Below are 144179 nucleotides of genomic sequence, written 5' to 3'. Positions count from 1 at the left end.
AGATTTTAATTTCTTGGTGTTTTTCTCATCAATTTTCTTGGCATTCTTTTAGAATTCCTAGAATTTTACAGTTTCTTCAGGATGGTTTGGATAAGGTTTGTCTGCAAGTTCCTTGAAAGGTCAAATCTCTGCTCTTTCTGTTCTTTTTCACAGAAAGATTGCTAGTCTTCCTGATATTCATTGTTTTGTACAAGCTTTGGCTCGTATAAAACCTGTTATTAAGTCAATCTCTCCTCCTTGGAGTTTGAATTTGGTTCAGGGGTCTCTTCAAGCTCCTCCGTTTGAACCTATGCATTCGCTAGACATTAAATTACTTTCTTGGAAAGTTTTTGTTTCCTTTGGCCATCTCTTCTGCTAGAAGAGTTTCTGAATTATCTGCTCTTTCTTGTGAGTTTCCTTTTCTGATTTTTCATCAGGATAAGGCGGTGTTGCGAACTTCTTTTAAATTTTTACCTAAGGTTGTGAATTCTAACAACATTAGTAGAGAATTTGTGGTTCCTTCATTGTGTCCTAATCCTAAGAATTCTAAGAAAAACTCGTTGCATTCTTTGGATGTAGTTAGAGCTTTGAAATATTATGTTGAAGCTACTAAGGATTTCCGAAAGACTTCTAGTCTATTTGTTATCTTTTCCGGTTCTAGGAAAGGTCAGAAGGCTTCTGCCATTTCTTTGGCATCTTGGTTAAAATCTTTGTTTCATCATGCCTATGTCGAGTCGGGTAAAATTCCGCCTCAAAGGATTACAGCTCATTCTACTAGGTCAGTTTCTACTTCCTGGGCGTATAGGAATGAAGCTTCAGTTGATCAGATTTGCAAAGCAGCCACTTGGTCTTCTTTGCATACTTTTACTAAATTCTACCATTTTGATGTGTTTTCTTCTTCTGAAGCAGTTTTTGGTAGAAAAGTACTTCAGGCAGCTGTTTCAGTTTGATTCTTCTGCTTATAATTTCAGTTTTTTTCATTATAAGATTTAAACTTTATTTTGGGTGTGGATTATTTTCAGCGGAATTGGCTGTCTTTATTTTATCCCTCCCTCTCTAGTGACTCTTGCGTGGAAGATCCACATCTTGGGTAGTCATTATCCCATACGTCACTAGCTCATGGACTCTTGCTAATTACATGAAAGAAAACATAATTTATGTAAGAACTTACCTGATAAATTAATTTCTTTCATATTAGCAAGAGTCCATGAGGCCCACCCTTTTTTTGTGGTGGTTATGATTTTTTTGTATAAAGCACAATTATTCCAATTCCTTATTTTTTATGCTTTCGCTCTTTTTTCTTATCACCCCACTTCTTGGCTATACGTTAAACTGATTTGTGGGTGTGGTGAGGGGTGTATTTATAGGCATTTTGAGGTTTGGGAAACTTTGCCCCTCCTGGTAAGAATGTATATCCCATACGTCACTAGCTCATGGACTCTTGCTAATATGAAAGAAATGAATTTATCAGGTAAGTTTTTACATAAAATACATTTTATAAGCATAGTATTAAAGGGATAGTAAAGTCCAAATTAAACTTTCATGATTCAGATAGGGAATGTAATTTTAAACAAATTTCTAATTTTTACTTTTATCATCACATTTGCTTTGTTCTCTTGTTATTCTTAGATGAAAGCTAAACCTAGGTAGGCTCATATGCTAATTTCTAAGTCCTTGAAGGCCGCCTTTCACCTGAATGCATTTGACAGTTTTTCAAAGCTAGAGGGCATAAGTTCATGTGTTTCATATAGGTAACACTGTGCTCACGCACATGAAGTTATTTAAGAGTCAGCACTAATTGTCTGAAATGCAAGTCTGTCAAAATACCTGAGGTAAAAAGTATATTTCTAGAACAGTGTTGGTTATGGAAAACTGGGGAATGGTAAATAAAGGGATTATCTATCTTTTTAAACAATAACATTTCTGGTGTTTACTATGCCTTTAAGACTATTCCGCGCCTCCCTCTTGATTGGCATTCTCCATATTGAACTCTCTGGTTTACTGCATTCCAGGGCTGATATATTTGCACATGAGCAGCAACTCTCCTTCAGATACCTGCAGTGTAACCTGGCTTCTAAAATGGCAGGGACCATAATTAGAAGGAGGTGCGTGACATACATTTAGATTACAAGTGTAGTGCTAACTAGAGTTTTCGCTACAACGCTAACTGCGCTAGTGTTAAACCTTTGCGTGAGTCGGGTTGCCCTGGCATCATGAGTTAAAAGTAGGTCTCAAAAAAGAACACATAGGCGCCCAATGGCCTAATACCACAATAACAAGGTGAATACAAGATATTTTCGCCTTGTTATTGTGGTATTAGGCCATTGGACGCCTCTGTGTTCATCTTTTTTCAGACCATTCGTTATCATCAAGATACTGACCCTCCTACGACAAAGAGCTGACCATTGCATTTTTTGGAGTTACGACTACTCATTGGACAATATTGGTTTTATGGACATTTATTTTCTATCAGTTAAAGGGACAGTAAACCTTAAAAATAATGTTATATAATTCTGCACATAGTGCAGAATTATATAACATTATTTAGGTGCTATAGCTATAAATGCCTTTTTTACCTTTTAATTTGTTAAAAATATGGCGCTTTTACAGACCCGCTCTCTGCTCTCTGCTGAGCGGGTCTGTTATATTTAGTCAGCGCATCGGGCCAGCTGTATAGTCACAGCCCGGCCCGACCGCGCCATAAGACTAAGTGCAGCTCGTTCCTGTCACAGGACGGGTGGAAAGTGAATCTGGAAAAGAGTTCCCTAGCACCAGATACAAGGGTGTGTTTCCTAGGAATAATTATAGAGTCTCTGTCCATGAGGATTTTTCTGACGGATGTCAGAAAATCCAAACTTCTTGCTTCATGCCTTTCCCTCCAGTCTGCTATTCGTCCATCAGTGGCTCAATGCATGGAGGTGATTAGTCTGATGGTTGCTTCAATGGACATTGTTCCTTTTGCTCTGTTCCATCTGAGACCTCTGCAGTTATGCAAGCTCAGTCAATGGAACAGAGACCACTCGGATCTCTCGCAGAGGATAGATCTGGATCCCCTGACAAGAGACTCTATCTTGTGGTGGATTTCTCAGGACCATCTTTCTTGGGGCACATGACTCTTTAAAAGCTCAGGGCTTGTGGACCCAGGAGGAGTCTTCTCTTCCTATAAACATCTTAGAGTTGAGAGCAATTTTCAATGTCTTGACAGCTTGGCCTCAGCTAGCTTCAGTCTGGTTTATCAGATTCCAATTTGACAACAGGAGGAACTTGAAGCTCTTTAACAATGATGGAGGTGAAATCCCTGGTTTACTTCATTCCAGGGCTGATATATTTGCACATGAGCAGCAACTCTCCTTCAGATACCTGCAGTGTAACCTGGGTTCTAAAATGGCAGAGACCATAATTAGAAGGAGGTGCATGACATACATTTAGGGCTAGATTAGAAAGACATGCCAGGGGAATCTAGCACAAATTAAAGGGGCATTTAAAAGCAGTCAGGGAGGCAAAAGCAGGAAGACATACCAGGGGAATCTAGCACAAATTAAAGGGGCGTTTAAAAGCAGTCAGGGAGGCAGAAGCAGGAAGACATTCCAGGGAAATCTAGCACAAATTAAAGGGGCGTTTAAGAGCAGTCAGGAAGGCAGAAGCAGGAAGACATACCAGGGGAATCTAGCACAAATTAAAGGGGCATTTAAAAGCAGTCAGGGAGGCAGAAGCAGGAAGACATACCAGGGGAATCTAGCACAAAATAAAGGGGCGTTTAAAAGCAGTTAGGGAGGCAGAAGCAGGAAGACATACCAGGGGAATCTAGCACAAATTAAAGGTGCATTTAAAAGCAGTCAGGGAGGCAGAAGCAGGAAGACATACCAGGAGAATCTAGCACAAATTAAAGGGGCATTTTAAAGCAGTCAGGGAGGCAGAAGCAGGAAGACATACCTGTAGAGAGATGAGATGAAATAGGATTAGAAGCATTGTGGATATTGGTCCAGTGAGTAACTCTGCTACTTGTAACATAGAGCTACTTAGAATCATAGAGCAACGGCTCAAGATTGAGCCTTATGCATGCTCTATATGTAGCAGTGAAAAGTAATGAAATGAAAAGATTACAAGTGGAGTGCTAACTGCGCTAGTGTTAAACCTTTGCGTGAGTCGGGTTGCCCTGGCAGTGAAAGTAATGAAATTAAAAGATTACAAGTGGAGTGCTAACTACGCTAGTGTTAAACCTTTGCATGAGTCGGGTTGCCCTGGCATCATGTGTTGAAAGTAAAAGGTTATCGCTTCAGCGCTAACCCAAGTTGCGCAAAAAGCTGAGATTACCTACTACCCAAATGAAGTCAATAAAGCACCTTACTTGTGTGCTAACCTGAATCTCCATGAGACCCCTACTGTAATAATCCCTAAACCGCCACATAGCCCACCGCAAAGTCCCCAGTACAATGTAAATCAAGACTACACTATTGACCCCTAAATCGTCAGCCACCCTCCACAAAGTAAAATACAACACTATTAACCCCTAAAGAAAAGCTTTCATTCTATTCACTGATTTGAATTTGAACATTCAAATCAGCGAGTAGGTAGGCAAGTTTACCCCTATATAAAAGGGGTACCTCACATTCACAATACAGTGTGCAGTTGGGGACCACATGAAGAGGAGCTCCGTGTTAAAGCTCTGAAGATGAACACAACCACCGCCACCGCCACCTGGATGAAGATAAGAAGATCGACCTCTGCCAGATAAGAATATGGATGAAGATGGAGCTTCGCCATCATCTTCAGTGAGTACCATCTTGGGGTTTTGTTGTAGGTTTATTTTTATTTTTTGGGTGGGGTTTTATTTTTAAGATTAGGGTGTTTTTCTTTCCTATGGCATGGAGAGTCCACAAACATTCCAATTACTAGTGGGATATTCTCTCCTGGCCAGCAGGAGGAGGCAAAGAGCACCCAGCAGAGCTGTTAAGTATCACTTCCCTTACCCATAACCCCCAGTCATTCTCTTTACCTCTGTCAATGGAGGATGTGCAAAGATGGTGTCTGAAGATATTTAAATCCTCTAAATGGGTACTTTTCCCTGCAAGCATGGATTTGTGGTTATGCTGTGTCCATGTCAATCTCTTTAGTAAGAGTAATGGTGGCTATTAACAGTTAGAAAGCAGCAAGGTGGTCTTTGCTTTATTTCTAACATTATTGCTACCCCTTTTTGGAAAGCCAGGGTTGGTTACTCGGTTCTTTGTTTTTCTACAGGTCTATGGCACAAGTGTGAGTATCTGCTACACCTTAGAGGTCATTCCCTGCCTGAACAGCAGGATCCACAGGTAAGTGTTTCCCTTCTAGGTTAGGATTAATTCTCTGGTGGATTTCATTATTGGGACTCCTATTTTTCTTTATTAAGGAATGTGGATGTTTAATGGGCACTGCATTTTTATAGAGGGGTTTTTGAGGCTAACAATTTTAACAAGCTGTGATAGATATTGTAGCATTTTAGTTCAGAAGGGGTTAATCGTTTTTCGTGCCGTTTTTTGGCGCAGTTTAGTTCTGTTGTGGTCATGTGACCGTTCCTCCGCACTTCTGCTTTTCAGATGTCTGTTAGTAGCGGAGTTGTTAGTGGGGTGTGTGGACATTTCAGCTCCTGGCTCAAAATCTCTATCTACGGTGCTGTTGTTGTAACGGAGGTGCACATTTTCAAGCTCCTGATTTAATCACTGTTTATAGCCCTTTTATTTTTGTGGGAGATCTGGAATAGCTAGTGGGAATGATTGACTGGTACAGGACGTGGTAAGCTGAGCTGAGGTTTTACGGTGCTGGTTTTTTGTATATGATATATCAACTTTTGGGGCATTTATATAGTTTGCTAATTCTTGTGGGGATCAATTTATTCATAGTTATGAGCACTAATGATGAAAGCGGGTCCGTTGAAAATGTTTTATTTTGCTTGGAGGCTGATGTTATACCTCCTGTGCAGTTTTGCTCCTCTTGCCTAAATAAAACTTTATTGCATGAAGATAAGATTTTCTCAGAGCCTTCTGTCTCTCAGGATAGTGTTGTGCTAGCCACACCTCAGCTTTACCCTCAAACGTCCCATGCTTCATATGCAGTGCCCTGCGGTTCCTCTCAACAACTTCCTTACAGTGTTTTTTTACCTGGGTATTTTGCTGCACAGATTACATATGCTGTTTCAGCTGCCTTATCTGCCTTTCCGGTTACTGGTAAACACATGAGGAAATGTAAAAATATTAATGTTAATAAGGGTTCTTACTCTACTAAAGCTGAGTTAGTCAGTTTGTCTCAATTATCTGATGAGGAGGGTGCCTCAGTGGCTTCTGAGGGCGAATTGTCAGATTCTGATTCTGTAATGATCAATTCTGCAGATTCTTAACAGGGTTTATGATGAACACTCTTCTGTGGAAATTTTTCCAGTTCCGGACGGTATGGCAGATATCATAACTCACGAACGGATAATCCAGGGATTCCTTTTTCCCCGTCCCCTGTTTTTAAAAAGATGTTTCCTGTGGCTGACTCTAATCGTGACTCATGGCGCACTGTGTCCAAGGTAGAGGGAGCTTTCTCTACTCTTGCCAAAAGATCTACTATTCCTATTGAGGATAGTTGTTCTTTCAAGGAAACCACTATAGAGGAGATTCAAGACAGGATCAAGGCACTCAAGCTAGCCAATACCTTTATTTGTGATGCTAATATGCAAGTTCTTAGACTGGGAGCTAAGATTTCTGGTTCCATTGTTTTAGCTTGCAGAGCTCTTTGGTTGAAATCTTGGTCTGCAGATGTCTAATACAAGTCCAAGCTTTTGTCTTTGCCTTATAAGGGCAAAACTTTGTTTGGCCCAGGTTTGACAGAAATAATTTCAGAGATTACAGGTGGAAAGGGCCCTTTCTTACCTCAGGATAAAAAGAATAGACATAGGGGTCAACAGAATTCTAATTTTCATTCCTTTCGTAACTTCAAAGGACAAAAGTCTTCCTCCTCTTCTTCCAAGCCGGAACAGTCTAAGTCTTCTTGGAGGTCCGGTCAGCCTTGGAATAAAGGAAAGCAAGCCTAGAAGCCTTCCACTGATTCTAAATCAGCATGAAGAGACCACCCCCAATCCTGTATTGGATCAAGTGGTGGGTAGGCTCTCTTTTTTTCAGCAGGCTTTGATACGCAATGTTCCGGATCCTTGGGTTGTAGACTTAGTGTCCCACAGATACAGAATAGGATTCAAATCCTGTCCTCCCAGGGGCAGATTCCTCTTGTCAATGTTATCTGCAGACCAGATAAAAAGAGAGGCCTTCTTAAACTGCGTAAAGGATTTATCTTCCCTGGGAGTGATTGTTCCAGTTCCACTAGAGGAACAGGGTCTAGGATTTTATTAAAATCTATTTGAATTTCCCAAAATGGAGGGCACTGTCCATCCTATTCTGGACCTAAAGTGTCTCAACCAATTCTTCTGGGTTCCGTCCTTCAAAATGGAGACCATCCGCTCCATTCTTCCCTTGAAACAGGAGGGTCAGTACATGACAACTATAGATCTGAAGGATGTGTATCTTCATGTTCCCATTCACAGGGATCATTAACAGTATCTGAGCTTTGCCTTTCAGGACAAACCTTTCCAGTTTGTTGCCCTTCCTTTTGGCCTTGCTACAGCTCCCAGAATTTTCACAAAGGTTCTGGGGGCTCTTTTTTTTTGTAAATATGTTTATTGATTATAAGCATGGGTTATACACCCTGTTACAATTTTACAGGTATCGTTAAACAATAAAATGAACAATAAACAAACAAATGAAATAACAAAAGTTGACAATAGTTTTTGTCTTAGATACATCAGATGATACAGATACAAGAATGCTGTGAGTATGAGCACTGTTACATCTTAATAGGACGTGAGGGTACAAACAAAATCACGTCATACAATTATTGGGGCTGTGATCTGTGGGGAGTATGTAGGATTAGGGGGCCTCCTAAATTTGTCTGTTATGTAGGATTCCTATAAGATTTTGATTTCTATATACACATCTTTACGTTTAGTTTTCATGTAGTGATACTCCTCTAAACTCAAAACAGTTTGACATTGGTCCAACCACTGTGATAGGGAGGGAGTCGTAGGTGATTTCCAGTTTCTTACTATCAGTGTTTTTGCACTGTTAATTAGAATATGTAATAATTTAGTTTGACAGGTGGTACGTTTTTTAGGAGTGAGGTTAAATAGCCACAATAGGTTAAATATCCACAATAGCATCATTTTTGGGCCTAAAATAGTAGCTGTTTCTTTTATTACTTTTGTCCAGAAAGGGGCGATGGCAGGTCATTGCCACCATATGTGTTACATTGTTCCCACCTGGGAATGGCACCTCCAACATTGGTCACTGACTTTGCTAAATAGTTTATGGCATCTATGCATTAATTTAATATTTGTCTCAAGCATTCTACAGGAGATGGAAGTCTTAGTAATGTTGGCAAATATCCATTTAATTTCTGAGGAAGTGATGTCTAACCCATGTTCATGTTTCCATCTATCCATGTAATAAGGGGTATGGCCAAGTGACTGAGTCTGCAAGAGGGTGTACATGTGTGATAAAGCATGAGTTATTGGGGTGTGTTTACTGCATAGAGTCTTAGAGATTCAAACTGGGTGAGTGGTCTCATCATGTTTTCTTTCATGTAATTAGCAAGAGTCCATGAGCTAGTGACGTATGGGATATACATTCCTACCAGGAGGGGCAAAGTTTCCCAAACCTTAAAATGCCTATAAATACACCCCTCACCACACCCACAATTCAGTTTTACAAACTTTGCCTCCGATGGAGGTGGCGAAGTAAGTTTGTGCTAGATTCTACGTTGATATGCGCTCCGCAGCAAGTTGGAGCCCGGTTTTCCTCTCAGCGTGCAGTGAATGTCAGAGGGATGTGAGGAGAGTATTGCCTATTTGAATACAGTGATCTCCTTCTACGGGGTCTATTTCATAGGTTCTCTGTTATCGGTCGTAGAGATTCATCTCTTACCTCCCTTTTCAGATCGACGATATACTCTTATATATACCATTACCTCTGCTGATTCTCGTTTCAGTACTGGTTTGGCTTTCTACAAACATGTAGATGAGTGTCCTGGGGTAAGTAAATCTTATTTTCTGTGACACTCTAAGCTATGGTTGGGAACTTTGTTTATAAAGTTCTAAATATATGTATTCAAACATTTATTTGCCTTGACTCAGAATGTTCAACTTTCCTTATTTTTCAGACAGTCAGTTTCATATTTGGGATAATGCATTTGAATTAATCATTTTTTTTTACCTTCAAAAATTTGACTCTTTTTTCCCTGTGGGCTGTTAGGCTCGCGGGGGCTGAAAATGCTTCATTTTATTGCATCATTTTTGGCGCTGACTTTTTTGGCGCAAAAATCCTTTTCCGTTTCCGGCGTCATACGTGTTGCCGGAAGTTGCGTCATTTTTTTGACGTTATTTTGCGCCAAAAATATCGGCGTTCCGGATGTGGCGTCATTTTTGGCGCCAAAAGCATTTAGGCGCCAAATAATGTGGGCGTCTTGTTTGGCGCTAAAAAAATATGGGCGTCGCTTTTGTCTCCACATTATTTAAGTCTCATTATTTATTGCTTCTGGTTGCTAGAAGCTTGTTCACTGGCATTTTTTTCCCATTCCTGAAACTGTCATTTAAGGATTTTGTTCAATTTGCTTTATATGTTGTTTTTTTTATTACATATTGCAAGATGTTCCACGTTGCAACTGAGTCAGAAGATACTTCAGGAAAATCACTGCCCGGGGCTGGAGCTACCAAGCTAAGTGTATCTGATATAAATTTTTGGTATCTGTTTCTCCAGCTGTTGTTTGTATTGCATGTCATGACAAACTTATTAATGCAGATAAAATTTCCTTTAGTACTGTTATATTACCTGTTGCTGTTCCGTCAACATCTAATTTTCAGAGTGTTCCTGATAAACATAAGAGATTTTATTTTTTAAATCCATTTAGAAGGCTATGTCTGTTATTTCTCCTTCTAGTTTACATAAAAGTCTTTTAAAACTTTTCTTTTTTTCAGATGAATTTTTAAATGAACGTCATCATTCTGATACTGATAATGGTTCTTCTGGTTCAGAGGTTTCTGTCTCAGAGGTTGATGCTGATAAATCTTTGTATTTGTTCAAGATGGAATTTATTCGTTCTTTATTTAAAGAAGTATTAATTGCTTTAGATATAGAGGATTCTGGTCCTCTTGATACTAAATCTAAACGTTTAAATAGGGTTTTTAAATCTCCTGTAGTTATTCCAGAAGTGTTTAATCTCCCTGATGCTTTTTCTGAAGTAATTTCCAGGGAATGGAATAATTTGGGTAATTATTTTACTCCTTCTAAACGTTTAAGCAATTATATCCTGTGCCATCTGACAGATTAGAGTTTTTGGGACAAAATCCCTAAGGTTTGGGGCTATCTCTATTCCTACTAAAATGTACTACTATTCCTACGGCAGATAGTACTAAATTTAAGGATCCTTTAGATAAGAAAATTGAATCCTTTCTAAGAAAAGTTTACTTATGTTCAGGTAATCTTCTTAGACCTGCTATATTTTTACCGGATGTTGCTGCAGCTTCAACTTTTTGGTTAGAAGTTTTAGCGCAACAAGTAACAGATCATAATTTTATAGCATTATTATTATTCTATAACATGCTAATAATTTTATTGGTGATACCATCTTTTGATATCATTAGAGTTGATGTCAGGTATATGTCTCTAGCTATTTTAGCTAGAAAAGCTTTATGGATTAAACTTGGAATGCTGATATGTCTTCTAAGTTAACTTTGTTTTTCCCTTTCTTTCCAGGGTAATAATCATTTTTTCGTTCTTTTTCTCATAATAAGGAACAAAAGCCTGATCCTTCATCCTCAGGAGCGGTATCAGTTTGGAAACCATTTCCAGTTGGAATATATCCAAGCCTTATAGAAACCTATAGTCAGCTCCTAAGTACCCATGAAGGTGCGGCCCTTTTTCCAGTTCAGCTGGTATGGGGCAGATTACGTTTTCTTCAAAGGAATTTGGATCAATTCCGTTCTCAATCTCTGGTTTCAGAACATTGTTTCAGAAAGGTACAGAATTGGCTTCAGTTAATGCCTCCTGCTAAGAGATTTTTTTCTTTCCCGTGTCCCAGTTAACACAGCAAGGCTCAGCATTTCTGAAATGTGTTTCAGATCTAGAGTTGGCTGGAGTAATTATGCCAGTTCCAGTTCTGGAACAGGGGCTAGGGTTTTATTTTATCTCTTCATTGTACCAAAGAAGGTCAATTCCTTCAGACCAGTTCCGGATCTATCAATATTGAATCGTTATGTAAGGATACCAACATTCAAGATGGTTACTGTAGGACTATTCTGCCTTTTGTTTAACAAGGGCATTATATGTCTACAATAGATTTACAGGATATGTATCTGCATATTCCGATTCATCCAGATCACTTTTAGTGTTTGAGATTCTCTTTTTAGACAAGCATTACCAGTTTTGTGGCTCTACCGTTTGGCCTAGCCTCAGTTCCAAGAATTTTTTTCAAAGATTCTCGGTGCCCTTCTTTCTGTATTCAGAGAACAGGGTTTTGGTATTTCCTTATTTGGACGATTATCTTGGTATTTGCTCAGTCTTCTCATTCGAAGAATCTCATGCGATTCGACTTGTGTTGTTTCTTCAAGATCATGGTTGGAGGATCAATTTACCAAAAAGTTCATTGATTCCTCAGTCAAGGGTAACCTTTCTGGGTTTCCAGATAGATTCAGTGTCCATGACTCTGTCTTTAACAGACAAGAGACGTCTAAATTGTTTTCAGCTTGTTGAAACCTTCAGTCACAATCATTCCCTTCGGTAACCTTATGCATGGAAATTCTAGGTCTTATGACTGCTGCATCGGACGCAATCCCCTTTGCTCGTTTTCACATGCGACCTCTTCAGCTCTGTATGCTGAATCAATGGTGCAAGGATTTCACAAAGATATCTCAATTTATATCTTTAAAACCGATTGTTCGACACTCTCTAACGTGGTGGACAGATCACCATTGTTTAATTCAGGGGGCTTCTTTTGTGCTTCCGACCTGGACTGTAATTTCAACAGATACAAGTCTCACAGGTTGGGGAGCTGTGTGGGGATCTCTGACGGCACAAGGAGTTTGGGAATCTCAGGAGGTGAGATTACCGATCAATATTTTGGAACTCCGTGCAATTTTCAGAGCTCTTCAGTTTTGGCCTCTTCTGTAGAGAGAATTGTTCATTTGTTTTCAGACAGACAATGTCACAACTGTAGCATACATCAATCATCAAGGAGGGACTCACAGTCCTCTGGCTATGAAAGAAGTATCTCAAATTTTTTTGGTTTGGGCGGAATCCAGCTCCTGTCTAATCTCTGCGGTTCATATCCCAGGTGTAGACAATTGGGAAGCGGATTATCTCAGTCGCCAAACGTTGCATCCGGGCGAATGGTCTCTTCACCCAGAGGTATTTCTTCAGGTTGTTCAAATGTGGGAACTTCCAGAAATAGATCTGATGGCGTCTCATCTAAACAAGAAACTTCCCAGATATCTGTCCAGATCCCGGGATCCTCAGGTGGAGGCAGTGGATGCATTATCACTTCCTTGGAAGTATCATCCTGCCTATATCTTTCCGCCTCTAGTTCTTCTTCCAAGAGTAATCTCCAAGATTCTGAAGGAATGCTCGTTTGTTCTGCTGGTAGCTCCGGCATGGCCTCACAGGTTTGGTATGCGGATCTTGTCCGGATGGCCTCTTGCCAACCGTGGACTCTTCCGTTAGACCAGACCTTCTGTCACAAGGTCCTTTTTTCCATCAGGATCTGAAATCCTTTAATTTAAAGGTATGGAGATTGAACGCTTGATTCTTGGTCAAAGAGGTTTCTCTGACTCTGTGATTAATACTATGTTACAGGCTCGTAAATCTGTATCTAGAGAGATATATTATAGAGTCTGGAAGACTTATATTTTTTGGTGTCTTTCTCATCATTTTTCTTGGCATTCTTTTAGAATACCGAGAATTTTACAGTTTCTTCAGGATGGTTTAGATAAGGGTTTGTCTGCAAGTTCCTTGAAAGGACAAATCTCTGCTCTTTCTGTTCTTTTTCACAGAAAGATTGCTATTCTTCCTGATATTCATTGTTTTGTACAAGCTTTGGTTTGTATAAAACCTGTCATTAAGTCAATTTCTCCTCCTTGGAGTTTGAATTTGGTTCTGGGAGCTCTTCAAGCTCCTCTCTTTGAACCTATGCATTCATTGGTCATTAAATTACTTTCTTGGAAAGTTTTGTTCCTTTTGGCCATCTCTTCTGCCAGAAGAGTTTCTGAATTATCTGCTCTTTCTTGCGAGTCTCCTTTTCTGATTTTTCATCAGGATAAGGCGGTGTTGCGAACTTCTTTTGAATTTTTACCTAAAGTTGTGAATTCCAACAACATTAGTAGAGAAATTGTGGTTCCTTCATTATGTCCTAATCCTAAGAATTCTAAGGAGAAAGCATTGCATTCTTTGGATATTGTTAGAGCTTTGAAATATTATGTTGAAGCTTCTAAGTCTTTCCGAAAGACTTCTAGTCTATTTTTTATCTTTTCCGGTTCTAGAAAAGGCCAGAAAGCTTCTGCCATTTCTTTGGCATCTTGGTTGAAATCTTTAATTCATCTTGCCTATGTTGAGTCGGGTAAAACTCCGCCTCAGAGGATTACAGCTCATTCTACCAGGTCAGTTTCTACTTCCTGGGCGTTTAGGAATGAAGCTTCGGTTGATCAGATTTGCAAAGCTGCAACTTGGTCCTCTTTGCATACTTTTACTAAATTCTACCATTTTGTTGTATTTTCTTCTTCTGAAGCAGTTTTTGGTAGAAAAGTACTTCAGGCAGCGGTTTCAGTCTGAATCTTCTGCTTATGTTTTTTATTAAACTTTATTTTGGGTGTGGATTATTTTCAGCAGGAATTGGCTGTCTTTATTTTATCCCTCCCTCTCTAGTGACTCTTGTGTGGAAATATCCACATCTTGGGTAATCATTATCCCATACGTCACTAGCTCATGGACTCTTGCTAATTACATGAAAGAAAACATAATTTATGTAAGAACTTACCTGATAAATTCATTTCTTTCATATTAGCAAGAGTCCATGAGGCCCACCCTTTTTGTGGTGGTTATGATTTTTTGTATAAAGCACAATTATTCCAATTCCTTATTTTATATGCTTTCGCACTTTTTTATCACCCCACTTCTTGGCTATTCGTTAAACTGAATTGTGGGTGTGGTGAGGGGTGTATTTATAGGCATTTTAAGGTTTGGGAAACTTTGCCCCTCCTGGTAGGAATGTATATCCCATACGTCACTAGCTCATGGACTCTTGCTAATATGAAAGAAATGAATTTATCAGGTAAGTTCTTACATAAATTATGTTTTTCCTATATGGATGGCTAATTATATATGAGTGACATTGGTACAGCCTGAACCAGTCTTGGAGGAAGGTATCTTTTAGCTCATCAACAATGAACCATCTTTGTTCAGTTCCTAGTTGGTACGCTATTAGGGATCTGTGTTTTTTTTTTAGTTAAATATCCTATATTACCCAACTCAGGGATGAAATTGTGGTTTTCTGTAAGGGGAGTTAATGGGGAAGGTCTGCTGGAGAGGAGGGGATAGGCCTTTAGCAGTTTTTCCCTAATACTATGTTTCAAATATGATTGAATTGCAATTTGGGGAGATTAGCTTGTTGGTCTTTGGCCCACAGCACAGGGCACCAAGGTGTGTAGAACCGATTATGTCATGTTCTAGGCGGACCCAAGCTTTTTGATCATAATTTGAAAACCAATCCAGAACTCTTCAGAAAGATTGACTGTCTATATTTGGTCAAGTTAGGGACTCCCAGTCCCCCCCTGTTTAAATGATAGACACATAATGTGATTGTTAATTCTTGCAGGTTTTTTATTCCATATATAGTCGAAAATTTGCTTCTGCAGAGTATTAAGGAAGGGTAGAGGAAGGGGGATTGGTAGGGTCTGTAGTAGATATAAAATTTTTGGTAGCATGTTCATTTTGAAAGCATTTATTCTCCCAAGCCATGATATGTTGCTGCTCCATAACCCTGTCCGCCTGCTCTGAGCAGGCGGACACACATCGCCGAAAATCAACCCGATCGTGTACGATCGGGTTGATTGACACCTCCCTGCTGGAAAATCTGCAGGGGGCGGCGTTGCACCAGCAGTTCACAAGAGCTGACTAAGGAGAGCGTATTGATCTCCGCATTCAGCGAGGTCTGATGGACCTGATCCGTACTGTTGGATCATGTCCGCCAGACCTTTGATAAATATCTCCCTTAATCTTGTTCTTAAAGTTTTGCAGCAGGCTCCGTTTGAGCCGATGCATTCTGTTGATATTATATTACTATCTCTGCAATGTGATTCCCCTTACTTCATTTTTCATGCTGATAAGAGGGTCCTCAGTACCAAGCTGGGGTTTCTCCCTAAGGTAGTGTCGGATCGCAACATTAATCAGGAAATTGTTGTTCCTTCTTTTTGTCCCAATCCTTTTTCCCAGTAGGAATGTCTTTTGCATAACTTGGATGTTGTGCGTGCTCTAAAATTTTACCTTCAAGCAACTAAGGATTTTCGGCAGACTTCTGCCCTGTTCATTGCTTTCTCTGGTAAGCGTAGGGGTCAGAAGGTCACTTCCACTACTCTTTCTCTCTGGTTGAGAAGTGTTATCTGTTTGGCTTATGAGTCAGCTGGATAACAGCCTCTTGAGAGAATTATGGCTTATTCTACTAGAGCCGTTTCTTCTTCCTGGGCTTTTAAAAATGAAGCTTTGGTGGAGCAAATTTGCAAGGTGGCCACTTGGTCTATTCATACTTTTTCCAAATTTGATACTTTTGCCTCGGCTGAGGCTTCTTTTGGGAGAAAGGTTCTTCAGGCAGTGGTGCCTTCGGTTTAGGTCTGCCTGTTTTGTTCTCCCTCTCTTTCATTCTGTGTCCTCTATCTTCATGCTTACCTGATAAATTTATTTATTTCCGGGCATGGAGAGTCCACAACCCACTCTTATTTTCATTCAGGCGGTAGTTTTTTGTATAGAGCTCAGGCACCTCTATACCTTTGTGTTATTTTTTTTCCATTTTCCTTTGTTCCTTTGGCCGAATGACTTGGGGGTTATGGGTAAGGGAAGTGATACTTAACAGCTCTGTCGGGTTGCTATTTGCCTCCTCCTCCTGGCCAGGAGAGAATATCCCACTAGTAATTGGAATGATTTGTGGACTCTCTATGCCCAGAAATAAATAAATTTATCAGGTAAGCATAATTTTTTTTTTTAATCTGGGTAGTAAAAGAGCAATAAATAAAAAGAGAGAAGCGCTCAACCTGGGAATGAACAATAGCATAATAGCTTGTTCTATAGCTAGTTACCACCCAAGAAGCAGCCTCTTTTTGCCCAACATGTGCCTTTCACAGAGAAGAACTTTCCTGAAGCATATCAGTCTGATCCTGACTTAACAGTACAGTCCAGCCCCAAAATACCAGGCAATTCCTCCCTGGACAAGAGAAATGGCAAAACTCCAGATGTACATTTTGGCCTAGTGTGGGCCTCGTCAGTGAGGTGCAGCCATATCCCTCTAGGCACACTGAGCAACGGGTCCACGTTTGGATTCCTGCATCACGCTTAGGGAGACTTCCCTAATAGTCATAATTTGCATAACTAAAAAGAGAGAAGCGCTCAACCTGGGAACGAACAATAGCAAAATAGCTTGTTCTCTGGCTAGATACCACCCAAGAAGCAAAAGAGCAATGCCCAGCCAAACGCCCTTTCCAGGGCACTTTGTAGATTATATTTTTTTAGATAGTTTTTTTTTGGGGGGGGGTTTAATGTTAGGAATTGTAGGTTTTTGGGGGAAAAAGAGCTTGACCAGTTTAGGACAATGCCCTAAAAAAAGCCCTTTTAAGGGCTATTTGTAGTTTAGTTGTACAATAGTTTATTTTTTATTTTGGGATATTAGAAAAGGCATACATCTTTTATTTTTGGTAATTGCTTTGTTATTGTTTGCAATCTCTCAGCTAGATTACGAGTTGTGCGCTATGAGTGAAAAAGCAGCGTTATGGCTCTTTTTCACTACCGCTGGTATTACAGGTATAGCTGTATCGCACACCTTTTTTGCCGTCACGCATCGTAATTACCGCACCTTTCAAAAAGTACTTTCTTTTACAAAGATATGACGAGTCCACGGATTTCATCCTTACTTGTGGGATATTAACCTCCTGCTAACAGGAAGTGGCAAAGAGCACCACCGCAGAGCTGTATATATAGCCCCTCCCTTCCCCTCCACCCCCGGTCATTCTCTTTGCCTGTGTTATACTAGGTAGAGGTAAAGTGAGGTGTTAGTTTTAGTTTCTTCAATCAAGAAGTTTTTTTATTTTTAAATGGTACCGGTGTGTACTATTTTGCTCAGGGGGATATGGAAGAAGTTTTCTGCCCTGAGGTTGATGATCTTAGCAGATGTAACTAAGATCCACGTTGGTTCTCACAGAATCCTGAAGGTAGTGTAAGAGAAATCTTCAGTGTGGAGAACAGCTGCATGCTACAAGCATTGAGGTTTGTTCAGTCTTTTTATTTCTGAGGAGACCTGTTATATCAGAATGGCTGACATTTTATTCCTTGATAAAGGAGGGGGTAAAAGTAGACCTTTTTTAAAAAGGATGTTACTTTAAATCCTGTGTTTAACGTTTGTCATTGACATAATTTGGGTGTTTGAAAAAGGGACACTGGGAGAGGCAGCTAATTATCTTTATTTTGTTTTATGACAAATATGAGTAGGGCTGCAGCATTGCAATGCTGTTTCTAGGGGGACCACATGGCGTTATTTCCTAACCGCTTCCTATGCGGTGTTACGGATTAGTTTGTTGATCATCCTTGATGGGCGGGGCCTATTTTTGCGCGCTCCGACGTGCAGTATGTTCTGATGACCGGATCGTGGTAGAGTCGTTTATCAGTAACCTGAGGGCAGGTAGGAGGTGCAGGGGTAATTTTTTCAAACAAATTGTATTTTTTGCTATAAATGTCCTGTAAAGGTTAATTTAGCCTATTGCTCTTATGGTGCAATCATTTTTGGACACATTAAACATGTGTTTCTAATCGGATTGCGTTATTTAGCTTTTTAAAGCAGTTTTGGAAAAATTGTACACTTTTTTTATTTTTTAAAGGCACAGTACATTTTTTTACAAAATTGTTGAAAGTGTTTAACAACTTTTGAGATTATTGCTAGTCTGTTCAACATGTCTGACATTGAGGATACTAATTGCTCTATGTGTTAAGAAGCCATTGTGGACCCCCCCCCCCCCTTACGTTGTGTACCTCTTGTACTGAAAGGGCCTTACAATGTAAAAAGCATATTTTAAGTAAAGAAAGTGTGACTAAGGATGATTCTCAGTCTGAAGAGAATCAGCATATGCCATCCAATTCTCCCCAAGTGTCACAACCTTTAACGCCCACACAAGCGACGCCAAGTACTTCTAGTGCGTCTAATACTTTTACTCTGCAGGAGATGGCTGAGTGCATCTAATACTTTTACTCTGCAGGAGATGGCTGCAGTTATGTCAACTACCCTTACAGAGGTATTATCCAAATTACCAGTGTTACAGGGTAAACGCAGTAGGTCAGGTATTAATGTAAATACTGAATCCTCTGACTGATGGGGGTTAGGGAATTGCTGTCTGAGGGTGAACTTTCAGACACAGGAAATATGTTACCTCAGACAGATTCAGACGTTATGTCTTTTAAATTTAAGCTTGAACACCTACGTCTGTTACTTAGGGAGGTTTTATTGACTCTGGATGATTGTGACCCTATTGTGGTACCACCAGAGAAATTGTGTAAGATGGACAAATATCTAGAGGTGCCTACTTACACTGATGTTTTTCTGGTTCCTAAAAGAATTTCGGAAATTGTAAAAAAGGAATGGGATAGACCAGGTATACCGTTCTCTCCTCCTCCTACTTTTAAGAAGATGTTTCCCATATCAGACACCATTCGGGACTTGTGGCAAACGGTCCCTAAGGTGGAGGGAGCCATATCTACCCTGGCTAAGCATACAACAACACCTATTGAGGAGAGTTGTGCTTTCAAAGACCCTATGGATAAAAAATTAGAGGGTCTTCTAAAGAAATTATTTATTCATCAAGGTTTCCTTTTACAACCTACGGCTTGCATTGTTCTGGTAACTACTGCAGCAGCTTTTTGGTTTGAGGCCCTAGAAGAGTCTCTGAAGGTTGAGACTCCATTAAATGACATCCTGGATAGAATTAAGGCTCTCAAGCTAGCTAATTCTTTTATTACTGATGCCGCTTTTCAAATTGCTAAATTAGCAGCGAAAAATGCAGGATTTGCCATTCTAGCGCGTAGAGCGTTATGGCTCAAATCTTGGTCTGCTGATGTGTCATCAAAATCTAAGCTTTTGGCTATTCCTTTTAAAGGTAAGACCCTATTCGGGCCTGAATTGAAGGAGATCATTTCTGACATTACTGGAGGTAAAGGCCATGCCCTACTTAAGGATAAGTCTGTTAAAATGAGGGGTAAACAGAATAATTTTCGTTCCTTTCGAAACTAGAAAGGAGGACCCTCTGCTTCTTCTTCCTCCACAAAGCAGGAAGGGAATTTTGCTAAATCTAAGTCAGTCTGGAGACCCAACCAGACTTAGAATAAAGGGAAACAATCCAAGAAGCCCGCTGCTGCTTCCAAGACAGCATGAAGGGGTGGCCCCTGATCCGGGACCGGATCTGGTAGGGGCAGACTTTCTCTCTTTACTCAGGCTTGGGCAAGAGATGTTCAGGACTCCTGGGCACTGGAAATAGTGACCCACGGGTATCAACTGGAATTCAAGGATTTTCTCCCAAGGGGGAGATTTCATCTTTCACGATTATCTGTAGACCAGATAAAAAGAGAGGCGTTCTTACGCTGTGTAAAAGACCTCTATACCATGGGAGTAATTTGTCCTGTTCCAAAGCCGGAACAGGGACAGGGGTTTTACTCAAATCTTTTTGTGGTTCCCAAAAAATGAACTTTCAGACCCATTTTAGATCTCAAGTGTCTAAACAAATTTCTCAGAGTCCCATCGTTCGAAATGGAGACTATACGAACAATCTTACCAATGATCCAGGAGGGTCAATATATGACTACCGTGGACTTGAAGGATGCATACCTTCATATCCCTATCCACAAGGATCATCATCAGTTCCTAAGGTTGTTTCAAATAAGAACAATAATCAGGAAATTGTTGTTCCTTCATTGTGTCCTAATCCTTCTTCCAACAAGGAGCGTCTATTACATAATCTGGACGTGGTCCGTGCCTTGAAGTTTTACTTACAGGCAACCAAGGATTTCCGTCAATCATCTTCATTATTCATTGTTTATTCTGGAAAGCGTGGGGGTCAGAAAGCTACGGCTACCTCTCTTTCTTTTTGGCTGAGAAGTATCATCCGCCTGGCATATGAGACTGCTGGACAGCAGCCTCCTGAAAGAATTACAGCTCATTCTACTAGGGCTGTGGCTTCCACATGGGCTTTTAAAAACGGTGCTTTTGTTGAACAGATTTGTAAGGCTGCGACTTGGTCGTCCCTTCATACTTTTTCCAAATTTTACAAATTTGATAATTTTGCTTCTTCTGAGTCTGTTTTTGGGAGAAAGGTTCTTCAAGCAGTGGTGCCTACCGTTTAGGTTCCTGTCTTGTCCCCTTTCATCCGTGTCTATTGCTTTGGTATTGGTATTCCACAAGTAAGGATGAAATCCGTGGACTCGTCATATCTTTGTAAAAGAAAAGTAAATTTATGCTTACCTGATCAATTAATTTATTTTACGATATGACGAGTCCACGGCCCACCATGTTCTTTTTAAGACAGGTTTATTTTATTTTTTGTAAACTTCAGTCACCTCTGCACCTTTTAGCCTTTCCTTTTCTCTTCCTAAACCTTCGGTCGAATGACTGGAGGTGGAGGGGAAGGGAGGGGCTATACATACAGCTCTGCTGTGGTGCTCTTTGCCACTTCCTGTTAGCAGGAGGTTAATATCCCACAAGTAAGGATGAAATCCGTGGACTCGTCATATTGTAAAAGAAATTAATTTATCAGGTAAGCATAAATTTACTTTTTTCAAGGGGACTTCCATAGCGCCGGTTTTACGAGTTTGCCTGCACGGCCAAAAAGTGAGCGGTACAGCCTATAATTACAAGATCTGTACCGCCATCTAAAGTCAGTAGTTATGAGTTTTATGTTACAGAGTTGTACCATAAAACTTATAACTAAAGTGTCACAAAGTACACTAACACCCATAAACTACCTATTAACCTCTAAACCGAGGCCCTCCCGCATCGCAAACACTAAAAAAAATTATTAACCCCTAATCTGCCGCTCCGGACATCGCCACCACTATAATAAACATATTAACCCCTAAACTCCCGCACTCCCGCATCACAAACACTTGTTAAATATTATTAACCCCTAATCTGCTGCCCCCAATGTCGTCCCCACCTACATACACTTATTAACCCATAATCTGCTGTCCCTAACATCGACGCAACCTACATTACTGTTATTAACCCCTAATCTGCTGTCCCCAATGTCACCGCCACTATACCAAAGTTATTAACCCCTAACCCTAACCCTAACGTAACCTTAACACCTACTAACTTTAACATAATTAAAATAATTCAAAATAAAAATTACAATTAATACCTAAATTATTCCTATTTAAAAATAAATAAATACTTACCTGTAAAATAAAACCTATACTAGCTACAATATAACTAATAGTTATATTGTATCTAGCTTATGTTTTATTTTTATTTCACAGGTAAGTTTGTATTTATTTTAACTAGGTTGATTAGTTAGTAAATAGTTATTAACTATTTCCTAACTACCTAGTAAAAATAAATACAAATTTACCTGTGAAATAAAACCTAACCTGTCTTACAGTTAAACCTAACATTACACTAAAATTAAATAAATTACATTAATGAAATACAATTAAAGGGACACTGAACCCAAATTTTTTCTTTTGTGATTCAGGTAGAGCATACAATTTTAAGCAACTTTCTAATTTACTTCTATTATCAAATTTTCTTCATTCTCTTGGTATCTTTATTTGAAATGCAAGAATATAACTTTAGATGCCGGCCCATTTTTGGTGAACAACCTGGGTTGTTCTTGCTGATTGATGGATACATTTATCCACCAATTAAAAAGTGCTGTCCAGAGTACTGAAACAAAAAAAGCTTAGATGCCTTCTTTTTCAAATAAAGATAGCAAGAGAACGAAGAAAAATTGATAATAGGAGTAAATTACAAAGTTGCTTAAAATTGCATGCTCTATCTGAATCACAAAAGAAAAAATGTGGGTCAGTGTCCCTTTAACTAAATTACAAAAAAAAACACTAAGTTACACAAAATAAAAAACAAATTATCAAATATTTACACCTAATCTAGTAGCCCTATCAAAATAAAAAAGCCCCCCCAAAATAATAAAACCCCTAGCCTAAACTAAACTGTCAATAGCAAAAGGCCTTAAAAGGGCCTTTTGCGGGGCATTGCCCCAAAGATATCAGCTCTTTTACCTGGCAAATAAAAATACAAACAACCCCCCAACAGTAAAACCCACCACCCACACAACCAACCCCCCCCCAAATAAAAACCTATCTAAAAAACCTAAGCTACCCATTGCCCTGAAAAGGGCATTTGGATGGGCATTGCCCTTAAAAGGGCATTCAGCTCTTTTACATTGCCCAAACCCTAAGCTAAAAATAAAACACACCCAATAAACCCTTAATAAAACCTAACACTAACCCCCAAAGATCCACTTACGGTTTTGGAAGAACGGACATCCATCCTCATCCAGCCAGGAGAAGTCATCATCCAAGCGGCAAGAAGTCCTCAATGAAGCCGGGAGAAGTCTTCATCCAAGCGGCAAGAAGTCGTCCTCCAGGCAGGCAGAAGTCTTCATCCTTCCGACGCGGAGCAGCTCCATCTTCAAGACATCCAGCGCGGAGCATCCTCTTCATACGGTCCCAGCCGTACACTGAAAGATCCCTTTAAGGGAAGTCATCCAAGATGCGTCCCTTGAATTCCGATTGGCTGAAAGAATAGATGCAATCAGCCAATAGGGTTGAGCTTCAATCCTATTGGTTGATCCAATCAGCCAATAGGATTGAGCTCACATTCTATTGGTTGATTGGAACATCCAATAGAATGCAAGCTCAATCCCATTGGCTGATTGGGTCAGCCAATAGGATTGAAGCTCAATCCTATTGGTTGATTGCATCAGCCAATAGGTTTTTTACCCTTTAATTCCGATTGGCTGATAGAATTCTATCAGCCAATCGGATTTCAAGGGACGCCATCTTGGATGACGTCCCTTAAAGGGAACCTTCATTGTACGGCTGGGACCATATAAAGAGGATGCTCTGTGCCAGATGTCTTGAAGATTGAGCCGCTCCGCGTCGGTAGGATGAAGATAGAAGTTGCCGTCTGGATGAAGACTTCTCCCCACTTCGTTGAGGACTTCTTGCTGCTTGGATGAAGACTTCACCGACTGGATGAGGATGGATGTCCGGTCTTCAAAAACTGGAAGTGGATCTTCGGGGGTTAGTGTTAGGTTTCTTTAATGGTTTATTGGGTGGGTTTTATTTTTTATTTTTTTTATATATTTGGTTTTTATTTGAGTTTCACATAACAAAAAAAATGATAACACATTTGAACAAAGAAAATAATCAGTATGACTCAAACACAAACATTAGATGACAGATCTTATACGTAGAGGAAGTCATAGGCTTCCTTAGTCTACAGGTGACTAGTCCAAGTGATATTTAGTCTTTTCATAAGAGCAAAAAAAGATGATTCTGGCGAGCATCAACATATGTAAAGGTTAAAAGTTTGAGGGTAATGAACAATTCCAGGTCTATTTTCGATCGGACCTTTTTACAGAATTATGATAGTCTCTTTATTTTTAGCTTAGGGTTTGGGCAACATGAAAGAGCTAAATGCCCTTTTAAGGGCAATGCCCATCCAAATGCCATTTTCAGGGCAATGGGGAGCTTAGGTTTATTTAGATAGGATTTTATTTGGGGGGTTGGTTGTGTGGGTGGGGGGTTTTACTGTTGGGGGGTTGTTTGTATTTTTTTTACAGGTAAAAGAGCTGATTTCTTTGGGGCACTGCCCTGCAAAAGGCCCTTTAAAGGGCTATTGGCAGTTTAATGTAGGCTAGGGTTTTTTTATTTGGGGGGGCATTTTTATTTGGGGGGGCATTTTTATTTTATTAGGGCTATTAGATTAGGAGTAATTCGTTTTTATTTTTGATAATTTCTTTTTTTATTTTGTGTAATTTAGTGTTTATTATTTTTTGTAATTTAGATAAATGTATTTTTTTTAATTTAATTTATTTAATTTTATTGTAATGTTAGGTGTTAGTGTAACTCAGGTTAGGTTTTATTTTACAGGTAAATGTGTATTTGTTTTAACTAGGTAGCTAGTAAATAGTTAATAATTATTTACTAACTAGTCTACCTAGTTAAAATAAATACAAACTTTTTCCTCTTTGAACTATTCCATTATATCAAGTTTGTCTTTATCTTTAAAATATGTATATAGATTGCAATGCACTAATAATCAGCTAGCTAACCCCTATAATATCAGCTTGGACTTCCTTATTTTGCGAGATCCAAAAGAGGTCTCTCCAACTGGGGCACGGAAAGAGCACTCAGCAAGTACAGCCCATAAGTCCAGCTTTAGGATATGAACTGTTGGATATGTGAAATTACAGAAAAAAGGACTTGGTTCATTTATCTGATAAAGCAACTCACAGTATATGTTTATGCATTTACATTTTGTTTGACTTGCTGACTTTATATTTGCTGTAAAATATCAAATTTTTTCCAATAAAGCCTTTTGAAAATTAAAAAAATAAATAAATAAATAAATAAATACAAACTTAGCTGTGAAATAAAAATAAAACATAAGATACCTACAATGTAACTATTATATTGTAGCTAGCTTAGGGTTTATTTTACAGGTAAGTATTTAGTTTTAAATAGGAATTATTTAGTTATTAATAGTAGGTTTTATTTAGATTTATTTTAATTATGTTAAAGTTATGGGTGTTAAGGTTAGGGTTACATTAGGGTTAGACTTAGGGTTAGGTTTAGGGGTTATTATATTTATTTAGTGTTAGTGATGTGGGAGGCCAGAGGTTTAGGGGTTAATAACTTTAGTATAGTGGCGGCGACAACGTTGGGGGCGCCAGATTAGGGGTTAATAAGTGTAATGTAGGTGTCGGAGATGTCAGAGGCAGCAGATTAGGGGTGTTTAGACATGGTTTTTATGTTAGGGTGTTAGGTTTAAACATACATTTTCTTTCCCCATAGACATCAATGTGGCTGCATTACAGAGCTTTACGCTCCGCGATTGCAGGTGTTAGGCTTTTTTTTTTGCCGGCTCTCCCCATTGATGTCTATGGGGAAATCGTGCACGAGCACGTCAAAGCAGCTCCAATCAGCGCTGGTATTTGTGTGCGGTTTGGAGCTCAACGCAGCCATATCACCCGCAAACGCCGGGTTTTTGCAAAACTGTAAGTTATTAGCGAGCCACTCATAAAGCAAAACTTGTAATCTGGCTGTTAGTTTTTTTTTATTTTAGTAATAGTTTAATTTTTTATAGTAATGTTTTTTTGGTAATGTTGAGATTTTTTATTTTAATAGTTATGTTATTTTTTTTATTTTAATTCTAATATTATTATTTTTTTTATTTAATAGTCATTTTAGTTTTTTTTTATTTTAAAAGGTAAGATTAGTTTTTTTTATTTCACAGGTAAGTTTTTATTTTTTAAAGGTAGTTTTTGTTTGGTAAAGGTAGGGTTAGTTTATTTTGGGTTAGGTTAGGGGGTGTTAGGTTAGGAGGTTTAGCTGTTTTACTTTGAGGTGGGGGTCTGGCAGTTTAGGGGTTAATAGTGTAGAGGTTTAGTTTATGGTGGGAGGCTTGCGGTTTAGGGAATATGAGTGTAAATCTTTAGTTTGTGATGTGGGGGACTTGCGGTTTGGGGGTTAATAGTGTAGAGGTTTAGTTTTCGATGTGGGGGTGTGGTGGTTTAGGGGTTAACAGTGTAGAAGCTTACTTTGTGGTGGGGTGTGTGGTGGTTTAGGGGTTAATAGTGTAAAGAGGTAGTTTGAGATGTGGATGGTGGCTGTTTAGGGGTTAATAGTGTAGAAGCTTATTTTGCGGTTGGGTGTGTGGCAGTTTAGGGGTTAATAGTGTAAAGAGGTAGTTTGTGATGTGGATGGTGGCTGTTTAGGGGTTAATAGTGTAGAAGCTTATTTTGCGGTTGGGTGTGTGGCAGTTTAGGGGTTAATAGTGTAAAGAGGTAGTTTGTGATGTGGGGGTGGCGGTTTAGGGGTTTGTAGTGTATTTAAGTGCAACTGTTTCATCTGGACCTGAAAGGTTGCGTAAAAAGTTTGAGCAGTAAATGCGATTGCGTTTGCACAATCGTATTTACTTTCAACTTGTAATAAGAGCACATATAAGTGCTTTACGCTACCTGTATCAAATATAGGGAGCTAGATTACCTAAATTTCACACAAAAATAATTTGCGGTAATTGAAACAGCGTGCCACTTGTAATATGGATTTGAGCGTAAAGAACAATCTTGCGATAATCTAGTAATCTAGTCCTTAGTGTCTAATACCCCTTTAACATGAGTAGCCTATCTGAACCTCTTTTTATACTGGGGCCTGAAAAGCCAAGGAATTTAAAACATGGGTCTTTATCTGTAGTTATAAGTGAATTATTGGTAAGAAAGGGATGGGACTCTCAGCTTTAAGTTTAGTGAAAATCTTTTTTCAACAGGGTCTCTTAATATAATTATCAATACAATCATTAACCTCTTGCAAGGATTACCACTTAGAGGACCTCAGGTTTAAACAATGGGTTTCCAAAATTGTGAGTAATTCAATACACTGCACTAACACCAGAGTTTTGGAGCTTCAGGGCTACAAAGGGGACTGTTTGAGATCTTTGAAAGGACCACAAGTGATAATCTTTTAAAGGGACAGTCTAGTCAAAACTAAACTTTCATGACTCAGATAGGGCATGCAATTTTAAACAACTTTCCAATTTACTTTTGTCATCAAATTTGCTTTGTTCCCTTGGTGGTATTTTTGAAAAGCTAAACCTAGCTAGGCTCAAACTGATTTCTAAACAGTTGAAAACCGCCTCCTAGCTCAGAGCATTTTGAAAGTTTTTGACAGTTAGACTGTGCTAGTTCACATGTATCATATAGATAACATTGTGCTCACTCCCGTGAAGTTATTTAGGAGTCTTCACTGATTGACTACACTGCATGTCTGTCAAAGGCACTTAGATAAGGAGGCTGTCTGCAGAGGCTTAGATACAAGATAATCACAGAGGTAAAAAGTGTATTAATATAACTGTGTTGGTTATGCAAAACTGGGGAATGGGTAATAAAGCGATTATCTATCTTTTTAAATAAGAAAAAATTTGGTGTAGACTGTCCCTTTAAGGCTTGATTCATACTTGTGCAATTATTTGTTTGCTCTCGTCATTTGCTAGTAATTGTTTACACAAGTCAGAAGTGCACTGTCTCTTTTTTTCTCTTTACATGATAGGTTCTGCTCCTTTGATTATAATAGAGAGTGACTGGAAAATTGGTCCAATCCCTCCAACCATTTGCCTTTCCGTGGTTCTCCTTCCACCTGTCTAACTGTACCTTTAATATCTTTGTCTGGCGCATCCTCTGCCCCTTTTACCACTTTTGTTGGGGTACCATATGACTCTGTTCTTGGTCCCCTTTTCTTCTTCTCAATCATACTTCATCTTTAGGTTTATTAACAAGGACCCACAGGTTTCAGTATCATTTTTATGCCAATGACACCCAAATCTACCTTTCTGTACCAAACGTATCCGCCCCCCCCCCCCTTACTCGTGTCACTAACTGTCTTTCTAACATTTCATACTGGAAGTTCTCTCACTACCTTAAGCTAAATCTCTCTAAAACTGAGCTCCTTATTTTCCCCCCATTCTTCCATCTCAAAACCCCCCTCCCCCCAACTTTCTATAACTGTCAATAACAAAATCATTATCCCAATCCCTCATGCCTGGTGTTTTGGGGGTCACACTTGACTCAGAACTTTCATTCATGCCTTACATCCAGGCTTTAGCCAATTCCTGCTGTTTCAACCTTAAAACATCTCCAAAATTCACCACTTCCTCACACAATATTTTAATGCACTCTTTTATCATTTCAACACTTGACTATTGCATCTCAATCCCCTCTGGTCTCCCTAGATGCCGTCTAACTCCTTAATGAATGCCACTGCCAGGCTGATTTTCTTTACACGTCACTTCTCTCTCAGCTGCTGAACCTCTCTGGCTTCCTCTACCAGAATATAACACAAAACCCTAATCCTTACATTGAAGGTCCTCAATAACACTGCTCCCCTCATATTTATGACCTTGTCTTTAGATACTCTTCCTTCCGTCCCCTTCTTTCTACTCATGACCTCCTCTCTTGCTACCTCCTCACATTCCTGTCTACAGGACTTCTCCAGACTGGCCTCTATCTTATTGAACTTTCTGCCTCACTCCACAAGACTATCCCTGCAAAGTTGAGATGCAAACAATATACAAATCAAATAGGCAATCACTTAACAATATAAGAACCACAATAAGCAATATATATATTATAAATATGTTGTTGCTTTTTTTTTTTTTTTTTTTTTTTAAAGGAACATGAAACCCAAAATTTTTCTTGCATGATTCAGATAGAAAATAAAATTTTAAACAACATTCCCATGTACTTCTATTGTCTAACTTGCTTCGTTCTTTAGATATCTTTTGTTAATAGAAATAGCAATGCACATGGCCGAGCCAATCACACGAGGCATCTATGTGCAGCCACCAATCAGCAGCTACTGAGCCTATTTAGATATGCTTTTCAACAAAGGATATCAGGAGAATTAAACAAATAAGATAATAGAAGTAAATTGGAAAGTTGTTTAAAAATGCATGCTCTTTCTAATTCATGAAAGAAAAAAACTTGGGTTTCATGTCCCTTTAATTATACCCTTAATAATTATTTTAGACAAAGAACACTAGTCTCTAGTTTGTCAAACTTGATTTGTAACTGCAGAAACTTTAAAGCAAATAAAAAGTGAAGCCGTGCATTCTTATAGGACCACTAAATGCAATAGAATAACTGACAAACCCTATAATATAAAAGCCCATGTGTTTTTGTCCGAAGCTGTTATGCGCAGTAGAGACAGCGTAAGGACAAACGCACCTGGCCTTTACTCGCAGCATGAGACAGCTTCAGGAAGCTCCAGCACTCGCGATCGGTGCTCCGCCTCCATATGAGGGCAGATCTTCTGATGATGTGGGCAGGAGGTGGGTGAACGGCTCAGGAGCGGAGGGGGAAGGAGTGGGAGGGCTCTACGCTACATAAATGAAAGCAACAGGGAGGGATAGGGCAGCTACACTACAGAAAACGGGTTTGGGGGTGAGGGCTAAATGGCAATCGCGGGAGGGGGGGAGTTGGTGGTGAGACCACTACACTACAGAAATTTAAAAAAAAGAAGAAGAAGAAGAAAAAAAAAGACAGCTGCCAGTACCTAAGATGAGGCAATAGTTAGAGGGGGGAGGGCTAGAGAGCTGTTTGAGAGGGGAACAGGGACAGAGGGATAGGGAAAGAGTGAGAGAAGGATAGGGTGAGGGACAGGAACAGAGGGACAGGGACAGAGGGATAGGGAAAGAGTGAGAGAAGGATAGGGTGAGGGACAGGAACAGAGGGACAGGGACAGATTGATAGGGAAAGAGTGAGAGAAGGATAGGTTGAGGGTCAGTGACAGAGGGACAGTGACAGAGGGAAAGGGACAGGGAAAGAAGGATGGGGACAGAGGGATAGGGACAGATGGATAGGGACAGATGGATAGGGACAGAGGGATAGGGACAGATGGATAGGGACAGATGGATTGGGATGAGGGACAGAGGGGTAGGGAAAGAGTGAGAGAAGGATAGGGTGAGGGAGAGGGATAGGGACAGAGGGAAAGGGACAGGGAAAGAAGGATGGGGACAGAGGGATAGGGACAGAGGGATAGGGAAAGAGTGAGAGAAGGATAGGGTGAGGGAGAGGGAGAGGGACAGAGGGAAAGGGACAGAGAAAGAAGGATGGGGACAGATGGATAGGGACAGAGGGATAGGGATGAGGGACAGAGGGATAGGGACAGAGGGATAGCGATAGAGGGAAAGTGACATAGGGACAGAGACAGAGGGATAGGGACAGGGACAAGATGATAGCGATAGAGGGGCAGAGAGGCAGAGACATAGGGAAAGGGACAGAGGGATAGTGACAGAGGGACGGAGACAAAGGGATAGGGACAGAGGGATTATGGACATAGGGATAGGGGCAGAGGGAAAGGGACATATGGATAGGGACAGGGACAGAGGAATAGGGACAGAGGGATAGGGACATAGGGATAGGGACAGGGCAGAGGGATAGAGACAATGGGATAAGGGCAGAGGGATAGGGACAGAGTGATAGAGATAGAGGGATAGATGAATAGAGAGATATAGGGATAGAAGGATAGGTATATTTCTTTCATTAAACATGTTGGCCCGTGTACACAGGCAATAGCGCTTACTTTGAATTTGAGATGAGCAGTAGAATATTTCTGGCAAATTAATCTGATTTTCCCTCCCCCTGTACCATGTGACTGCTATCAGCCAATCACAAAATGCATATACGTATAGACTGTGTATTAGACGTGTACTTTGGATCCTTCTTGAGGATACAAATTTGGAAAAAGGCAGCTGCTTGTGGGATTCAGCTCTTTCCGGAGGAGCATTTTTTCTTGTAAAAGTTCAAAACACATTAGGATCCAGATTTGCACAGATCTTAGTGTGTTGAATTTTCAGAAGAATAGAATAGAGTTCTTCCGAATTCAGATTCTCAACAAGCAACCAAATGTACACCCAAGTCCTTAATAACCCGCAAAATACATCATAGCATAACTCAACTGATAATAAGAAACAATAATACAGACAGTGGCAAAATAATCTTTGGAAAAAAATAATGGAATAATTGAAGAAATGTGCAGGTGACCATAGAATAGATTAACAACCTAACATATTTCATTATTTTATTTTTAAGTTGAATAAATTAAGTACAGTATAAAAATATTTTAAATACATTTAAATTGCAATTATAATACTTATACATTCTGTAGAAATATTTTGTATTATTTTAAAGGAAAAGTAAAGTTAAATTAAATGTTTGTTATTCAGATAGAGCATACAGTTTGACGAGGGATAGGTATGTTTTTTAACCAAGGATAACAAGAGAACAAAGAGAACAAACAAATTAGATAATAACAATAAAGTGAAAAGTTGATGAAAATTGCATACACTATTATTTTTTTTTTTCTTGCCTCAGTTGTTTAAAGAAACATGAAACCCAGAATGTGTTTTTCATTATTTAGGTAGAATGTACAGGTTAAAAATAAACATTTCCAATTTACTTCCATTATCAAATTAGCTTTGTTCTTTTCATATTCTTTGTTGCAGAATAAACTTAGGTAGGCTTATAGAAGCTCAGGAGTGTGCACGTGTGTTTTGCATTCTATGGCAAAATTGTTTGCTACAATGTTTGTAGCAGTGCTATATATTGTTGTAAACACTGCTGCTATATAGTGTTAAAGACATGCCCACGCTCCTAAGCTTCTATGAATCTACCTAGGCTTACTCTTCAACAAAGGATACCAAGAGTACAAAGCAAATTAAAAAAAAATATATTTTCTCTGTCTAAACGATAAAAGTATAATTTTGCCTTTACTGTCAGTTTAAGCTCACTAACCAATATCAGTTAGTCTGGAAAAACTCTTTTAGACCCACTGCCCTTTGTTTATCTAGGACACAATCGGCTACATGATTATTTGAATCAAAAAGCTTTATATTATTAATTGCAGATTTATAAATGTTTCTGCGGTTCAGCCAATAAACTGTTTTTACATATTCAGTAGGTGTGAGCATTCGTTAGCTGCTGAATGCGGAAGTCCACGGCCACTCATGGACTTTGGCTATAGTGTCGGAATAATTCTTGTGAAAGATCACCCCACTAAGATCTGTGCAACGCAGATCTTAGTATTTCACAAGCATAAATCCGGCACTGAAAATAGCTAAAGTCCACGAGCGGTCACCTACTTCCGCAATTGACTGCTGCAGCTGAATGCATATGCCTAATTTTCTGTATGTTTAGACCTGGCAAGACTAATAGCTTGAGAATGAAAGGAAAACTGTTTGCTTTTGTGTAAAAACTAAAGATAAATTGCCTTATGGTAACTAAAGTCGTTTAAGATACATTTTTAAGTGGATATAAAACTCTGTTTTGAAGTCTTCATAAAAGGTTTAATTATTATACATAATAAAACCCTTTGTAATATATTTTTAAAATGTATTTTGTCCTCTTTTCCTGTAATTTAACTCTGAAATTTGTGGGGTGTGTTTTCAGATTCCGTTGGCCGAATTATCAAGCTCCGAACGGAGCTTGATCTCTGTTTCCGCGGGAGCCTGCAGACTCGCCAGAAACAGCAGTTATGAAGCAGCGGTCTAAAGACCGCTGCTCCATAACTTGTCCGCCTGCTCTGAGGCCACGGACATCAATCCGCCCGATCAGTGACGTGCAGTAATAGGAGGCAGGGTAGGCAGTGCCTACCCTGTCCAATCAGTGAAAAAAGATTTAAAATAATATTTATTAAATAAAAAAAAAGAAGTATTTTTTGGCTTTTATTTCTTTAGCCATGCCCACCCCCGCCACAAGGGTACCCCCCCCACGGCGATTACCCACGTCATCATTATTTTATTTGTACTACTGCGCTTGCGCTGCCAAATTCAGCATCCATTATTGCGCAATTAGGAGGCAGTGTGCCGGTCCGCTGTCCTCCATTAATTGCGCAACATGGATCTGAATAACTTCCACTGCTTACTTAGCGCTAGCGCCACCCAGTGGTGTCTCTCCGACCCCTCTTACAAGCTCCAATGGAGGCGGTTCTCAAAACCGCCTCCATAATGGAGCTAGATCCCTCAGCCAATCAGCTTCAGCACTGCCGGGAAGGCGTGCCTGCTGGGCTGCTGAGTGACAGAGTGACACACTGTGGGTCACATGACGTCAGACTTCAGGCGGGAAGAGACTCTCAGTACAGGAGCGGGAGCTGCTGCTGACTGTGTGCAAGTGCGTGCCCTCCCTGTGCTGAAATGAAAGCGCTCAGCTGCGGTTGTGACTAGTGGACTAGACTTACTGGACGGACTCGGTCCTGGAGGACTGTGGCTTGCAACAAGTTGTAAGTATTTACTGCATGCGCCATGCAGGCTTTTTTCAGAGAGGAGGGCTGTGGTTGTTGGAGCAGGGGCCAGGGCAGCCATGCAGCAGCAGGTAGGAGCTGCGTTTCCCTGTAGACTAGACACTGCTGCTGTCTTGAATCAGAGACAGCATGTCAGATAGGAGTTCCGTGTAGGCTCTAGCCTCTGTGTATCAGGTTGAGGTTCCATATAGGCTCTAGCCTCTCTGCATACTAGCTCTGATGGCAGCATTGCGATCACGTTTCAGGATTGGACTGAGAGTAAACAAAGATGAGTGTAGAACGTAAAAATCAATTAATCTAAATAAAATAGATTATTTTAATGAATAACAGGGGATAATGTGAATGTGAATCATTTGCTAAAATGCTTGCAGCTATAAAGAGGTTTAATGATTTGGTCTTTGAACATTAATATTTTATTTCTGATTTCGTTTTTGTTTGTTTTTTTGTCCAGCAAATAAACTTATTCTTTCTGTAGTTTATAATCTAATCCTGAAACTCTGAGATTGTAACTGTCAGCATGGCATCTACCATCTACCCCTGATGGAATGGAGCACTGTTCTTGCCTTAGTTTGTGGTAGTTAAACATGTGATTAAAATGGGTTCATATTTGTGAACATAGTTTATTGCATTGAGTCTGAGAAAACCTGTTTGGAGAGCTAATCTGATTGAAATAGAGGCCACAGAATATTTGTATAAAAATATTAAATTTAGTTTAGTAAATTATTTTCTGCTAATATAGAATAAACTTAATTAACTGTAATCATTGCACTAAATTATGTCAATGTAAGATTTTGTCCCAAACCTCTAAGGTGAATTGCCCCCTGCATCTACAATTCCCATAATGCTGCGAGATTTGAGGTTAAGGCAGAGAACCAAACCACTTATGCAGCAAAAAAATAAAACATTTACACGGCAGTGATAACAGTAAAGCATAAAATAATATAATTCTATTCTAGAGGTGTCAGTGTATGTGTGTATCCTCAGTCCTAGAGGTGTCAGTGTATGTGTGTATCCTCAGTCCTAGAGGTGTCAGTGTATGTGTGTATCCTCAGTCCTAGAGGTGTCAGTGTATGTGTGTATCCTCAGTCCTAGAGGTGTCAGTGTATGTGTGTATCCTCAGTCCTAGAGGTGTCAGTGTATGTGTGTATCCTCAGTCCAAGAGGTGTCAGTGTATGTGTGTATCCTCAGTCCAAGGGCTCCATGTACGAAGCAGCGAAAGCTGCTCCGGAGCCTTTGCGGGGCAGGTTCGCATATGCGAGCCTGCTTCCCGCAATGTAAGAAGCAGCGGTCATTAGACCGCTGCTTCCTACACCCTACGCCACCTCTTAGGTGGCGAAGCAGAATCACCGAGAGCTCGCTCGCTCTCGGTGATTGACAGCCCCTTCAGTCGCGTGATTGGTCGCGCGACTGAAGGGGCGGGCATTACACACTCCGCTGAGTGTGTAATGATACATACGGGCAAGCGGATCAATAGATCCGCTGCCCGTGTGTAGCGGAGGCGGGCGGACAGCTTTGCGAGTTAAGAAGCTGTCCGCCCGCCTCTTAGTACATGGAGCCCCTAGAGGTGTCAGTGTATGTGTGTATCCTCAGTCCAAGAGGTGTCAGTGTATGTGTGTATCCTCAGTCCTAGAGGTGTCAGTGTATGTGTGTATCCTCAGTCCTAGAGGTGTCAGTGTATGTGTGTATCCTCAGTCCTAGAGGTGTCAGTGTATGTGTGTATCCTCAGTCCAAGAGGTGTCAGTGTATGTGTGTATCCTCAGTCCTAGAGGTGTCAGTGTATGTGTGTATTCTCAGTCCTAGAGGTGTCAGTGTATGTGTGTATTCTCAGTCCTAGAGGTGTCAGTGTATGTGTGTATCCTCAGTCCAAGAGGTGTCAGTGTATGTGTGTATCCTCAGTCCTAGAGGTGTCAGTGTATGTGTGTATTCTCAGTCCTAGAGGTGTCAGTGTATGTGTGTATCCTCAGTCCTAGAGGTGTCAGTGTATGTGTGTATCCTCAGTCCTAGAGGTGTCAGTGTATGTGTGTATCCTCAGTCCTAGAGGTGTCAGTGTATGTGTGTATCCTCAGTCCTAGAGGTGTCAGTGTATGTGTGTATCCTCAGTCCTAGAGGTGTCAGTGTATGTGTGTATCCTCAGTCCTAGAGGTGTCAGTGTATGTGTGTATCCTCAGTCCTAGAGGTGTCAGTGTATGTGTGTATCCTCAGTCCTAGAGGTGTCAGTGTATGTGTGTATCCTCAGTCCTAGATGTGTCAGTGTATGTGTGTATCCTCAGTCCTAGAGGTGTCAGTGTATGTGTGTATCCTCAGTCCTAGAGGTGTCAGTGTATGTGTGTATCCTCAGTCCTAGAGGTGTCAGTGTATGTGTGTATCCTCAGTCCTAGAGGTGTCAGTGTATGTGTGTATCCTCAGTCCTAGATGTGTCAGTTTGTGTATCCTTAGTCCTAGAGGTGTCAGTGTATGTGTGTATCCTCAGTCCTAGAGGTGTTAGTGTATGTGTGTATCCTCAGTCCTAGAGGTGTCAGTGTATGTGTGTATCCTCAGTCCTAGAGGTGTCAGTTTGTGTATCCTTAGTTCTAGAGGTGTCAGTGTATGTGTGTATCCTCAGTCCTAGAGGTGTCAGTTTGTGTATCCTTAGTTCTAGAGGTGTTAGTGTATGTGTGTATCCTCAGTCCTAGAGGTGTCAGTTTGTGTATCCTTAGTTCTAGAGGTGTCAGTGTATGTGTGTATCCTCAGTCCTAGAGGTGTCAGTGTATGTGTGTATCCTCAGTCCTAGAGGTGTCAGTGTATGTGTGTATCCTCAGTCCTAGAGGTGTCAGTGTATGTGTGTATCCTCAGTCCTAGATGTGTCAGTTTGTGTATCCTTAGTTCTAGAGGTGTCAGTGTATGTGTGTATCCTCAGTCCTAGATGTGTCAGTTTGTGTATCCTTAGTTCTAGAGGTGTCAGTGTATGTGTGTATCCTCAGTCCTAGATGTGTCAGTTTGTGTATCCTTAGTTCTAGAGGTGTCAGTGTATGTGTGTATTTTCTTTTCATGATTCAGATCAGGCATACAATTAATTAGAAAATTTACAAATGACATATTATTTAATTTGCTTCCTTCTCTTGTTATCCTTTGCTGAAAGGTTTATCTAGGAAAGTTCAGGAGCAGCAAAGAACCTAGGTTCTAGCTTCTAATTGGTGGGTGACTGCATCTATATACCGTTTGTCATTGGCTCACCCATGTGTTCAGTTAGAAACCTGTAGTGCATTGCTGCTCCTCAACAAAGGATACAAAGGGAATGAAGGAGATTACATAAAGGAAGTTAACTGGAAGGTAGTTTCAAATAATTGTATGTTCTACCTAAATCATGAAAGAAAAATTTAGGGTTTCATGTCCCTTTAAGAAATACAATTGCAGTTGCTTTGTAAGGAAGGATAAAAACTAATAGAGAATACAAATTGGAATGTGTTACTTAAAGGGATAGGAAAGTCAAAATTAAACTTGAATGTTTGAGATAGAGCATGTCATTTTAAGACACTTTTACTTTCACTTCAATTTTCAAATGTGCTTCATTCTCTTAGTATCCCTTGTTGAAAACTAATACACATATTTTAAACTAGTGGGAGCTAGCTGCTGATTGGTGCCTGCACATACTTGTCTCTTGTGATTGGCTAACTAGATGTGTTCAGCTAGCTGAATACTATTCTTTCAGCAAAGGATAACTAGAGAATGAAGCAAATTTGATAATAGAAGTAAACTGGAAAGTTGTTTGAAATTGTATGTTTTATCCAAACCATGAAATAACATTTTGGGGTTTCCTGTCCCTTTAAGTTGTTTTTTAGTAGATGAATGTTAATTTGCTTTACAATGTTAAAGGAGCATTAAACACATTTTTTTCTTTCATGTTACAGATAAAAAAAAATATATTGAACAACTTTACATTTTACTTCTGTTATCTATTTTGCTTTTTTCTTATGGTATCATTTGAAAAGCACACCAGGTAGGCTAAGGAGCAGTAATGCACTACTGGGAGCATCTGGTGATTGGTGGTTGCACATATATGCCTCTTGTCATTGGCTCATTGAATGTGTTCAGTTAGCACCCAGTAGTGCATTGCTGCATATCCTTCAACAAAGGATACCAAGAGAATGAAGCAAATTTAATAATAACAGTAAATTGGACCTGCAACCTGCCAATTTAATTGTAAATTTAAGCTGCCTCTGTCAGGTTCATATATGTGTTTCTTGGGCGTATCACAGCCAGTGCCTCACCAGCCTCTGACCTCACCGCACGTCACTGCGCCCGATCCTATACGATCGGGTTTATTGACACCCCCTGCTAGCAAAATCTGCAAGGGGCGGCATTGCACAAGCAGTTGGCATTTATCGATGTGCGGTGGACATGATATGCTACATTGTATCATGTCCGCTCGCACTTTGGTAAATTGGCCCCTCCATGTGACTGGTGGTAACATATTCACGTCATAAGCCTAGCTTTGCTACATTCTACACATTGACTATTTGATCTATGAAGTATTTAATCTAAATCTGTCCTTAAATTGCTACAGTTGAGAGGATTATATAAATGATACTCAAGAGGCTTTTCAATGGGTATTTCCTTGGACTGCAAAAGAATGCACATTTTGCTGATAAAACTTTCTCATTGGTTCTTATCTGCTGTCAAATTCACAATTTCACTTATAGTAGAAAAATAAAATAAGCGGTAGATATTTCTATTGCAGCAGCTTAAAGGGACAGTCTACAATTGAATTTTTCTTGTTTTAAAATATAGATAATTCCTTTATTACCCATTCCCCAGTTTTGCATAACCAACACAGTTACATTAATATACTTTTAACCTCTGTGATTACCTTGTATCTAAACATCTTATTTCAGCCCCTTGATCACATGACTGACTATTTATTATCTATTGACTTGCATTTAGTACTGTGTTGTGCTAAATCTTAAATAACTCCTCAGACATGAACACATTGTTATCTATATGGCCCACATGAACTATCAGTCTCCTGTTGTGAAAAGTAAATAAAAAAGCATGTGATAAGAGGCTGTCTGTAGTGGCTTAGAAACAAGCAAACATTTAGGGGCCTATTTATCAAAGCGTCAACTGAAAATACGCTGGAATTCCACATTGAATTTGTCGTGAGATTGACCTGCCGTAGTTATCAAAGCATCAAGATCGGCAAATGTTGAAATTTGTGATATAAAATACAATCCTGAGATCTTAATCTGACGCAGATCCATGCAAGTTGAAAACAGTGGTATTTGAGCGAAATTGTGTTCATTCGCCATCCTAATCGACACTATTCGAAGCTCTCACTGTTATCAAAAATTCTACATTTACGCTTGCGTCTTTTCTGACTCAGTGTACCTAGTTTTCAATCCGCCACCCTTGAGGTTGCGGATGCCATAGAACTCAATGGGAGTCTGAAAACACAGAAAGCTTTTGTTCGATGCTGCAAGAGAGTGAAGTATATTACATAATAAAAGTAAATTAGAAACTTTATTAAAATTGTATACCCTTTCTAAATCAAACAATATTATTGCTCCACATTTGGTGCACTAATAGATATAGGGATAAAAATGAAAAATACATTACTACTTATGGATTATGTTACAGCTTTGTCTCTCATTACAAAGCAAGGGGACAATATTATTTCTACATATTTGGTGCAAAGTTTTGCCCCAAACTTGTTGCACTAATAGATATAGAGATAAAAATGAAATAAATACACCACATTATATAGCTAACTTCCATTTTATTTTTTAAAAAAAATCTATGTGCACCATGTTTAAGCCAAGTAATACAAGTCCCACTCTCCACTTCGCGCCATATTTGACAACACTTTTCGCACCAATTATGACGCAAACTTCTAAACAACCCACACACTAGTGAATTTTTCGTCACTTTTGATTGGAATATCATCAGAACTTGTAAGTTACATTTGTTACATTGTGTATTATACTTTAATAGTATGTATATGTGAAATTAGTATTAAAGATAAACATTGATGCTGACATTAGGACACACAGTGTAATATTTTAGACAAGGATTTTAAAATTCGAATTGATGTTTGATTCAATATAATCTTAAACTGATAGCTCAAAGGGATAACCCATTTAACATTAAACTGTCATGATTTAGATACAGCAGAAATTAAAATCACCTCTTTACTGGCATGCTATTTTCATTGTATTTCTTCCTTCTCTTTTATTTATTTTTCAGTAAGAAATGTCATTTTATATGCCAGCCCATTTTATAACACCTGTGTAGGGGTGGTTTTTAAAAATAGATTGCAATCAGGAGGGGTTACACAGGTGCAGAGAGAAAACTGTTCCAGCTCGTAAAGGTACAGGAAACCCCAAAATATTATTTCATGATTTGGATAGAACATACAATTTTAAACAACTTTCAAATTTACTTCTATTATCAAACTTGCTTCCTTCTCTTGTTATCCTTTGCTGAAGTAACAGCATTGCACTACTGGCAGCTAGCTGAACACATCTATTTAGCCAATCACAGGAGACAAATGTGTGTAGGCACCAATTAGCAGCTAGCTCCCACTAGTGTAGGATATGTGCGTATTCTTTTCCAACAAGGGATACCAAGAGAACAAAGCACATTTGAAAATAGAAGTGAATTTTAAAGTGTTTTAAAATGACATGCTCTATCTGAATCATGCAACTTACATTTTTACTTTCCTATCCCTTTAAAATATCCATTGATTGCAAATAAATACATATGTTACTCTGATTACATGTTATATTTGCAATTATTCCTGCTCAGAATAATAATACATTTACACTATATACATATAGTGGTATAAATAAACACAGAGATAGGACAGACAACATTGTTTAGAACAAAAAAAGGAACTTAGGGACATGTAAATATGTTTGCAAAAGATTTCTGTCATAACACACACACATAAATATATATATATGTGTGTGCTTGTTCATGGAAAGTAATGAAATGGTATAAATAAAGTTGGGAAAAACGAGAATAACCGCGACATTGATGACTATTAGTTAACACCAGTCTGATGCTCTTCGCACCGTACTTGACACACGTGTTTTTTTATGGCTTTTTGGATAAATAAGGAGATCGTATTCAGATCCGCAGTAGCGATGTCTCGCGAGCATATTGACGCCGGCGGCGAATGCCACATAGTTGATGCTTTGATAAATAGGCCCCTTAGAGGTTTAAATGTTATAAAGTATATTAATATAACAATGTTGGTTGCGCAAAGCTGGAGAATGGGTAGTAAAGGTGTTATCTATCTTTTTAAACATTAACAATTTTATTGTTGACTGTCCCTTTAAAAGAACCACATCTTCTTTATTTAAATGTGGAAACCAATGTATCTAAGCATGAGTAATAAATCACTATGGGTTCTGATAGGATCACCCCTCTCACTTGTTCTCAGTATTTTTCGATAATTTATGTTTTGATAAAGATTTTGTGCTTTTGTTAGGTGATGGGGTTTTAAACAGTGCTTTCCGGATCCTGCGTGTCCCCAAAGGATTTCCGTACCGATGGTATTGCTTGAGTTGGTCACTAAAGTCCTTATCTATCATGCTCACATAGCCTTGTGGTTCACATAGACTCTGCAAAAAAACAAAGCAGTTTTCAATTAAAGCTAGAATTATTGATGCTGGATTAGTGAAATTATTTACTTATTATTTTTGCTTGTTAAAGGGGCATTCTAATGCATCATTACACACTAGAGTATGTCATGTTTGCATTACTGATTCTGGCTTGCAACTTATTTAAAGGGACGGGAAACCCAAACATTTTCTTTCATGATTTGGATAGAACATACAATTTTTTTTTTTTTTAAATCTCTTTTTTATTAATTTTTTCACAAAATTTACAATCATAAAATAAAAGAAAAAAAGAAAAAAAGGTATGATTAGATAAATATGTTATCATAAACATTTTACAAGAAATTGCAATCATTCCTTAGATTTGTCAACCAAAATCAATTATATTATATTGGGAGGATTCTCCACCCATTACCCTTTTCTTCCCTCTCCTTCCCTTTAAACACTAATTATCATTTCAGGCCCTCAAAAAATTCTTATTTTGCTATCCCTTTCCTCTTAGGCCTATTGCGATATTAGATATCTATTTCTTAATAAAAGTAAGGCCTATCATAGTGAGAGGGCCACCGGTCAGCCATTATAAAAAAAAAAAGGGGAATTTATATATAGACAGACAAGCCTTTTTCCTCAAACCTCCCCCTCGCCTCCCCCGCGCCTCTCAAGCCCCCTCACTCTCTACCAGATATTGAGCAGAGCTATTTCCGTATTTCTGAATGGAAAGATTAAATAATCAATTTCTCTGGTTGAAAAAATTCTAATAAATTTAGACCATTTTTAAAAAAAATTACAAATTTCCTTCTCTGAGTTTAGGTCCGTGGTCATTTGCTCCATTATTAGTTGTTTTTTTAAATAATTCTTAACTTCTGTTATTGATGGGGAGATTTTATTCTTCCAGTTCTTAAATATTTGATATCTGGCGGCTAAGATGATTAGATTTATTATCTTAATTTCGTTTGAAGGGATTTTTTGGCCTATCAGGAATATTATATCTTTTGGAGTAAATCTATGTGCAGATATTTTAAGAACATTGAGTATCCAAAATTCTATTCTATTCCAGAATTGTTTTATCTTGGGGCATGACCATAGCATATGTATCAAATTTGCAGCTGGAAGACTGCATTTTGGACATTTATTGAAATTTTTATTCTTCCACTTAGCTCCTTTCTCGGGTGTATAGTAAGTTTGATAAATTCATTTTATATGGGACTCTCTCCAGGTCTCTGAGATTGTGGCTTGAAAAAGCAATTGTATTGATCTTGATACATGCTGCTTTGAATCAATGTCATCTGATATAAGATCTGACCATTTAAGGGCTATAGTTTCTAAGTTAGAACTTTCAAACTGTGATGTCAAGTATAGATAACAAGTGGAGATAGAATGATGCCCTGCTTTGGCCAAAATCGGCCAATTTTCAATTTTACCCCATGACCATTTCCCTGGGAATGTATTTAGTAGCTGTTGCACATAGTGTCTAGCTTGTAAGAATGCAAAAAAAAGTCCCTATTGGTAAGATCAAATTCATGTTTCAAATCCTCAAAGGATCGAATGACTCCCGTTGTTGGATTAATAAATTGAGCTACATAATAGAGACCCTTCCTTTGCCAGTTTTTTAATATCGTTGATTGTGATCCCTCTTGATATTCTGGATTCCCTATAAACGTCTGGAACTTTGGGATATTTATATTTACGCCTGCTTGTGCCCCGATCTTTTTCCAGGCCTGTATTATTATGTATATTGACTTGAGAGCTTTTAGTTGAGTCGGAATTGCTTTGAGATCTATATGTATTAAGCTTGTAAGAGAGAAGGGATATATTATATTAGCCTCTAGTGTGTTATCCATAAAATAGTCTGATTCCGTTATCCAATCGATTACAATACGTCCAATAAAAGCTAGGTTATATGAACGCAGATCAGGAAGAGCTAATCCAAGAGCTTGTTTAGAGAAGGATAATTTACGCAGTGCTATTCTTGGTTTCTTTGTTTGCCAGATAAATTGGCGAATTGTTGTGTTTAATTTCCTTAGATCATAAGATCTCAGTAGAATAGGAAGATTTTGCAAGATATATAAAATTTTGGGCAGCAGCACCATTTTAAACAGTGCTATTCTTCCAGATAGTGATAGGGGAAGATTTTGCCAATTTTTCATATGATTTGTGATTTGTGTCAAGATGGGGGGAACGTTCAAGGAATACCAGTTTTGTGGATCGGCCGAGATCATAATCCCAAGGTATCTAAATGCCTCTGTAACTACCTTGAATGGGACTTTTACCAGAGAGCTTTTTGTTTTTTTCAACCACATCAATCAGATTTTGAGTAATTAACTTTATAGCCAGAGAATTGACAAAATAGATTGATTATATTCATTAGCTTAGGTATATTTAGATGAGTGTTAGCCATATATATTAATATGTCATCGGCATAAAGTGCCAATTTTACCTCTGTTTTGTTAATCTTTATACCATCAATGTGTTTTCTAACTTTAATAGCGAAGGGCTCAATTGCTAAATCAAAAAGTAGCGGCGAAAGAGGACATCCTTGCCGCGTCCCTCTCTCTATTTTAATCGTTTTCAGCACTGTTCCATTAATTATTAAACCAGTATAAGATTGAGCACATAATTTTTTAATTAAATTTGGGAAATTATTATTGAATCCAAACCGATAGAGCGTATTCAGGATGTGATCATGGTTCACTCTATCAAACGCTTTTTCTGCGTCTATGGCTATAATTAGAACATACAATTTTAAACAACTTTCCAATTTACTTCTATTATCAAATTTGCTTCATTCTCTTGTTACCCTTTGCTGAAGGAACAGCATTGCACTACTGGCAGCTAGCTGAACATATCTAATTAGCCAATCACAAGAGACAAATGTGTGCAGGCACAAATCAGCAGTTAGCTCCCACTAGTGTAGGATATGTGAGTTTTCTTTTTCAACAAGGGATACCAAGAGAACAAATCACATTTGAAAATAGAAATTAATTTAAAAGTGTCTTAAACTTACGTGCCATATCTGAATCATGCAAGGTTAATTTTGACTTTCCTATCCCTTTAATCTCTGCAAAGCTACATTCCCACTGGTGAGCCACAAGTATTGTAGCTCCCTAGAAGAATTCAGCTCTAGATTGGTAGGTCTTGTGACTGACACTCCTGATTGGCTCAACAGTGGTTTCCTGCTTTTGCAGGGCTAAAGCACATAGCTAAGGCCAGTAGAATACCCCTTTAATACTTATTTTTACCAGTGCTTAGCAGAATTCCTTTATATAATTGGGTCCTGTGTAACGTATCGGCCTAGATGGCCATATAATACTAAATCATAAGTAGGAAACGAGTTGGCATGGTAAGGAAGTAGATGTAAATCTTACCTTGAATTGCTCATAAAATTCCTTATAGCCACCATTTAAAATATAGAGTTCAGGATAGTACAGATGTGGATAAGCATTTACATTTCTGTCCATATTTCTTAACCTCCGACACCTACAAAACAAATATAATTATTAAATATTTTCTTTTTTTACATTATAACATTTGTATTTGCCGTATGCCTAGTTATCTATCACACAGGGAATAATAGTATATGTATGCTGTGATATGACATTGATACACCATGTTCTGTTGTACAATTGCTACCTAATCAATATATATTTGTTTTCTGTCTATAAAGACTGCTGGTCTGCCTTTATTACCTGTGAAAGAGACTTCAGTCTAACAACAGGGTGCTGTAAAATGTGCAGTACTGAGGGTTTTCTTTATTTACTGTTATATAAACATTTAGCAAACATTTAAAGGGACCGTCAAGTCAAAATTAAACTTTCATGATTCAGATAGGCCGCAGTGGTTCCCAACCGCGGTCCTCAAGTACCCCCAACAGTCCTGGTTTTCATTATAGCTGGACTAGAGTACAGGTGAAATAATTAGCTGATGGATGAGAGCAGGTTAGTTACCATGGTTACTGATCAGCTGATTACTTCACCTGTGCACTGGTTCAGCTATAATGAAAACCAGGACTGTTGGGGGTACTTGAGTACCGCGGTTGGGAAACACTGAGATAGGGCATGCAATTTTAAACAACTTACTTTTATTGTTAAATTTGCTTTCTCTTGGTATTCTTTGTTAAAAGCTAAGCCTAGACGTATATGCTAATTTCTAAGACCTTGAACGCCACCTCTTATGTCAGGGGATTTTTACATTTTTTTTACAGCTAGATAGCTCTAATTTATGTGTCATCTACAATCACGTGAAAAGGAAAGTACACGCTCTTTGAATTCTAAGGTTTTACATATCAGGACATAACAACAATCATCTGGTCCTTAGTAGGTCTTAAAATTAGGTAAATATAACCTCAGATGAACAACAACAAATGACATATTACACTGTGGGGGATATTTATCTAGCCGTCAACCGCAAATACGCTGGAATTCCACAGCGTAATTGTGGCAAGCTTGATTCGACCTAGTTATCAAAGCCTACAGGCCGGCAAAAGTTGAAATCTGTGACGTAACATACGATCTGCCGGTCTCAATCCGACACAGATCGATGCTTACGTCATTACAGATGTTCCGAATACACATTCGGCACTATTTGACACTTTTTCAAAATTATCAAATAGTTAACGGGTACGCTCGTGGATATTCCGGCCCAGCGTACCTGGTTTTCAATCCGTCACCCTGGAGGCCGCGGATGCCATAGGAATCAAGCAGCGAAAGCTTATGTTCGATGCTGCCAGATATCCCATTGATTTCTATGGTAGAAAACCAGTAAAGTTTACACCTAACACCCTAACATAATCCCGAGTCTAAACACCCCTAATCTGCCGCCCCCGACATCACCGCCAAGTACATAATGTTATTAACCCCTATTCTGCCGCTCCCAGACCCCACTGCAACTAAATAAAAGTATTAACCCCTATTCCGCCGCTCCTGGACACCACCGCAACTAAATAAAAGTATTAACCCTTAAACCCTCACATCACTACCACTAATTAACCTATTAACCCATAAACCGCCAGCTCCCCACATTGCCATAAACTAAATTAAGCTATTAACCCCTAAACCAGTGCCGGATTGGGCCACCGGGATGCCGGGACTTTTCCCAGTGGCCTGCTGCAAGCTGGGCTGGCTGACCTGTCAAATTAGAATAGAGCAGCATCTATTCCTGCAAAATATGTGTTCTGTATAATTTGTAAATGTGCCTGAACACCGGCACTTTGTTCCCCTTTGATGATGCCTCCCCCTTGCTTACATGCTCATACTTTTATTCTTACTACGCTGTGACGGATTTATTAGGACAGTAGGAGACCGGAGGTCACATTAGTCTTTACCCGGAAACGAAAGAATGTGATCAGGGAGGAACTATCTCCCCCCGTGCAGGCAGATGAGACTGGCAGTAAATTCATTAGCAGAGGATAAGAAGAACCACACTGCATCACTTTGTAGTAAGTACTGTTGCAGCACTTCAGGAAAAAATAAAGTGTGTTTTTTGTTCCAGTACCAGCACCCTAATATATTTCTCACTGCTCTGATTTATAAGACATTGTTTATGTAAACACTGTAGCTCTGCTTCAGCTAATGTTTGCTCCAAATTGCAATTATCCACACTTTCAACACTAAATAAATTATATATATATATATATATATATACATATATATATATATATATATACATACATACATAGACGCACACACAAGCATACACAATATATATATATGTATATACACCCACTTGCATTTCTATGTGTATATATTGTGTGTTTATCTATCTTTCTATCTATCTTAACATAAAATTAATAAATATAGGGCTGATCTTTAATATATCCAGGGCTGCTTTTTATTCCCAGTCCGGCCCTGCCCTAAACCTAACAACCCGCTAAATTTACATTAAAATTACAACATCCCTATCCTATAATAAATTAAACATACCTGTAGTTAAATTAAACTATATTAAACTATTAACTAAGCTACCCTAACTATTATACTAAAATTACATTAAACTACCAATTAAATTAACTATATTACATATTAAAAAAAACCTAACCCTACTCAAATTATTTAAATCTACAATTCATAATTACTAAATTACAAAATAAAACTAAGTTACAAAAACAAGCAAACACTAAGTTACAAAAAAAAAACCAGTATAAAAAATAAAAACGAATTATACCTAATCTAATAGCCCTATCAAAATAAAAAAGCCCCCCCCCCAAAATAAAAAAAACCCTAGCCTACAATAAACTACCAATGGCCCTTAAAAGGGCCTTTTGTGGGGCATTGCCCCAAAGCAGTGATTTGCAGCCTTTTTTTTTGCCGTGGCACACTTTTTTACATTAAAAAATCCTGTGGCACACCACCATCCCAAAATTTTACAAAATCACACATTGTAGCCTAATACAGGATATATATATATATATATATATATATATATATATATATATATATATACACACACACACTGTACTGTGCTGTCATGCCATGCCTCCTACAAACTATACATGACATATTGACATTCATTCACAAACAATCATAATGATTGTCTGTGAATGAATGTCAATGTCATGGTTGTAAATGATGCCTGATGAGCCTGTCACATACCTCCCAATATTTCAAAATTTGAAAGAGGGACACCCCTACACTGTTGTCAGTCTGCCGCGGCACACCTGAGGATCTCTCATGGCACACTAGTGTGCCACAGCACACTGGTTGAAAAACACTGCCCCAAAGAAATCAGCTCTTTCCCCTGTAAAGAAAAATACAAACACCCCCCAACAGTAAAACCCACCACCCACACAACAACCAAACCCCCAAATAAAAACTCTATCTAAAAAACCTAAGCTCCCCATTGCCCTGAAAAGGTCATTTGTATGGGCATTTCCCTTAAAAGGGCATTTAGCTCTTTTACTGCCTAGACCCTACTCTAAAAATAAAACCCACCCAGAAAACCCTTAAATAAACCTAACACTAACCCCCGACGATCCACTTACAGTTCTTGAAGTTCCGCTTGAAGGATCCATCCAGCCGGCAAGAAGTCTTCATCCGGGCGGCAAGAAGTCTTCATCCAGGGCAGCCTCTTTTATCTTCATCCAGCCGGCGAAGTCTTCATCCATGCGGCCTCTTCTATCTTCATCCATCTGGCGTGGAGCAGGTCCATCCTGCAGACATCCGGCACGGAGCGGGTCCATCCTGAAGACATCCGACGAGGAGCTCCTCTTCAATACGGTCTCTGCCGTCAACCAGGATGGTGTCCCTTGCATTCCTATTGGCTGAAAGGTTCCAATCAGCCAATAGGATTTGAGCAGCTCTCATCCTATTGGCTGTTCCAATCAATGAACTGTAAGTGGATCGTTGGGGGTTAGTGTTAGGTTTATTTAAGGGTTTTTTGGGTGGGTTTTATTTTTAGAGTAGGGTCTGGGCAGTAAAAGAGCTAAATGCACTTTTAAGGGCAATGCCCATACAAATGCCCTTTTTAGGGCAATAGGGAGCTTAGGTTTTTTAGATAGGGTTTTTATTTGGGGGGGTTGGTTGTGTGGGTGGTGGGTTTTACTGTCGGGTGTGTTTGTATTTTTCTTTACAGGTAAAAGAGCTGATTTATTTGGGGCAATGCCCCGCAAAAGGCCCTTTTAATTTATTGTAGGCTAGGGTTTTTTTTATTTTGGGGGGGGGCTTTTTTATTTTGATAGGACTATCAGAATAGGTGTAATTCGTTTTTATTTTTGATACTGGGGTTTATTTGTTTTTTGTAACTTAGTATTTGTTTTTTTTGTAACTTAGTTTTTTTTTGTAACTTAGTAATTTTTAATTGAAGATTTAAATAATTTGAGTAGGGTTAGGTTCTTTTTTAATATGTAATATAGTTAATTTAATTGGTAGTTTAATGTAATTTTAGTATAATAGTTAGGGTAGGTTAATTAATAGTTTAATATAGTTTAATTTAATTGTAGGATAATAGGGTAGGTTAATTAATAGTTTAATATAGTTTCTTTTAATTCTTCAGGTAAGTTTTAATTTATTATAAGATAGGGATGTTGTAATTTTAATGTCAAGTTAGTGGGTTGTTAAGTTTAGGGGTTAATAGCTTAATTTAGTTTATGGCGATGCGGGGGGCTGGCGGTTTAGGGGTTAATATGTTTAGTTAGTGGTAGTGATGTGGGAGGCCAGGGGTTTAGGGGTTAATACATTTATTTAGTTGCGGTGGGTTCCGGGAGTGGAGGGATAGGGTTAATACTTTTATTTAGTTGCGGTGGGGTCCGGGAGCGGCAGGATAGGGATTAATACATATATTTAGTTGCGGTGGGGTTGGAGAGCGGCGGGATAGGGTTTAAACATTTTAGTATAGTGGCGGTGTTTAGTGACAGGGTATAAATAAAGTTGGTAAAAAGCCGAATAGCAGCGAGATCGATGACTGTTAGTTAACAACAGTCCGCTGCTCATCGCCCCATACTTGGTGCGCAGCTTTTTGGCGGCTTTTTTTTTTATAAATATGGAGATCGTATTCAGGTCTGCGACCGCGATGTTAGGCGAGCATATTGGTGCCAGGGAATGCAACAAAGTTGACGGCTTGATAGATAGGCCCCTGTGTCATGATTTATTTAACAAAAATAAAGCCAAATTGGAGAAGCCATGTGTGAAAAACTAAGTACACCTTATGATTCAATAGCTTGTAAAACCACCTTTAGCAGCAATAACTTAAAGTAATTATTTTCTGTATGACTTCATCAATCTCTCACATCGTTGTGGAGGAATTTTAGCTCACTCTTCTTTAAAACTTTGCTTCAATTCATTAAGATTTGCAGGCATTTGTTTATGCACAGCTCTCTTAAGGTCCTGCCACAGCATTTCAATCGGGTTTAAGTCTGGACTCTGACTGGACCATTGCAACCTTGATTATTTTATTTTTAAGCCATTCTGTTGTAGATTTGCTGGTGTGCTTGGGATCATTGTCCTGTTGCATGACCCGATTTCAGCCAAGCTTTAGCTGTCTGACAGATGGCCTCACATTTGACTCTAGAATACTTTGGTATACAGAGGAGTTTATGGTCGACTCAATGACTGCACAGTGCCCAAGTCCTGTGGCTGCAAAACAAGCCCAAACCATCAACCCTCCACCATCATGCTGACAGTTGGTATAAGGTTTTTGTGCTAAAATTCTGTATTTGGTTTTCGCCAAATGTGGCGGTGTGCATTATGGCCAAACATCTCCACTTTGATCTCGACTGTCCAAAATATATTGTTCTGAAAGGCTTGTGGTTTGTTTAGATGCAAATTTGCAAACCTAAGCCGTGCTGCCATGTTATTTTTAGAGAGAAGAAGCTTTCTCCTGGTAACCCTTCCATACAAACCATACTTGTTCAGTTTTTTTCTAATTGTATTGTCATGAACTTTAACATGCTAACTGAGGCTTGTAGAGTCTGAGATGTAACTCTTGTTTTTTTTTGCAATTTCTCTGACCTTGGGGTGAATTTGCTGGGATGTCTACTCCTGGGAAGATTGGCAACTGTTTTGAATGTTTGCCACTTATGAATAATCTTTCTCACTGTAGAATGATGGACTTCCCAGATTGATGGGCAGCAACAATTGCTTCTCTATGATCATTGCTGATGTCTTTCCTCCTTGGCATTGTGTTAACACACACCTGTATACTCCAGACCAGCAAACTGCTAAACTTTGGCTTTTATAGAGGTGTCACATTTGATTAGCAGCACCTGGCTGCTACTTAGCCTCTTAATTCCAATGGAAGCAGTAAGGGTGTAAATTTCACACATGGCTTCTCCATTTTGGCTTTGGCTTTGGCTTTGTTTAATAAATCATGACACAGAGTAATATGTCATGTGCTGTTGTTCATCTGAGGCTGTATTTACCTAATTTTAAGACCTGCTAAGGACCAGATGACTGTTATTATGTCCTGATACATAAAACAATAGGATTCAAAGAAGGTGTACTTTCTTTTTCACATGACTGTAGATTATATTGTGTTCACTCCACTGGAGTTATTTATGAGTCAACAATGATTTGATAACATTCAAGTCTGTCAAAAGAACTGAGATAAGGGGGAAGTCTGCAGTGGCTTAAATACAAGGTAATCACAGAGGTAAAAAGTGTTGGTTGTGCAAAACTGGGAAATCTATACTCTAATTGCGTCTGCGATTTTTGGAATCCACGCAACTGCACACACGAAATATCGAAAAAACAAGTAACCGCACGCAAGAAATAAATAAAAACACATAACCGCCCGCACAAAGTATAACAAAAAAAACCTATCCTCCCGCACAAAGTATTAACAAACACCTAAACCGCCATTCCCCACATTGAAAAATAATAAAGTAATTAACCCCTAATCCGCAAATAACATAATTAAAATATTAGCCCCTTAACCGCCAACCCCTTACATCGCAATAAACCTAATTAACCTATTAACCCCCAAACCGACAAACCCCCACATCGCAATAAACCTAATTAACCCATTAACCCCTAAACCGCCAACCCCCAACATCGCAATAAATCGAATTAACATATTAACCCCTAAACTGCCAAACACCCACATTGCAATAAACCTAATTAACCTATTAACTCCTAAACCGCCAACCCCCAAAATGCAAATAACTCATTTAATTACTAAGCCCCCTAACCTAACACCCCCTAAATTAACCCCAATACTAAGTTACTCTTAAATAAAACCTAACATTAAATTACACAAAAATAATCTAAAATTACAAAAAATTAAAAACTCTAAAATTACAGAAAAAAATAAACAAAATTATGAAAAATAACAAAAATTAAACCTAACCCCTATGAAAATAAAAAAAGCCCCCCAAAATAAAAACACCCCCTAAACTAAACTACCAATAGCCCTTAAAAGGGCCTTTTGTAGGGCATTGCCCTAAGTTATACAGCTCTTTTACATTTAAAAAAAGGGCATTCAGCTCTTACTGCCCTTAAAAGGGCATTCAGTTCTTTTACAGCCCAAAAAAATAAAAAATCCTAACACTAAGCCCCAAATAGGTACTTACCGTTCCTGAAGTCCGGCGGAGAAGGTTGTCCAGTCTGCTCCATCATCTTCTATCTTCACCTGGAGCGAAGGCGGCGCTGTGCGGAGCTGGCTTAGATACAAGGTAATCACAGAGGTAAAAAGTGTATTAACAGTGTTGGTTATGAAAAACTGGGGAATGTATACTATAATTGCGTCTGCGATTTTTGGAATCCACCTGGATGCATCGTAGGCAAGCCCGAAGCATTAAAAAAAAAACACACAACTGCACGCACGACATATCGAAAAAACAAGTAACCGCCCGCAAGAAATAAATAAAAACACATAACCGCCCGCACAAAGTATAACAAAAAAAAACTATCCTCCCGCACAAAGTATTAACAAACACCTAAACCGCAATTCCCCACATTGCATAATAATAAAGTAATAACCCCTAATCCGCAAATAACATAATTAAAATATTAACCCCTAAACCGACAAACCCCCACATCGCAATAAACTTAATTAACCCATTAACCCCTAAACCGCCAACCCCCATCGTAATAAACCTAATTAACCAATTAACCCCTAAACCTCCAAACGCCCACATTGCAATAAGCCTAATTAACTAATTAACCTATTAACTCCTAAACCGCCAACCCCCAAAACGCAAATAACTAATTTAATTACTAAGCCCCCTAACCTAACACCCCTAAATTAACCCCAGTACTAAGTTACTCTTAAATAAAACCTAACATTAAATTACACAAAAATAATCTAAAATTACAAAAAATAAAAAAAAATTATGAAAAATAACAAAAATTAAACCTAACCCCTATGAAAATAAAAAAGCCCCCCAAAATAAAAACACCCTCTAAACTAAACTACCAATAGCCCTTAAAAGGGCCTTTTTGTAGGGCATTGCCCTAAGTTATACAGCTCTTTTACATTTAAAAAAAGGGCATTCAGCTCTTACTGCCCTTAAAAGGGCATTCAGTTCTTTTACAGCCCAAATAGGTACTTACCGTTCCTGAAGTCCGACGGAGAAGGTTGTCCAGTCGGCTCCATCATCTTCTATCTTCACCTGGAGTGAAGGCGGCACTGTGCGGAGCTGGCTTCCCCGATGCATGGATCCTCAGCGGTGGTCCTCAGCGGCATGGAGGCTCCTCTTCATGCGATCGTCCGTCGCATACTGAAGATTAAATGCAAGATACCCCAATATGGGGTATCTTGCATTCCTATTGTCTGAAATGTTGAAATCAGCCAATAGGATGAGAGCTACTGAAATCTTATTGGCTGATTTGAACAGCCAATCAGAATTCAAGGGACCCCATCTTGGATGACGTCATTTAAAGGAACCTTCATCCTTCAGTTGGACCTTGTATAAAGAGGATGCTCCGCGTCGGATGTCTTGACGATGGAGCCGCTCCGCGCCGGATGGATGAAGATAGAAGATGCTGCCTGGATGAAGACTTCTGCCCGTCTGGAGGACCTCTTCTGGCCGGCTTGGAAGAAGACTTCTGCCCGTCTGGAGGACCACTTCGCCCGGCTTCATTGAGGACTTCGGCCCGGCTGGGTGAAGACTTCTCAAGGTAGGGTGATCTTCAAGGGGTTAGTGTTAGGTTTTATTAAGGGGGTATTGGGTCGGGTTTTAGAGTAGGGTTGGGTGTGTGGGTAGTGGGTTTTAATGTTGGGGGGTATTGTACATTTTTTTTACAGGTAATAGAGTTGATTACTTTGGGGCAGTGCCCCGCAAAAGGCCCTTTTAAGGGCTATTTGTAATTTAGTATAGGGTAGGGCTTTTTATTATTTTGGGGGGATTTTTATTTTATTAGGGGGATTAGATTAGGTGTCATTAGTTTAAAAAACTTGTAATTATTTTATTATTTTCTGTAATTTCTGTATTTAATTGTATTTAGTTTAGGTAATTAATTTAATTATAGTGTAGTGTTAGGTATAATTGTAACTTAGGTTAGGATTTATTTTACAGGTAAATTTGAATTTATTTTAACTAGGTAGCTATTAAATAGTTAATAACTATTTAATAACTATTCTACCTAGTTAAAATAAATACAAACTTGCCTGTAAAATAAAAATAAACCATAAGCTAGCTACAATATAACTAAGTATTTAGTTTTAAATAGTAATAATTTAGTTAATTGTAGTTATTTTATTTAGATTTATTTTAATTATATTTAAGTCAGGGGGGTGTTAGGGTTAGACTTAGATTTAGAGGTTAATAACTTTAATATAGTGGCGGCGACTTTGGGGGCAGCAGATTAGGGGTTAATAAGTGTAGGTAGGTTGCGGCGACATTGGGGGTGGCAGATTAGGGGTTAATAAATATAATGTAGGTGTCTGCGATGTTGGGGGTGGCAGATTAGGGGTTCATAAGTATAATGTTGGTGGCGGCGGTGTCCGGATCGGCAGATTAGGGGTTAATAATATTATGCATGTGTCGGCAATGTCAGGGGTGGCAGATTAGGGGTTAATAAGTGTAAGATTAGGGGTGTTTAGACTCGGGGTTCATGTTAGGGTGTTAGGTGTAGACATAAAATGTATTTCCCCATAGGAATCAATGGGGCTGTGTTAAGAGCTGAACGCGGATTTTTTGCAGGTGTTAGGTTTTTTTCAGCCGGCTCTCCCCCATTGATTCCTATGGGGAAATCGTGCCAGCTCACCGCTACCGTAAGCAGCGCTGGTATTGAGGTGAGATGTGGAGCTAAATTTTGCTCTACGCTCACTTTTCTGCGGCTAACGCCGGGTTTGTAAAAACCCGTAATACCAGCGTTGTCTGTAGGTGAGCGGTGAGGGAAAACTGCTCGTTAGCACCGCACAGCATTACCGACAAAACTCGTAATCTAGGCGTATCTTTTTAAACAATAACAATTCTGGAGTAGACTGTGCTTTGGACTGCTGATTCACCCAGACACAGTGCACTGCTGGTTCCAAGATACTCATGGTCAATGACAATGTACCAGTCAGGTTTTGCTCAGGAATGGAAATAGAGTACACTAAGTGCACATCTTTAACTATGCATTTAGTCCCTTTGCAGAGTTTAAACACATATTTTAAAAAAGAGCATAAATTTAAATTGCTTTAGGGAAAAGTATATTTATTTTTACCACAGAACATCCCCTAAATCATCTTTTTTAAAACAATATTTTTTATTTTTGCACCTGTAAATATATAAGTAGTCACATTTGACTAAAGTGCACATCAAATAAGATTTTAGAAAGAATATTTTGCAGAGCAATTCTCTCATGTACAGGAACCTGGAAGTGTTTTCTTTTTCTTTTTAATAAACTTTATTCCTATGCTCTAAAATTTGTATTAAATAATAAAAAATAATATTTAAAATTGAGTCATATATATGATACTCAGCTGCTTAGGTATTGCAAACCAAACATCAATTTAAAACGTTATTGTTAAATAATCCTTATATCATAATGTGAGCTTTTATAACTGTAAACCATTTTCTATAAAATATTTCAACACCATACAGTGTAAGACAATATTTCAAGCTTTCTAAAATAACTAAAAGAGACAGGCATATCACTGGTTGTGCTTATAGACTTTACAGTACATGACAATACTTGAAGTAAATGCTCATTGTAAAAAAAAAAAAAATAATAAATAAAGTTGTTTTGTTTTAAAGGTATATGAAACCCAACAATTTTATTTAGTGTTTCATAAAGAGCATACAGTTCTATTATCAAAAACTGCTGCCATATAGTGTTCTAAACACATGCACGCTCCTGAACTAAAAAAACATAATAGAAGTAAATAAGAAAGTTGTGTAAAATTGTATGCTCTATCTGAATCATAAAAGAAAAATTTGGGGTTTCATGTCCCTTTAATAATTTTATGCACGTTTTACAAACTTCAGCTCATTACTATAAGGGGCATTTTCTCTTCCTATTATATGTTTCATTGAAACCAATGACCACTTTTAATTCTGCACATAATCAGCCACTCCCTTTGACCACAGCTGCTCACTCCTGGATCAACTGGCGACACCCCAGACTGGTCTGACTCCATATCCAGTTCCCAGAGGCTCCACCCCCAGTACACCCTGCCATAGATGAAGAGCTTAAAGGGACACTGAACCCAAATTTTTTTCTTTCATGATTCAGATAGAGCATGCAATTTTAAGCAACTTTCTAATTTACTCCTATTATCAATGTTTCTTCATTCTCTTGATATCTTTATTTGAAAAAAAGGCATCTAAGCTTTTTTTCTTGGTTCAGAACTCTGGACAGCAGTTTTTGATTGGTGGCTGAATTTATCCACCAATCAGCAAGGACAACCTAGGTTGTTCACCAAATATGGGCCGGCATTTAAACTTACATTCTTGCATTTCAAATAAAGTTACCAAGAGAATTCTGAAAATTTGATAATAGGAGTAAATTAGAAAGTTGCTTAAAATGTCATGCTCTATCTGAATCACAAAAGAAAAAATTTGGGTTCAGTCTCCCTTTAAAAATTGGGAGGTATGTGTAACTATTTAAAGAGACAGTGTACACCAATTTTCATATAACTGCATGTAATCAACACTACAAGAATATGCACAAATACTGATTTAAAAATCCAGTATAAAACCTTTTAAAAATGAACTTAAAAGCTCCCAGTTCAGCACTGTTGATGAGGTTAGGCTGGGACACCCACTGAAATGGGTTTGAAAACTGGAAGAGTAGACATTCCCCCTCCCCCTTCCCTGAGAATGAAAAGACAGATAACATAAACAGATGCCAGCAGTAGACTGTAAACACATGTACACATCTGACACTGTGGGGCTTGGTTAGGAGTCTGAAAAATCATCATAATGTTATGAAAAATAAGCAAAACTAAATATTGCTACAAAAACACTTCCAGATGGGCTATATTAATGGATCATCTACAAAACATTTATGCAAAGAAATCTAGTGTACAATCATGTCCCTTCAATTAGTGCTGTACAAGGTACCAGAGATAAAAAAAAAATTGACTATGAGGCTATTGTCTTCTGAGCTGTAACTTTCCTCTTACTGCTTCTTCCACTTAAAGGGCCACTAAACCCAAAATGTTTCTTTCATGATTCAGATAGAGAATACAAATTTAAACAACATTACAATTTACTTCTATTACTTATTTTGCTTCATTTTTTAGATATCCTTAGTTGAAGAAAAAGCAATGCACATGGGTGAGCCAATCACACGAGGCTTCTATGTGCAGCAACCAATCAGCAGCTACTGAGCATATCTAGAGAATCAAACAAATGAGATAATAGAAGTAAATTAGAAAGATGTTTAAAATTGCATTCTCTTTCTAAATCATGAAAGTAAAAATGTGGGTTTCATGTCCCTTTAACAATACTTCTAACAAAATACAAATACAGTGCCAGTGCTTTTTACACTTTGATTAAGGGACACTAAACCCAATTTGTTTACTTTCATGATTCAGATAGAGCATGCAATTTTAAGCAACTTTCTAATTTACTCCTATTATCAATTTTTCTTCGTTCTCTAGCTATCTTTATTTGAAAACGCAGGAATGTAAAGCTTAAGTGCCAGCCCATTTTTGGTTAAGCGCTATCCAGGGTGCTGAACCATAAATGGGCCGGCTCAATTCCTCCTTTTTCAAATAAAGATAGCAAAAGAATGAAGAAAAATGTATAATAGGAGTAAATTAGAAAGTTGCTTAAAATTGCTTGCTCTAGCCGAATATCATGAAAGAAAAAAAAATGGGTAAAGTACCCCTTTAAATACTTATATCAACCATGCACTCTTACATACAGTAATATAACTTTATTTCACATACAGTTTTGGTGCTCTCTTTGAGGAAAATTCACAGTGAAAGATCAGGACGGTTTTGTTATGTTGATCACGTGGATTCTTTAGAAATATTTCTGTTAGTTGTTCTTCTCTAAATGCATTGCAGGCTCCCTGTATAAAATGAAAAAAAGTAAGGTTATAAGGAATGTAGATAATAAAAAACACTAGCATACATCCTTTTCCTAAGATCAGTATCCATTCCGGTCTATTATCAGAACAAGGTTCTTTGCATGGGTTTTAGCAGGGTTTTTAAATTCACGGCTGGATATTCTCTATTGGAATCTATTTCTTTCATGTAATTAGCAAGAGTCCATGAGCTAGTGACGTATGGGATATACATTCCTACCAGGAGGGGCAAAGTTTCCCAAACCTTAAAATGCCTATAAATACACCCCTCACCACACCCACAATTCAGTTTTACAAACTTTGCCTCCTATGGAGGTGGTGAAGTAAGTTTGTGCTAGATTCTACGTTGATATGCGCTCCGCAGCAGGTTGGAGCCCGGTTTTCCTCTCAGCGTGCAGTGAATGTCAGAGGGATGTGAGGAGAGTATTGCCTATTTTGAATGCAGTGATCTCCTTCTACGGGGTCTATTTCATAGGTTCTCTGTTATCGGTCGTAGAGATTCATCTCTTACCTCCCTTTTCAGATCAACGATATACTCTTATATATATACCATTACCTCTGCTGATTTTCGTTTCAGTACTGGTTTGGCTTTCTACAAACATGTAGATGAGTGTCCTGGGGTAAGTAAGTCTTATTTTCTGTGACACTCTAAGCTATGGTTGGGCACTTTGTTTATAAAGTTCTAAATATATGTATTCAAACATTTATTTGCCTTGACTCAGGATGTTCAACATTCCTTATTTTCAGACAGTCAGTTTCATATTTGGGATAATGCACTTGAATCAATTATTTTTCTTACCTTAAAAATTTGACTTTTTTTCCCTGTGGGCTGTTAGGCTTCATTTTATTGCGTCATTCTTGGCGCAGACTTTTTTGGCGCAAAAAATCTTTTCTGTTTCCGGCGTCATACGTGTCGCCGGAAGTTGTGTCATTTTTTACGTTATTTTGCGCCAAAAATGTCGGCGTTCTGGACGTGGCGTCATTTTTGGCGCCAAAAAGCATTTAAAAAATATGGGCGTCGCTTTTGTCTCCACATTATTTAAGTCTCATTTTTTCTTTGCTTCTGGTTGCTAGAAGCTTGTTCATTGGCATTTTTTCCCATTCCTGAAACTGTCATTTAAGGAATTTGATCAATTTTGCTTTATATGTTGTTTTTTCTCTTACATATTGCAAGATGTCTCACGTTGCATCTGAGTCAAAAGATACTTCAGGAAAATCGCTGTCTGGTGCTGGAACTACCAAAGCTAAGTGTATCTGCTGTAAACTTTTGGTAGCTATTCCTCCAGCTGTTGTTTGTATTAATTGTCATGACAAACTTGTTAATGCAGATAATATTTCCTTTAGTAATGTACCATTACCTGTTGCAGTTCCATCAACATCTAATGTTCAGAATGTTCCTGATAACATAAGAGATTTTGTTTCTGAACCCATCAAGAAGGCTATGTCTGTTATTCCTCCTTCTAGTAAACATAAAAAATCTTTTAAAACTTCTCTTTATACAGATGAATTTTTAAATGAACATCATCATTCTGATTCTGATGACTCTTCTGGTTCAGAGGATTCTGTCTCAGAGATTGATGCTGATAAATCTTCATATTTATTTAAAATGGAATTTATTCGTTCTTTACTTAAAGAAGTACTAATTGCTTTAGAAATTGAGGATTCTGGTCCTCTTGATACTAATTCTAAACGTTTAGATAAGGTCTTTAAATCTCCTGTGGTTATTCCAGAAGTTTTTCCTGTTCCTAGTGCTATTTCTGAAGTAATTTCCAGAGAATGGGATTAATTGGGTAATTCATTTACTCCTTCTAAATGTTTTAAGCAATTATATCCTGTGCCGTCTGACAGAATAGAATTTTGGGACAAAATCCCTAAGGTTGATGGGGCTATTTCTACCCTTGCTAAACGTACTACTATTCCTACGTCAGATGGTACTTCTTTCAAGGATCCTTTAGATAGGAAAATTGAATCCTTTCTAAGAAAAGCTTATCTGTGTTCAGGTAATCTTCTTAGACCTGCTATATCATTGGCTGATGTTGCTGCAGCTTCAACTTTTTGGTTGGAAACTTTAGCGCAACAAGTAACAGATCATGATTCTCATAATATTATTATTTTTCTTCAACATGCTAATAATTTTATCTGTGATGCCATTTTTGATATTATCAGAGTTGATGTCAGGTTTATGTCTCTAGCTATTTTAGCTAGAAGAGCTTTATGACTTAAAACTTGGAATGCTGATATGTCTTCTAAATCGACTCTACTTTCCATTTCTTTCCAGGGTAACAAATTATTTGGTTCTCAGTTGGATTCTATTATCTCAACTGTTACTGGTGGGAAAGGAACTTTTTTACCACAGGATAAAAAATCTAAGGGTAAAAACAGGGCTAATAATCGTTTTCGTTCCTTTCGTTTCAACAAGGAACAAAAGCCTGATCCTTCATCCTTAGGAGCAGTTTCAGTTTGGAAACCATCTCCAGTCTGGAATAAATCCAAGCCTTCTAGAAAAGCAAAGCCAGCTTCTAAATCCACATGAAGGTGCGGCCCTCATTCCAGCTCAGCTGGTAGGGGGCAGGTTACGTTTTTTCAAAAACATTTGGATCAAATCTGTTCACAATCTTTGGATTCAGAACATTGTTTCAGAAGGGTACGGAATTGGTTTCAAGATAAGACCTCCTGTAAAGAGATTTTTTCTTTCCCGTGTCCCAGTAAATCCAGTGAAAGCTCAAGCATTTCTGAAATGTGTTTCAGATCTAGAGTTGGCTGGAGTAATTATGCCAGTTCCAGTTCTGGAACAGGGACTGGGGTTTTATTCAAATCTCTTCATTGTACCAAAGAAGGAGAATTCCTTCAGACCTGTTCTGGATCTAAAAATATTGAATCATTATGTAAGGATACCAACGTTCAAAATGGTAACTGTAAGGACTATCTTGCCTTTTGTTCAACAAGGGCATTATATGTCCACAATAGATTTACAGGATGCATATCTGCATATTCCGATTCATCCAGATCATTATCAGTTCCTGAGATTCTCTTTTCTGGACAAGCATTACCAGTTTGTGGCTCTGCCGTTTGGCCTAGCTACAGCTCCAAGAATTTTTACAAAGGTTCTCGGTGCCCTTCTGTCTGTAATCAGAGAACAGGGTATTGTGGTATTTCCTTATTTGGACGATATCTTGGTACTTGCTCAGTCTTTACATTTAGCAGAATCTCATACGAATCGACTTGTGTTGTTTCTTCAAGATCATGGTTGGAGGATCAATTCACTAAAAAGTTCATTGACTCCTCAGACAAGGGTAACCTTTCTGGGTTTCCAGATAGATTCAGTGTCCATGACTCTGTCTTTGACAGACAAGAGACGTCTAAAATTGATTTCAGCTTGTCGAAACCTTCAGTCACAATCATTCCCTTCGGTAGCCTTATGCATGGAAATTCTAGGTCTTATGACTGCTGCATCGGACGCGATCCCCTTTGCTCGTTTTCACATGCGACCTCTTCAGCTCTGTATGCTGAATCAATGGTGCAGGGATTACACAAAGATATCTCAATTAATATCTTTAAAACCGATTGTACGACATTCTCTAACGTGGTGGACAGATCACCATCGTTTTAATTCAGGGGGCTTCTTTTGTTCTTCCGACCTGGACTGTAATTTCAACAGATGCAAGTCTTACAGGTTGGGGAGCTTTGTGGGGATCTCTGACGGCACAAGGAGTTTGGGAATCTCAGGAGGTGAGATTACCGATCAATATTTTGGAACTCCGTGCAATTTTCAGAGCTCTTCAGTCTTGGCCTCTTCTGAAGAGAGAATCGTTCATTTGTTTTCGGACAGACAATGTCACAACTGTGGCATGCATCAATCATCAAGGAGGGACTCACAGTCCTCTGGCTATGAAAGAAGTATCTCGAATTCTGGTTTGGGCGGAATCCAGCTCCTGTCTAATCTCTGCGGTTCATATCCCAGGTATAGACAATTGGGAAGCGGATTATCTCAGTCGCCAAACGTTGCATCCGGGCGAATGGTCACTTCACCCAGAGGTATTTCTTCAGATTGTTGCGTCTCATCTAAACAAGAAACTTCCCAGGTATCTGTCCAGATCCCGGGATCCTCAGGCGGAAGCAGTGGATGCATTATCACTTCCTTGGAAGTATCATCCTGCCTATATCTTTCCGCCTCTAGTTCTTCTTCCAAGAGTAATCTCCAAGATTCTGAAGGAATGCTTGTTTGTTCTGCTGGTAGCTCCGGCATGGCCTCACAGGTTTTGGTATGCGGATCTTGTCCGGATGGCCTCTTGCCATCCGTGGACTCTTCCGCTAAGACCAGACCTTCTGTCGCAAGGTCCTTTTTTCCATCAGGATCTCAAATCCTTAAATTTAAAGGTATGGAGATTGAACGCTTGATTCTTGGTCAAAGAGGTTTCTCTGACTCTGTGATTAATACTATGTTACAGGCTCATAAATCTGTATCTAGAGAGATATATTATAGAGTCTGGAAGACTTATATTTCTTGGTGTCTTTCTCATCATTTTTCTTGGCATTCTTTTAGAATTCCGAGAATTTTACAGTTTCTTCAGGATGGTTTAGATAAAGGTTTATCCGCAAGTTCTTTGAAAGGACAAATCTCTGCTCTTTCTGTTCTTTTTCACAGAAAGATTGCTAATCTTCCTGATATTCATTGTTTTGTACAAGCTTTGGTTCGTATAAAACCTGTCATTAAGTCAATTTCTCCTCCTTGGAGTTTGAATTTGGTTCTGGGGGCTCTTCAAACTCCTCCTTTTGAACCCATGCATTCATTGGACATTAAATTACTTTCTTGGAAAGTTTTGTTCCTTTTGGCGATCTCTTCTGCCAGAAGAGTCTCTGAATTATCTGCTCTTTCTTGTGAGTCTCCTTTTCTGATTTTTCATCAGGATAAGGCGGTGTTGCGAACTTCTTTTGAATTTTTACCTAAGGTTGTGAATTCCAACAACATTAGTAGAGAAATTGTGGTTCCCTCATTATGTCCTAATTCTAAGAATTCTAAGGAGAAATCGTTGCATTCTTTGGATGTTGTTAGAGCTTTGAAATATTATGTTGAAGCTACTAAGTCTTTCCGAAAGACTTCGAGTCTATTTGTTATCTTTTCCGGTTCTAGAAAAGGCCAGAAAGCTTCTGCCGTTTCTTTGGCATCTTGGTTGAAATCTTTAATTCATCATGCCTATGTCGAGTCGGGTAAAACTCCGCCTCAAAGGATTACAGCTCATTCTACTAGGTCAGTTTCTACTTCCTGGGCGTTTAAGAATGAAGCTTCGGTTGATCAGATTTGCAAAGCAGCAACTTGGTCCTCTTTGCATACTTTTACTAAATTCTACCATTTTGATGTATTTTCTTCTTCTGAAGCAGTTTTTCGTAGAAAAGTACTTCAGGCAGCGGTTTCAGTTTGAATCTTCTGTTTATGTTTTTCATTAAACTTTATTTTGGGTGTGGATTATTTTCAGCAGGAATTGGCTGTGTTTATTTTATCCCTCCCTCTCTAGTGACTCTTGCGTGGAAAGATCCACATCTTGGGTAGTCATTATCCCATACGTCACTAGCTCATGGACTCTTGCTAATTACATGAAAGAAAACATAATTTATGTAAGAACTTACCTGATAAATTCATTTCTTTCATATTAGCAAGAGTCCATGAGGCCCGCCCTTTTTTGTGGTGGTTATGATTTTTTTGTATAAAGCACAATTATTCCAATTCCTTATTTTATATGCTTTCGCATTTTTTTTTTATCACCCCACTTCTTGGCTATTCGTTAAACTGAATTGTGGGTGTGGTGAGGGGTGTATTTATAGGCATTTTAAGGTTTGGGAAACTTTGCCCCTCCTGCTAGGAATGTATATCCCATACGTCACTAGCTCATGGACTCTTGCTAATATGAAAGAAATGAATTTATCAGGTAAGTTCTTACATAAATTATGTTTTTTGTGTTAATGGCTGGAAATTATTTTCTAAATAGCAGGAAAAGTAACAGGATGTATACACCATATAGACCTAAACATGTTGCCTGCCTTGTTGTGGGGCATATGGCCCGTGCCCGCGCGATAGGGGAGCTTGACATGTTACAGAAGACAGTCACATATTAGACTGCATTTTAAAAGTTCAAGATACAACTCAATGTTGTGTTACACTAGTTGGTTTCTTACAGTAACAGTAATAGCACAAAGTAACCTGCGATAATAAGTACAGAAGATATATACGATAAATTAGTTCCTATTTAACTTGGGTTAAATTTACATATCTCGGGGTACATTATAGTTGGGAATTATTTCTTAGATATGCCACTCTCGATACCAACACCAGGAAATAGTTTTGAGCCCTGTTAGCTTCCATCTATTTTGATTTGGCTGCGACTTTGGCAGTTTCTTAATATGATATTCAGAAGTGTTGTGAGTCCTTAATATACCCATAGTGCAAACCAATAATACATATGTTCCTATTTTGTATAATATCACCTGGGTTCTGGTTTATATTGCTATGTTAGCTCCAATAATATATACCTGGAAAGTGAGGAAAAGAGAAAGGAAAGAAAGGTGTCTCCCCTCATCCTTTCCCGCTCTGCGGGATAGAGCGAGTCATATCCACTACACCTTTCCCGTCTTCGTCCAGTGGTGACAGCAGCCCCTGAGGGAAGATACCACTTATGTCCCTTTACTGTATGGGTCTGGGGATGATATGCTTCTATACCAACCCAGCCTCAAAGTTATATTTCTTTATATTTGCCCCCTAGCCTCTAACCTCACTCCTTTGAGTTTCTGATGGCTCCATTCCCCCATTATCCCTTATTTCCCCCCTCCTTACACAAGGAAAATGAATCCTATAGAAACATTTATTTTCTCTCTCCATGACAACAGCCTAATTAATTAATCAACTATATTTTATTTCCATGATCTTAAAAATTTCCAGTTATAAATAGACTTTGAAGTGTGAACAACTCATTTTCTGTACTGGAACGGAGTAGACAGATTGCTAAAAGATCTATTATATCATTGATATTATTTTGGTATTAACTGTATGGCTATGTCTGATCACTTGCATCTCTCTAGACGGTGATGATTTGTTGATGAGTGTACTTCATATGTTTACAGAAGAAAGAAAATGTTACCCATAATGGTTGAAAGTTATTACATAATTTGTTGGTGATTTTATTTATACTCTACCAAGCCCAAAAGTGGCTATAGACTCAACTCACTTACCTCCGTTGCGTATTTATACTTTACCACGGTCCAAGAGTGGTCTACTTATTTAAGAAGAGGTATATATAATTACAAAAATGAGGTTACTGATATCTCTGCCTATTTCATTTTGATTATATATTTACTATATGGTTATAAAAATAAAAAATCCAAGCTAAAGTGGCTGAATATAAATGTGTTAAGAGAAATTAGGAAAAAATGTAGGGCATTTAAATTATTCAGAGAAAATAGTACAGACCCAAAATTCCATATTTATAAGGAATGTAACAAAACATGCAAAAAAGCAATCAAATTGGCCAAAATTGAAAATGAAAAATAAATTGCAAAGGATTCTAAATTTAACCCTAAAAGGTTCTTTAAGTACATAAATAGCAAAAAATCTAAGAAAGACAATATAGGTACATTAAAATGTGGGGAGGGTAGCATGATTAACAGTGACAGGGAGAAGGCTGAGATACTAAACCAGTTTTTTTCTTCAGTACACACAAGAGATGAACCATTGGATGATACGTTGGAACAAATTAGAACATGCCAGCCCATACCATTAACTGGGTTATGTATAGAGGATATCAGGAACAAACTGGATAATATTAAGGTAAATAAAACTCCAGGCCCAGATGGAATACACCCAAGGGTGTTAAGGGAATTTAGCACTGTTATAGACAAACCTCTACTCTTAATTTTTCAAGTCTCATTATCCTCAGGCATGGTACCCAAGGATTGGTGTAAAGCTGATGTGGTGCCACTCTTCAAAAAGGGAAGCAGGGATGATCCAGGAAGCTATAGACCAGTTAGGCTGACAACAATAGTGGGGAAGATATTTGAAGGGATATAAAGGGATTATATTGATGAGCATATTTGTGTAAACAAGATTATGAGTTCTAATCAGCATGGTTTTATGAGAAATAGATCATGTCAAACGAATCTAATTAGATTCTATGAGGAAGTAAGTAAAAATATAGATAAAGGGGAATCAGTTGATGTGATATACTTAGATTTTGCAAAGGCGTTTGATACAGTGCCACATGAGAGATTAATGCACAAAATTAAGGGACTGGGATTAGCTGAAAATGTTAGTTTATGGATAAATAACTGGATAAAAGATAGGGAGCAACGAGTAGTAGTAAATGGATAATACTCAGATTGGACAAAGGTAATCAGTGGAGTACCCCAGGGATCAGTGCTGGGCCCTATTCTTTTTAATATTTTTATAAATGACTTGGAGCTAGGATTAAATAGGGACATCTCTATTTTTGCAAATGATACTAAGTTAAGTAAGGTCATTAGGTCAGCGCAGTATGGGCAGGTAAATGGAAAATGAGATTTCATGAGGGAAAATCCCGGAGCCCACCGCAACTCTAATAAATGTATTAACCCCTAAACCGCCACTCCCGGACCCCGCCGCAACTCTAATAAATGTATTAACCCCTAAACCGCCGCTCCCGGACCCCGCCGCAACTCTAATAAATGTATTAACCCCTAAACTGCCGCTCCCGGACCCCGCCGCAACTAAATAAACTTATTAACCCCGAAACCGCCGCTCCCGGAGCCCACCGCCACCTACAATATACTTATTAACCCCTAATCTGCTGCCCCCTACACCGCCGCCACCTACATTATATTTATTAACCCCTAATCTGCCGCCCCCAACGTTGCCGCCACTATATTAAATATATTAACCCCTAACACCCCCTAACTTAAATATAATTTAAATAAATCTAAATAAATATTACTATCATTAAATAATTTATTCCTATTTAAAACTAAATACTTACCTATAAAATAAACCCTAAGATAGCTACAATATAACTAATAGTTACATTGTAGCTAGCTTAGGGTTTATTTTTATTTTACAGGCAACTTTGTATTTATTTTAACTATGTAGAATAGTTATTAAATAGTTATTAACTATTTAATAACTTCCTAGTTTAAAAAAAATACAAATATACCTGTAAAATAAAACTTAACCTAAGTTACAATTACACCTAACACTACACTATAATTAAATAAATTTCCTAAACTAAATACAATTAAAGGGACAGTCTACCATAGAATTGTTATTGTTTTAAAAGATAGATAATCCCTTTATTAGCCATTCCCCAGTTTTGCATAACCAACACAGTTATATTAATATACTTTTTACCTCTGTGATTACCTTGTATCTAAGAACCTTCTTCCAGCCCCCTGATCACATGACTGTGACTGTTTATTATCTATTGTCTTAAATTTAGCATTGTTTTGTGCTAGATCTTAAATAACTCCCTGTGCCGGAACACAGTGTTGTCTATATGGCCCACGTGTACTTTCTGTCTCTTTGTGTTGAAAAGAGATTTAAAAAGCATGTGATAAGAGGCAGCCCTCAAAGGCTTAGAAATTAGCATATGAGCCTACCTATGTTTAGTCTAAACTAAGAATACCAAGAGAAAAAAGCAAATTTGATGATAAAAGTAAATTGGAAAGTTGATTAAAATTACAAGTCCTATCTGAATAATGAAAGTTTAATCTATACTAGACTGTCCCTTTAATTACAATTAAATAAAATTATCTAAAGTACAAAAAAAACAACCCACTAAATTACAGAAAATAATAAACAAAGTACAAGATTTTTAAACTAATTACACCTAATCTAATCCCCTTAAAATAAAAAAGCCCCCAAAATAAAAAAAAGCCCTACCCTACACTAAATTACAAATAGCCCTTAAAAGGGCTTTTTGCGGGGCATTGCCCCAAAGTAATCAGCTCTTTTATGTGTAAAAATTTCTTTCATGTAATTAGCAAGAGTCCATGAGCTAGTGACGTATGGGATATACATTCCTACCAGGAGGGGCAAAGTTTCCCAAACCTCAAAATGCCTATAAATACACCCCTCACCACACCCACAATTCAGTTTTACAAACTTTGCCTCCGATGGAGGTGGTGAAGTAAGTTTGTGCTAGATTCTACGTTGATATGCGCTCCGCAGCAAGTTGGAGCCCGGTTTTCCTCTCAGCGTGCAGTGAATGTCAGAGGGATGTGAGGAGAGTATTGCCTATTTGAATGCAGTGATCTCCTTCTAAGGGGTCTATTTCATAGGTTCTCTGTTATCGGTCGTAGAGATTCATCTCTTACCTCCCTTTTCAGATCGACGATATACTCTTATATATACCATTACCTCTGCTGATTCTCGTTTCAGTACTGGTTTGGCTATCTGCTATATGTAGATGAGTGTCCTGGGGTAAGTAAGTCTTATTTTCTGTGACACTCCAAGCTATGGTTGGGCACTTTGTTTATAAAGTTCTAAATATATGTATTCAAACATTTATTTGCCTTGACTCAGAATGTTCAACTTTCCTTATTTTCAGACAGTCAGTTTCATATTTGGGATAATGCATTTTGATTTGACCATTTTTTCTTACCTTAAAATTTGACTTTTTCCCTGTGGGCTGTTAGGCTCGCGGGAGCTGAAAATGCTTCATTTTATTGCGTCATTCTTGGCGCGGACTTTTTTGGCGCAAAAATTCTATTTCCGTTTCCGGCGTCATACGTGTCGCCGGAAGTTGCGTCATTCTTTGACGTTTTTTCGCGCCAAAAATGTCGGCGTTCCGGATGTGGCGTCATTTTTGGCGCCAAAAAGCATTTAGGCGCCAAATAATGTGGGCGTCTTATTTGGCGCGAAAAAATATGGGCGTCGCTTTTGTCTCCACATTATTTAAGTCTCATTTTTTATTGCTTCTGGTTGCTAGAAGCTTGTTCTTTGGCATTCTTTCCCATTCCTGAAACTGTCATTTAAGGAATTTGATCAATTTTGCTTTATATGTTGTTTTTTCTCTTACATATTGCAAGATGTCTCACGTTGCATCTGAGCCAGAAGATACTACAGGAAAATCGCTGTCAAGTGCTGAATCTACCAAAGCTAAGTGTATCTGCTGTAAACTTTTGGTAGCTATTTCTCCAGCTGTTGTTTGTATTGATTGTCATGACAAACTTGTTAAAGCAGATAATATTTCCTTTAGTAAAGTACCATTGCCTGTTGCAGTTCCCTCAACATCTAAGGTGCAGAATGTTCCTGATAATATAAGAGATTTTGTTTCTGAATCCATAAAGAAGGCTATGTCTGTTATTTCTCCTTCTAGTAAACGTAAAAAATCTTTTAAAACTTCTCTCCCTACAGATGAATTTTTAAATGAACATCATCATTCTGATTCTGATGACTCCTCTGGTTCAGAGGATTCTGTCTCTGAGGTTGATGCTGATAAATCTTCATATTTATTTAAAATGGAATTTATTCGTTCTTTACTTAAAGAAGTTCTAATTGCTTTAGAAATAGAGGATTCTAGTCCTCTTGATACTAATTCTAAACGTTTAGATAAGGTATTTAAAGCTCCTGTGGTTATTCCAGAAGTTTTTCCTGTTCCTAATGCTATTTCTGCAGTAATTTCCAAAGAATGGGATAAATTGGGTAATTCATTTACTCCTTCTAAACGTTTTAAGCATTTATATCCTGTGCCGTCTGACAGATTAGAATTTTGGGACAAAATCCCTAAAGTTGATGGGGCTATTTCTACCCTTGCTAAACGTACTACTATTCCTACGTCAGATGGTACTTCGTTTAAGGATCCTCTAGATAGGAAAATTGAGTCCTTTCTAAGAAAAGCTTATCTGTGTTCAGGTAATCTTCTTAGACCTGCTATATCTTTGGCTGATGTTGCTGCAGCTTCAACTTTTTGGTTGGAAACTTTAGCGCAACAAGTAACACATCGTGATTCTCATGACATTATTATTCTTCTTCAGCATGCTAATAATTTTATCTGTGATGCCATTTTTGATATTATCAGAGTTGTTGTCAGGTTTATGTCTCTAGCTATTTTAGCTAGAAGAGCTTTATGGCTTAAAACTTGGAATGCTGATATGGCTTCTAAATCAACTTTACTTTCTATTTCTTTCCAGGGTAACAAATTATTTGGTTCTCAGTTGGATTCCATCATTTCAACTGTTACTGGTGGGAAAGGAACTTTTTTACCACAGGATAAAAAATCTAAAGGTAAAAGTAGAGCTAATAATCGTTTTCGTTCCTTTCGTTTCAACAAAGAACAAAAGCCTGATCCTTCATCCTCAGGAGCAGTTTCAGTTTGGAAACCATCTCCAGTCTGGAATAAATCCAAGCCAGCTAGAAAGGCAAAGCCTGCTTCTAAGTCCACATGAAGGTGCGGCCCTCATTCCAGCTCAGCTGGTAGGGGGCAGGTTACGTTTTTTCAAGGAAATTTGGATCAATTCTGTTCACAATCTTTGGATTCAGAACATTGTTTCAGAAGGGTACAGAATTGGTTTCAAGATAAGACCTCCTGCAAAGAGATTTTTTCTTTCCCGAGTCCCAGTAAATCCAGTAAAAGCTCAAGCATTTCTGAAATGTGTTTCAGATCTAGAGTTGACTGGAGTAATTATGCCAGTTCCAGTTCAGGAACAGGGGATGGGGTTTTATTCAAATCTCTTCATTGTACCAAAGAAGGAGAATTCCTTCAGACCAGTTCTGGATCTAAAAATATTGAATCGTTATGTAAGGATACCAACGTTCAAAATGGTAACTATAAGGACTATCTTGCCTTTTGTTCTGCAAGGGAATTATATGTCCACAATAGATTTACAGGATGCATATCTGCATATTCCGATTCATCCAGATCATTTTCAGTTCCTGAGATTCTCTTTTCTGGACAAGCATTACCAGTTTGTGGCTCTGCCGTTTGGCCTAGCTACAGCTCCAAGAATTTTTACAAAGGTTCTCGGTGCCCTTCTGTCTGTAATCAGAGAACAGGGTATTGTGGTATTTCCTTATTTGCACGATATCTTGGTACTTGCTCAGTCTTTACATTTAGCAGAATCTCATACGAATCGACTTGTGTTGTTTCTTCAAGATCATGGTTGGAGGATCAATTTACCAAAAAGTTCTTTGATTCCTCAGACAAGGGTAACCTTTCTGGGTTTCCAGATGGATTCAGTGTCCATGACTCTGTCTTTAACAGACAAGAGACGTCTAAAATTGATTGCAGCTTGTCGAAACCTTCAGTCACAATCATTCCCTTCGGTAGCCTTATGCATGGAAATTCTAGGTCTTATGACTGCTGCATCGGACGCGATCCCCTTTGCTCGTTTTCACATGCGACCTCTTCAGCTCTGTATGCTGAAGCAATGGTGCAAGGATTACACGAAGATATCTCAAACAATATCTTTAAAACCGATTGTTCGGCACTCTCTAACATGGTGGACAGATCACCATCGTTTAATTCAGGGGGCTTCTTTTGTGCTTCCGACCTGGACTGTAATTTCAACAGATGCAAGTCTCACGGGTTGGGGAGCTGTGTGGGGATCTCTGACGGCACAGGGAGTTTGGGAATCTCAGGAGGTGAGATTACCTATCAATATCTTGGAACTCCGTGCAATTTTCAGAGCTCTTCAGTTTTGGCCTCTTCTGAAGAGAGAATCGTTCATTTGTTTTCAGACAGACAATGTCACAACTGTGGCATACATCAATCATCAAGGAGGGACTCACAGTCCTCTGGCTATGAAAGAAGTATCTCGAATTTTGGTTTGGGCGGAATCCAGCTCCTGTCTAATCTCTGCGGTTCATATCCCAGGTGTAGACAATTGGGAAGCGGATTATCTAAGTCGCCAAATGTTGCATCCGGGCGAATGGTCTCTTCACCCAGAGGTATTTCTTCAGATTGTTCAAATGTGGGAACTTCCAGAAATAGATCTGATGGCGTCCCATCTAAACAAGAAACTTCCCAGGTATCTGTCCAGATCCCGGGATCCTCAGGCGGAGTTAGTGGATGCATTATCACTTCCTTGGAAGTATCATCCTGCCTATATCTTTCCGCCTCTAGTTCTTCTTCCAAGAGTGATCTCCAAGATTCTGAAGGAATGCTCGTTTGTTCTGCTGGTAGCTCCAGCATGGCCTCACAGGTTTTGGTATGCGGATCTTGTCCGGATGGCCTCTTGCCAACCGTGGACTCTTCCGTTAAGACCAGACCTTCTATCACAAGGTCCTTTTTTCCATCAGGATCTGAAATCCTTAAATTTAAAGGTATGGAGATTGAACGCTTGATTCTTGGTCAAAGAGGTTTCTCTGACTCCGTGATTAATACTATGTTACAGGCTCGTAAATCTGTATCTCGAGAGATATATTATAGAGTCTGGAAGACTTATATTTCTTGGTGTCTTTCTCATCATTTTTCTTGGCATTCTTTTAGAATACCGAGAATTTTACAGTTTCTTCAGGATGGTTTAGATAAGGGTTTGTCCGCAAGTTCTTTGAAAGGACAAATCTCTGCTCTTTCTGTTCTTTTTCACAGAAAGATTGCTATTCTTCCTGATATTCATTGTTTTGTACAAGCTTTGGTTCGTATAAAACCTGTCATTAAGTCAATTTCTCCTCCTTGGAGTTTGAATTTGGTTCTGGGAGCTCTTCAAGCTCCTCCGTTTGAACCTATGCATTCATTGGACATTAAATTACTTTCTTGGAAAGTTTTGTTCCTTTTGGCCATCTCTTCTGCTAGAAGAGTTTCTGAATTATCTGCTCTTTCTTGTGAGTCTCCTTTTCTGATTTTTCATCAGGATAAGGCGGTGTTGCGAACTTCTTTTGAATTTTTACCTAAAGTTGTGAATTCCAACAACATTAGTAGAGAAATTGTGGTTCCTTCATTATGTCCTAATCCTAAGAATTCTAAGGAGAAATCGTTGCATTCTTTGGATGTTGTTAGAGCTTTGAAATATTATGTTGAAGCTACGAAATCTTTCCGTAAGACTTCTAGTCTATTTGTTATCTTTTCCGGTTCTAGGAAAGGCCAGAAAGCTTCTGCCATTTCTTTGGCATCTTGGTTGAAATCTTTAATTCATCTTGCCTATGTTGAGTCGGGTAAAATTCCGCCTCAGAGAATTACAGCTCATTCTACTAGGTCAGTATCTACTTCCTGGGCGTTTAGGAATGAAGCTTCGGTTGACCAGATCTGCAAAGCAGCAACTTGGTCCTCTTTGCATACTTTTACTAAATTCTACCATTTTGATGTATTTTCTTCTTCTGAAGCAGTTTTTGGTAGAAAAGTACTTCAGGCAGCGGTTTCAGTTTGAATCTTCTGCTTATGTTTATTTTGGGTGTGGATTATTTTCAGCAGGAATTGGCTGTCTTTATTTTATCCCTCCCTCTCTAGTGACTCTTGTGTGGAAAGATCCACATCTTGGGTAGTCATTATCCCATACGTCACTAGCTCATGGACTCTTGCTAATTACATGAAAGAAAACATAATTTATGTAAGAACTTACCTGATAAATTCATTTCTTTCATATTAGCAAGAGTCCATGAGGCCCGCCCTTTTTTTGTGGTGGTTATGATTTTGTATAAAGCACAATTATTCCAATTCCTTATTTTATATGCTTTCGCACTTTTTTATCACCCCACTTCTTGGCTATTCGTTAAACTGAATTGTGGGTGTGGTGAGGGGTGTATTTATAGGCATTTTGAGGTTTGGGAAACTTTGCCCCTCCTGGTAGGAATGTATATCCCATACGTCACTAGCTCATGGACTCTTGCTAATATGAAAGAAATGAATTTATCAGGTAAGTTCTTACATAAATTATGTTTTTTTTACAACCCCCCCCCAACATTAAAACCAACCACCCACACAACCAACTCTACTCTAAAACCCACCCAATCCCCCCTTAAAAAACCTAACACTAACCCCTTGAAGATCACCCTACCTTGAGACGTCTTCACCCAGCCAGGCCAAAGTCCTCAACGAATCCAGCAGAAGTGGTCCTCCAGACGGGCAGAAGTCTTCATCCAGGCGGCGCGGAGCGGGTCCATCTTCAAGACATCCGACGCAGAGCATCCTCTTCTTTCGACGGTGACTGAAGAATGAAGGTTCCCTTAAGTGACATCATCCAAGAAAGCATCCCTTCAATTCCGATTGGCTGATAGAATTCTATCAGCCAATCGGAATTAAGATAGGAAAAATCCTATTGGCTGATGCAATCAGCCAATAGGATTGAGCTTCAATCCTATTGGCTGATCCAATCAGCCAATAGGATTGAACTTGCATTCTATTGGCTGATTGGAACAGCCAATAGAATGCAAGCTCAATCCTATTGGCTGATTGGATCAGCCAATAGGATTGAAATTCAATCCTATTGGCTGATTGCATCAGCCAATAGAATTTTTCCTACCTTAATTCTGATTGGCTGATAGAATTCTATCAGCCAATTGGAATTGAAGGGACGCCATCTTGGATGACGTCACTTAAAGGAACCTTCATTCTTCAGTCGCCGTCGAAAGAAGAGTTAGCTCCGCGCCGGATGTCTTGAAGATGGACCTGCTCCACGTCGGATGGATGAAGATAGAAGTTGCCGCCTGGATGAAGACTTCTGCTCGTCTGGAGGACCACTTCTGCCCGTCTGGAGGACCACTTCTGCCGGATTGGTTGAGGACTTTGGCCCAGTTGGGTGAATACTTCTCAAGGTAGGGTGATCTTCAAGGGGTTAGTGTTAGGTTTTTTTAAGGGGGGATTGGGTGGGTTTTAGAATAGGGTTGGTTGTGTGGGTGGTGGGTTTTAATGTTGGGGGGGTTGTAATTTTTTTTTTACAGGTAAAAGAGCTGATTACTTTGGGGCAATGCCCCACAAAAGGCCCTTTTAAGGGCTATTTGTAATTTAGTGTAGGGTAGGGCTTTTTTTTAGTTTGGGGGGCTTTTTTTATTTTGTTAGGGGATTAGATTATGTGCAATTAGTTTAAAAATCTTGCAATTTGTTTATTATTTTCTGTAATTTAGTGTTTGTTTTTTTGTACTTTAGATTAGGGGTTAATAAATGTAGGCGGCGGCGGTGTAGGGCGGCAGATTAGGGGTTAATAAGTATAATGTAGGTGGCGGTGGGCTTCGGGAGTGGCGGTTTAGGGGTTAATAAGTTTATTTAGTTGCAGCGGGGTCCGGGAGCGGCGGGATAGGGGTTAATAACTTTTATTTAGGTGGCGGCGGTGTAGGGATGGCAGATTAAGGGTTAATAAGTATAATGTAGGTGGCGGCGGTGTAGGGGGGGCAGATTAGGGGTGTTTAGACTCGGGGTACATGTTAGGGTGTTAGATGTAAACGTTCCCATAGGAATCAATGGGATATCGGGCAGCAGCGAACATAAGCTTTCACTGCTTTCCGACTCCCATTGATTCCTATGGCATCCGCCGCCTCCAGAGTGACAGATTGAAAACCAGGTACGCTGGGCCGGAATAGTGGCGAGCCTACCTGGTAGTTATTTGATAACTTACAAAAGTAGTCAGATTGTGCCGAACTTGCATTCGGAACATCTGTAGTGACGTAAGCATCGATCTGTGTCGGACTGAGTCCGTCCGATCATATGTTACGTCACAAAATTCTACTTTTGCCGGTCTTTAACTAAGGCAAATCAAGCTCGCCACAAATACGCTGCGGAATTCCAGCGTATTTGCGGTTGACGGCTTAATAAATAGATGCCATTGACTCAAAGGAGGAAAGCATAATTCTGTCACTATATAAAGCCCTGGTAAGACCTCACCTTGAGTATGGAGTGCAGTTCTGGGGACCAATTGCAAAAAAAATATTGCAGAACTAGAAAAAAGTTCAGAGAAGGGCCACAAAGCTAATAAGGGGATTGGATAATTGAACCTATGAGGAGAGGCTAGCCAAACTGGGTCTGTTTTCTTTAGAAAAAAGGCGTTTAAAAGGTCACATGATTACTTTATATAAATATATTCAAGGCCCATATACAGAGATGGCAGAAGCTCTGTTTTTCCAAGAAAATTGTTTGTGACCAGAGGTCATAATTTAAGGTTGGAGGAAAGGAGATTTAATCTCCTGCAATGAAAATGTTTTTTCACTGTAAGAGCAATAAAATTGTGGAACTCATTACCAAAGGAGGTAGTGAATGCCAATACCCTAGATACATTTAAAAATTATTTGGATACATTTCTGTCTATAAACAAAATTCATGGATAAGATCGCTAGTATTAAATGGATCACCTTTTAGTGAGATTATTTAAGCTTAAAGGGACAATCAACCCAAATTTTCAAATAGGTAATTCCTATAAAGTTGCTAACGTTTATTAGTTTGCACTGTAGCCTAATTTATTAGCCTAAATCGTTTATAAGCATTACTACTTACTAGTTTCTTACTTGCTGTTTAAAATGCCCGCCTGCCCCCTCCCATATTTCGTCATCATGATCCTCAGGTTGTTCAGTGTCCAGCTCTAAACTCGGCTAATTCTCATAATTCCACGCTCCTGTGTTTTTGCGCATGCGCATTGCGCCGCTAACACTGTAGGGGGAAGGAACTCAAAATCCTTTCTCAAGTTCCTAGACGTCTGACGTCTGGGTTGACTGTCCCTTTAACTGGAAATGAATTTGCTTTTACTGTAAGAGTCCGAAGGAATGTCATTCCCTCTCATCTCATTTGCATATGGGCTGTTCCCAGCTACTGTGTGGCTGTGGGAGTCAATGGGAGTAGTGGGCTGCGGGGCAAGCAGGAGAAGTGTGGCAGCAGGCGGGCGGGCTGCCTGCTTGTGCATCGGCTCTCTGTAGTGGTCCTGGCTATAGTGCACTGTCCTTAGGGGAAATCAGAGGCTGTGTCCTCATGTACCGCTGTGCTTTTAGGTTATATGACCCCACGTGTGTGCTCACTGATGTGTTTATATAGCTGCAAGCTCGGGTCAGACAGGGGACTCCTGTTTCTGCCTCTGGCTACCTTGTGCTGCGATCGGACACAATCATTGCCCACACGTGTAGCTCTAGCATCCAGCACTGTTGTAATAGGGCTGCTGACAGGGATATCTGTGTATCTTATTGTATACTGCCCCTGGGTACCCCCTGTACCACTGTGCTATGCTATAATATTAAGCTGTTTGATATGTGCCAGTGTCGGAAATGTGCCACGTTGGTGGGCAAGATATGTGCCAGTGTCTGACTCTGAAATGTGGCATCTGATCTGCTGCCCCTGACGCGCGCATCGCTCCTCAAACTGCTGCTTCAGCAGCTATAAATCTTGTCCCTGTCCCAGCAAGTAGAAACAGCCGGGTGATGGTGAAACAGCTCAATAGACATCCATAAGTCTGCATAAATCCCATTGCAACCTGATGGAAACTAAACTCAGCTTCAACCGCTGCAGATACCCAAATATCATGAAAAAGCTTTTCTGTTGCACATCTGCCCTGTGAAGTAACTGCTCCCAGTGCCCTGCTGCACATAACTGTATATAAAGACACCAGCCTTTGTGTACCAGCTGAATCTCACTGCTAGGGAGTGTTGTGGTTACTGAGCTCTATCTGCAGACGTGTGTTATAGCCTGTCAGTAAGCTCTACACCTAGAAGTATGTTCTATCCTGTCAGTAGCCTTTATCTCCAACACAGTATTTATACCCTTTAGGTAAGCTCTGTCCCCAGGATCGTGTAGTATCCTTGACAGAATGCTTCAACCGCTGCCTTCAAATAATTTCCCTGTTATAGTCTGACCTTTGTCTTTTCTTTCAGTCAACCATTCCCTCCCGTGTTTGGCTCTATTGCTGTAAGCAATGTGCTCCAAAGTGCTCTCTCTCTCTTCCAAAAGCGAATTACTGAGAGTGACCTCTTGCAACACCAGTGTGCCATATACCCAAGAAGTGAAATTCATGGCCCTGCAATCAGTTGTACATCACTAACAGTAAATTTTATATGTCATAAGTACATTTTATATCCCTTATCAGTGAGCTCTATCATCCATCAGTGAATTATATGCCCCCCCCCCAGCAGTAAGCACCATCATCCAGCAATACAGAGAGAGAACTTTGTTGTAAATTCTCCACCAGTAATTTGTTCAAGTCCCCCCCACACACACACACTTTACCTGTGCTCCCCAAACTTCTCTTGGGAAGGGCTCAGTAACCACAACACTCCCTAGCAGTGAGATTCAGGGACAAGATTTATACCTGGTGAAGCAGCAGTGTGAGGAGCAATGCGCGCGCCAGGGGCAGCAGATCAGATGCCACATTTCAGAGTCAGACACTGGCACATATCTTGCCCACCAACGTGGCACATTTCCGACACTGGCACATATCAAACAGCTTAAGAATAAGATATGTGGCATCTGATCTGCTGCCCCTGGCGCGCGCATCGCTCCTCACACTGCTGCTTCACCAGGTATAAATCTTGTTCCTGAATCTCACTGCTAGGGAGTGTTGTGGTTACTGAGCCCTTCCCAAGAGAAGTTTGGGGAGCACAGGTAAAGTGTGTGTGTGTGGGGGGGACTTGAACAAATTACTGGTGGGGAATTTACAACAAAGTTCTCTCTCTGTATTGCTGGATGATGGTGCTTACTGCTGAGGGGGGGGGGGGCATATAATTCACTGATGGATGATAGAGCTCACTGATAAGGGATATAAAATGTACTTATGACATATAAAATTTACTGTTAGTGATGTACAACTGATTGCAGGGCCATGAATTTCACTTCTTGGGTATATGGCACACTGGTGTTGCAAGAGGTCACTCTCAGTAATTCGCTTTTGGAAGAGAGAGAGAGCACTTTGGAGCACATTGCTTACAGCAATAGAGCCAAACACGGGAGGGAATGGTTGACTGAAAGAAAAGACAAAGGTCAGACTATAACAGGGAAATTATTTGAAGGCAGCGGTTGAAGCATTCTGTCAAGGATACTACACGATCCTGGGGACAGAGCTTACCTAAAGGGTATAAATACTGTGTTGGAGATAAAGGCTACTGACAGGATAGAACATACTTCTAGGTGTAGAGCTTACTGACAGGCTATAACACACGTCTGCAGATAGAGCTCAGTAACCACAACACTCTCTAGCAGTGAGATTCAGCTGGTACACAAAGGCTGGTGTCTTTATATACAGTTATGTGCAGCAGGGCACTGGGAGCAGTTACTTCACAGGGCAGATGGGCAACAGAAAAGCTTTTTCATGATATTTGGGTATCTGCAGCGGTTGAAGCTGAGTTTAGTTTCCATCAGGTTGCAATGGGATTTATGCAGACTTATGGATGTCTATTGAGCTGTTTCACCATCACCCGGCTGTTTCTACTTGCTTGGACAGGGACAAGATTTATAGCTGCTGAAGCAGCAGTTTGAGGAGCGATGCGCGCGCCAGGGGCAGCAGATCAGATGCCAAATTTCAGAGTCAGACACTGGCACATATCTTGCCCACCAACGTGGCACATTTCCGACACTGGCACATATCAAACAGCTTAATATTATAGCATAGCACAGTGGTACAGGGGGTACCCAGGGGCAGTATACAATAAGATACACAGATATCCCTGTCAGCAGCCCTATTACAACAGTGCTGGATGCTAGAGCTACACGTGTGGACAATGATTGTGTCCGATCGCAGCACAAGGTAGCCAGAGGCAGACACAGGAGTCCCCTGTCTGACCCGAGCCTGCAGCTATATAAACACATCAGTGAGCACACGCGTGGGGTCATATAACCTAGAAGCACAGCGGTACATGAGGACACAGCCCCTGATTTCCCCTAAGGACAGTGCATGATAGCTAGGACCACTACAGAGAGCCGATGCACCAGCAGGCAGCCCGCCCGCCTGGTGCCACACTTCTCCTGCTTGCCCCGCAGCCCACTACTCCCATTGACTCCCACAGCCACACAGTAGCTGGGAACAGCCCATATGCAAATGAGATGAGAGGGAATGACATTCCTTCGGACTCTTACAGTAAAAGCAAATTCATTTCCAGTTAAAGGGACAGTCAACCCAGACGTCAGACGTCTAGGAACTTGAGAAAGGATTTTGAGTTCCTTCCCCCTACAGTGTTAGCGGCGCAATGCGCATGCGCAAAAACACAGGAGCGTGGAATTATGAGAATTAGCCGAGTTTAGAGCTGGACACTGAACAACCTGAGGATCATGATGACGAAATATGGGAGGGGGCAGGCGGGCATTTTAAACAGCAAGTAAGAAACTAGTAAGTAGTAATGCTTATAAACGATTTAGGCTAATAAATTAGGCTACAGTGCAAACTAATAAACGTTAGCAACTTTATAGGAATTACCTATTTGAAAATTTGGGTTGACTGTCCCTTTAACTGGAGATTTTTGTATATATTTAAGATTTTTTTTTTGAGAAATAGTTTTTATTTGGTTTTAGAATTAAAAGTAACACTTGGGGACACGCAGGAACCCTGTTCAAACAGACACATACAGAAGGATCGGACACGCAGGTCCGGTTACAATTGCTATCAAGACATTGATACATCAGAAGTAAATTGCAAGGATTTGTGGTAAAAATAATTCACCTAGATTGAACCCTGATGTGGGCTCTGAGTATGGGGGGGGGGTGATGCGTATGAATTAGATTTAGTGCTCCAAAAAACAAAGTCAGTACAAGTTGCTTTAAAATATATTAATGGATTAGACCGCATATACTGAGGAGCAGATTCTGCAAACATACTAGTCAACAAGAGTAGTAAGTGATAGCTTTAAACAAGATGCAAGACTATTAGGTAATGTCAGGGCTAGCTGTAGGAGACAACTGCCTAGGAACTATATAGTACAATTCTACAGCTAATGGATAACCATAATGTGTCATTAGGGGTGGAAAGTAACTAGAGGTTTTTAGATCAAGGAATTGTGTACTGCAGGAGGAGAAGAATATATTCCGGTGATACATAACATCATGTCAATCTCTCAATATTCCATTAATATATGCCAAAACAGTAAGACATAGGAGCATGAAAGAGGAGTGACCGTAGATTGGAAGGTCACTAAAGAGACTTAGGGTGAACAGACACTCAAAGTAGCTGGTAGTCAAAAGTGTTACTTCCTTTACACGTTGTACCTAGTACACCCTGTACCTAGCACATACTGTATCTAGCACACACTGTACCCAGCGCACACACTGTACCAAGCCCACGCAATACCTAGCCCACACCGTACCTAACACACACTGTACCTAGCACACACCGTACCTAGCACACACCGCACCTAGCACACACTGCACCTAGCACACACTGCACCTAGCACACACTGCACCTAGCACACACCGTACCTAGCACACACTGTGTCTAGCACACACTTTACCCCGCACACACTGTACCCAACACACATTGTACCTAGCACACACTGTACCTAGCATACACCATGCCTAGCACACGCAGTACCTATCATATGCAGTACCTAGCACACACTGAACCTAGAGGTTCTCAATTTTTATAAGCTGTGAACCAGACACTCATATCCTCAACTCTGGTATGTTAAGCTATGACATATTAAAAAAATGTTGATGCTTAATATCTCAAATTTTACTCTCAATATAAATGAACTAAGTGTCTGCGAGGCAGAAGGTTAGCAGCCATTATGGAACCTTAGTAGACTAGGTATATAGACCCATGCAGTATAAACTTAAAAGTAGCAAACATATACCAGGGATAAGTTTTAACTAAAAAGGCTTGAAAACTGCACACCTGTGAAACAATAATACATAGATGCTCATGTAGAATTAACCCAAGAGCCAACACAGATCTTCATCTATCAAGCTTAACATGTGGCTTAATATAAGTACATAGATACGTAAAAGTAAATTTTACTAGAAAGTGCAACTTATTAGCGTACTGAGCCAGTATATATGCCTTAGATTGTGAAGAAACAGGCATCGTGTCTATAATGGAAGAGATTAATCCACTCCTATTTTAAATATATTTTGCAAGTCTTGTAGAGGCAAAGTCTCATCAGTAAATGGAAGGGCTGCTACAGGGAACATGGGCATATTACCCATCCCACTGGGCTAACAAATTCCGAACTTTGGGACCCGTTGTCAACAAGTTTTGTCCAAGATATAGCTTGAGTGAGCATTGTGCACTCATACGCTGTTGTTGCAAAGGCCTACTGACACTAGACAGTTTGCGGAGTTATAGGCCTCTGAATTATGGCATCTGTAAAAGAATCTGTATCATCAGCCTCAGTCCTTTGTCAGTATTAGCCTCATGTGGTATTTGTGCCACAACGGTTATTTATATCGCCATCATACAGCTTCAGGGTAGTTTTAGTTTATGTGCCTTTCTCTTAATTATAGCTTGTGGGATTATATTGCTCAGAGTGTGAGTTATAACTGTTCATTTAATCATGTCTGATCTGGTCTGGAGTTTTATGTAGTAAAGATCCCAAAGTAGGTTCAAATTAACTACAGGGCTACTTATCTTTCCTACCAGAGAGTTAAGTAAAGTGAGGGGCCATAATCTCCAAAATGGATGGGAGTTGCAACCACGAGGATGGGGATATCGCAATTGAATGTCCACTTTATCTTATGTGCCTTCTGTATATTGTTTACTCACGGTTATGGTGTGAGCTTGTAGTCTCAGCACTGGCGTTAAATGCTGCCACAATGGTATGGTATATGCTGTAAACTCTGAAGCCTGTGTAGGTTTGCAGATCCACTGTATAGTGCGGTGAAGTCCGCCACTGGTGTAGGCCCTTGGTGTGTGTCCATTACCAATCTGTGATCTAGTGATATTTGTGCCATTTCTGCAGGCGGTAGGTACCTATTTTGGGGGGAATATTAGGAGTATCTATGCCGCGAGTCGCGGCTGCTGTGAAAAGGTAATTTCCAGTCCTGGTTTTAAGTTGCGAAGTCGCGACAATTCTTATACCTGGGGTTGCTTATTTTTGCAGATTTGGCTTTAGTGTGATAATCACGGCTGTGAAGCGGTCAGAGTATCACTCCAAGTCTAGATTTAGTGGCCGTTGTAATTCACGCAGTGATGTCTGTATGCCGTGGCTATCAATATATAAGTGCTGGTCTGGCTTGCTGTTAGGCCGCAATGGTGCGGTAGCTCCTCTGTCTTGAGATTCATGTGTAACGGCTTCCCAAGAGAATCCCCAGTGAACTTAGGTGATGTGTGGAGAGATAGATATGTGAAGAGCTGTCTCGGTGATGTGTGGGGAGATAGATATGTGAAGAGCTGTCTCAGTGATGTGTGGGGAGATAGATATGTGAAGAGCTGTCTCGGTGATGTGTGGGGAGATAGATATGTGAAGAGCTGTCTCGGTGATGTGTGGGGAGATAGATATGTGAAGAGCTGTCTCGGACTCTGTGCACTGTACAGAGGGCATAGCAATAAATCTGCACTCATGTGTATGCTTCAACATCATACACATTTCACCAATAAAGTAGTAAAAAAACCCTTTTTTTTTAATCCACTTTGCATTGTATAAAGTGCCTTGTGATAAGATGATGGGGAATTGACTTACTTGTCCCTTTAGTGCATCACTTCCAGGCAAATTTAAATTGTGGTTCTATAAATCTGTTCTTGGTCTGCTTCTTTACATAAATATATACAGTACTACAGCAAAAAAAAATCAAAGTTATCAATTAAAGGTAATAATATATTGTTTTTCTTCCTATACAGTTCTCCATACCACTTGTATGTATCATGTACCTTAATGTGTCCTCCAGCATATTCATATGGATAACGGCAGTCAACGACTTGGTATTCCTGTGTAATATTGTTATGTTCTCCAGCAAGAAGATGGGCTAACTGGAAGGAAAAAAGAGAAAATCAAATAGTCACACTGTATACATTTACCTTTAATCTAATACAGCTGTATCAGTTGTATAATTCCTGCTAAGAAGCACTGGCTGATAGGCACTTCCTGCTAATTCTTATTTACTGGCAGCTACTTCCTGTTAATGCACATTTTAATTGACTTTGAGCATTTGTATCATCTTATTTAAATAAATACTTTCAAACTGCTCTTGTTGTCAACAATATACAAATCTATGCTGCACAATGAAAAAATTTAAAAGGTCCTCAGACCAAAGCTGATATGCTAATGCTGCATTTGGGATGTATAATAGCAGCAAGGACATCACAAGGCAAAATGCTATTTATACTTTATTCCTTGTGTCTCTCCCAGGGCCGCCACTAGAAATTTTGGGGCCCCTGACTTAACCATTTATCAGGGCGCCCCCCCCCCCCTTGACATGTGCAATTTTTGACCAAGTGACTAAAATGTATATGCACTTTATTCTTAATTGTCTATTTAAACTTGGAAATGTTGTAAAGGTAGTAACATACACTGAAACACACACACACACACACACTCACACATAAGGATTCACATATAGACACTCTAGCAAACACACAAAGAAACTCAGACACAGACAACCAAACAGACACTTAGCACTTGTTTACATTGTCCTGACAAGTAATGAGGTAAACTACAGTTTTGTAAAAAAAAAGGAGATTTAGAAAACAAAATATGGAGTTCTGATTATCTTTTTGTAAAGGAAGATGCCAACTAAATGATGACAACAGCATGCAGTGGCTGAAAGGAAGGGCCCTGAACTGCCTAAACAATAATTTAAAGGTTAAATGGTAGATTGGTGACTCCCGGAAAGGTCGCATTAGTCTCAAAGTCTGTAGAAAGATGTGAATAATCAGTAGTAAGGTCAAAATGTCCTAAAAGGAACCGACAAAGGACACACACACAAACTCAAACTTGCACATACACCCAAAGAAACACCAACAGAGACAGCCTCAAAAAACACACAAAGACATACACACACACAGAGAGACACCCACAGAAAACACAGAAAGACATACATACACACCCTCACTGAGACATCCACAGAAAACATACAAAGACATACACACACCCTCACAGAGACATCCACAGAAAACACAGACATACATACACACAGAGACATCCACAGAAAACACAGACATACACACCCACCCTCACAGAGGCATCCAGAGAAAAAACACAAAGACAAACACACGCCCACCCTCACAGAGACACCCATAGAAAAAGCTCAAAGACATATGCACACACCTTCACAGACATCCACAGAAAATGCACAAAGACATACACACCCACCCTCACAGAGATACCAACAGAAAAAAATACATACACACTCATAGAGACACAAACCAAAGCACAAAGACATAAACACAGACACCCACAGAAACACTCACAGGAGGAAACATTTATGCACCTTGCATTCCCTTAATCAACAGTGTGTGACATGCATGATAAAAAAATGCAGAAATTAAGAGATCACTTTTTAAAGAATCATATTTGTAAATGTGCAAACAAAAATAATTCTGTGAATTAAAAATTGTACATTAATGATCTGGGTAGATGGCTAGATGAAGAAAAGTACTTTTAAAAGGTTGACATATGTTTGTTTGATATTTTCCCCAACCAAGAGCACCACTTCAAATATAGTGTACAAATGTTCCCATCTGTCAGCTGTACTTGTGGATTTTGAAAATGCTGTACTCTATATGGTCTTGGTGGAACCATAAGCTGTGGTACTCATACTCCTACCATAACTGTATAAAGGCTTCAAGATTGTGAACTCAATAATGCTGTAATATCATAATAAGCTATGGCATCGATCACAATATTTTGGTTATTAGCTCCCAAACTGACTTTTTGCTTCCTGGCCAAATTGGTCGGCCTGTTTTCAAAGTGATCACAATACAAAATGGATCCATGGGTTAAAAGCCTGCAGCCGTGAATGCCGTTTCAATAGAAAAGTTCCCAAAAAGGCCTCTACGCGTGTTAAGTACTTGTTTTCAGAAAAAGAACTGTGAAGTCACACAAAACTGACATTTACAATAGCCCTTTCACACTCTACATTATCGAACTCACTTTCACAAAGGCCCAATCCCGGGTAGAATAATGTAGGCGCAGCACTGTAAAACGCACTGTCGTGAGACTCGTGAACGTGTTTGTACTTAGCCTGCATGGGGGCGCAATCTCATTTGAACATCTTCTATGTAGATACAATATTCCAAAGGGTAGGGTTCATGCTTTACAGTTTCAGTACTGTCAAAATCCAGTACAAGAAGATTTAAGTGCATCTAATAGAAACAAGTTGTCTTCTTGTTTTCAAATCATGCCAAACTGGAAATGGTGCTTTTACAATCAATAAGTGTAAATAATGTTAAAAACAATACTTGTAAAATATTATTAGTGATAATATAATGATTGAGCATTCATGTCAGTGTGCCCATCATGTCTACATACAAGTGGCATTAAAGGGATAAGAAAGTCAAAAATTAAACTTGCATGATTAAGATAGAGCATGCCATTTTAAGATACTTTTAAATTAACTTCTATTTTCAAATGTGATTCATTCTCTTGTATCCCTTGTTGAAAAAGAATATGCACCTCTCCTACACTAGTGGGAGCTAGATGCTGATTGATGCCTGCACACATTTGTCTCTTGTGATTCGCTAACTAGATGTGTTCAGCTAGCTGCCAGTAGCGCAACGTTGTTCCTTCAGCAAAGGATAACAAGAGAATAAAACAAATTTGATAACAGAAGTAAAGAAGAAAATTGTTTAAAATCGTATGTTCTATCCAAATCATGAAAGAAAATGTTTGGGTTTCCTGTCACTTTAAGATGGTTGGAGAGGGTCGAAACAGTTTGTGATAGGTTCCTTTTGAACTCACAATTGCGAGAATCTGTTTTAAAGGCCGTTTATGAAGATGCCTTTACTAATACTAAAAATCCTAGCGGGACTAAGAATCCAACATTAACTTCACGTTGTTGCTAGCTTTTGGGGTCCTGAGCTTACTTTTTCTGCAGATCCCCTTAGCTGTACAGGATATCACATACTCAACACATATACATATGTAAATGAACCTATACATATGAAAATGTGTATTCTGTCCACTGTATACAGGCTAGGGATGTGCAGGGAGAAAAAAATAGTTTCAAATAAAATTTTTGTAATGAATATTTAAGTAAATTTGTTTCCCCGAATATTCATTCCCTGCAATATTTGGTTTTTATTTAACTTAAAATTAAATTAAAATAGAATTTTTGTTAAACAGTAACATTAGTTTTTGTTAAAACAAATTTAAATGTTTCAAAGCTACAGGTTAAAAGTTTACCTGTATCTACATACTTACCTTAACGTACTCTGGAGAGTGCGCTAACCCAATCCTCTGTCGCGAGTCGCGGACGTGCTAACAGGAGGCTTAGCAGTTTGGCTCCCAGGACCTGCACTAAAATTAATTCAGGTCCTGGATTGCGAGGACATTAAGCCTCCTATTAGCATAAGCAGGGACCTGACAAGAAGAGGATCAGGTTAGCGTGCTCTCTAGAGTGCGTTAAGGTAAGTAAAAAACCTTAAAAATCAGTTTAGCGGAAACAAATAAGTACTGACGAATTTCATCAGTATTTTTTAGTTTTCTTTAAATTTAGTTGGTGTATTCCTTTGGATATTTGTTTACGAAAGCGAAAATCCAATTTTCTTTACAAATGTACATTTGTCCGATAATTAATGCACATGTCTAATACAGACTATACAATAGCGATGAATAGAGCTTTAATGAATTGATACATGTATGCTAATACACCTCTAAAATGTCTCCTGTGGCCATTTCAGAATGTCATACACATGTGTAATATAATATAATGTTTCCAAATGGTCTTGGAATACTTGGAAAAATGTCCAAAAGGCCATTTCAGGGCTTTCTCAAGTACCTTGAGGTGTTTGAAAAGTAAAAAAAGGTTTTGAGAAGTCTCTTTAAAATGGATTGTGATTGCTGTGAACTTTTTGGCCTCATAATCAGAGTAGGACTTTTGTGTGAACCAAAAATGCAATCGCTAGTGAGGGAAATAGCCGAAAAAGCGCTCTTGTAATTGCGTCAAATTAAAAAGTGAGAACTCCAGATTATGTAGAATAAGAGCCAAAAAAAGCAATACCAATTTAGCAAAAGACTCCTAGAAACATAAACATTTTTTTGTTTAAATTATTTATGTTTAATTATCTATTATGCAATAAAAATATATATAAAATCTCAATATCATACGAGGGTTGGCCAACAGCCTTATATATTAGTGCATGCTTGACAAAGGCTGCCAGTGACAGCCGAAACGTGTTGCATAACTGCCTAATTGTGCCCCAAACAAGGCTTCTGTACAGTCACAAAGTCATGTGAGGAGACGCCAGTTTGAGTTTCGTGCCACGTTTTTCACTTATTTCACTTATTGACAAAGAGAAGACGTAGGACCAAAACAATGAGTATCTTGCAGTGAATAGTACTCTGAAGAGGTCACAATCCCTTTATATACAAGGATTTATTAGTTGCATTAGGACCAATACAGGCATTCCATTGGCACAACTGTGTATAATGCATTTCTGGCAATAACAGATTATTCGATATCTCTGCCAGACACAGATTTGGGATACTTTGAAGATGATAGATTTCTCCTAGAATACTACTGGGTTTTTTTTACAACAATTTGGTTTGGAGGATAGAGTTGGAACTCAAACATTAACTGCATTTTATGCACAGAAATTGCAAAGAAAAAAAAATCTAAATTGATGTTGTTATTTGACTAGGTCAATTAGTTATCATAAATTAATGTGTGGGTTATATGGGATTATTACTTATAGACCGAGGGGAGCCCCATTGAGGATAGCTTACATGTATAGCTAATTAACATATAAAATGAATAATACATTATACTCAGTAATCTGGAAGTGAAATGCAACCCATAGTCATATTTTAGAGCAATAAACCATACATTTTATGACAAGAAATTAATAAACTATATGAGTTCTAATACATAGGTGAAAATACTTGTAAGGCAATGGCTTGACTCTCGTTGTAAGGTGTCATGTATCATAAACTTGCTCATTTGGATCCTGCACAGTATAAAACTCCACGGTTGTAATAAGCATTTACTAAGGGGTACCCCCTCCGTATTTCATGGTTCCATTAACATTAGTAGGCGTAGGCAGACAACCTTTCTATTTGTTATGAATAAACTGTTATTCAAAAAATACTATTAAGGGTTAGCCATGTTATGAAAAACTCAATGTTGGTGTTCAGGTATGAAGCCATTATTAACATCATATTGAAAGAGAATATAGCATCTATGCACAAGATAATATAAAAAGTAGAATTCTATACTTAAGACATATAAGCATAGTTATAGTAGATTGTAAGATGCGGTATTCTTGCATATCAAAAAAGTCCCAATATACAGAGTAAATATAATTTGCATAAAAGTATACATCTGAATAGCAATACAAACATCTCATGACTATAGAAAATGAAATCACTGTCATAATGGCTGCCCATATATACATATAAAGAATATTGGAACACCCTAGTATTATACAAAGACCTCGACAGGAAGATGTATCTGCTATAACAAGGTGGAGGATAATTGCAGAGTCATACAATAAAACATAAGCAGGAATGGTATACATATGATATATGGCATGGTCCTTTAAGAGACATAATAGTTTACAAGATAACTATAGTAAAAGTATATAGTAACCCCAGGTTATGAGGTGTAATTGAGCGCCAAGGATTCTTTAGACCGAATCCTATTACATATGCAAGAGTGTATTATAGACATATCTATACCTTAAAACGTCTTCTACGACATATGTTCACATATGCTATAACAGAGTGCTGCACAGTCTCCGAGAGAACATATTGTTTGGCATTGTAATAGAAAAATTAACCAAGAATTCTTACAGGGTTTTAGGTGAATATTATACAATACAAAATATCAGCACAGGTAATATGCCCTTAATTAAATTGTCCAACTTCGAGCACACTGGGGCCATAGGAGCTAGAAAATACAGCTAAAAGAATTAGTTATCTTAAGGCGCATTATGTACATATTACAAAATAAAATATTAAGAAATACCTTAAAATACCTCATGTCGGGTTAACGCACATGAAGAATTACATGAAGCAAATTTGATAAAAGTAGTAAGTTGGAAAATTGTTTAAAACTGTATGCTCTGAATCAATAAGGGGAAAAAAATTTGGTTTCATGTTCCTTTAAGGGAAGTGGGGTAATATTTGCTCAAGTAAGGGAATAAGGGTTATTTATTACTTACCGTGCTACAGGTAATGTATTTAAGGTCTTCATATTTTCCACGTTCCACAGGTAAACAATAAGGCTGTAATACAGAAAAAAACATTAACCACCAAACAAAATCATTGTCATGGTAAACCCACTTTTGTCCGCATTTTAGTCCTGTTAATAAAATAGTAGATTGGTTGAACATTTATATGATGAATGAATGAGCATCCTAAAGGTGCAGAGATATGAACATGCTAATAAATGTTAACTGCACTCAGTAGCGGACCTACTCAACAGTGGGCCCTGGTGCAAGATTTTTCTGGGCCCCCCCAAAGGTAACTCAGTAGAAAGCAAAAGTATTAATATACATTCTGCTCTATATAATGATTTTGAGGGTAGATATATAGATAGACAGATAAACCTGCAAGCTGCAATAATAAGACTCCCCAGCATTAGGATTATAAACATTCTGCACACAACTATGTATAGACTGGCTGTTATGGGCCCCCTCCAGCTCTTGGGCCCTGTTGTGACTGCCCCTGCGGCACCAATGGTAGTTCTGCCCCTGACTGCACTTCTATGATGTGTTGTGTATAATTATCAGCTATTCTGAGATCAAATGTTCTTAATCTCTTTCTTTCATGTAAGTGTCAAGAGTCCATGAGCTAGTGACGTATGGGATATACATTCCTACCAGGAGGGGGCAAAGTTTCCCAAACCTCAAAATGCCTATAAATAAACTTCCCACCTCACTCATACTTCAGTTTTACAAACTTTGCCTTTGTTGGAGGATGGTGAAGCAAGTTGTGCTTATTTTCTTCTGTGAAAGGCAGAGGCGTAACTAGAAACCACAGGGCCCAGGTGCAAGAATCTAAGAAGGGCCCCCCTACCCCCCCCCCCCCAAAAAGGTGAATTTGATTTCATGTCTGCAAAAGGAGGTACCCTGTGTCCACAGTCTGTGAGATGGTCTGACCCCCTATTACTGTATATAGTGACACTGTTTAACCCACCAGTACTGTATATAGTGAGTTAGTGACACAGTCTGTAATCTGCCGGTGAGATGGCTGGCCTGACCCTACCCGCCCCAGTACTTTATAAACTGACCACAGTAGTCAGTGACATGGTCCAGCCTCCCCTAGGGTTGCCACCGTCCCTTAAAATACACTTATAAGTCTGTATATAGTGGTACTGTATAGTGACACTGTTTACCCCCTGCCCCCCCATGCTGTAGTAACAAGGTCTGTAATTTGCTGGTTTCACAAACATACACACACACATACATACATGCATAAATACACACACAGTCACATACATATATACACACATACACACACAAACACACACACACACATAAACACCAATGGGTAAGGAAAAACAGAAACACTAACCCCTGTAGTCAAAGACACTAGTAAAGCATCATGTCACACTCACATATCATCAGTGCAGGCAGTTGCAGGTCAACGTTTGTTTATTGAGAAAGGAAAAAAACTTTTTTTTTTTTTTACCCCTGACCAAATGTGTTGAGCTACCTCCCAGTAGTGCATTGCTGCACTGGAGCTTTCCTTAGCTATGTGTTTAATCCCTTAGCAAGGGTTAAACACATAGTCAAATGAAAGCTACAGTGCAATAATAAAATGATCTAACATATCACAGCATTTTTATGCACTTTTATATCCCAGGATCATTATTGCTACTGAACTCTTTCTAGGGGCGCAATCCGATATAGATCGTAGTTTGCGGCGCAAGCGAGGGAACCCGCATCGCCCGCAGTTTCAGCTCGCAACTCGAGCTATCCCATATATGGCGCCGTCAGATGCTAAAGTGCCGTAAGTCGGATAAACCAGCGATGTCCAGAAATCTGCGCAAGTACAAATTTCTGGCGTCGCCAGTGACTTACGGCACGTTAGAAACTGCCGGCGCCTACAAAACCTGACTAAAGTCTAAATCACCTGCACTGTCTAACACGCCTCCCTAACATAGCCCGACACGTCTAACCCTCTATCCGCTATCCCCCCTCACTAGCCTAACAATAAAATATGTATTAACCCCTAAACCGCCGCTCCCAAACCCCGCCGCAACATAATAAAGTTATTAACCCCTAAACCGCCTCCAGCTATATTAAATCTATAACCCCCTAAAGTGAGCCCCTAACACCGCTGCCATCTACATTACCTACCCCCTAAAGTGAGTCCCTACCCCGCCGCTATCTATTTTAAAATTATTAACCCCTAATCTAATCCCCCTACCCCGCCGCCATCTATATTAAATTATTTAACCCCTAAAATACTAAACTATCCCTACCACTAAACCTAAGTCTAACCCTACAAATAGCCCTGAAAAGGGCTTTTTGTGTGGCATTGCCCCAAAGTAACAGCTCTTTTGCCAGCCCTTAAAAGGGCTTTTTGCGTGGCATTGCCCCAAAGTAACAGCTCTTTTGCCAGCCCTTAAAAGGGCTTTTGGCGGGGCTTTGTCACAAAGTAAACTGCTCTTTTGCCTACAATCTACATCCCCCTACACCGCGGCCACCTATAATAAATGTATTACCCCCTAATCTAATCCCCCTACTCCGCCGCCAGCTAAATTAACTATATTAACCCTAATTATATTAGGGTTAATATAGTTAATATCGTTATTATATTATATATATATTAAGTATAATAACCCTATCTAACTCTAACATCCTAACTAAACTCTTATTAAAATAAATCTAATATTAATATTATTAATTAAAATATTCCTATTTAAATCTAAATACTTACCTATAAAATAAACCCTAAGATAGCTACAATATAACTAATAATTACATTATAGCTATGTTAGGGTTTATATTTATTTTACAGGTAAATTGTTAATTATTTTAACTAGGTATAATAGCTATTAAATAGTTATTAACTATTTAATAGCTACCTAGTTAAAATAATTACCCAATTACCTGTAAAATAAATCCTAACCTAAGTTACAAATACACCTACACTATCAATAAATTAAATAAACTACAAATATCTATCTAAAAATACAATTAAATAAACTAAACTAAATTACAAAAAAAAACAAACACTAAATTACAAAAAATAAAAAAAAGATTACAAGATTTTTAAGCTAATTACACCTATTCTAAGCCCCCTAATAAAATAATAAAGCCCCCCAAAATAAAAAAATTCCCTACCCTATTCTAAATTAAAAAAAAGTTCAAAGCTCTTTTACCTTACCAGCCCTTAAAAGGGCCTTTTGTGGGGGCATGCCCCAAAGAAAACTGCTCTTTTGCCTGCAAAACAAAAAACACAATACCACCCCCCAACATTACAACCCACCACCCACATACCCCTAATCTAACCCAAACCCCCCTTAAATAAACCTAACACTACCCCCCTGAAGATCTCCCTACCTTGTATTCACCCAGCCGGGCCGAACTCCTCATCCGATCCGGGCGATGTGTTCCAGCAAGCGGCAGTGAAGTCTTCTTCCATCGGCGATGTCTTCAAGCAAATCGGCATCTTCAATCTTGTTTCTTCGCTCCTCCGCCGCGGAGCATCCTTCCGGCACGACGACTTCCCGACGAATGAGGTTCCTTTAAATGACGTCATCCAAGATGGCGTCCGTCGAATTCCGATTGGCTGATAGGATTCTATCAGCCAATCGGAATTAAGGTAGAAAAATCTGATTGGCTGATTGAATCAGCCAATCAGATTCAAGTTCAATCCGATTGGCTGAACCAATCAGCCAATCGGATTGAACTTGAATCTGATTGGCTGATTGTGGAACACATCGCCCGGATCGGATGAGGAGTTCGGCCCGGCTGGGTGAATACAAGGTAGGGAGATCTTCAGGGGGGTAGTGTTAGGTTTATTTAAGGGGGGTTTGGGTTAGATTAGGGGTATGTGGGTTGTAATGTTGGGGGGTGGTATTGTGTTTTTTTTTGCAGGCAAAAGAGCAGTTTTCTTTGGGGCATGCCCCCATAAAAGGCCCTTTTAAGGGCTAGTAAGGTAAAAGAGCTTTGAACTTTTTTTAATTTAGAATAGGGTAGGGAATTTTTTTATTTTGGGGGGCTTTATTATTTTATTAGGGGGCTTAGAATAGGTGTAATTAGCTTAAAAATCTTGTAATCTTTTTTTTATTTTTTGTAATTTAGTGTTTTTTTTTTTTGTAATTTAGTTTAGTTTATTTAATTGTATTTTTAGATAGATATTTGTAGTTTATTTAATTTATTGATAGTGTAGGTGTATTTGTAACTTAGGTTAGGATTTATTTTACAGGTAATTGGGTAATTATTTTAACTAGGTAGCTATTAAATAGTTAATAACTATTTAATAGCTATTATACCTAGTTAAAATAATTAACAATTTACCTGTAAAATAAATATAAACCCTAACATAGCTATGATGTAATTATTAATTATATTGTAGCTATCTTAGGGTTTATTTTATAGGTAAGTATTTAGATTTAAATAGGAATATTTTAGTTTATAATATGAATTAGATTTATTTAATAAGAATTTAGTTAGGGGTGTTAGGGTTAGATAGAGTTAATATAGTTTATATAAATACTATAGTAACTATATTAACTATATTAACCCTAATATAATTAGGGTTTATATAGTTAATATATATAATGTAATAACTATATTAACTATAATATACTTAGGGTTAATATAGATAATATAGCTGGCGGCGGGGTAGGTAGATTAAATTAGGGGTTAATAATTTTAATATAGATGGCGGCGGTGTAAGGGGTTCACATTAGGGGATAGATCAGTTAGATGGTGGCGGTTTTAGGGGCTCACAGTAGGGGGTTAGTTTATGTAGATGGCGACGGTTTAGGGGTTAAATACTTTAATAGGGATTGCGGCGGGGGATTGCGGTTGACAGGGAGATAGACATTGCGCATGCGTTAGGTGTTAGGTTTATTTTAGCAGATCGCGGTTGACAGGGAGATAGACATTGCGCATGCGTTAGGTGTTAGGTTTATTTTAGCAGATTGCGGTTGACAGGGAGATAGACATTGCGCATGCGTTAGGTGTTAGGTTTATTTTAGCAGCCAGTTTAGGGAGTTACGGGGCTCCAATAGTCAGCGTAAGGCTTCTTACGGCTGCTTTTTGTGGCGAGGTGAAAATGGAGTAAGATTTCTCCATTTTCGCCACGTAAGTCCTTACGCTGTATATTGGATACCAAACTGCGCGGGTTTGGTATACCTGCCTATGGCCCAAAAAACTACGGGCGACGGCAGAAATATACGCGCGTAACTTCTAGGTTACGCCGTATATAGGATACCAAACCCGCGGGCGACGATTTTTATCGGATCGACCCCTAGATGTTTTGGAAATATCTTCTTGTCAATTTAAGTGTAACTTTATTTTACCTACTAAAACTTTAATAGGTTTTCTGTTGTTAAAGAAAAAATTCTAAAAACAAATCTTGCGCTCTGTTGACAAAATATTGACATAAACAATTGTGACAATTTATTGAACCTTTCGCAAAGTCTGTGATCTGTTATGAAAACATTTAGAAGAATTGCTAAAAAAAAATATAAAATCGTATAAAGTGATTGGCTCAGTCAGTCTAGGAGTAAATGTATATGTGTCCCTAATTGGTCATAACAGAAGAAATAAGATAAACATACTTCACAGACTTTTTAAGGGCTACAAAACAGTGGACATTTTGAGCTACAAAACACACACATCTGTGTGTGTGAGTGTATCTATGTCTATCTTATCCATCTGTATGTATGTGTATCTATATATATATATATATATATATATATATATATATCTGTATGTATGTATGCATATATGTGTATCTATGTCTATCTTATCCATCTGTATGTATGTGTATCTATATATATATATATATATATATATATCTTATCTATCTGTATGTATGTATGTATGCATATATGTGTATCTATGTCTATCTTATCCATCTGTATGTATGTGTATCTATATATATATATATATATATATCTTATCTATCTGTATGTATGTATGTATGTATGCATATATGTGTATCTATGTCTATCTTATCCATCTGTATGTATGTGTATCTATCTATATATATATATATATCTTATCTATCTGTATGTATGTATGTATGCATATATGTGTATCTATGTCTATCTTATCCATCTGTATGTATGTGTATCTATATATATATCTTATCTATCTGTATGTATGTATGTATGCATATATGTGTATCTATGTCTAACTTATCCATATGTATGTATGTGTATCTATCTATATATATATATATATATATATATCTTATCTATCTGTATGTATGTATGTATGCATATATGTGTATCTATGTCTATCTTATCCATCTGTATGTATGTGTATCTATATATATATATATATATATATATATATATATATATATATATCTTATCTATCTGTATGTATGTATGTATGCATATATGTGTATCTATGTCTATCTCATCCATCTGTATGTATGTGTATCTATATATATCTATATATATATCTATATATATATATATATATCTTATCTATCTGTATGTATGTATGTATGCATATCTGTGTATCTATGTCTATCTTATCCATCTGTATGTATGTGTATCTATCTTATCCATCTGTATGTATGTGTATCTATATATATATATATATATATATATATCTTATCTATCTGTATGTATGTATGTATGCATATATGTGTATCTATGTCTAACTTATCCATCTATATGTATGTGTATCTATATATATATATATATATATATATCTGTATGTATGTATGTATGCATATATGTGTATCTATGTCTAACTTATCCATATGTATGTATGTGTATCTATCTTATCTATCTGTATGTATGTAAGTGTATCTATATCTATCTTATCTATCTGTATGTATGAATGTATGTATATCTATATATATCTTATCTATCTGTATGTATGTATGTATGCATATATGTGTATCTATGTCTAACTTATCCATATGTATGTATGTGTATCTATCTTATCTATCTGTATGTATGTAAGTGTATCTATATCTATCTTATCTATCTATCTGTATGTATGAATGTATGTATATCTATATCTATCTTATCCATCTGTATGTATGTATGTGTATCTATATCTATCTTATCAATCTGTATGTATGTATATCTATATCTATCTTATCCATCTGTATGTATGTATGTGTATCTATATCTATCTTATCCATCTGTATGTATGTATGTATATCTATATCTATCTTATCCATCTGTATGTATGTATGTGTATCTATATCTATCTTATCCATCTGTATGTATGTATGTGTATCTATATCTATCTTATCCATCTGTATGTATGTATGTGTATCTATATCTAGAATTTAGATCACTAGGGGATCCAACTAAAGCATTCAGACACTGCTGGTAAGTTTAGTCTATTGGAAGACTGCAGAACGTTGTCATTACAAGTGTCCCTGTAATACATGATATAGTAGACTGCAATCTCCATTACATGTTTATAAATTCAAACTGGAGCTAAGTAAAAAAACAAAGCCTGTCTACTAGTCCTTTGTCTACTAATACAAATAATATACTTCAAATCACCGTGACCAGCGTGGCCCCCCCAGCCCCCTTCAGTCTGACAGACAGTGACTCTGAGCTGAGTGAGCTCACTGTGAGTGACCGTGCCCCCCGTGGCCCCCCCAGCCCCCTTCAGTCTGACAGACAGTGACTCTGAGCTGAGTGAGCTTACCGTGAGTAACCGTGCCCCCCCTCAGTCTGACCCTGAGTAGCTCACCGTGCCCCCGGGCCTGCGGCCCCCCTCCCTCTGTGTGAGCAGCTTTAAAGCTTACCTAAAACCTCGGATTCCACTCCGTTCTGTTCTCCACATAGTCACTGGCTGTGACACTTTTACGGGCCTGCGGTTGCCGCGCTACTACACTAGCCAGAGACTGCCACAGCCAGATGTTCCATGGCACACTAGTCCAGACTCGATTGACTCCTGCTACTGACTGACTGCTGCACCGCACGTGCAGTCACGAGACAATTGTTGCAGCCAGTCAGTCAAAAATGTGCATGCGCACCAAAATGGAAAGTTTCGGCCGGGGCAGGCAGCCAGCAGCAGACAGCGCCCGCCGCCCAGACATCAAATAAAGTGAGGGTGACAACAATTGTGCTGCTGCAGTGCTGCGCCTGGCTGTCCCCTGGTCATTGCAAATAGTGATATTAGTGAATCGAACAGGTTCATTATAAGTTTTTTGGGGGGGAATTTTTTTTTTTTTTTTTAAATAATAATAAAAAAAAATACAACCACCTGCCTTGTTGGGCCCCCCTGTTTGGGAGACCAGCTGGGCCCGGTCGCAATGGCGACCTTCGTATCACCATTAGTTACGCCCCTGGTGAAAGGCACTTCTAAGCATTTTGAAGCCCAATTCCTCTCAAAGTACAGTGTTTGTCTGAAGGATGTAAAGGGAGTATTGCCTGATGATGCTATGTTTTCACCTATGGGAAATCTATTCTAAGACTCTCTGTAAATTTGGTTGTGGGGATTCATCTGCCACCTCCCTTTACAGATCGACATTATACTCCTCTACCATTACCTCTGCTGAAATGTTTCAGTACTTGTTTGGCTGTCTGCTATATGTGGATGGGTGTCTTCAGGTAAGTATATTATTTTTTAAGACACACTCAGCTATGTTTCGCACTTTATATTTTAAAGTTTTAATATATATTGCATTTATTTTCCATGAGTCAGGTCTATGTTTATTTCCCTTTGTAGACTAACAGCTTCAATTATGTTTTTGGGAGTAATTTTTTTTTTTTTTTTCTTACCTGGGGTTTCAATTAGTGGTAACTTCGGAATTCTTTTTTCAAATTTTCACCGGCAAATAAGGCTCACGATGGCGTAAAATTCTTCTATTTATTGCATCATTCTTTGTTTGAATATTATTGGCGCAAAGGTTGCGTTTTTGTGACGCAACTTCTTGTGTCTTTGGTGACGCAACTTTTTTTGGCGAAAGTCACGCTTTTTATGACGCTAATCATGTCATTTCTTGTTAACTTTGGCACCAACAGTTTTTTTCTCTGCATTTGCGTCATTTTTGTTTGTGTCAATTTTTGCGCCAAACAAATTGTTATATTACCTCTCTCCCTCTTTTGCTCTCTGCTCTCATTTGTTTACAGAGGGCTATGATGTTTGATTTTTAGCATAGGCATTTTTTTCCAATCCTGAAATTGGATATTTTGTTTAAATGTTATCTTCTTATTTTTTTGTTACATTTTGCAAAATGTCTCAAACTGATCCTGCCTCTGATGTTACTGTAGAAACTATGCTGCCTGTACACAATTTCTACCAAAGATAAGTGTGTATATTGTTTAATTAGCTGATTTTATTTCTTCAGCTCAAATATGTGGCACTTGTTATGTTTTATTATTCATACTGATAATGTTTCTATAGTACATATACATCTACTGTTTTACCTTCACAGTCTAATGTACATGATATTACTGTTGATATAAAGGATTATATTGCAAAAGACATAGAGAAGGCTATGACTGCTATTCCGCATTCAAATTAACGTAAACCATCTCTCCTAACTTCTCATAACCCTATGAAGTTTGTATTGATCGACAGCATACTGTAGTATTTCTGCTGATGTGGTTTTCTCTGACTCAGAGTATCCTATTTCAGAGACTGATTTTGATAAATCAAACTTTCAATTGAATGTATTTATTCTTTATTAAGGAGGTATTGTTTACTTTGAGTATTGAGCAATCTAGTCCTCTTGATAACAAGAATAGCAAATGTTTGAATTCTGTTTTTTTTTTTAAGCTTCTGAGGTAACTCTTGAAGTTTTTCTTATTCCAGATGCTATCATATGTTTAGTAAGGAATCTAAACTTAGTGCTTCTTTTTATCTTTCTTCTAGGTTTAAAAAGCTATATTCTTTACCTATGGCTAATTTAGTGTTTTTAGGTAAAGGTCGCTAAAGGTGGGGCTATTTCTTCTCTTGACGAATGTACTTCTATCCTATGGAAGATATTTCTTCTTTTAAGGATCCTTTAGAAAGAAAGTTTGTTTCCTATCTTAAGAGAAGCATATTTATATATTGGCCATATTTTTTAACCTGCCATTTCTATGGATAATGTTGCTGCTGTTTCAACTTTTTGGTTGGACAGTTTAGTTATCAGATCTTGATTTGTCTAAGCATTGTTCTTTTATTTCAACATGCTAATCATTTAATTTATGATGCTATATTTTATGTATTTTATCTGATATTAAATCTTTGTTTTTAGCCATTTTTACTAGAAATGCTTTATGGCTTAAATCTCTGATATGGTGTTTAAATTTAGATTTCTATCTTATTTTTTTAGGATACTAATTTTTTTAAGGTTTTCTAATGGATTTTATTATCTCCTCTATTACTGGGGGAAATGGAGACTTTTCTGCCCCAAGTTAAGAAATCTAAGGGTAATTTTTATGCTCCCAATTGTTTTTTCATCCCCCTAAGGCCTCTGGCTCTGATTTTAGTTTTTTTTCTGAATTTTAATAATTCCAAGCCTTATAATTAAACTAATTTCAGCCCCTAAGACTGCATGAAAGTGCGACCTTTTAACCAGTTCTACTGCTGGGGGGGGGGGGCAGATTTAATTTATTTCAACACATTTGGACAGTTTCTGTTCAAATCAGTGGATTCAGAATATTGTTTTTCAGGGGTATCGAAAAGGTTTCAGAATAAAAACCTCCTATGGGAAGATTATTTTCCATGTTCTAACAAACACTGTGAAAGCTCAGGTTTTTCTGAAATGTGTTTCAGATTTTCAGGGGTGATGGTTCCAGTTCATCTGCAGGAAAGGAGTTTGGGTTTCTATTCAAATTTATTCATTGTCCTAAAGAAAAAATTTGTTCAGACCAATTCTGGATCTGAAATTTTTATATCGTTTTGTAAGAGTCCCAACTTTCAAGATGGTGACTATAGGGACTATTCTGCCTTTCTGTTTAGCAAGGTTACTTCATGTCCACAACAGGACACTTATTTTCAATTCATACAGACCACTATTGTTTTCTGAGATTCTCTTTTCTAGATAAGCATTACCAATTTTGTCGCTTGTCCTTTTGGGCTAGCGGCAGCTCAGAGATTCTTTTCAATGATTCTTGGTGCCCTTCTATCTGCATTTATGTGTTTGTACGTGTACATGTGTTGGAAAAATTGCACCAATAGATTTGCTCAAAGCAGGGTTGCCACAAACCTTCAATTTGTAAAAAAGGAAAAATCTTCAAAGTGCAATAAAATGAGGTACGTCAGTGTATCTTTGCACTTGTATGCTCAAATCAACTAGGAAAAACAACAGGATAACACCTGCATTTCAGCTTCTAATTTAGGCAAGATAAAAGTCATGAAAAAAAATCTTCAGTGTAAGATTCCAGTGGGATATTTCACCTTATATCTGCAGAAATAATAATGTCAACATTTCTATTTTATTTAATTAATTTATTACACTTACTTTAGAAAAATCCCCAATAAGGTCATCATCTTCACTGCCAGCATAATTATTCTTTGGGCTAATGTCACACACCTAAAACATGATGAAGAAATTGTTTATAAAACAACTTAGGCAAGAATGATCACTTTTGTACATTTTATTTCAGATACATAAATACCTACTGATAACTCTGCGTGCACTATTATTATTATTAACAGGTATTTGTAGAGCGCCAACAGATTTGGCAGCGCTATCAATATTGGATTTTATTACAAGACCAGAGACTCCTATTTTGCATTCTCTTTCTTTACTACTCCAATGCTGCATTTAAAAGTACAAGAATAACATAACATAAGATATTAAAACAACATAGAAATTAAAGAACCACAATAAGTAGCTAAGGAGAGAGCTAACTTATAACTCCAAGAAAAAAGTGACCAATCAGAGAAGGAATAGTGTCCATAAACTGTCCAATAAGCAGCCAAACCTCCTCTTTCTTTTGCTGCTCAGCTAAAGATAAGTAGTGAAAATTTTTGTCTCTCTATTAAATGTTTCAGTTTTTATTTTGTACTATATATTTCATCTTGAATACTGTGATTTTTAATTGATATATTTTTGTTATATGTTTGTTATATTTATATTTTGCATTTTAATTTGCCTCCGTTTTTGGCTTTTTTCGTTTTACAATTTTTAATACTTAATTCATTTTTTATTCACTTCGTTTCATCCGGTTTCACCTTCCGGTTTCCATTTCTGCCATCCAACTCCTATTTTTACTCGTTTTTACCTGTTTTTTCATTGCGGTTTCAAAACTCCGCTTTTTTTCCTCTAAGTCTTTTTCTGCCCCTCCATCTATCTCGCTCTCATGCTTCCGGTCGCCATTTTGTGGGCCGGACTTCATTTTCCCGCCCACTCGCTCTGACGCAGTTGTTAATTCAGTCAGTCAGCGTTACTCCTCCTGACCGGTAACTTTGTTGCCAATTCCTGAGTACTCGTTGCTAAGTCTCTTTATCAAACACCACCATTATTTAGCTTACATTGTCATCTTGTGGCTTAAAATATTCAAACAATTTTCTCACATATTATTTATTGCACAAATTATTAATTGTTATATAATTAAACAAACTTTCTGTCAGAATATTTATTCTTAAATAATTGGAAGTTTTTATTCTTAATTATATATATTTAGTGAAACTTATTATCAGTTATTTGTTTAAACATTTTGTATAAAAAATATATTTTAAACATGTCTGAGAATCCAGAATGCACTCCTCCCTTGACAGCTCAGAATGTACAAACGATTATTGATTCATCAATGAATAATTTATATAACAAAATGTCAGCTTTAATGGGCATTAAAGAGACTAAAAATGTTTAAAAAGAAAAAATCCTTCCATTGCTAAAAAACTAGTAAAAAACTAATTTCCAAGTCTCGTCAGCTTTTGTCTGACGCAACAATTCCTCACAGCAAGGGAACAAAAACTGCTGTTAAGAGAACCCTGAATCTGTTGAAAAATCATCCTCAAATTCTAACAGCTCTGATGATGAGAACTATACTGATGTTAATTCAGATTCTTTCTATGTTGATTCTGACGATTCAGATTATTCCCCTGCTGTTAAAAAGCATAAAAAATGTCCAAAAAATTAAAAGATTTTATTGAGGAGGATATAGAATTTACTGATTGTTTAGGTATTCCCAGATTCAATCCTGATGAATTGCATCACCCTCGCTCCGCTGAATGGTGCCCCACTATTGGTGTTGCAAAATTTATTGATTATCAACTTAGAAAACCCTTAAAGAAGCAGACCCACAATAAAATGAGAGCGGAGTGTCCTCGCCCTTTACTCCCCAAAAATGCCTCTATTACCCCTGAGGTTGACCCCAAAATTCTAAAGTTCATTGGTGCTCCGAGTTGCAAAGTGACGAAAGGTATTGACAGATCATGGAAGATCTGTCAAGATAAATTACTTGACTCTGTAGGACCTTTAACCAAATTATTTGAATTGTCTGAGCAAGGAGTGGCGGAAAATTCCCCTCTTGACCCTTATGTTGTAAGAGAATGGGTCCAAAGACTACTATGTTTTGTAGGTAATACTAATTTGGCCATGACCCTAGAAAGACGGCGCAATATCTTGCGCAAAATTGACCCAAAAATTTCCGACTTTGCTTCCAATAATATGTCTCCTGACGATAATGGTCTGTTATTTGGTGATTCTTATCTAAAGGAATGAAACCAGTATTTAAATACTTTTTCAAATCTTAACAAAGTAAAAACCTCTGTTAAGAAGATTTTCTATCCCAACCAAAGTTTCTCTGACAGGGCCGGGAGAGGCAGAGGCCACTTTCCCGGCCATCAGCCATACTTATCCAGGTCTCATTATTACCAGTCCCATCAACCCCATTATCCTGCCCAGTATCAATATCAGTTCAACAAACTTCCAAGAGCCATCAACCTCATCCTTCTTCCCAGCAAGAGGACGCCCTTGGAATCAAAGAAACTTCATGGGTAGAGCAAGAGCAAGACAAGCTCCAGGTAAAATTGTTAATTCCTTCTCAAATTCTTTCTTCCCAAGACAGAATTTGTGGCAGAATCGCCTTGTTTGCCCAAAATTGGATTTAAATCATTTCAGATCCTTGGGTCCTTCAAGCAGTGTCAGGGATTTACATAGAATTTATTTCCCAGCCTGTTCAAATAAAACTTCCTCAACCCATTCATTTTTCTCAAAAAGACAAAATTCTGGTCCAAAACGAAATTTCTTCCCTTTTTTCCAAAAAAGCATTTCTCCCCGTACTTCAACCTCTCAATATTTATTTAAGCAACTTATTTCTGGTCAAAAAGAAAAACAATCAGTTCAGACCAGTTATAAATCTGAAGTCCCTAAATGCTTATGTTGCATACCATCATTTCAAGATGGAAGGCATTCATTTACTAAGACAATGTTTGCGAGAAAACGATTGGCTAGTTCGTCTAGATCTCACAGACGCTTACTTAACTGTGCCAATCGCCCAAGAGCATTGGAAATTTCTAACTTTCCGCTGGGAGGATCAATTTTGGAATTTCACCTGTCTCCCCTTTGGTCTATCCTCTGCTCCTTGGATTTTCACCAAATTACTCAAACCTGTGATAGCTTGGTTAAGACTTTGGGGTGTTCGTCTAATAATTTATTTAGATGACATCCTTATTATGGACCAGAATTTTCTCTCTCTTCAAAATCATCTATCTTCCACAATTTCCCTATAGGAATCTCTAGGTTTCATTGTGAACAAACAAAAATCAATTCTTTCCCCTACCAAATCCTTAATTTTCTTGGGTTTCAAGATAGACACAATCCTTTCCACTTTGAGTCTTCCGTTAGACAAAGTGAAGAATATCAAGAAAGAAATTTCAAAAACTTTATCCAAAGATTCGGTTCCTATCAGGACTATAGCCAGAATAGTAGGTTTACTATCATCCTCTATTCAGGCTATATTCCCCGCTCCATTGCATTATCGCGAACTCCAGAGGTTGAAGATCCTTCATTTGAGAAAAGGTTTTTCTTACTCTCATTTGATTCCTATATCTTCAGAAGCCAAAGACGAACTTTCCTGGTGGCTTTCTCATTTAAAGGCCTGGAATGGGAGAGCCATTTTTGACAAGACTCCAGATTTCATCATTGAATCTGACGCCAGTCAGGCTGGGGAGCTCATTGCGGTCCTTCCATCACAGGTGGCAAATGGACTCTGGAAGAGAAACACTTTCATATAAATTGCTTTGAATTATTGGCTGGCTCGTTTGTAGTCAAGAGTTTTGCAAAGTCTTCTTCTCCAGTTTCTAGTCTCCTACGTATGGACAATATTTCTGCGGTGCAGTATCTCAATCGTTTGGGAGGCACCAAGTCCAGGGACTTGTCCAATGTCACCAAAGATTTTGTTCATCTTTGTTTGGACAGGAATATCTCAGTCAGAGCAGAATACATTCCAGGTCAATCGAATTCGGCTGCGGACTGGGGATCTCGTCATTTGACAGATTTCAGCAACTGGAGATTGGACAGGAGTCTTTTCCTCTCTCTCTAATTTATCAGGGGTCCATTTTGTTTGGATCTGTTTGCATCCAGGACCAATTTTCAGATTCTTCCTTATTTCAGCTGGCGTCCAGACCCAGAGGCGGCAGCCATAGATGCTTCCTTTTTCGATGATTCCGAAGACATTTTCAACTGTCCGCAGAGATCGCCTATGTTTAACGATTGTGACTCCTCTTTGGCCGACACAATCACAGTGTATCCCTCCCTCTTGGAGATGTCCATCAATCTTCCAATTCTACTTCCTTGTCTTCCCCATCTTCTCACAGATCCGGAAGGCAATTATCACGATCTAGTTCTCCAAGGTTCTCTTCTCCTGGTGGCATGGACGATCTCAGGGGACCCTGGACTCTCAGAGGCCTTTCGGATGGAGCAAGATCTCTCATTCAAGAGTCTTGGGCCCCAGGTACTCGTAGATGCTACTGTGCCGCTTGGTCTAAATGGACTAGCTGGTGCTTGCAGAGGAATCTGGATCCCTATTCTTCAGATTTAACTGATATTATTAATTACTTGTCTCATCTTTTTGATTCAGGTTTTGCTTATAGAACTATCAACGTTCATTGCTCAGCCATTTCTGCCAGACATAATTTGATTAATAACATTTCTGTAGGTAAACACCCTTTGGTATGTAGGGTTCTCAAGGCCATTAGATTGAAACGTCCTCCAGTCCCTAAACATGAATTTTTCTGGGACGTGGATCTGATTTTTTCTCTTTTCAAATCTTGGCCAGAAAATATTTCGTTATCTCTAAAACAACTTTCGGCTAAACTCGCTACTCTTCTTTGTCTAATTTCTTTCAGAAGAGTTTCTGATGTTAAGGCTTTAGATTGGAATTCTAAATATTTTTCTCCTGAAGGCGTTACCTTTTTTCTTTCCCGTAGAACTAAGACTCTTTCCACATCGATATTCTATCCTTATCTTCCTTCTGAGGGTTCCCTTTATGAATCTAGAACTTCACCTTTTAGAAAACCTTCTAATAATCAACTTCTGATTTCTTTTATTCCCCCTCATGCTCCTGTCACTTCTACTTCCATAGCGAGATGGGTTGAATGAGTTATGAAAGAAGCCGGGATTGATATTTCTTTCTCAGCTCATTCAGTTAGAGGTTCTGCTGCTTCAAAAGCCTTTTTAAAATCTGCTCCTCTCCAACAAATTTTGAATGCGGCAGATTGGTCTTCAGACTCTACGTTTAAGCAATTCTATTTCAGACCCATTCAACATGCCTCGCTTAACTTATTTTCTTAAATTGTTTTATTTTTATTAATGTGCTTTAAACTTGCAAAATATGAGTCTCTGATCTTGTAATAAAATTCAGATTATCCTAGTATTATGAAGGTATAATCTAGATTTTATTAAAGACACAGAGACGAGTATTTTCCCACCTCAATTATGTATGATACCCTCCCGTTTAAAGGATTATATATTATTATTAATATTTTTTGTTTTGACAGTTTCCATCTGAACGGAACCCTTTTCTTATGTCCGGATTTCTACCTTCTGTTCAAGAGGATTCCCACCTTTCAAACATCCCTAGACCAAGTTCATCTTCTGCAATCAATTTCTTCTCGACCAAGTTTCTCTCCAATCAAACCTACAGTTGTTATATATATGTTTTGATTTGTTGTTTAGGACATTTTGGATTCTTCATGGTTCTAAAAATGTTTCCCTTTGTGACCATCAGTCAAGAAAGAGGAGGTTTGGCTGCTTATTGGACAGTTTATGGACACTATTCCTTCTCTGATTGGTCACTTTTTTCTTGGAGTTATAATTTAGCTCTCTACTTAGCTACTTGTTGTGGTTCTTTAATTTCTATGTTGTTTTAATATCTTATGTTATGTTATTCTTGTACTTTTAAATGCTGCATTGGAGTAGTAAAGAAAGAGAATACAAAATACTTGTCTCTGTACCTTTAATAAAATCTAGATTATACCTTCATAATACTAGGATTATCGGAATTGTAGGCCCATGCTAGAAATAGAGCACAATCTGGTATAACAAGTGAATGGTAAAAAAGAATAACCAGAGAATGTTTAGCATAGCTGACATTTATTTAGCGCTCCTTATACTTTCAATGCACAGCATGGCCTTGCTAAACATCACTCAATTTAAAGTTGTGAGGTATGTATTACACTCAAGCGCAATTAATAAGTGTTGGAAAAAAGTTAGCTTGACTGAAAACCTGAAGTAAAGTATTAGAACGACAATAAAAGTTTATAAATACTCATGTATAATATAATTAAATAGTAGTAGTTCACTCATTAATAAATATTAAAAGTAAAAAATGTTTTTCAATAAAATAAATGTTCATAAAGTGTTTTAAATGGCCCTTATAGTAAAACAAAATTACATGCTCTAATCCATTAGACCATATAGTTTTAGGACTATAAGCCCTGCACTATTGTGTGTTTAACCTCTGCACTGCTGGTCCCAAGGGGAAAACGCTCTTGACCCTTTGTGGAGGGTTAAATGCACAGTAGTGCAGGTTCGCTAGTCTTAAAATTTAAATTAAGGTTAAAGCAAGTCATTGTTTGACTATAATGGCCCATTAAAGGGATATAGTATTTAAAAATTTAAAAAGGTGTTAGATTTGAAAGGGCTCAGAGGTGTGTCACAGTTTGTGTGTATATATATATATATATATATATATATATATATATATATATATGTATGTATGTGTGTGTATATATATATATATATATATATATATATTGATTGTGTGTGTATATGTGTGTGTGAATCTGGATGTATGTATCTTTGTGTGCACATACATACCCATGCATACACATATATAAATACACATATATATATTTCTAAATACTAAATTCTCTACCACATGAACTATTGAACTTCTGAATAGTATTTGTTAAATTGAATGATACATTCCAAATTTCGAATGTGGATATTCAATCTAATTCTAAACATTTAAAAACTAAAGTAACATTCGAAAACCGGAAATAACATTCAATTACCGAATTTTAATGAATTTTCGTTCCTATCATCATTCAATTGTCCAAAACAAATGTCCACAGGACTATTGGTTCTACCAAGCTAATTGCAGCTTCATCGTCTTCGTCCATCCCTAGTGTTGAAGTGCAGTAATGTACAATAATAGTTAACCCTACAATATCTACTTACAGAAAGCTTCTCAAACGTTGCTACATCACCACTGGCTGTGGCATTAAGGTTGCTCTCCTTAGCAGTTTCCACTGGTTTGTCTTCTGGCCACTGCTTCTCCTGTTCTTTAACAAACTCAGGGCTATGAAACAGGTCTGAAAGTTTCATGCGAGATTTCTTTTTTGGAAAAAAAATAAGTGAAAAAAGGTCTGTTTTAGCCTAATGGTTGTAAAAAAAAAGTGATGTAGTGCATTGAAGTCATCTTTAAAGATTTTAAAAACATAACAATTAGTTTAAAAATAATTTTAAAATATCTTGTCTAATGTTTAATGTTTAGGGATTGTGTTGTATTTCACTGAACTTTTAAACATCTACTTCTGTCTGTTTTCCCCATAGAGAACTGTGATCTTTTGTTTACAGCTATCCCTAAAGGATTGTATATTTTCTTGCAATTCATGATCGGAATTTAAGTGCAATTAAACTGTTATATCGACTTATATGTGTTTGCTCCTTACTTATAGTCACATTATATAGTAAATTGATCTCCCTTTTAAATGATCCATTTTACCTGCTGGAGTGTATTAAATTGTTTACAAATAGCTCTTTTACCTTTATTTTTTCATTTGAAATTGCTGCTTGTGCTTTGTAAAACCACCACCTACACTGGAGATAGGAATACTATAGTATTATCTGTGAAAAAGCTATGTAACCAAAAGGCAGTATCAGAAATCAAACTCCCACTTGGAATTAACGCTTATCATCTACTTGAGGTTTCCATGCGTTTTTAAAATAAAAAAATAAACCTAAGTGTGAAATGTCCTATTTATTTAATATCCTGCAGCTGGTAGTCTTTGGAAACATATTAATGGGAAACCAATTTTACAGTACAGTTTGAAATGTACTATTTGTGTGTGTGTCTTTGTATGCATGTGTCTGTGTTTTTATGCATGTGTATGTAGTCTGTGTGTGTTTATATGCATATGTATGTATGTAGTCTGTGGGTGTTTGTATTTGTGTCTCTGCATGTTTATGCATGTGCATGCGTGTGTGTCTGTGCATGTGTGTGTCTGTGTTTGTGTGTTTGTATGCATGTGTCTGTGTTTTTGCATTTGTGTGCCTGTGTGTTTGCAGTCTGTGGGTGTTTGTATGTGTGTGTCTGTGTGTTTTGTTGCATGTGTGTGTCTGTGTGTGCATTTGTGTGTCCGTGTTTATGCATGTGTGTGTATGTAGTCTGTGTGTGTCTGTGTGTGTGTTTGTATGCCTGTGTGTGTATGTAGCCTGTGTCTGTGTGTTTATACATGTGTGTATGTAGTCTGTGTGTGTTTATGCATGTGTCTGTGTGTTTTTGCATGTGTATGTTTGTGTTTGTTTATATTCATCTGTATGTAGTCTGTGGGTGTTTGTATTTGTGTGTCTGTATGTTTATGCATGTGCATGCGTGTGTGTCTGTGCATGTGTGTGTCTGTATGCATGTATCTGTGTTTCTTTCATGTAATTAGCAAGAGTCCATGAGCTAGTGACGTATGGGATATACATTCCTACCAGGAGGGGCAAAGTTTCCCAAACCTCAAAATGCCTATAAATACACCCCTCACCACACCCACAATTCAGTTTTACAAACTTTGCCTCCGATGGAGGTGGTGAAGTAAGTTTGTGCTAGATTCTACGTTGATATGCGCTCCGCAGCAAGTTGGAGCCCGGTTTTCCTCTCAGCGTGCAGTGAATGTCAGAGGGATGTGAGGAGAGTATTGCCTATTTGAATGCAGTGATCTCCTTCTACGGGGTCTATTTCATAGGTTCTCTGTTATCGGTCGTAGAGATTCATCTCTTACCTCCCTTTTCAGATCGACGATATACTCTTATATATACCATTACCTCTGCTGATTCTCGTTTCAGTACTGGTTTGGCTTTCTACAAACATGTAGATGAGTGTCCTGGGGTAAGTAAATCTTATTTTCTGTGACACTCTAAGCTATGGTTGGGCACTTTGTTTATAAAGTTCTAAATATATGTATTCAAACATTTATTTGCCTTGACTCAGAATGTTCAACTTTCCTTATTTTTCAGACAGTCAGTTTCATATTTGGGATAATGCATTTGATTTAATCATTTTTTCTTACCTTCAAAAAATTTGACTTTTTTTCCCTGTGGGCTGTTAGGCTCGCGGGGGCTGAAAATGCTTCATTTTATTGCGTCATTCTTGGCGCTGACTTTTTTGGCGCAAAAATTATTTTCCGTTTCCGGCGTCATACGTGTCGCCGGAAGTTGCGTCATTTTTTGACGTTATTTTGCGCCAAAAATGTCGGCGTTCCGGGTGTGGCGTCATTTTTGGCGCCAAATAATGTGGGCGTCTTATTTGGCGCTAAAAAATATGGGCGTCGCTTTTGTCTCCACATTATTTAAGTCTCATTTTTCATTGCTTCTGGTTGCTAGAAGCTTGTTCTTTGGCATTTTTTCCCATTCCTGAAACTGTCATTTAAGGAATTTGATCAATTTTGCTTTATATGTTGTTTTTTCTCTTACATATTGCAAGATGTCTCACGTTGCATCTGAGTCAGAAGATACTACAGGAAAATCGCTGTCTAGTGCTGGATCTACCAAAGCTAAGTGTATCTGCTGTAAACTTTTGGTAGCTATTCCTCCAGCTGTTGTTTGTATTGATTGTCATGACAAACTTGTTAATGCAGATAATATTTCCTTTAGTAAAGTACCATTGCCTGTTGCAGTTCCTTCAACATCTAAGGTGCAGAATGTTCCTGATAACATAAGAGATTTTGTTTCTGAATCCATAAAGAAGGCTATGTCTGTTATTTCTCCTTCTAGTAAACGTAAAAAATCTTTTAAAACTTCTCTCCCTACAGATGAATTTTTAAATGAACATCATCATTCTGATTCTGATGACTCTTCTGGTTCAGAGGATTCTGTCTCAGAGGTTGATGCTGATAAATCTTCATATTTATTTAAAATGGAATTTATTCGTTCTTTACTTAAAGAAGTTCTAATTGCTTTACAAATAGAGGATTCTGGTCCTCTTGATACTAATTCTAAACGTTTGGATAAGGTATTTAAATCTCCTGTGGTTATTCCAGAAGTTTTTCCTGTTCCTAATGCTATTTCTGCAGTAATTTCCAAAGAATGGGATAAATTGGGTAATTCATTTACTCCTTCTAAACGTTTTAAGCAATTATATCCTGTGCCGTCTGACAGATTAGAATTTTGGGACAAAATCCCTAAAGTTGATGGGGCTATTTCTACCCTTGCTAAACGTACTACTATTCCTACGTCAGATGGTACTTCGTTTAAGGATCCTTTAGATAGGAAAATTGAATCCTTTCTAAGAAAAGCTTATCTGTGTTCAGGTAATCTTCTTAGACCTGCTATATCTTTGGCTGATGTTGCTGCAGCTTCAACTTTTTGGTTGGAAACTTTAGCGCAACAAGTAACACATCATGATTCTCATGATATTATTATTCTTCTTCAGCATGCTAATAATTTTATCTGTGATGCCATCTTTGATATTATCAGAGTTGATGTCAGGTTTATGTCTCTAGCTATTTTAGCTAGAAGAGCTTTATGGCTTAAGACTTGGAATGCTGATATGGCTTCTAAATCAACTCTACTTTCCATTTCTTTCCAGGGTAACAAATTATTTGGTTCTCAGTTGGATTCTATTATTTCAACTGTTACTGGTGGGAAAGGAACTTTTTTACCACAGGATAAAAAATCTAAGGGTAAAAACAGGGCTAATAATCGTTTTCGTTCCTTTCGTTTCAACAAAGAACAAAAGTCTGATCCTTCATCCTCAGGAGCAGTTTCAGTTTGGAAACCATCTCCAATCTGGAATAAATCCAAGCCAGCCAGAAAGGCAAAGCCTGCTTCTAAGTCCACATGAAGGTGCGGCCCTCATTCCAGCTCAGCTGGTAGGGGGCAGGTTACGTTTTTTCAAAGACATTTGGATCAATTCTGTTCACAATCTTTGGATTCAGAACATTGTTTCAGAAGGGTACAGAATTGGTTTCAAGATGAGACCTCCTGCAAAGAGATTTTTTCTTTCCCGTGTCCCAGTAAATCCAGTAAAAGCTCAAGCATTTCTGAATTGTGTTTCAGATCTAGAGTTGACTGGAGTAATTATGCCAGTTCCAGTTCAGGAACAGGGGATGGGGTTTTATTCAAATCTCTTCTTTGTACCAAAGAAGGAGAATTCCTTCAGACCAGTTCTGGATCTAAAAATATTGAATCGTTATGTAAGGATACCAACGTTCAAGATGGTAACTGTAAGGACTATCTTGCCTTTTGTTCAGCAACGGAATTTTATGTCCACAATAGATTTACAGGATGCATATCTGCATATTCCGATTCATCCAGATCATTATCGGTTCCTGAGATTCTCTTTTCTGGACAAGCATTACCAGTTTGTGGCTCTGCCGTTTGGCCTAGCTACAGCTCCAAGAATTTTTACAAAGGTTCTCAGTGCCCTTCTGTCTGTAATCAGAGAACAGGGTATTGTGGTATTTCCTTATTTGGACGATATCTTGGTACTTGCTCAGTCTTTACATTTAGCAGAATTTCATACGAATCGACTTGTGTTGTTTCTTCAAGATCATGGTTGGAGGATCAATTTACCAAAAAGTTCATTGATTCCTAGGACAAGGGTAACCTTTCTGGGTTTCCAGATAGATTCAGTGTCCATGACTCTGTCTTTAACAGACAAGAGACGTCTAAAACTGATTGCAGCTTGTCGAAACCTTCAGTCACAATCATTCCCTTCGGTAGCCTTATGCATGGAAATTCTAGGTCTTATGACTGCTGCATCGGACGCGATCCCCTTTGCTCGTTTTCACATGCGACCTCTTCAGCTTTGTATGCTGAATCAATGGTGCAAGGATTACACAAAGATATCTCAATTAATATCTTTAAAACCGATTGTTCGACACTCTCTAACGTGGTGGACAGATCACCATCGTTTAATTCAGGGGGTTTCTTTTGTGCTTCCGACCTGGACTGTAATTTCAACAGATGCAAGTCTCACAGGTTGGGGAGCTGTGTGGGGATCTCTGACGGCACAAGGAGTTTGGGAATCTCAGGAGGTGAGATTACCAATCAATATTTTGGAACTCCGTGCAATTTTCAGAGCTCTTCAGTTTTGGCCTCTTCTGAAGAGAGAATCGTTCATTTGTTTTCAGACAGACAATGTCACAACTGTGGCATACATCAATCATCAAGGAGGAACTCACAGTCCTCTGGCTATGAAAGAAGTATCTCGAATTTTGGTTTGGACGGAATCCAGCTCCTGTCTAATCTCTGCGGTTCATATCCCAGGTGTAGACAATTGGGAAGCGGATTATCTCAGTCGCCAAACGTTGCATCCGGGCGAATGGTCTCTTCACCCAGAGGTATTTCTTCAGATTGTTCACATGTGGGAACTTCCAGAAATAGATTTGATGGCATCCCATCTAAACAAGAAACTTCCCAGGTATCTGTCCAGATCCCGGGATCCTCAGGCGGAGGCAGTGGATGCATTATCTCTTCCTTGGAAGTATCATCCTGCCTATATCTTTCCGCCTCTAGTTCTTCTTCCAAGAGTAATCTCCAAGATTCTGAAGGAATGCTCGTTTGTTCTGCTGGTAGCTCCGGCATGGCCTCACAGGTTTTGGTATGCGGATCTTGTCCGGATGGCCTCTTGCCAACCGTGGACTCTTCCGTTAAGACCAGACCTTCTGTCACAAGGTCCTTTTTTCCATCAGGATCTGAAATCCTTAAATTTAAAGGTATGGAGATTGAACGCTTGATTCTTCGTCAAAGAGGTTTCTCTGACTCTGTGATTAATACTATGTTACAGGCTCGTAAATCTGTATCTAGAGAGATATATTATAGAGTCTGGAAGACTTATATTTCTTGGTGTATTTCTCATCATTTTTCTTGGCATTCTTTTAGAATTCCGAGAATTTTACAGTTTCTTCAGGATGGTTTAGATAAAGGTTTGTCCGCAAGTTCCTTGAAAGGACAAATCTCTGCTCTTTCTGTTATTTTTCACAGAAAGATTGCTATTCTTCCTGATATTCATTGTTTTGTACAAGCTTTGGTTCGTATAAAACCTGTCATTAAGTCAATTTCTCCTCCTTGGAGTTTGAATTTGGTTCTGGGGGCTCTTCAAGCTCCTCCGTTTGAACCTATGCATTCATTGGACATTAAATTACTTTCTTGGAAAGTTTTGTTCCTTTTGGCCATCTCTTCTGCCAGAAGAGTTTCTGAATTATCTGCTCTTTCTTGTGAGTCTCCTTTTCTGATTTTTCATCAGGATAAGGCGGTGTTGCGAACTTCTTTTGAATTTTTACCTAAAGTTGTGAATTCCAACAACATTAGTAGAGAAATTGTGGTTCCTTCATTATGTCCTAATCCTAAGAATTCTAAGGAGAAATCGTTGCATTCTTTGGATGTTGTTAGAGCTTTGAAATATTATGTTGAAGCTACTAAATCTTTCCGAAAGACTTCTAGTCTATTTGTTATCTTTTCCGGTTCTAGAAAAGGCCAGAAAGCTTCTGCCATTTCTTTGGCATCTTGGTTGAAATCTTTAATTCATCTTGCCTATGTTGAGTCGGGTAAAACTCCGCCTCAGAGAATTACAGCTCATTCTACTAGGTCAGTTTGTACTTCTTGGGCGTTTAGGAATGAAGCTTCGGTTGATCAGATTTGCAAAGCAGCAACTTGGTCCTCTTTGCATACTTTTACTAAATTCTACCATTTTGATGTATTTTCTTCTTCTGAAGCAGTTTTTGGTAGAAAAGTACTTCAGGCAGCGGTTTCAGTTTGAATCTTCTGCTTATGTTTTTCGTTAAACTTTATTTTGGGTGTGGATTATTTTCAGCAGGAATTGGCTGTCTTTATTTTTTCCCTCCCTCTCTAGTGACTCTTGTGTGGAAAGATCCACATCTTGGGTAATCATTATCCCATACGTCACTAGCTCATGGACTCTTGCTAATTACATGAAAGAAAACATAATTTATGTAAGAACTTACCTGATAAATTCATTTCTTTCATATTAGCAAGAGTCCATGAGGCCCGCCCTTTTTTTGTGGTGGTTATGATTTTTTATAAAGCACAATTATTCCAATTCCTTATTTTATATGCTTTCGCACTTTTTTATCACCCCACTTCTTGGCTATTCGCTAAACTGAATTGTGGGTGTGGGGAGGGGTGTATTTATAGGCATTTTGAGGTTTGGGAAACTTTGCCCCTCCTGGTAGGAATGTATATCCCATACGTCACTAGCTCATGGACTCTTGTTAATATGAAAGAAATGAATTTATCAGGTAAGTTCTTACATAAATTATGTTTTTTGCATTTGTGTGTCTGTGTGTTTGCAGTCTGTGCGTGTTTGTATGTGTGTGTCTGTGTGTTTTGTTGCATGCAGGACCGTCTTTAACACAGGGCAAAAGGGGCAGCTGCCCTGGGCCCCAGTCTCTGTTGAGGGGCCCAAGAGTCCTAAAAAAAAAACAAAAAAAAAAAAACATTTTTTTTTTATTGTTCATACCAGACTGCTGATGTGACATGGGGAACACACACATTCAGTCCTAATACTGTCACAGTCAAAAGTACTCTGCTTATATTTTTTTAAAAAAACTGTGCCAGACCGTGCCGGTGTCATGTGACATGCCAAGCTAGTGCTATTTGCTGTTTTAGATGTGCACTGTGCAGCACTGAATCCAAAGCCCTAACTCGGCATCCAGCCATTTCCCACTGCATCAGAAAAGGTCCTATTGGGGTTACCACTGTTACCAGGTAACTGCTCTGGTGGTGGGGATTGTTTCTGGGTAGGGCTGACTGTAGGCGCATGCAGCAGAAAGCTGGAGCGGCAGGCACATGAGGATTTGAGCATCTGTGCAGCTGCATACACTGCTCTCTTCAGTCTTGAGGCTGTGTGACTCATCTCACACTGTATCCATGCAGCCTTGTACAGACAGCTTCCAGTCTACTGGTCCCCTTAGCCCTGCTCTTTCTGCTGTGGCCCTAAGATCAACTAACTGAAGTTTGTTAGGAGAATAGTGCTTTGTAGAAAGGTGTCAGTGGGAAGAATAAGTGAGTGCACACACGCCCCTCCCCATGCAGCATTGTCTAGTTCAGGGTGAGAGGGAACTTGTTCCTAGCAAAGAAGCAACATGTGCTGGTGTGGCTGATGTATAGCGTCATGCTGATACTTCACACATTAATGTAAGGTTTATTTTTATAGTTTTTATTTTCTCTCTGTCTCAGATTTTACAGCTTCCCATAGTAGTTCTGCTGTTCCAGTCAGTAAACTTATATTTGTCTGCACCTCCATGCTTCCTCCTTTACCTTGCTTTGCTCCTGTTGGCTGCCCTAAATCTCTTTAACCAGCAAACCTCACACCAGAATCACATTCAAAAGAATATTAAATGAATCCACAGTGGAGGAATTTATATATTTATTTACTTATTAGTACTGCTTAGGTCCAGTTTCACATATTGCATTTTTTTTTTTTTTTTAAATGATTAGCCCAGTAGTGGATGATCCACCGCTGGGCTAATAATAAAAAAAAAAAAATTGATTTAGTTGTTTTTTGGGATGTTGGGGTGGAGATCAAAATTGCATGGGGGGGGCCAAGAAAATTTTTGCCCAGGGTCCAATCAATATTAAAGACGGCCCTGGTTGCATGTGTATGTCTGTGTGTGCATTTGTGTGTCCGTGTTTATGCATGTGCGTGTATGTAGTCTGTGTGTGTGTTTGAATGCATGTGTGTGTATGTAGTCTGTGTCTGTGTGTTTATACATGTGTGTGTATGTAGTCTGTGTGTGTGTTTGTATGCATGTTTTTGTGTGTTTATGCATGTGTGTGTCTATACATGTGTCTGTGTGTTTTTTGCATGTGTGTGTTTGTATGTGTGTGTCTGTGTGTTTTTACATGTGCATGGTTGTGTGTGTTTCTGAGAATGTGTGTGTGCCTGTGTTTGTGTGTCTGTGTGTTTATCCATGTGTGTGTATGTAGTCTTTGTGTGTTTCTGTGTGTGTTTGTATGCACGTTTCTGTGTGTTTATGCATGTGTGTGTATGTAGTTTGTGTGTGTCTGTGTGTTTATACATGTGTGTGTATGTAGTCTGTGTGTGTGTCTGTGCGTGTGTTTGTATGCGTGTGTTTGTGTGTTTATGCATGTGTGTGTCTATGTATGTGTATGTGTGTCTGTGCATGTGTTTGTATGCATGTGTCTGTGTGTTTATGTTGTCTGTGCATGTGTTTGTGTGTTTATGCCTGTGTGTGTCTGTGCATGTGTTTGTGTGTGTCAGTTTTTCTCTAGACATTGCAAGTGCCTACTATAATGCAGATTTCCCTCAGATAATATTACCTTCCTTGTAGATGCATTCTCCTCATTATCTCTCAGCTTTGCTCTTCTTGTTGGTTTTTTCTTTAAATCAAAAACATAGTACATTCTATTAACAAACCATTTACCTCACAATCAAATAAACCAGTCCTATTTTATTCTTGTAAAGTAGATTTGGTTCTTTTCCCCTTATCAATGACAATGCCTTATTATAAAATTGAGTACCACTGACATATGCAACTAATAGTGTAAAATGTGCACATTGTCTATACTTAATAATTGGATGTTTGAGACTGATTCTGATATGTCTGTTGGCATAAAAGCGCCATTAGAGGCAATTCTCAGCCTGATCATTTGGATGTACTAACAAAACGATCTGAAAAGCTATATAACAAAGGATAGTGAGTGCTACTGGTGGGTGTAGTTTCCCTCTCTCCCCTAATCTCTAGTCCTTCCTCTATGCACAACCACTTAATTTTTATTTTTCTATTTATAACTAATCTACTAATATACTAATCAATCTTAATGAGACACAAAAGCCAAAAATAATCTTTCATGGTTCAGACAGAGCATGCAATTTTAAGAGACTTTAATTTACTTATTTTTTCAAATGTATTATGATCTCTAGGTATCCTTTGTTGCAGATTATACCTAGGTAGGATCAGCAATTCCATTCATGGACCTAGTTAGTGATTGGTGGATACACACATATGCTTCATGTCATTGGCTTATCAGATGTGTTCACCTATCTCATTGTAGTCCATTGCTGCTCTTGAGCTAACTTTAAATGGACAGTAAAGTCAAAATTAAACTTAAATGGATTTGATCGTATATTAAGTTTTAAACAACTTTCCAATTTACTTATATTATCAATTTTGCTTAGATCTCTTTGTATCCTTTGCTAAAGATTTATCCATCTAGCAGCAGTTTGCAACATTCTTTATAGCAATGTCATACATAGTTACAAACACTGCTGCCGTAGACTGATAAAGACACATGGACGCTCCTGAGCTCCTATCAGCCTACGCAGTTTACTTTTCAACAAAGGATAACAAGTGATCTAAGCAAAGTTTATAATCAAAGTAAATTAGAAAGTTTTTTAACATCACATGCTCTATATAAATCATGAAAGTGTAATTTTGACTTTACTGTCCCTTTAACCTTTGCAGATGTTAAACGGTGAAATAATAAAATGCTCTAAAACATTAAAGCATTTTTCTTTTCACACTTCTATGCCCCTTTAACATCACCTGCTGACCTAGGGCCCCATGTTGCAGCAGCTATTGCTTATATGTCTGACATTTGCAATAAATAAGCAAACGGCCTATAGTAACGTTTACAGAACAGCAGTTGTTATTGCTGTATGACAATGATGTTTTATTTTTCCATACTAATGACCTTCCTTTCTGCCTCCTGGTATTTTTCCAACTACTGAGGATCTCATAGAGTAAAGTAAATCTTACATCATCTCTATATGACTGAGGTTCTCTTCTTACTCTAAATTATTTTATTCTATCAACATTTGCCCAGAGACAGACAGATCAGACAGAGAGACAGACAGGTCAGATAGATTGACAGACATAGATAGATACAGATCAGATAGATAGACAGAGACATACTGTATATAGATAGATAGATAGATAGATAGATAGATAGATAGATAGATAGATAGATAGATAGATATAGATAGATAGACAGACAGACAGACAGACAGGCAGGCGGACGGAAAGATAGATGATAGATTGATAGATGATGATAGATAGATAGATAGATAGATAGATAGATAGATAGATAGATGATAGATGTGTTTTTGTATATGTATAATGGAACTGAATGAACTTACTGGCTTGCAGAATAATTTTTCAATGGAAGATTCACTGCAGAAGAAGCAAATACAGACAGTTTAATATTTATAGTATTGGATTTCCCATTTATTTATTTTCTAGTTCTATGCAATACATTACATTCCCTCTTGTTCTACAGATGTTATATCATTAGGGTTGCAAGATGTTCTCCAAAAACATACTGGACAATCTGTTGGTGACTGGGTACAATAGTAGGAGGGATCACACAATGCTTCCCCCAAAAGCTCTACCTTAGCCCCCACCATCTATACTTTACACAACTGAACAGTAATGTTACCCCTTGGCTGCCAGTAACACACAAATCAATAATTGTATTGCTTTGGCTGACGGTAGTGATTGACCCCTTGACTAACCCTCACTTTGTTTTCTCTTTATTTGTAATGTGTTGAGGCATATGAGGCCTTTTACATTTAGCTAACACTCAGGGACTTAACAAAAACTGGACATTTAAGTGTCCAGTATTTTTGTGAAGATTTTACTGGACAATCTGCTAAAATACTGGGCTGCCCAGTTGAATACTTGACAACTGGCAGCCCTATATAAGTGATGGCTAAGCTAATTCTCATAATGCTTAGGCACACTGCAGTCTATTTGAGCATCATGCGGGAAATGCAGTTCTGAAACATCAGGCGTGCCAACGTTAGCCATCAATGCTATATATCATGTACCACATGGTAAGACAGACTCTTACATTATCTGTGTTGACTGTATCAGTAATTGGAATGTTTTGTTTCATATTCAAAATATCTCCTCTCCCTATGTCCCAGGATGATTGACAGCCCCTGCTAGCAGACGACTGCCTGCCAGGGAGCGGCATTGCACAAGCATTTAATTAGAAATGCTTGTGCAATGATATATGCCGACAGCGTATGCTGTCAGCATTTAGCAACGTTGAGGGGACATGATTCGCTATAGCGAATCATGGCAACTCAACATATAGTAAATAATGTAAACAATAAGGTTTAGAAAAAAACTGCACTCGCTGTGGGTGGTTGGACAGAACAATAATAAAATGTTACGGCTAGATTACAAGTTTTGTCGGTAAAAACTATCGTTGCTAACGAGCCTTTTTTTTCCAGCGCACACTTTAAACAACGCTGGTATTACAAGTTTTCTCAATGGCTGCGTTAGCCTCAGAAAAGTGAGCGTTGAGAAAATTTAGCGCCACTTCTCCCTGTAATACCAGCGTTGCTTACGGTAGCAGTAAGCTGGCTAAAACGTGCTTGTGCACGATCTCCCCATAGGAAACAATGGGGCTGAGCTGGCTGAAAAAAAACCTAACACCTGCAAAAAAGCAGCGTTCAGCTCCTAACGCAGCTCCATTGTTTCCTATGGGAAAATACTTTCTAAGTCTACACCTAACACCCTAACATGAACCCAGAGTCTAAACACCCCTAATCTTACACTTATTAACCCCTAATCTGCCGCCCCCGACATCCTCGCCACCTGCATTATATTATTAACCCCTAACCTGCCGCTCCGGACACCGCTGCCACCTACATTATACCTATGAACCCCTAATCTGCTGCCCCTAACATCGCCGACACCTACATTATATTTATTAACCCCTAATCTGCCACCCCCAACGTCGTCGCCACCTAACTACAATTATTAACCCCTAATCTGCCGACCGGACATCGCCGCCGCTATAATAAATGTATTAACCCCTAAACCTAAGTCTAACCCTAACACCTCCTAACTTAAATCTATTTTTAATAAATCTAAATAAAATTACTATAATTAAATAAATTATTCCTATTTAAAACTAAATACTTACCTATAAAATAAACCCTAATATAGATACAATATAACTAATAGTTACATTATAGCTATTTTAGGATTTATTTTTATTTTACAGGCAACTTTGTATTTATTTTAACTAGGCACAATAGTTATTAAATAGTTATTAACTATTTAATAGCTAACTAGCTAAAATAAATACAAAATTACCTGTAAAATAAACCCTAACCTAAGTTACAATTACACCTAACACTACTCTATAATTAAATTAATTACCTAAACTACCTACAATTAAATACAATTAAATTAAATAAACTAAATTACGGAAAAACCCCCCCACTAAATTACATAAAATAAAAAAGAAATTACAATATTTTAAACTAATTACATCTAATCTAATCCCCCTAATAAAATAAAAAGCCCCCCAAAATAATAAAATTCCCTACCCTACACTAAATTACAAATAGCCCTTAAAAGGGCCTTTTGCGGGGCATTGCCCCAAAGTAATCAGCTCTTTTACCAGCCCTTAAAAGGGCTTTTTGCAGGGCATTGCCCCAAAGTAATCAGCTCTTTTACCTGTAAAAAAAAGAAATACAATCCCCCCCAACATTACAACCCACCACCCACACACCCCTACTCTAAAACCCACCCAATCCCCCCTTAAAAAAACCTAACACTACCCCATTGAAGATCACCCTACCTTGAGCCGTTTTCACCCAGCCGGGCACCAGTGGTCATCCGATGGGGCAGAAGAGGACATCCGGACCAGCAGAAGTCTTCATCCTATCCAGGCAAAAGAGGACATCCGGACAGGCAGACATCTTCATCCAAGCGGCATCTTCTATCTTCATCCATCCAACGAGGAACAGCTCCATCTTGAAGACCTCCGGCGCGGAACATCCTTCTCGGCCGACGGACTAACGACGAATGAATATTCCTTTAAATGACATCATCCAAGATGGCGTCCCTCAAATTCCGATCGGCTGATAGGATTCTATCAGCCAATCGGAATTAAGGTAGGTAAAATCTGATTAGTTGATTTAGCCAATAGAATGTGAGGTAAATCCTATCAGCCAATTAGAATTCGAGGGACGCCATCTTGGATGACGTCATTTAAAGGAATATTCATTCATCGTTAGTCCGTCGGCCGAGAAGGATGTTCTGCGCCGGAGGTCTTCAAGATGGAGCTGTTCCTCGTCGGATGGATGAAGATAGAAGATGTCTGCCGGTCCGGATGTCCTCTTCTGCCCGGATAGGATGAAGACTTCTGCCAGTCCGGATGTCTTCTTCTGCCCCATCGGATGACCACTGGTGCACGGCTCGGTGAAAACGGCTCAAGGTAGGGTGATATTCAATGGGGTAGTGTTAGGTTTTTTTAAAGGGGGATCAGGTGGGTTTTAGAGTAGGGGTGTGTGAGTGGTGGGTTGTAATATTGGGGGGGGATTGTATTTCTTTTTTTTTACAGGTAAAAGAGCTGATTACTTTGGGGCAATGCCCCGCAAAAAGCCCTTTTAAGGGTTGGTAAAAGAGCTGATTACTTTGGGGCAATGCCCCTCAAAAGGCCCTTTTAAGGGCTATTTGTAATTTAGTGTAGGGTAGGGAATTTTATTATTTTGGGGGGCTTTTTTATTTTATTAGGGGGATTAGATTATGTGTAATTAGTTTAAAATATTGTAATTTTTTTTTAATTTTATGTAATTTAGTGTTTTTTTTTTTCCGTAATTTAGTTTATTTAATTTAATTGTATTTAATTGTAGGTAGTTTAGGTAATTAATTTAATTATAGAGTAGTGTTAGGTGTAATTGTAACTTAGGTTAGGGTTTATTTTACAGGTAATTTTGTATCTATTTTAGCTAGTTAGCTATTAAATAGTTAATAACAATTTAATAACTATTGTGCCTAGTTAAAATAAATACAAAGTTGCCTGTAAAATAAAAATAAATCCTAAAATAGCTAAAATGTAACTATTAGTTATATTGTAGCTATATTAGGGTTTATTTTATAGGTAAGTATTTATTTTAAATAGGAATAATTTATTTAATTATAGTAATTTTATTTAGATTTATTAAAAATAGATTTAAGTTAGGGGGTGTTAGGGTTAGGGTTAGACTTAGGTTTAGGGGTTAATACATTTAATATAGTAGCAGCGACATTGAAGGTGGCAGATTAGGGGTTAATAATTGTAGGTAGGTGGCGGCGATGTTAGGGATGGCAGATTAGGGGTTAATAACAAAGTTTATAATGTTCGCGAGGCGGGAGTGTGGCGGTTTAGGGGTTAATACATTTATTATAGTGGCGGCGATGTCCGGTCAGCAGATTAGGGGTTAATAAATATAATGTAGGTGTCGGCGATGTTAGGGGCAGCAGATTAGGGGTTCATAGGTATAATGTAGGTGGCGGCGATGTCTGGTCGGCAGATTAATAATTTAATTATAGTGTTTGCGATGTGGGGGGGCCTTGGTTAAGGGGTTAATAGGTAGTTTATGGGTGTTAGTGTACTTTTTATCACTTTAGTTAAGAGCTTTATGTTCCGCCGTTAGCCCATAAAACTCTTAACTACTGACTTTTATAGGCGTTAGGAGTCTTGGAGGTAGAGGCTGTACCGCTCACTTCTTCCAAGACTTGTAATACCAGCATTAGGAAAATCCCATTAAAAAGATAGGATACGCAATTGACGTAAGGGGATTTGCGGTATGGAAAAGTTGCGGAAGAAAAGTGAGCGGTACACCTGTACCTGCCAGACTCATAATACCAGCGTGCGTTAAAAAGCAGCGTTAGGACCCCTTAACGCTGCTTTTTAAGGCTAACGCCAAACTCGTAATCTAGCCGTTAGTTTTCCATAGTTCTCTCTAAGGGCCCACTGATCTAAAGCTCTCTGCTCTAAGCAGTATTGGGAGGTAAAACAATTTTAGAAAAGCTAATTTTAGCTTGAGAACTATTTATCTAGCAATACAGAATTCTAGATGTGAAGGAAAGACACTTGCATTACAATATAATGCTCAAAAACAGCCCCCAAAGATTATGTGTCATTTCTCTCCATGTTGGCGAGTTTTTGATGATAAGACCATTGTTATTGATCTCACTGCATATACAGATATAAGGAGGATTTTGTGTAAATATTGAGAGATAAGCTAAGGAGGTCTGATCTCCCTAGAAGCTCAGCCTATTTGATTAGGTTGAGGTTTCCCTTAGCAGAGAATGTCATTTCATATACAAAAATAAACCTAAATAAATAATTTCCCATACATTTTAAACTTTGCAAGTCATTGTAAACACATTAAGGTGAAACCAATTTTACAGTATACTGTTAATTTCATCTAGGCCAGTGTTCAACTGAATAAACATGTTTTATATTAATAGATGAAGCTTATGTTGTAGATTCAATGGGGAAGAATTATTAAGCAGTCAAGCTGCTTATTCTGTGCGAGCCTTTAGGCTCATCGGAATCAGGAGTTAAAGGGACAGTCAAGTCCAAAAAAAAACTTTCATGATTTAAATAGGGCATGTAATTTTAAACAATTTCCAAATTTACTTTTATCACCAATTTTGCTTTGTTCTCTTGGTATTCTTAATTGAAAGCTAAACCTAGGAGGTTCATATGCTAATTTTTTAGACCTTGAAGACTCCCTCTAATCTGAATGCATTTTGACCACTATAGGGCATTAGTTCATGTTTTTCATATAGATAACATCTAGCTCATGCACGTGAAGTGACCTAGGAGTGAGCACTGATTGGCTTAAATGCAAGTCTGTCAAAATAACTGAAATAAGGGGGCAATCAACAGAAGCTTAGATACAAGGTAATTACAGAGGTATAATGTGCATTATTATAACTGTGGTGGTTATGCAAAACTGGGAAATGGGTAATAAAGGGATTATCTTTCTTTCTAAACAACAAAAATGCTGGTGTTGACTGTCCCTTTAAGAAGCAGCGCTGCTCCTTAACTCGTCCGCCACCTCTGAGGTGGCGGACAGCAATCACCCCGATCAGATACGGTCGGGATGATTGACACTTTTTGATATGATATAACTTTTTACATCACAGATTGCTTTCAAAGGTCAGCACATTTACCTTGAGCTACAATTTTGTTGATTCCATTTTGGGGTTAATTCAGTCAGGAGACCTGTAAAATAGAAGTAAAGTTAATTTAAAAAAAAGATATTTTTAATTATCTGATTTCAAAGCACAAACTAAAAATAAAGGGACATAAATGGAAAAAAGTAGTTCTATATCATCTGAGTAGATTATTTTTTTAATCTGATCCTCTTGTGTCGTCTGGAGGTCTAACCAAGAGAGCACCAGGCTACTCCCTTTTATTTTCTCATTAACACTGTAATTTAAACATTGTTTCCCCTTAAAGGGGCAGGAAACCCCAATATTTTCTTTCATGATTTGGATACAACATACAATTTTAAACAACTTTCCAATATACTTCTATGAGCAAATTTGCTTCATTCTTTTTTATCCTTTGCAGAAGGAACAACATTGCACTACTGGCAGCTAGCTGAACACATTTTTTAAAAACTCGGATTTAATGCTTGAGCGACAGCACTAAATAACCCACCACTTGTAATCTAGCCTAATGTGCTTTGGTTAGAACAAATGGTTATCTTGTTTGTTTTTCTCACTCTGTTTTACTGTAATAGCCTCACTTGTTTCTGTTTACATGTAAAGAACAAATAAGCTGCAAATGTGATCAGACAGAAGAATAAATAAGGTGACAAAGCTATTGTAACTGTCCCTTTAAATAAGCCAATGCTACAATAGTGTACAGTATAATTCAGTGAAAAACCCCCTTCAAGTACAATTAATCTTTTGGATGATGAGGGAGTGGGTATGGGTAATTTCAGGTATTTCTGCCATCCGGGGGTTAGATGTTGGCTTGCATTATAATTGTATAACATTTTCTTGTGTGCAGGGAATTTCCAGAAAGCTCAAATGAAATGCCTTCTGTGAGAAATGTAAAATGATTTTTTTCCTTGCTTTCAAACCCAGTAGAGCTGCTTCTTTCGTGTGTTAGATTATCAGTTATAACTAATGCATAATTTCAGTGTGCAAGACTAAAATTTGTTTGAATAACATGCATACATTTAAAGGGACAGTTCACTGTAAAATTGTTTTTCCCTGAATGTGTTCCCAGTGACTTGTTATACCAGCTGCAGCGTATAAGACATTGCTCATTTATGCATCTTATTTTACAAAAGAAATAGCTGAATTTGCTCTTTGAAGCCACTGTCCATTAAAATAGGCTAAGCTTGGAGTGCGATCAGATCTTATCATCTCATTATCTTATCACTCAAATGCTTCCCTTTCTTATCTCTGTCTCAATACAAAATTAAAAAAGAACTATTTAAAATGAACATTGTAGAGCTTTATCTCTTCCACCTCCCATTGTGAGTGTAATTTATTCTGCTGGCTGTGTTTACATCGTTTCTCAATAGCCTATACCTAGGAATAGAAACTTTCAGTATTGGTAGGTATACTGCAGGCAAAATCGACTATTTAAAATGCCAATATAAAGGATAAGGAGCTATTTGTAAACAATTTAATACACTTCAGCAGCTAAAATGGAACATTGAGAGAAAATAAATTTGTTCCCCTGAAGTTTGTCAGTGTGCTCTAATTCAGGGGTTTGCACCCTGTGAATATGTGCTCTGTGTGGCACTCAGGGTTGTTTATTATCACTTAGTGTGCTGAATCAAACGGTGACATGGCTTTTGGTTCTAAACTTTTCAAAATTGTGCCTATCAGGCAGTCTTATTGAATGCAGGTACATGACTTACAGAAGGGTTGCATGGCTAGTGGTTCTTTTCTTTTTGCTTATATTATTCTGAAATATTGATTATTTTTTTTAAATTAGTTATCAAACCTAATTAAACAAATGAGGCTTGCACAGCTGGTCACTTCAAGGTATTACCTCAGCACATTTAGTTCTTTTTTGAATTTCAAATATTTGCCCAGTCTAACATTTTTTAATGTAATAGTATTTATAATATTTGACTCAAATTTTTCTAATTCGAATATTGCACAATTTAAATCAAATAATGCAATATTCAATTTTGAAAAATTTGAATCAATATATTTGCAATAGTATTTCTAATGCTCTTTTTAAAGTGATGGTAAAAACAGATATCTGAAAAGATAGAAACACAGCGCAAACTCTGACTCACGTTATTTATTTAAATATACAGTAAGTACATAACATTTAATGTACTTACAGGATAAAAACTGATAACAAGCACATAAAATAATTGTTCCAATCGAAAGGTTGGCTAGGTCACTTGAATGTTCACAGTCGGCATTCGATATCCAAAAATAAATCGCTGTTACAAGGTGCCTGCTAGCGTGACTGCTACAACTACGGTGGCTCTGGTAGGACCATACACCTCAACGTGTTTCTCCCGCTATGCGTGCAGGCTTTTTCAAGAGGATCAGTTTATTACCTATTTTTAGATATCGAGCGCCGACTGTGAACATTCAAGTGACCTAGCCAAGCTGATTACGGACGTGCGACACAAGTGTGGAGGACCTTTCAATTAGAATATTTATTTTATGTGCTTGTAACCAGTTTTTATCCTGTAAGTACATTATTGGGTCAATTTATCATATGCCGGGTGGACATGATTCGCTGTAGCAAATCAGGCCCGCCCGGCATTGCTAAATGCTGACAGCATACGCTGACGGCATTTAACATTGCACAAGCATTTCTTGTGAAATGCTTGTGCAATGCCGCCCCCTGCACATTCGCTAGCAGGGGGTGTCAATCATCCTGATCGGATCGGGATGATTGCAGTCCGCCATACGACCACAGCTTCTTAACTTATGTTTCCGGAAAGTCGGAAACTATGGGCGGATAAAGCAATATCTGCTGCTTGGTAAATCTGGCCCTATGTGTCATGTGCTTACTATATATTTAAATAAATAACATAAGTCAGAGTTTTCTCTGCATTTCTATCTTTTCAGATATCTGTTTTTACCTTACTTTTTTTATTGTATGTATTATTTATTATTTTTTTTTATGCTGATCAATATTGTTTCTTCTATTTTATATAAGCGCAGGGAGTTTTCTGTATGCAGCGCTAGTAGTCTATGTGTGCATTTGTTTATATCACTGGTTTACAAACCTGTCCTCAACCTTGCCTAACAGGCCACATTTTGAGGATATCTGAACTGGAGCACAGGTGAAATAATCAGCTGATTAGTAAACATGGTTATTTTACCTGCTCTCATCCAAGGTAATCCTTAAAACCTGACCTGTTGGGGAGGCTTTATGACAGGTTTGAAAGCCAGTGGTTTAAAGTGATGGTAAATCCAAGGGTTTAACAAACGCTAGTATTTACCATCACTACAAATAAAGTGGACTTTAATTGATCAACCATGTAAAAAAGGGTGCTAAACTTACCCTTTCTGTGCCGTTGCACAGTCCTAAACTCAGTGGCTCCAGCCGCCTACGGCACATTGATCTTCTACCAATGAGGTGTCGCTTGCGCCTCTAAACCAATAGCTGTGCATGCATACAGAAACTTGTCAGTTGACATGCACGGCTATTGGTTCAGAGGTGCAAAAGTCACCTTAATTGATGGAGATTGATGTGCCGTGGACGGCAGGAGCCGCTGACTTTAACATTGTGCAACGGCACAGAAAGGGTGAGTTTGGCACCCCTTTTTACATGGTTGATCAATTAAAGTCCACTTTATTTTTAGTGATGGTAAATCCTAGCGTTTGTTAAATGCTTGGATTTACCATCACTTTAGTGCAATATTCGAAATAGAAAATTTTGAATCTACATATTTGTATCTTATGTGTAGCAGAGAGGCAGTAGGATCTGTAATATATTTTGGGTAGGCAGAGACAAGCAAGTAACTACTCTTGGTAATTGTAGCAGAGAGGCAGTAGGATCTGTAATATCTTTTTGGTAAGCAGAGACAAGCAAATAACTACTCTTGGTAATTGTAGCAGAGAGGTAGTAGGATCTGTAATATCTTTTGGGTAAGCAGAGACAAGCAAGTAACTACTCTTGGTAATTGTAATAATAACCCCTTTCCACCAAGAACTAGACGACACATAGCTTGGGAGTCAACAACAACTTTTTCTTCAACAGAAAAAACAAACAAACACTTTTTAAAAACAGTCTCCCCTACAAGGGGTTTCCCAACTGAAACAGCAGAGAGTTTAAACAGTAACATACAATTTAACATACATTTTAACCATTAGCCTAAATAACAATTCCTGCATAGTTCATAAGTGGCGAGGTTTGCCACATTATGTAGCTTGAAAAAAACCCTGTCTACGGGTTGAAACGCGTTGCTCTGCTCTGTTCTGTTTTTGTCTCTCTCCGGCCTCCGTAGGTGCAGTTTCCCAGTTACCTGTGTGTAAAGGTGTTTGCATTTCTCCTTGCTGGGCTGAATTTTCTGCTTCCTGCGGTTTGGAGTCTTATGCCACTGAGAGGAACATTTAGGATCTAACCACCGATCTCCGGTGTAAGTATAAGTGAAAACCTTATATTGTTGCCTTTTTTGTCATTTTATTGGTCTTCCTCATCTCGTTCCAGCTCTCATTGAAGATCAAAATCTTCCTTCAAAATCTGGGCTAATCCAAAAACCACCACATCGAATCTCACCAGGAAATCGATTACAATCACACTCTTCACATTGTTACATTTGTATTGTATATTATACCACATTGTTGCTATTTGTATACTACACTTCAATTTTGAGCCTGATCAGCGCTATCGTGTTTGCAAAATACATTGTATTTTATTTTGTTTCACATATGTAATTAAATTTATACATTTTTATTTCTTTGTTGTTAGCACTTTTTTGGTTGATCCAATCTGCACCAGGTGTTACTATTTGCACATATATTTGGCGTTATATGCTCAATAAGCTATTATATATATTTTTTCTATTTTAAGCTGTTTAGCGCCTGTGTTTTTTTAATCCTATGGTCTCTTTTTAGATTCCATAGTATTCTTTTTATCTCACTTTGCCACATTATGTATCAATGTACTAATTTCCCTACCACATGAACTATTGAACTTCTGAATAGTACTTGTTAAATTGAATATTACATTTGAAATGTCAAATGTGGATATTCAATCTAATTATGAACATTCTAAAATGAAAGTAACATTCCAAAACCGGAAATAAAATTATTTTACTGAGTTTTAATAAATTTTCATTCTTATCAACATTTGATTGTCCAAAACAAATGTTTGTAGGACTATTTTTTCTACTAAGCGAATTGTACTTTCACAACATTTGTCCATTCCTAAGGAAAGGTTACCAGTTACTGCTCTAAACATAACAAAATCTGAGCATACACATCACACACAAATAGTGTTCTAATATTTTTGTACTGAATCAAGACTTACTAATAAAAAGTAACTGATGTTTACCCTTGTGAAAGTGTTGAATATACTTTTCTTTTAACATGAGTCCATAGCATCACTGTTAGTTGAGGAGGAGGATGGGAAATCACAGGAAAATAATGAGATCTCCCGGTCAGCACTTACAGATTTACTGACAGATACTAATTTACCTTTTGGGCACACCTGGTAAACAATGAAAGTAGCCAGTAAACTCCTTATGTATCCTTGACAATATGCAGATTACCTAATTGTTTGTTTCATGTACTTATAAAGGAGTTCCTGCTGTTCAGATGACACTGCTGAAATCAGACATCAAAAGTAACTACATACTCAGAGACACAACTGGAAAAACAGCTGTAAAATGAGGAATCTGTCATTGTGACATACTTTGCCATACATCTGATATTTCTACATTACATATGTCTTGCTAATGAGCTGAAGCAAAGTCATATATAGGTGTAGATTATAAATTAGCACTGATATGTATGAAAATAACTTGGGGAAAAGGTAGCACATGTTGCTAGAGATGTATCTTTAATCTCATTTAGTATCTATAAAGACTTTATAAAGACTTTTTTTATTCAGTTCTATTAGTGACTGCATAACCTATCATTAAGTTCTGTGTATAGTGTGAAATGCGTAAGGTATTCTGACATATCCTGTTTGTGTTTTTATCAGGTTTTTAAATTAATTAAATAAAAATTAGTTTTAATTTACCCGTATCCCAGAGCACAAGGACTTTTCCTTCATTGCATTATTTTCCTTAACTTCCCAGACAATTACAATCAATCGATCAATCAATCTAAGGTGAACTTTGTCCGCTTTCCTTGCAAAATGATTCTCTTTTTTTTAAGTAAATGTGGTTTAAAGGGACATTATATTATTTTTCTTTGTTATATCTACAAGATTAACCTTTTTTATATATATAAAATGTTTGTTTTTCTTAAAAGATGTTCCTGTGCAGAAACAATACACATTTTTTTCTTTTTATGCTTGTGAAGTGTATCTATGTTCATGAGCGGATGTGTGAGAGTATGAATCTCACAGTTCAGGTGAGCACTTCCTGTTAGCTTTAAACAAGAAAAACTGTTTTAAATTAGTACTATTTAATTTGCTTAATAAACAAAATGTTAAATTGAATTCCCTTTTAATTCACAAGTAACTTCAAAATGAATTTGAATTTTGAGGTGTCAATCTCCATTTAAAGGGACTTAAAAGTGGACTGAAATGCACAGCATGCATCTGAATCTCAGTCATGCTCCTCCATGTACACACAGCCTACTACTATTTTCTTGGTTATTATAAAACTTATGATAGCTTTTTAGGAAGTATTTTTGAAAACTCACAAAAAATATGCTAAAATTATTCCAAAAAAGTGAATCTGTAATGCAATGCTGTGCATTTTGAATTTACTTTTATATCCCATTAGGGATATTTTGTTCCCCATCTGCATGCATCAATATATAAACCAAAGGCAATTAGGTATCTGTATGTTCAAAATCAGTCTTTTTTATATAAAAAAAAAAAAAAAAATAGCCTCATACACTTTGCACTTGTGGTGCACAGATGTTTAGTCTCTAAGGGGTATACCATGTGACATGTACAAACTGTTGTTTCCACGGTACCTTGATTCAGGGTGGTTAAGTCGTTAGGGCTTGCGTTCTGGGAATCTGGAGAAAGTTTTAATTTGCACCTTGGTGTGATGTTGGATAACCTACAACAAAGGATATTCAGCTGTCATTAGGTAACAGACTTTATTGTACCAGATAGTTATTGTGAGAATAATGGATAGGGTATCTCAGATTAGTGGAAAAATAGTTAAAAATATTTATTCATTATACACTGTACCCTTATATTAAAGTTGAATTACACTGCAGGTTTCATTTATACCATGTAGCAAAGAAGGTTACTGTGCATATTACACTTAAATTTGTACTTTCTTTAGTGTTCCTTGAAAACCCAAAATAGGATGTTATACTTAAGAAATCAGATTCTTACAAAATTCAAAAATATTAATATTAGAATTCTCTGTGTTTAATTGTTAACCTTTGTTTTCAGTAATATCTGCATTTTTATTTTCTAGAAAGCAAAACATATTAAAGATTGTGTATTTTAATTTATGTGTAATATTTTCAATGTATAGTGTAATAAATACAATTTGTAACATAATTGCAAAGGATACTTGGTAAAATAAGTACTGTAGTTATTTATAAAAAAACTGGTTTTAAAATACAAACATTTTGATAGATTTAAATAAAAAAATTAAAATAAGGTATATAAAACAGCAGCATATTGTTTTAAATATAATCATACAAATACATATATAATATATATTATTAAACTAAAGTCATTGACTAGGAAAACAGAATATAGTAATATGTTGGGCGGCACTCAGCTTTCTCACTGTCTGTTGGTAACTGTGAGATACAAGCAACCCTGTATGTATATTTATGTATATATATATATATATATATATATATATATATATATATATATATATATATATATATATATATATATATATATATATATATATATATATATATATATATATATATATATATATATATATATATATATATATATTTTAGATATATATTTGTCTATATATTTTCAAAGTTTGCATGCCCTGCAGTTTTCTACATACAAAACCTAATTTAACATTAATATAATGTATTCTTGATAAAACATTTTATTTTACACATATTTTTCTATTTCTTTATAATAACAGCAAAAAAACAAAACAATGTAAGAATCAAGCTTTTTTGTTCTTCATTTTTTTTTTATAATTATATTTATAGCCTTTCACAGGTAGGTACTGCTTATGTCTCTAACCATTAAAGAGGTAAAACTCAACTTGATGTAACCAAAGAGACATTGTGTAGTTATGCTTTATATTTCTGTCATTTGCTTTCAATGTACAAATAAGTAAATAAATAAATAATACATTACCTGTTCTTGCAGCTCATGTTAATAGACCAGCTGGGTACAGGAGAAAATCCCAGGTCTGGGGATAATGTCAGCTTTTCATCCAGACTGCTATCTGAACACCCTGAGTCACTTCTGAAGCTCAACTCTTGCAGGGTATCCCTATTAACTTGCTTTTCCTCAGCATCAGTATAAGACATTTTACTTCTTATTCTGTACAGGTAATATGTATTCTTTATAGTTTCAATAAATAAAAAAAATGCTATTTAAATACTCAGTATTTATATTTGTAGTCCCTTCCCAGCACAGCCTTTCATCTGATGCTTGTTTAAATGTCCCTCTCCGGCATACGCTCTGCCTTAGTAATTGTATCTACAACAAGCTGGGCAGGAGACAGCTGATTAGTTGTCAGGTTTCAAACAAGACTCTTGTCTGAGAGAATAAAGCTCCTTGTTGATCCTGTTTAGGGGGAGGGATTACACAGCTAAGGAAACTATAACGGAATTTAATTTGAGACAGTTTGGGTCTTTCCTACTTACTCCATGTTATAGTGAGCTATAGAACGCTACAGCCCTGTAACTAGTGCATAGGCAAGACTTTTAAAGAAACATTGTACACTAGATTTTTCTTTGCATAACTGTTTTGTAGATGATCCATTTATATATCTCATACAGGTATTTTTGTAAAAATGTGTAGTTTTACTTATTTTTAAATAACATTGTGCTGATTTTCAGACTCCTAACCAAGCCCCAATGTTTTAGAAGTAGACTGTTGTCTACCTACTCTAGCATTCTCCTGCTTGTGTAAAGGGTCTTTTGCTTTGCAGCCCCTTTCAGTGGGTGTTCCAGCCTAACATTTTCAACCGTGCTAAACTGGGAGCTTCTAAGTAAGTTTTTAAAAGGTTTTATACTGGATTTTTATATCAGTATCTGTGCATATTCTTCTTTATAGTAGTGTCTATTACATGCAGTTATATGAAAATTTGTGTATACTGCAGATAGAGATAGAAATACATTGCAAGTTATCCTAAAAATTTTTTTAAAGAGCATAGTCTAGATAAGGGGTTATATAACTATTGTACTTTGTAACAACCATGAAACTCAAAAGACTCCAGATACATAAGACATAATAAATCAATATGTAAATACATACACAAACTAAAGAATATCTAGGCTAGAGTACACATATTTTACATTTATATTTTACTTTTTATATTTAAAACTCAAACTTGTATTTGCTTTATAGGGATAGGAAACTCAACTTTTCCCCTATGATTCAGATAGAGCAAGCACGTTTAAACAACTTTCCAATTTACTTCTATTAACTAATTTGTTTTGTTCTCTCAGTATCCATTTGTTGAAAAAGTATACATAGGTAGGCTAAAGAAGCTGGAAGCTAACAGCTGATTGGTGGCTGCAAATATGTTCCTCTTGTTATTGGATTACTGATGTGTTCAGCTAGCTCTTAGTAGTGCATTGCTGCTACTTCAATAAAGGATATCAAGAGACTGAAGCAAAATTGATAATAGAAATAAATTGGAAAGTTGTATAAAAAGGGATGGTCTATCTGAATCATGAAATAAAAGTTTTGTTTCATGTCCCTTTAAGGAAGACCCCCCCCCCCCCCCTTATGCCTCTGTACTTATGTAAATCCTCTCCTGGAATACTGGACTGGGCAGCCAAGTCACACTACTCAACGTTAGAGAGTTTATAATCTATGTAAATATCCTCTTAGGGTTTCCACCCAGAATGGAGTTTACAGTTCAGGTAAAATATACAAAATAATATTAATAAATATAAAACTGATGGAATAGAAAACCATGGATGTATTTCGGTTTTTAATAGAAGCATTTTTGCGTTATCATTCCATTAGCAAAAATTCTATGAAAAGTTCTTACTTTTTTTAAGCGGCATATGCACATATGCTGTGAGGACCCTTTAAGGGCCAATTATAATGGAATGTGTGTAATTTGAAATAAATGTATCAGTTAAATTCATCATAGCAACTTTAGTTTCTGAGCTCTGTAGCATAATTATTTATGCTTTCTTATGTTAATTAGAATGTAAAATGTCTTTCCAATAAAGGAGGCAAAACTCAATCCCTTAAAGACCATTACCCTGCCCCCTGCAAATTATCCATTATCTCTCTCCTTACTGTAAACAAACCTTTCCACCACACCCTATGCCCTGGTTAAAGAGACATTAAAGGGACAGTAACGTTAAAATTACACTTTCATGATTTGGATAGGGCATGCAATTTTAAAAAACTTTCCAGTTTACTTTTGTTATCAAATTTGCTTTATTCTTTTATTTAAGAGTAAAACTAGGTAGGCTCATAAGCGCTCAGGAGTGTGCACGTGTCTTTAGTACTCTATTCTTATGAGCCTACCTAGTTTTACTCTTCAATGAAAGATACCAAGAGAACAAAGCAAATTTGATAACACAAATAATTTGGAAAGTTGTGTATAGTTTCTATAAATGACATCCTCTTCTATAAAGTAATGGGTGCCACCATGTTGTAGCTTTACTTTCCCTTAGTTAATCTCTACTGCCAAGGACCAGTTGGGACAGATACAGAATGTAAACAATGGCTGTGTGCTGTGGTTTATATAGTTTGTATTCCTCAGAAGAAGAGATTAGATAAGAGGAATTTAGGTTTCAACATAGCAGTGCCCTTTTATGTTCTAGAAACTCAAGGGAATTTTAAAATACATGAAAAGGGAAAAAATAAACAATGAAAGTATTCTGCATACTTTTCTTTTTTACTACAAGAGAGATAAGGGATAGGAAAGTCACAATTAAACTTGCATGTTTCCGATAGAGAATGTAATTTTAAGACCCTTTTTAAATTCATCTTCTATTTTCAAATTGTTCTCTTGGTATCCCTTGTTGAAAAAGAATATGCACATATCTTATACTAGTGGGAGTAGCTGCTGATTGGTGCCTGCACACATTTGTCTCTTGTGATTGGCTAACTAGATGTGTTCAGCTGGATGCCAGTAGTGCAATGCTGTTCTTTCAGCAAAGGATAGCAATAGAATTAAAGGGACAGTCAACACCAGAATTGTTGTTGTTTAAAAAGAAAGATAATCCCTTTGTTACCCATTCCCCAGTTTTGCATAACCAACACAGTTATATAAATACACTTTTTACCTCTTTGATTACCTTGTATTTAAGCCTCTGCAAACTGCCCCCTTATTTCAGTTCTTTTGACAGACTTGCTTTTTAGCCAATCAGTGCTCACTCCAGGGTAACTTCACGTGCATGAGCTCAATGTTATCTATACGAAACACATGAACTAATGCCCTCTAGTGTTCAAAATGCATTCAGATTAGAGGCAGTCTTCAAGGTCCTGTTTCCAATCCTCCTACCCATCTAGATTGTAAATTCCCACGGGAACAGGGCCCTCAATTCCCCCTGTATTTGTATGTAAAATGTTGTGTCTTATTGTATTGTTTCTCCACTGTACTGTTATACTTGTACCCTTGGGCAGCGCTGCGGAATCTGTCGGCGCTTTTATAAATAAAAAATAATAAAAATAATAAAAATAATAAATAAATTATCATATGAACCTCCTAGAATTAGCTTTCAACTAAGAATACCAAGAGAACAAAGCAAAATTGGTGATAAAAGTAAATTGGAAAATTGTTTAAAATTACATTCCCTATTTAAATCATGAAAGGTTTTTTTGGACTTGACTGTCCCTTTAAGCTAATTTGATAATATGAGTAAATTGGAAAGTTGTTTCAAATTGTATGTTCTAACTAAATCATGAAAGAAAATGTTGCTGTTTTAATTGCTCCTTTAAATGAAATGTTTAGTAAGTGGCGAGATAAAGTATGATCTTTTGATGGTATGGTCTATGGTCTACAAACCTAGTATTTGTTTAGGGGATTTTTACCTCGGAGGATTATTTGCTTTACCTCTACCATATTTTCTCTAAAGAGAGGGTGGATCAGTTTTGAGCAAATTTTTACCTAATCTGAAACATCAGCTTCAAAATAAAACTAATTAGTGTTGATACACATTTTCTTTAATGAAAAGAATCCTCAATAGAAGAGACTATTAACAGGAAAAGAGAGGAGGTGTGTGTATAAATGTAGTTTAAATTACGTTCATAATTGAAGAGAAGAGATTGGCCCCTATTTAAGAAAGTCTGGCGGACCTGATCCGACAGTGCGGATCAGGTCCGCCAGACCTCGCTGAATACGGGAGCAATACGCTCGCCGTATTCAGCATTGCACCAGCAGCTCACAAGAGCTGCTGGTGCAACGCCGCCCCCTGCAGACTCGCGGCCAATGGGCCGCCAGCAGGGGGTGTCAATCAACCCGATCGTACTCGATCGGGTTGATTTCCGGTGATGTCTGTCTGCCTGCTCAGAGCAGGCGGACAGGTTATGGAGCAGCGGTCTTTGTGACCGCTGCTTCATAACTGCTGTTTCTGGCGAGCCTGCAGGCTCGCCAGAAACACGGGGCATCAAGCTCCATTTGATAGATAGCCCCTATTGTGTCAAAATAATCTGAATTATTTGATTTGCTTCCTCTGTTGGCTATAGTAATTAGCAAATATAAAGTGACATGGCACCTAAACCTTTTTTTCTTTCATGTAATTAGCAAGAGTCCATGAGCTAGTGACGTATGGGATATACATTCCTACCAGGAGGGGCAAAGTTTCCCAAACCTTAAAATGCCTATAAATACACCCCTCACCACACCCACAATTCAGTTTTACAAACTTTGCCTCCGATGGAGGTGGTGAAGTAAGTTTGTGCTAGATTCTACGTTGATATGCGCTCCGCAGCAAGTTGGAGCCCGGTTTTCCTCTCAGCGTGCAGTGAATGTCAGAGGGATGTGAGGAGAGTATTGCCTATTTGAATGCAGTGATCTCCTTCTAAGGGGTCTATTTCATAGGTTCTCTGTTATCGGTCGTAGAGATTCATCTCTTACCTCCCTTTTCAGATCGACGATATACTCTTATATATACCATTACCTCTGCTGATTCTCGTTTCAGTACTGGTTTGGCTTTCTACAAACATGTAGATGAGTGTCCTGGGGTAAGTAAGTCTTATTTTCTGTGACACTCCTAGCTATGGTTGGGCACTTTGTTTATAAAGTTCTAAATATATGTATTCAAACATTTATTTGCCTTGACTCAGAATGTTCAACTTTCCTTATTTTTCAGACAGTCAGTTTCATATTTGGGATAATGCATTTTAATTTAACATTTGTTACCTTAAAATTTGACTTTTTCCCTGTGGGCTGTTAGGATCGCGGGGGCTGAAAATGCTTCATTTTATTGCGTCATTCTTGGCGCGGACTTTTTTGGCGCAAAAATTCTATTTCCGTTTCCGGCGTCATACGTGTCGCCGGAAGTTGCGTCATTCTTTGACGTTATTTTGCGCCAAAGATGTCGGCGTTCCGGATGTGGCGTCATTTTTGGCGCCAAAAAGCATTTAGGCGCCAAATAATGTGGGCGTCTTATTTGGCGCGAAAAAATATGGGCGTCACTTTTGTCTCCACATTATTTAAGTCTCATTTTTTATTGCTTCTGGTTGCTAGAAGCTTGTTCTTTGGCATTTTTTCCCATTCCTGAAACTGTCATTTAAGGAATTTGATCAATTTTGCTTTATATGTTGTTTTTTTCTTTTACATATTGCAAGATGTTCCACGTTGCAACTGAGTCAGAAGTTACTTCAGGAAAGTCACTGCACAGTGCTGGAGCTACCAAGCTAAGTGTATCTGCTATAAACTTTTGGTATCTGTTTCTCCAGCTGTTATTTGTATTGCATGTCATGTCAAACTTATTAATGCAGATAAAATTTCCTTTAGTACTGTTACATTACCTGTTGCTGTCCGTCAACATCTAATTTTCAGAGTGTTCCTGATAACATAAGAGATTTTATTTTTTAAATCCATTAAGAAGGCTATGTCTGTTATTTCTCCTTCTAGTATACATAAAAGTCTTTTAAAACTTCTCTTTTTTCAGATGAATTTTTAAATGAACATCATCATTCTGATACTGATAATGGTTCTTCTGGTTCAGAGGTTTCTGTCTCAGAGGTTGATGCTGATAAATCTTTGTATTTGTTCAAGATGGAATTTATTCGTTCTTTACTTAAAGAAGTGTTATTTGCATTAGAAATAGAGGATTCTGGTCCTCTTGATTCTAAATGTAAACGTTTAAATAAGGTTTTTAAATCTCCTGTAGTTATTCCAGAAGTGTTTTATCTCCCTGATGCTATTTCTGAAGTAATTTCCAGGGAATGGAATAATTTGGGTAATTTATTTACTCCTTCTAGACGTTTAAGCAAATTATATCCTGTGCCATCTGACAGATTAGAGTTTTTTGAGACAAAAATCCCTAAGGTTATGGGGCTATCTCTACTCCTGCTAATGTACTACTATTCCTACGGCAGATAGTACTTCATTTAAAGGATCCTTTAGATAGGAAAATTGAATCCTTTCTAAGAAAAGCTTACTTATGTTCAGGTAATCTTCTTAGACCTGCTATATTTTTAGCGGATGTTGCTGCAGCTTCAACTTTTTGATTAGAAGCTTTAGAGCAACAAGTAACAGATCATAATTTTATAGCATTATTATTTTTCTATAACATGCTAATAATTTTATTGGTGATACCATCTTTTGATATCATTAGAGTTGATGTCAGGTATATGTCTCTAGCTATTTTAGCTAGAGAAGCTTTATGGATTAAACTTGGAATGCTGACATGTCTTCTAAGTCATCTTTGCTTTCCCTTTCTTTCCAGGGTAAATAATCATTTTAGTTCCTTTCCTTTCAAGGAACAAAAGCCTGATCCTTCATCCTCAGGAGCGGTATCAGTTTGGAAACTATTTCCAGTTTGGAATATATCCAAGCCTTATAGAAACCTATAGCCAGCTCCTAAGTACCTATGAAGGTGCGGCCCTTATTCCAGCTCAGCTGGTATGGGGCAGATTACGTTTTCTTCAAAGAAATTTGGATCAATTCCGTTCTTAATCTCTGGTTTCAGAAACATTGTTTCAGAAAGGTACAGAATTGGCTTCAAGTTAAGGCCTCCTGCTAAGAGATTCTTTTCTTTCCCGTGTCCCAGTTAACACAGCTAAGGCTCAGCATTTCTGTAATGTGTTTCAGATCTAGAGTTGGCTGGAGTATTTATGCCAGTTCCAGTTCTGGAACAGGGGCTGGGGTTTTATTTTATCTCTTCATTTGTACCAAAGAAGGTCAATTCCTTCAGACCAGTTCCGGATCTGTCATTATTGAATCGTTATGTTAGGATACCAACATTCAAGATGGTTACTGTAGGACTATCCTGCCTTTTGTTTAGCAAGGGCATTATATGTCTACAATAGATTTACAGGATGTGTATCTGCATATTCCGATTCATCCAGATCACTTTTAGTGTCTGAGATTCTCTTTTTAGACAAGCATTACCAGTTTTGTGGCTCTACCGTTTGGCCTAGCCTCAGTTCCAAGAATTTTTTTCAAAGGTTCTCGGTGCCCCTTTTTTTTCTGTAATCAGAGAATAGGGTTTTGGTATTTCCTTATTTGGACGATATCTTGGTACTTGCTCAGTCTTCTCATTTTCGAAGAATCTCATACGAATCGACTTGTGTTGTTTCTTCAATTTCATGGTTGGAGGATCAATTTACCATTCAGTTCATTGATTCCTCAGACAAGGGTAACCTTTTTGGGTTTCTAGATAAATTCAGTGTCTATGACTCTGTCCTTGTCAGACAAGAGAAGTTTAACATTGATATCAGCTTGTCAAAACCTTCAGTCACAATCATTCCCTTTGGTAGCCTTATGCATGGAAATGTTGGGTCTTAGGACTGCCGCATCAGATGCAATCTCCTTTGCTCGTTTTCACATGCGACCTCTTCAGCTCTGTATGCTGACCCAATGGTGCAGGGATTACTCAAAGATATCTCAATTAATATCTTTAAACCGATTTTACAACACTCTCTGACATGGTGGACAGGTCACCATCGTTTAGTTCAGGGGGCTTCTTTGTTCTTCCGACCTGGACTATAATCTCAACAGATGCAAGTCTTACAGGTTGGGGAGCTGTGTGGGGGTATCTGACGGCACAAGGGGTTTGGGAATCTCAGGAGGTGAGATTTCCGATCAATATTTTGGAACTCCGTGCAATTTTCAGAGCTCTTCAGTCTTGGCCTCTTCTCGAGAGAGAGTTGTTCATTTGTTTTCAGATAGACAATGTCACAACTGTGGCATACATTAATCATCAAGGAGGGACTCACAGTCCTCTGGCTATGAAAGAAGTATCTCGAATTTTGGTTTGGGCGGAATCCAGCTCCTGTCTAATCTCTGCGGTTCATATCCCAGGTATGGACAATTGGAAAGCGGATTATCTCAGTCGCCAAACGTTGCATCCGGGCGAATGGTCTCTTCACCCAGAGGTATTTCTTCAGATTGTTCAAATGTGGGAACTTCCAGAAATAGATCTGATGGCTTCTCATCTAAACAAGAAACTTCCCAGGTATCTGTCCAGATCCCGGGATCCTCAGGCGGAGGCAGTGGATGCATTATCACTTCCTTGGAAGTATCATCCTACCTATATCCTTCCGCCTCTAGTTCTTCTTCCAAGAGTAATCTCCAAGATTCTGAAGGAATGCTCGTTTGTTCTGCTGGTAGCTCCGGCATGGTCTCACAGGTTTTGGTATGCGGATCTTGTCCGGATGGCCTCTTGCCAACCGTGGACTCTTCCGTTAAGACCAGACCTTTTGTCTCAAGGTCCTTTTTTCCATCAGGATCTGAAATCCTTAAATTTAAAGGTATGGAGATTGAACGCTTGATTCTTGGTCAAAGAGGTTTCTCTGACTCTGTGATTAATACTATGTTACAGGCTCGTAAATCTGTATCCAGAGAGATATATTATAGAGTCTGGAAGACTTATATTTCTTGGTGTCTTTCTCATCATTTTTCTTGGCATTCTTTTAGAATACCGAGAATATTACAGTTTCTTCAGGATGGTTTAGATAAGGGTTTGTCCGCAAGTTCCTTGAAAGGTCAAATCTCTGCTCTTTCTGTTCTTTTTCACAGACAGATTGCTATTCTTCCTGATATTCATTGTTTTGTACAAGCTTTGGTTCGTATAAAGCCTGTCATTAAGTCAATTTCTCCTCCTTGGAGTTTGAATTTGGTTCTGGGGGCTCTTCAAGCTCCTCCATTTGAACCTATGCATTCATTGGATATTAAATTACTTTCTTGGAAAGTTTTGTTCCTTTTGGCCATCTCTTCTGCCAGAAGAGTTTATGAATTATCTGCTCTTTCTTGTGAGTCTCCTTTTCTGATTTTTCATCAGGATAAGGCGGTGTTGCGAACTTCTTTTGAATTTTTACCTAAGTTGTGAATTCCAACAACATTAGTAGAGACATTGTGGTTCCTTCATTATGTCTTAATCCTAAGAATTCTAAGGAGAAATCGTTGCATTCTTTGGATGTTATTAGAGCTTTGAAATATTATGTTGAAGCTACTAAGTCTTTCCGAAAGACTTCAAGTTTATTTGTTATCTTTTCCGGTTTTAGAAAGGCCAGAAAACTTCTGCCATTTCTTTGGCATCTTGGTTGAAATCTTTAATTCATCTTGCCTATGTTGAGTCGGGTAAGACTCCGCCTCATAGGATTACAGCTCATTCTACTAGGTCAGTTTCTACTTCCTGGGCGTTTAGGAATGAAGCTTCGGTTGATCAGATTTGCAAAGCGGCAACTTGGTCCTCTTTGCATACTTTTACCATATTCTACCATTTTGATGTATTTTCTTCTTCTGAAGCAGTTTTTGGTAGAAAAGTACTTCAGGCAGCGTTTTCAGTTTGAATCTTCTGCTTATGTTTTTTCATTAAACTTTATTTTGGGTGTGGATTATTTTCAGCAGGAATTGGCTGTCTTTATTTTATCCCTCCCTCTCTAGTGACTCTTGTGTGGAAAGATCCACATCTTGGGTAGTCATTATCCCATACGTCACTAGCTCATGGACTCTTGCTAATTACATGAAAGAAAACATAATTTATGTAAGAACTTACCTGATAAATTCATTTCTTTCATATTAGCAAGAGTCCATGAGGCCCGCCCTTTTTTTGTGGTGGTTATGATTTTTTTGTATAAAGCACAATTATTCCAATTCCTTATTTTATATGCTTTCGCACTTTTTTCTTATCACCCCACTTCTTGGCTATTCGTTAAACTGAATTGTGGGTGTGGTGAGGGGTGTATTTATAGGCATTTTAAGGTTTGGGAAACTTTGCCCCTCCTGGTAGGAATGTATATCCCATACGTCACTAGCTCATGGACTCTTGCTAATATGAAAGAAATTAATTTATCAGGTAAGTTCTTACATAAATTATGTTTTAATGATTCAGACACAGCATGCTACTTTAAACACCTTTCCAACTTACTTTTATTATCAAATGTGCTTCATTTTATT

At 38.0% G+C, this 144179-nt stretch overlaps 1 protein-coding gene and 1 long non-coding RNA gene across 2 annotated transcripts; both read right to left on the bottom strand.

The window, feature by feature from the left end:
* Positions 1–40596: 40596 nt before the first annotated feature.
* Positions 40597–102236, bottom strand: LOC128640484 (M-phase inducer phosphatase 1-B-like). Its single transcript, XM_053692962.1, has 7 exons — positions 102123–102236; positions 101357–101428; positions 89953–90015; positions 83503–83601; positions 57716–57840; positions 44326–44437; positions 40597–40963 (listed from the first exon to the last, which is right to left on the bottom strand). Exons 1-7 carry the CDS (start codon positions 102234–102236, stop codon positions 40769–40771), a joined length of 780 nt encoding a protein of 259 aa, XP_053548937.1. The 3' UTR covers positions 40597–40768.
* A 17456-nt stretch (positions 102237–119692) lies between these two features.
* LOC128639467 (uncharacterized) lies at positions 119693–132513 on the bottom strand. The gene is made up of 3 exons (XR_008399203.1): positions 132439–132513; positions 125515–125566; positions 119693–119715 (listed from the first exon to the last, which is right to left on the bottom strand). It is a non-coding gene; the product is annotated as an uncharacterized LOC128639467 (long non-coding RNA).
* Between the last annotated feature and the right edge of the window lie 11666 nt (positions 132514–144179).

The sequence above is a fragment of the Bombina bombina genome, chromosome 9 (genome assembly GCF_027579735.1).
Source record: "Bombina bombina isolate aBomBom1 chromosome 9, aBomBom1.pri, whole genome shotgun sequence".
NCBI lineage: Eukaryota > Metazoa > Chordata > Amphibia > Anura > Bombinatoridae > Bombina > Bombina bombina.
Note: the sequence above shows the minus strand (reverse complement) of the source record. Positions and strands in the feature narration are given on the sequence as shown.

What these genes read in the sequence shown, in the direction of transcription:
- LOC128640484 (XM_053692962.1), bottom strand. Translation starts at nt 102,236, where the DNA reads ATGAAGTCCGGCCCACAAAATGGCGACCGGAAGCATGAGAGCGAGATA. An exon ending in ATGCTGGAGGACACATTAAG is followed by an intron (nt 57,841 to 83,502) that starts GTACATGATACA and finishes CATTTTATACAG; the next exon opens with GGAGCCTGCAATGCATTTAG. An exon ending in AATTTTATGAGCAATTCAAG is followed by an intron (nt 40,964 to 44,325) that starts GTAAGATTTACA and finishes GTTTTTTTGCAG; the next exon opens with AGTCTATGTGAACCACAAGG.